The sequence below is a fragment of the Sus scrofa genome, chromosome 3 (genome assembly GCF_054392235.1).
Source record: "Sus scrofa isolate SSC_HxYL_T2T_F1_AM1 chromosome 3, Sscrofa_HxYL_maternal_Yorkshire_Landrace_v2.0, whole genome shotgun sequence".
Lineage (NCBI taxonomy): Eukaryota > Metazoa > Chordata > Mammalia > Artiodactyla > Suidae > Sus > Sus scrofa.
The window spans coordinates 86,152,927-86,297,105 of NC_139385.1; the positions used below are offsets into that span (position 1 = coordinate 86,152,927).

At 40.0% G+C, this 144,179-nt stretch overlaps 3 protein-coding genes and 1 long non-coding RNA gene across 7 annotated transcripts; 3 read left to right on the forward strand and 1 right to left on the reverse strand.

Annotated features, from left to right (window-relative positions):
- Positions 1–24,565: 24,565 nt before the first annotated feature.
- Positions 24,566–88,018, forward strand: PPP3R1 (protein phosphatase 3 regulatory subunit B, alpha). Of its 2 annotated transcripts, XM_021087426.2 has the most exons (6): positions 24,566–24,981; positions 60,216–60,255; positions 79,229–79,405; positions 80,748–80,807; positions 82,539–82,723; positions 85,882–88,018. In XM_021087426.2, exons 1-6 carry the CDS (start codon positions 24,979–24,981, stop codon positions 85,927–85,929), a joined length of 513 nt encoding a protein of 170 aa, XP_020943085.1. In that variant the 5' UTR covers positions 24,566–24,978; the 3' UTR covers positions 85,930–88,018. The 2 variants fall into 2 exon arrangements, with proteins under 2 accessions (XP_020943085.1, XP_084872250.1); XM_085016124.1 differs by lacking the exon at positions 60,216–60,255.
- LOC146404747 (uncharacterized) lies at positions 69,603–74,129 on the forward strand. The gene is made up of 2 exons (XR_014839693.1): positions 69,603–71,111; positions 71,420–74,129. It is a non-coding gene; the product is annotated as an uncharacterized LOC146404747 (long non-coding RNA).
- Positions 88,019–91,469: 3,451 nt separating the features above from the next.
- Positions 91,470–104,663, reverse strand: PNO1 (partner of NOB1 homolog). Its single transcript, XM_003125074.5, has 7 exons — positions 104,419–104,663; positions 104,050–104,199; positions 101,004–101,087; positions 100,745–100,805; positions 100,229–100,346; positions 92,867–92,937; positions 91,470–92,188 (listed from the first exon to the last, which is right to left on the reverse strand). Exons 1-7 carry the CDS (start codon positions 104,623–104,625, stop codon positions 92,121–92,123), a joined length of 759 nt encoding a protein of 252 aa, XP_003125122.1. The 5' UTR covers positions 104,626–104,663; the 3' UTR covers positions 91,470–92,120.
- A 401-nt stretch (positions 104,664–105,064) lies between these two features.
- On the forward strand, positions 105,065–128,762 carry DNAAF10 (dynein axonemal assembly factor 10). Of its 3 annotated transcripts, XM_085016122.1 has the most exons (9): positions 105,065–105,329; positions 112,559–112,605; positions 113,071–113,171; positions 115,957–116,087; positions 118,255–118,356; positions 121,913–122,028; positions 123,576–123,710; positions 126,421–126,518; positions 127,699–128,762. In XM_085016122.1, exons 5-9 carry the CDS (start codon positions 118,305–118,307, stop codon positions 127,904–127,906), a joined length of 609 nt encoding a protein of 202 aa, XP_084872248.1. In that variant the 5' UTR covers positions 105,065–105,329; positions 112,559–112,605; positions 113,071–113,171; positions 115,957–116,087; positions 118,255–118,304; the 3' UTR covers positions 127,907–128,762. The 3 variants fall into 3 exon arrangements, 2 of the variants coding, with proteins under 2 accessions (XP_084872248.1, XP_005662559.1); XR_014839690.1 differs by lacking the exon at positions 112,559–112,605 and having other exon boundaries at positions 121,913–123,098; positions 123,192–123,710; XM_005662502.4 differs by lacking the exon at positions 112,559–112,605.
- The last annotated feature ends 15,417 nt before the right edge of the window (positions 128,763–144,179 follow it).

Genomic DNA, 144,179 nt, shown 5'->3' on the forward strand with positions numbered 1-144,179 from the left:
TTCTGCCCCAACATCAAACAGCTTGTGCCAGTCAGTGAGAAAAACCCTGCACTGCCTGAACATGCTATTCTGAAATGCTTGCATCCTAGGCTACCTTCATGGATCTGATCAGTACCCAATACACTGATGTCATGAAGTGAAAAACAGGCATGAAAAAAAAAAAAGAGAGAGAGAGAGAGACTAAAATATGAATAACAAACTGTTCAAGAGGAGACAGCCAGTTCCACTCGCCTAGAGGTGTGTGCTAACGCCAAATAAGCCGAAATAAGAGGCAGCCTTGTTTGTGTGGTGTTTAATAGGCCCCAGAGGGGAAAGGGATAGCTCAGTAAAACAATCTTGCCTATTTATTTTCTTTAGGTTCTTTACTCTCTTTCATGTAACTCATGATTTAGAAATTTCTCAGAAAAATGTGATGGTTGTAAGAACCTCAACTTGCCAAGTGTTAAAATGTATGGTAGCAAGCTTTGGTCTTATTTCCTATAAAGCTATCTATAGCAGCAGTGGCTTTTAACATGTATTTAAACACACTAATTTCAGCATAGGAAGGCCTTTACTGACATTTATAAACTCTTTACCAGAAAAAAAAAAAAGTGGGAAAAAATGCGATTAATAGTGAAGTGATGACTCTCATTTCTTCCGAAATTATTTTTAAGGATATAAACAACTCACCCCCTTCTTTGCTGGTATTAACCTACAAAACACAGAAAGTCAACTTGTGGTTATTTTTTCATGACTGTTGGCCTCAATTCCTGGCTCAGGAGATAATATAAAGCAGTTCAACTGGTTTTGTCTTGTTTAAGAAACTAAAATTAAAATCTCAGGAGTTATTTATTTTAACCCACAAACAGGAAAGAAAGTGGTCTGTCAGAAGAAGTCTGTAAAGACCATTTTCTAAATGTGTGGACCTTTTTAACTTAGTACCAATCTAAAATAAAATGTGTTTTTTAAAAATATTTTTAATGTGGTTTTTTATGGCTTTCTCTAGTTGCAACTGGACACTCTAAGTTTTATTTTCATCTTTCAGCTACTAGCATGTCATAATCTACTCAAAGGAATGATTGCCTAAATTACTATATCCATAAATATTCTAGTGGAAAACATTCGCAAGGCTTATTTTCAGAAGTCTACTGTAGTATCTGGAAGTTCAGTCCTAGCTCATAAGACCAAATTCGATTCTATTTTTCTATATTATAGTCAACAATTTCTAGCTGTTATTTTAAACACGGCAACTCCAAAAGTATGGCATAAAAGTTATATGGACGCTACATAAAGCAAGATTGCATTTTATGATGGACAAAAAACAAAAACTACCCAGCAATGGTGACTTCCATCTCCCATACCACCCAACCCTGATGGTCAAGCACCCTCTAGTACTTACACTTAGCTAGGATAAGTGATTTTTTTGGAAAATAAAGTTTGGACAAATGTATGTTATGCTGACTCTCAACACATTCAATCTCTTTCTGTTTTGTTTTTGTTTTTGTTTTTTGTTTTTGTTTTTTAGGACTCCACCTGTGGCATATGGAGGTTCCCAGGCTAGGGATCAAATCAGAGCTGTAGATGCTGGCCTACGGCACAGCTCACGGCAACACCAGATCTTTAACCCATTGAGTGAGGCCAGGGATCAAACCTGCATCCTCGTGGAAGCTAGTCACATTTGTTTCCACTGAGCCATGACGGGAACTTCTTTCTAAAAATCATAAATCAGGAGTTCCCGTCGTGGCGCAGTGGTTAACGAATCCGACTAGGAACCATGAGGTTGCGGGTTCGGTCCCTGACCTTGCTCAGTGGGTTAACGATCCAGCGTTGCCGTGAGCTGTGGTGTAGGTTGCAGACGCGGCTCGGATCCCGCGTTGCTGTGGCTCTGGTGTAGGCCGGTGGCTACAGCTCCGATTCAACCCCTAGCCTGGGAACCTCCATATGCCGCGGGAGGCTGCCCAAGAAATAGCAACAACAACAACAAAAAGACAAAAGACAAAAAAAAAAAAAAAAAAAAAGGAAAAAAAAATAAATAAAAATCATAAATCAGACCCTAGTTGTCAACATTTTAGCTTTTGAAGAAGAAATAGCACTAGGTGTTTACTTACCAAAGTTAACTGAGTTGAAGTCAGAACAGCTAATTCTGGCTTATTCCAGGGACTCTGCTAATCACACATTACTTGGTTAAACTAGTAAATATGCTTCATTAAGTGACTGCTTGAATAAGTAGTGTGTATTCATCATGTTATCAATTATAAAACATTCTATACTAGTCACTGATTGATCTACAACTGGGAGGGGTGTCTGTGTTTCAGTCAATACGTCTTTAATGAGTGTCATTTAAACACTCAGAAGAGGAGATTATAAAATAATCTGTGGATTGCCGTACAAGTTATAACATTGAGACAAAAATGGAAACGTAAAACCACAATAAACAAGTAAATCATTTATCTGCTTAAGGAGAAAAATCTTGTATTTCACTTGCTGCTTTTGATTGTCATTGTTTCTATTATATGCCTTTTTTTTTAATGCATTCACAGGAACACTTTGAAACTAAATAAATTTAGATCTCAAAGTGTGAAGTGTTAGTACTACCAACAAATAAATGACTTGTGATTGTAGGCCCTGGAAACAAAGAAAGTCTCAGTAGGACACACAAACCACTCTCCCTCAACTGTATCCATCTAAAGAGAAGCAGAGGAGTTCCCACTGTAGCTCAGCGGTAATGAATCCAACTAATATCGATGAAAATGTGGGTTCAATTCCTGATCCTGCTCAGTGGGTTAAGGATCTGGCATTGTCATAAGCTGTGGTGTAGGTCACAGACAAGGCTCAGATTTAGCATTGCTGTGGCTGTGGTTTAGGCCAGCAGCTGCAGCTCCAATTAGACCCCAATTAGACTTCCACATGCCTCGGATTTGGCCCTAAAAAGCAAAATAAATAAAATAAAGAGAAGCAGAAATGTTTTTATGTGTGAGGAATGAGTCCTTCTTAAGTTACAAACACATAGGTCTCTGATTCCTGGGTTCCCTTTTCTGGTTGGGCAACTTCTTCCGCACATCCCCAGGGTAAAGAGCTTGGTCTCGAGGAAACTTCATCTCCCTGCCTGTTAAAAGGGGCAGTGGGGTAAAAATGCTTTTACCACAAGGGTGTTGGTCAATACCAATTACTATTTATAACGTGTTCCATGAATGTCCTCAGGTAATTCATAACTCAGAATGTATGTGGCACTCGATTGCTGCTGAAAGTTTTTACAAGAGTCCTTGGTTTTTCAACTCAGGCAAAAAAAAAAAAAAATATATATATATATATATATATATATAAAATAAAGAGAAGCAGAAATATATATATAATATATATATATTTATATATATTATATAAATATATATATATATTTATATAATATATATATATATAAAACAAATCTTTAGACTTCAAACAGTAGGATTAAGCGTAGGAACATTTGGCTTTCCTAGGAACAATTATTTTCCTGAGGTGAAAATATTAGCACGTTACAGAAGCTTATTTCCTCAGCTTTAGACTATGAATAGAGTAGCTTTCATTTATAGTTGATCAAAGCCAAAGGAAGGTTTTTTTAAAAATAAATAAATAAAACCCATTTTTATAGCTTATTCTGCTATCTTTGGTGATGTTGTCACTATTGAAGGGGGATTGGTTCATCTACTTTACAATGATTTAATTCTAGCGCTTAAAGGAGACCCCAGGGGTCATTTGCTTGATGTCTCCTGCTTGCAGTCATGGGATTGAGCACCTACTCTGCAAAGCCACATTCTCACTTTACAGATGAGGAAACCCAGGCTCAGCCAGAACTTAAGTAACAGAGCAGAGATTTATTTACTTATTTTTTTGGTTGGGGGCACACTCACGGCATATGGATGTTCCCAGGCTAGGATTCTAATCAGAGCTGCAGCTGCTGGCCTACACCACAGCCACAGCCACAGCAATGCCAGATCTGAGCCACATCTTTGACCTACACCACAGCTCACGGCAACACCGGATCCTTAACCCACTGAGTGAGGCCAGGGATCGAACCTGCAACCTCCTAGTTCCTAGTCAGATTCATTTCCACTGTGCCATGATAGGAGCTCCCAGAGCAGAGATTTAAACCCACACCACTGGACCTCACAGTCCAGGCTCTTTCCACCACTTCAAACAGCCCCCTCCAAGAGGTTATACTACTAGCTCCCCTCTTTGTACAGACATGCATTTCTCCTCTTCTTTGCTCCCATCCTCTGTCAGAACTTGAAAATTAAACTAAGATATTCTAATGGAACTTCAGTCCCATCCCCAGAGAGCCTAAGAACACACCAAGTCACTTGCTAGTTATTTTGAGGGATAGGCAGTTTAAAATCACTTTTAAAAGACACTTTTATAAGTTTTTATTGAAGGGGAAAAAAACCGAATATATCCTTCTTTGAGAATTGACTTAGTTCACTCAGTCTTAGTAACTTTTCATAACAAATAAAAATGCATATTATCAAAGCTTTTAAATTTTGCATGAAAGTATAATATACTATAGAAATGAAGTATACTTAAGTTCTGAAATGTCTAAAATCCATCCCATCTTTACCTTGTAACAAGATAAGACGCCATTTCGCAGAGCAATGTACATAAGTAATAATGAACTCTAATAATGCATAAATTAGCTCATATACCTAAGAGTGCTTTGAAATGTTGAGCTCATTATTTAAATTAAGGCATGATTGCTATAGTCTTATTATAATTGTGATTACTATTTACATGATAATATATTTTCTTATGCCTTCGGAGAGCAGGCAAGACAAGATAAAGATAATTTTAAAACTGTAGGCCCTCTGCACACTATAAACAGTGACTAATAACTTAGACAATGTATGAATATGTATAAAATTTACTTCCACATAAATTGCATAAATCATCTTCACTTCCAGTTAGTGGAATAATAGGGCCTAAAGTCTAAAAGGACCTAAGGACTTGAATAGTAATTGAGAGAAGTCATTAAGTAGATATTCACCTCTGTCTTTTCTTTTTTTTCTCTTTCTTCCTCCCTTTCTTTCGTTCTTTCTTTCCTTTCTTCCTTCCTTTCTTTCTTTCATTCCTTTTTTCTTTTTAATGTAGATTCTGCTGGTGCCTCTCTGGGCTGATAAGGGTCTAACAGGATTAATCTTGTGATTAACTTCTGTCTTGAGGTAGAAAGGGGAGGGGGAAACACTCCTACAAATTTATGTTTCTCCAGAGACACCACCAATCCTGTTGTGCCACAGGGGGGGCTCTGAGCATAGATCTTTTATTGCAGTTGGTTGCATTCTTTTCTCCAGACAATGAATCAGCTCAGCCCTCCCTACCTTCAACTTAGGTAGGAAGACATTGGCCACCAGATAGTATGACCTATGCTGAGACTCACATGAAAAAAAAGTACCCATTCCCCATATACATTGGTTTGGACTTAATCCCTATGGTCAGTGTCTACTGTGGCAGGTACCAGAGCTGAGTGGTCCTCTGGGTCCCAGGTCCCAGCTGTGTGGCTCCCTCTTGGTCATGGGGCACTGGTACCATTAGCAGAAAACACCTCGAGAAGGTCCCCTGAGGGCCTGAATTCAGCTTTTGTCTGCCTGGTAAAAAACATAATTCTTCTCCAACAACTCCCCTAGGATTTTCCCCGGGGAGGCACATAGAACACTAAACTGACCTAGTTCGAAGAACAAGTTAGCTGGGTAAGAAGGAAAACACTGTTCTCTAGACTTACTGACTGAAACCTCAGTAGTTTGAGTTTAACCTGCTATCAGAAGTTGATAAATATATACTCAGAACTAAATGCTGGCTGTAAGACCTCAGGAAAAAAAATCATATTTTTGGAGCATATTAAATGTAAATGCAGGTATTTAAAAGATCATAAAAACTATTTAGGTAAGAACATGTTGCACGTAGCTTATTTATGAAATTTAGAGTCCAATATAATGAATAACATTTAAATCATTTGGTCTTCTAAACTCTTTTATTTAGAGCTGAAATTTTTACAGTTTCAAAAAAAAGTTTATTGACATAGAAATAGGTTTAAAGGTCTTCATTTTATAAACATTATATGGTCCCATATAATTTTAAACAAAAAATAAAACAAATAACCAATATAAAAAAGAAGTTACAGGGTGAGGGATGGAGAGGAGTTAGAACCAACCCATTGGTCATATAATACATCCTCCAGCTAACTCAGACAGGAATTCTAGGTTAGCAGTTAAAAAGCTATTTCAGGAGTTCAGCATTCTCGTCGTGGCACAGCGGAAACAAATCCAACTAGGAACCATGAGGTTTTGGGTTCAATCCCTGGCCTTGATCAGTGGGTTGGGGATCTGGTGTTGCCATGAGCTGTGGTGTAGGCCAGCAGCCGTAGCTCCAATTTGACCCTTAGCCTGGGAACATCCATATGCTGTGGGTGCGCCCCTAAAAAGCAAAAAAAAAAAAAAAAAGAAAAAAAGCTATTCCAGGAGTTCCTGTTGTGGTGCAGTGGAAATGAATCTGAGTACTATCCATGAGGATGCAGGTTTGATTCCTGGCCTTGCTCAGTGGGTCAGGGATCTGGCCTTGCCATGAGCTGGGGTGTATATTGCAGATGTGGCTTGGATCTGGCGTTACTGTGGCTGTGCTGTAGGCTGGCAGCTGTAGCTCCAATTCGACCCCCAGCCTGGGAACTTCCATATGTTGCAGGTACAGCCCTAAAAAAAAAAAATAATAAAGCAAAAAAAAGTTTTTTTTTTAAAAAAGCTATTTCAATTTCCCTTATAAATGCACGCTGATACTTTAAAAACTCTCAGGGTGAGAAAGAGCTTTCAAGTATCCAAAATTAATGAGAAAGAATGAGGGGTCATTATCTGCATAGAAACACTGGACTTTGGGCACCATCAACTCAAAAATGAAATTCATAAGGTAACTAAAAATAAACAACCAGAAAGTGTGTATGAATCAATTTCTGAGACTAATTCAGAAAGCATCGGCCTTCTGTCCCCTTCCAGCACTTCCTTGAGTCCCTTAACTTACCTAGTTATATAACTGATTCTGTGACGTGTAAACAAACAGCCCCATTTCTTGACTATTCTGGATCTGTGGGTTTGTACTGCTGTTTCCCTGTGGAGGTAGAGAGCTGAATAATGATTTATTCTTTCCCCGCCCCTGCCCTTTTTTTTATTTTGCTCCCCCCACCTTTTTTTTTTTTTTTTTAATCAAAGTAGGTTAAAAAAAAAAAAATCCAAGGGAACTAAGTGTGAAAACAAACCCTGGTGCTGTGGGATTAAGGCCACCAATATAAATGTTCTAAGCACAAGAAATGCGAATATGAGGGTCTCATACTCATGTGAGCTACCCAGAGAAGACCACTAATAGGTGGTATTTTTTCAGCATTCCCTTGACTCCTAACCATATGCTTTTGCATAAGGCAGCTTTCATTCCCCTGATTGATTTCCCACACATGAAACTCTCACAGCTTCCGAGAGAGCTCTGCATGCAAAAGATATATGGGGGTGTTGTTCAGGAGGAGAATGGGGCTAGCAGGCAGAATGTGGGTGAATTAAAGTCTGTGCTTTAATTCTGGTGCTACCTTTCGCTGGTGTGCCCCAGTTATAACATGGACTTCTGGCAAATTAGGAACTTTCTATTTTGGTAATTAGGCCTAATCAATTACCTGGCCTGAAAACACACCTAATTCACCATAGAGAAGTTGGATTTCAGATTGGTTCTTTGGTTTCGGACTTGATTTATCTTCCATTGTGTAGGTTAGGTACAGTTTATACCATGGTGTGTGCGCCGTGCATGCACGGGCACTTGGTGTCGCTGATGGAAACTTCAGGAAACATTTCCATTGCATAATAATTTAATGTAGGAAAAATAAGTACAGAATAAATTAAGTATGTGGGGGTTTCAAAAATCTAGAAATTTATGATGGCTTAAGTGAAGGAAGACACCAGAGCCTTTAAATACCTTAAGAGATTACATGAAATTTTAACTAATTCTCCTTTTGTGTATGCTATTTTAGGAGACCTTTGTTTCTAAATATTTTCAAACCGTATTCTCCCATTTATCACCTATTTTTCTAGCAATTGGGGCATTGTAAATTATTTCCACGCCAAAGAATCTCTTGGAACATTAGAGTCTAATCTAAACTTTCTTCTTTAAAAAAGCCCCTGGGGTTCCCATCCTGGCTCATCAAAAACAAGTCTGACTAGCATCCCTGGGGACAGAGGTTTGATCCCTGGCCTCACTCAGTGGGTTAAGGATCTGGTGTTGCTGTGAGCTGTGGTGTAGGCTGCAGACACAGCTTGGATCTGGCACTGCTGTGGGCTGTGGTGTAGGCCAGCAGCTACAGCTCTGATTGGACCCCTAGTCTGGGAACCCCTATATGCTGTGGGTGCAGCCCTAAAAAGACAAAAACAAACAAACAAACAAAAAAAACTGAAAGTATTTTATTAGCTCTATGAGGGCATAAATAAAGATCTATTAAAATTACAAAAGGCTGCTTCAAATGCTATCTTTGTAGCTTTGGTCTTATCTTCATGAATGTAAGTAATCTGTGGTTAAGAGATATTTGATGAGCTCTTCATTTATTTACTATACTTAAATTTATTTTTCTTCTTTTTTTTGGCCGCACTTTTGGCATATGGATGTTCTCAGGTCAGGGGTTGATTCCAAGCTGCAGGTGCAACCTGGGCCACAGTTGTGGCAATGACAGAACCTTAACCCACTGCTCTGGGCCGGGATTGAACCCTAGCCTCAGCAACGGGCAGAGCCATCACAGAGACAATGCCGGAAACTTAACCTGCTGCACCACAGCAGGAACTCCTACTTTTATTCTTTCATTTTTAATTGTATACAAAATTTTAAAGTTACTTTTATTTGATGATCTCTTTATGAGAAATTTACCTCTTCTTCATTTTGCCATGGGAACATTTTTTTTTTTAATATTTGTCTGATCCCTAGCTTTAGTTCTTAAATGTATTTTCATGTGTGGATCCTGATAAGAATGCTTTATTCTCTCTGACCTTGATCCATTTGATCCTGGTTGATATGAAAGTGGCAGGCCCCAGTTCTGCAGCCAACAGACTAAAACGAGATTCTGAGGTACAATAGCTGCTGAGTCCAAGAAATGAAGAGGAGCCTCTTTGTTTTTCTGAGGCTGTAGGTGGAGCTTGCTGGGTTTTGTTCCAGCAGGTTCACAAGGTCTGTCAAAAACAGTGGAATCATAGACCTTTAGAGCTGTAAGGAATGATACTTAGTCCTCAGCTATTCTAAATCCTTCATGTTAGAGATGCAGAAATGCATCCTGGACAGGGATTGTGATCTTGAGAGGCACATTTTCTTTCCTTTTTTTTTTTCTTCTTTTTTTGTCTTTTGTCTTTTTTAGGGCTGCACCCACAGCATATGGAGGTTCCCAGGCTAGGGGTCCAATCGGAGCTGTTGCTGCCAACCTGTAGAGCCACTGCAATACCAGATCCAAGCCGCAACCTACACCACAGCTCACGGCAACGCCAGATCCTTAACCCACTGAGTGAGGCCAGGGATCAAACCTGCAACCTCATGGTTCCTAGTCAGATTCGTTTCTGCTGCACCACAACGGGAACTCCAAGAGGCACATTTTCTATTTCTATTTCTCTTTTTGCTTTTTATGGCTGCACATGTGGCATATGGAGGTTCCCAGGCTAGGGGTCAAATCAGAGCTGCAGCTGCTGGCCTACACCACAGTCACAGCAATGCAGGATCCAAGCTGTATCTGCAACCTACACCACAGCTCGAGTCAACACTGAATCCTTAACCCACTGAGGGGCGCCAGGGATTGAACCTGCATCCTCATGGATACTAGTTGGGTTTGTTATCACTGAGCCACAAGAAGAACCCTAATTTCTCTTTTTCTAAAGATAGTTTTTTTTGGCTGTGCCTGTAGCATATGGAAATTCCTGGGCCAAGGATCAAACCTGTGTCACAGTAGCAATTTGAGCCACAGCAGTGACAATACTGGATACTTAACCCACTGAGCCACAAGGGAACTCCTCTAAAGCCATTTTTTAAATTCAGGTTCGCTTTAACAATATTTATACCCTACCAATGCACAGGGACCCCAAATTTCTTGTGAGTACTCTGTTTACCTGGTGGAAAAACTGGAGGGGAGGACAATTTTGCTCCTGTGAAAAACACTGAGAAAATGCAGAGCAAAACACTGGATAAAACGTGAGGACATAGATCTGCTTCACCAACCTCCATGAGAGCAAAACACATTCTCTGATTTACTTTATATAATCACAAACTCCAAGCATGAAATATAATAACAAAACAGTATTATGGAGGACTATGTGTTTATGCAAGGGAACCATAGCTGGGTTTAGAAAAAAGATAGTTTAAAATTCACTTTCTTAACATATGTGCTGCCTGTGTATCTTAGAAACACATTTATTTACTGTATAAACAATGCTGTATTTTTTTAAAGTTTACTGTTATATATTATTATCTAATAAGTAGTAACACTAGTGGAGATTATATTTCTCTTATTTCTACACAATAATCCAAAACATTCCACATGAGAAAAAGTTGGTGAGTTTGTGGTTGTGAATGTTCCCAAACGTCACCATGATTTGACTGTTTTTACAAAGTCAGAGAAATTGGACTATTGTTTTTCCACTTGTCTCAACTTCCAGGCTTGCTATCTGACAGATCAATGGCCCAAGTCACTTTAGTATGGCCTTCTGGGATGATTCTTTTATTTTTATTTATTTATTTATTTTTATTTTTTAGGGCCACACCTGCAGCATGTGGAAGTTCCTGGGACTAGGGATCAAACTGGAGGAGCTGCAGCTGTCAGCCTGCGTTACAGCCACAGCAACATGGGATCCCAGCTGCATCTTTGACCTACATCATAGCTCATGGCAACGCTGGATCCTTAACCCATTGAGTGATGAACACAAGAGTTGGTGAGGGAGGGAGTTCCCTGGTGGCTTAGTGGTAAAGGATCTGATGTCTCTGCTATGGTTCGAGTCACTGCTGTGGTGTGGGTTTGATCCCTGACCTGGGAATTACCACATGTCATGGGCATGCCCCCATCCCCTCAAAAAAAGTGTTGGTGAGGGGAAGATTTACAAAACAGGATGATCCTATTTTTATGCTTAAAAGAAAATCAATCATATATATGTGTGTGTATACACACACACACACACACACACACACACCATTGTTATGTACCAAAGAGCAGTATAACATAGTGGTGAGGAGTTCCTGTTGTGTCTCAGTGGTAATGAACCCGACTAGCATCCATGAGGACAAATGTTCGATCCTGGCCTTGCTCAGTGGGTTAAGGATCTGGTGTTGCCCCGAGCTGTGCTGTAGGTCACAGATGAGGCTTGAATCCTGTGTGGCTGTGGCTATGGTATAGTCTGGCAGCTGCAGCTCCAATTCGACCCCTAACCTGGGAATTTCCATATGCCACTGGTGCGCCCCTAAAAAGCAAAAAAACAAAAACAAAAACAAAAAACAAAAAACAAAAACACGTTGAGCAAAAGTAGTCAGACATAATAATGCACACTATATGAGTCCATTTATATGATAATCTGGAACTGAAATAAACTAATGTATAATACAGTGAAATAAAGATGGCCCAGTTCTTTAAAAAAAAAAAAATCAACAACAACGAGGACAACCCCCGCCTCCCCTGAAAAAACCCACAGTGGTGAAAGACTTGAGTTTTGGAGTCACACAGACCTGATTTCTACTTCCAGGCCCAGCACTTACTTCTTAGACCAACAAAATTATTTTCAGTCTACTGAAAAGACTTAAAAATATGGTACAAGTTTCAAAGTGTTTAAAATTGTGTCTTCATGAATTATTCATATTCATTCCCAATGCTCTTCCAGCAATACCTGTGTTTCTTTCTGCCCTGCTAACCAGCCAAGCTCAGATCTCTCAATGCTTCCCCCACACTGGCTACTAGAACACTCTATTGGAGTTCAAAGTCCTTAACCTCAGTGCCTAATCCTTCTACCTACTACTATCTAAACATCTTGCAGCTGCTGCCTGTCCAATTCCTATTTACTCTGTCATAAGAACATGTGAATTTCAACCACTAGTTGATGTGAGTGGTGGTGATGCGCTCCTGATCTCAACCCCACAGCCTAAGTCCTTCCTCTTAACCGCACACGCTCTGAGCATCAGGACCACTTTCTCTTGGGCCTTCAAAGACCAGTCTTTTTCTCAAAGCATCTGCTAAAGGCAGATGATTGAATTTCAATATCTCCAGTGTCCAAATTAATGAATTAATTAATGAATTAATTATTCAGTATGGTGCCCACATTAATGAAGTGTTATTCTACACTGAATATATCCATTACTAATTATACCTTGAACATGTACATAGTTAGTTACCTTAAAATGATTACTATTATGTGAAGAGTTTTCATTTTATGAAAACTCTCCATATCCTATATCGTTTTAACAATTTATTTTATTTTTATTTTATTTTTTTTACTTTGTCTTTTGTCCTTTTTAGGGCCACACCCGCCGCATATGGATGTTTCCAGGCTAGGGGTCGAATCAGAACAGTGGCTGCTGGCCTACGCCACGTCCAAGCCACGTCTGTGACCTACATCTCAGCTCGCAGCAATGCCGGATCCTTAATCCACTGAGCAAGGCCGGGGATCGAACCCGAAACCTCATGGTTCTTAGACTCATTTCCGCTGCACCACAACGGGAACTCCTTATTTTTATTTTTTTGTCTTTTGTCTTTTTAGGGCCACACCCATGGCATATGGAGGTTCCCAGGCTAGGCGTTGAATCGGAGCTGCAGCCACTGGCCTACACCACAGCCACAGCAATGTGGGATCCGAGTCACATCTGTGACCTACATATCAGCTCACAGCAACCCTGGATCCTAAACCCACTGAGCAAGGCCAGGGATCGAACCCAAAACCTCATGGTTCCTCGTTGAATTTATTAACCACTGAGCCACGACAGGAATTCCTCTATATCCTATATCATTAAGAAGAGTTTCTTACTTTAATAAAAAATAAGAAAAAAAAAGGAAGAAAAAAGGAAGACTTTCTTGTATTGCTGCATAACTTAGAAAAAGTGAAAATAAAAGATACAGTCACAGTATAAAAAGACCACAGGGGGAGTTCTCATCGTGGCACAGTGGAAACGAATCCAACTAGGAACCATGAGGTTGGGGGTTCAATCCCTGACCTCGCTCAGTGGCTTAAGGATCCCGCGTTGCTTTGGCTGTGATGTAGGCTGGCAGCTGTAGCTCCAATTCAACCCCTAACCTGGGAAGATCCATATACCACAGGGGAGGCCCTAAAAAGCAAAAAAAAAAAAAAAAAAAAAAGGGTTCCAGACTTCTCTATTAGAACAAAGTCTTTCTTTATAATATTAAGATTGTTTTGTAGTGAACAGCAGATTAAAATATGTTATGGTGGGTTGTGCTCTTCCTTTGCAATTTATTCAACTGCATGACAGAAGGAGGTTCTGTTCTGTCATAGCCAAGTATTTACACAGCATTGTAGACACTACGATCAATTTTAAAGTACTTTCTGTAACCTGCTTTATGCCAATAAAACCATCCTCTGGCTCTTGGGTGGATACATTCTTTTTTTTTTTTTTTTTTTTTTTTTTTTGTCTTTTTGTCTTTTGTTGTTGTTGTTGTTGTTGTTGCTATTTTTTGGGCCGCTCCTGCGGCATATGGAGGTTCCCAGGCTAGGGGTCGAATCGGAGCTGTAGCCACCGGCCTACACCACAGCCACAGCAACGCGGGATCCGAGCCGCGTCTGCAACCTACACCACAGCTCACGGCAACGCCAGATCGTTAACCCACTGAGCAAGGTCAGGGACCGAACCCGCAACCTCATGGTTCCTAGTCGGATTCATTAACCACTGCGCCATGACGGGAACTCCGGTGGATCCATTCTAATTGCTAATTTTAGTGTTTTATAGAACCCCATAAAAGGAAGGAAATAAGGGGACCCAGGGACCCAGCACGGGTCAGAAGAGAATGTAGGGTGAGGATTTCAAAACTCAGGGCTTGAGATTAGTGTAAGGACAAGAAAGGAGGGGTGATGATCATAAAGAGGAGGACTTCCCTGGTGGCCTAGTGGATAAGGATCTGATGTTGTCACTATTGTGACTCGGGTCACTTCTGTGACACAGGTTCAATCCCTGGTTCAGGAATTTCTGCAAACCTCAAGCACAGCCGAAAAAAAAAAAAAAGAGTTAGAATGTGGATTTCTGGGTACACTTGGATGCAGTTGTTATGCTGGACTATGGGTTCTACTGTTTCCTCATCTTATCACTTTTCATTTTCATTTTTCCCTGTTGCTATTTTTTTTAGGACCACACCTGCAGCATACAGAAGTTCCTAGGCTAGGGGTCGAATCTGAGCTACAGCTGCCAGCCTACACCACAGCCACAGCAACTTGGGATCTGAGCAACGTCTGCGACCTACACCACAGCTCATGGCAATGCTGGATCTTTAACCCACTGAGCGAGGCCAGGGATGGAACCTGCAACTTCATGGTTCCTAGTCAGATTTGTTTCGGAGCCACGATGGGAACTCCTCCCTGTTGCTTTTTGAAAGTCCTTTTGTTTCTTGGCAAACTGTGCTCCTAAGGCTACTGATGTTGAAATTGGGAAAGGACACAGGTCCCGGTAACTGTAAATGCTTTGATGGTGAATGAGAGTCTTCTTTGCTTAGAAGTAATTAATGATAATAGTGGTGTCTTGGAACTAATATGAGCAGCTATTTAGGAAAAACAATGGAGAAGTTGGCCAGTTAGCTCGGTTGGTTAGAGCGTGGTGCTAATAACAGGAAAAACAATGGAAATAACTAATTGAAACTAAGCACAATCATTATTGACAAAATTTCCATCTGAGGTGGAATGGGCCCTGACACTCAATTGCTTCTGGTCAAAGGTGATCTGCCTGTGTGTCAACACCTCTCTTCCTTTACATTTGTCACTCAGACTGGTTAAGAGAATGCTCTATGATTTTGTGATAATCTGAAAATGCTCTTTGAAGTCACAGAACCCTTAGAATTCATGGAAGAAAACTTATTTACCAAACTTTTCATCCTTACTCAAAAATATGCAAGTTTTTAATTAAAACATTTTATGAGAAATACAAAAAAAAAAGAATATTTGGTAAGTGAGCCACGCCTCCTGCTTATTCAGGGTTCAGCAATACAGCTAAAATTAATGAGTATGCATTTTTTGTTTGTTTGTTTGTTTGTTTTTTAAGGGCTGCACCCGCAGCATATGGAAGTTACTGGGCCAGGCGTTGAATTGGAGCTGCAGCTGAGGCCTATGCCACAGCAACACCAGATCTGAGCCACATCTGCAAACTACACTGCAGCTTACAAAAATGTTGGATCCTTAACCTACTGAGAGAGGCCAGGGATCCAACCCCCATCCTCTCAGAGACAACATCAGGTCCTTAACCTGCTGAGCCACAACAGCAACTCCTGAATATTCTTAATTTACAACATTACATTGTATGTTTTTATTTCCACAAGTATATTTCTTTAAAATATGCCTTTTTGGGAGTTCCCTTGTGACGAAGCAGGTTAAGAACCTGCCATTGTCACTGCAGTGGCTCAGGTCGCTGCTTTGGCTCTGTTTGGATCCCTGGCCTGTGGGTGTGGCCAAAAAAAAAAAAATGCCTTTTTGGTTTTTTATTTTCTGGAAGAATAGCATTATAGAGAATATGCTAGTGAAAAATCGTTCAGGAAAATTTGGTTGCAACATATTTGTCCTGAAAAAAAGAAAAGATTTCTCCAATAATTTAAATCATTACAAAAACACTGATATAACTAGTCAATTCTCTCTCTCTCTCTTTTTTTTTTTTTTTTTTTTGGTCTTTTGTCTTTTTAGGACCACACCTGTGGCATATGGAGGTTCCCAGGCTAGGAGTCGAACTGGAGCTCTATCTGCTTGCCTATGCCACAGCCACAGCAACACAGGATCCAAGCTGCATCTGCAACTTACACCAGAGCTCACTGAAATGCCAGATCCTTAACCCACTGAGTGAGGCCAGGGATCAAACCCGTGTCCTCATGGACGCTAGTTGGGTTTGTTAACCACTGAGCCACGACGGGAACTCCAGTCAATTCTTTTCTTTTTTTTAAAAAGACATTTCTAATTTAGAATATTGCATAAGGAAAAACCCATTCCAGCATAAAAACAGAATGAGAGTTAACTACCCAGAATGGATTTCAGGCTTGTAACTATATTTAGTTTTGATGATACTTTTGTTGAGGCAAATTGTTTTCACATATTCATAGAATGTAATTGTAGAAAAAGTGTTGCCATTACCTTTAGGTACAAATAATAGACTGGTTTAATTTTCTGTCATTTACCTTACTTAGGATACCATGGAGAGAAAGAAAAATATGACATATATTTTTGTGTAATTTTTTGAGTTTTTAATTGAGAAAAAAACAAAGCAATGTGTATCACACAGATTATTTTATAAACACATACACTGTACAGGTTATCGTGCAACTGATACACAATTATAGCAAAATGAAACACACAGCTGACCCTAGATCATGACATTTTCAAAATATATCTTCAACTATATTCAATCTTTGAAGATTTCATTTTTTAGTTGCATGTGTGGTTCACTATATGGCTTTGAAGCAATAATTTTTTTCTTTCTTTTCTGACCTCCCTGCATATGGAGTTCCTGGGCCAGGGATCAGATCTGAGTCACAGCTGCACCCAAGCTGCAGTTGCAGCAATGCTGGAGCCTTAGCCCACTGTGCCAAGCTTGGGATTGAACCTGCATCCCAGCACTCCCAAGATGCCACAGATCCCACTGTGCCACCAAAGGAACTCCTGATACGTTATTTTCCTCTTCATTGAAAAATATTATTGACTGGTCAATTTTGCTTATCTTTAAGGTCCAATGAAGTTTCGAATGAATCAAATTCACTATTCAATAGAAAATAAAGTAGCCCCTGTCAAGTCAGACTTATTTAACCTATACACTGTAAATAAAAAGTGGTTGGTAATTTACTAGATATTCTACCTTCTAATCTAATCATTGAATATATATTCTATACTGTTCAGCATAGGAGAGATAGATTAATAATATGAAAAAATAGTTAATAGAAGGATATACATAATATATATTAACATGTGAATATATTCATATATAACACACATTAAAGATACATATTTATATATTTATATCATATATACATAATTTTTTCTGTATACATATACATAAGAGATTGGATACATACCCAGATATAAACAACTATTATTTTTTGCGGACCTGAGTACAGATGATTTTCCTTTTTTCTAATTTTCTGTGTGTAAAACATTTTCCATAATAGCCATGTTCCCAAGCCAATGGTTTTCCCCCAAGGGCCCTTTAGAATTAAGCTCTTCCATTTATGTCACTAAACAATTACCCAGTGTCCACAGTCAGGTAAAAGAGAGAACAGGTTTGCTCAAAAGTGGAACCTTCAGAGTAGTTCCCTCTGGTGGAAACAATGCAGGCAGAGGGGAGGTTACTAATGCCTGATACTGAGCATCAGTGTTCCCCACTCTCCACACACCTATCTAGAAAACGCCGTCCCAGGTTATGCCCCAGTTAGAGTTTACCATACCATAAGGCTATGGTTTACCCTCAGTGGCACCATAATGGCATTGCATTGCCTGCCCACTCCCAAGAAAAGTCTGGAGATGGGGGTGGGGGGGTGTATTTCTGAGATCGGCCATTCAAAAACAATTAATCCCTGGTACATGTGGATTGTAATCTGCAAAACAGTGTTCCCTTTTCTAGGGCTCAGCCTGATCCTGGTATGCATACCTTTTTATCTATTAGATGAGTCAAGTCAGTGAATGGATGTTCCATGCCAAACCAATCTTCTTTTGCCAGTTCATTCGCTTCCTTTTCTTTGGAAGTCAAGACCTACTTGAAAGTTCCCTGACAAAAACTCTGATGATTGAAAGAAGTGGATTCAGTATGTTGCAGGCTCAAAGTCCTGATTCAGCACTAAGGAATGTTATTTTTAGATGGAATATAAAACTGAAACCTTGGTCCCCTATTTAAGGATCTCCTAGGGATCTTTGTGAGATGACAACTTTAATACTTTATCACTTATACATTCTCTTTGCATTTAAAAATTTATCTACAGTGTGCTGATTGCTACTTGAAATCTATATAATGCTATGCATAAAATATGGACACCAGATTATAGTTAAAAACTATAAATCCTTAATGAAAACAAAGTAAATTAACTATTAATGCTATGCAGTTGCTAAAAGTGTTTTTACAAATTTAAAATTTTCTATGTTTGTTGCAGCATAGTTAAATGGTGAAAAAACTAAATATTTTGATATAGAATATATGCATTTTTTGAGTAAAAGTACCGACAATAAATCTACTCTTCACATTTTTTATTTTCAGTCTCTCTCTCTTCGCAATATATTCACATATGCATTTTTTTCCCTGACATTAGCACGTTTTTATTTGTTCAAATATACTTTTTCTGTGTTTGTTTTTGTTTTGAGTGTCTGTCTATTACATGTTTGTTCAGATGCCGAGGGCACCTGAGCTAGTTTCAATTAACTTGTTATATTTGAAATTTGCTTACCCTCATAATAAACAAACATTATGTTGGTGGTTAGTGCTGAACACTTTCAGCTAAAGGACTTGGACGAATGCTGTTTAGCAGAACTTTTTGTGATGGCCATTATGGTACTCACTAGGTATCCAGCTATCAAGCACTTGAAATGTAGCGAATGAGACATTGAATTTTAATTATATTCAATTTTAATTAATTTAAATGTAAACAGCCATAAGTGGCTCGAGGCCACCATATTATGTAGCACAGACTTAGATTTAAATAACTATCCCAAATCATACAGAAATGAGCAGAGGGGGGATTAGAACTAGGGTCTCATTTGAGCCACACACTCTCTTGTGTGCACCACCTGCAGATATTGTGTCTAAGTATATATGAGAGTTAACAAGTATGACAAACAGGTCTTCTCTAGAGTTACATCTGTTTTACATTTAAATCATATTTTATGGTGAGGTAAATACTGTTCAGGTAAATGCTTTAAGGTAAATACTTTTAATAAACTAGTAAAATGGAAATACTATCGAAGTTCAAATAAATGGCTTTTTCTTGGTTCTCATTTTTATGTGCAAGAGACCAAAGAAAAGAGAATTCTAATTCAGGACAACTATTTCAAGACACACTCTAGGACATCTCAATGGATATACATATATATATGTATATATATATATTACATATATATATGTAATATATATATAAATGTAAACCAATTGCCTGCACTACTCCATCTGTCTTGGCTCTTTTTTTGTTTGTTTTCTAGGGCCACATCCTCGGCATAAGGAAGTTCCCAGGCTAGGGGTCACATCAGAGCTACAGTTGCCAGCCTACACCCCAGCCATAGCAATGCTAGATCTGTGACCTACGCCACAGTTAACAGCAACGCCGGATCGGGATTGCTGACCCACTGAGGGAGACCAGGGAACCCTCATCCTCATGGATACTAGCTGGATCCATTTCTGCTGTACTATAATGGGAACTCCCATGTCTTATCCCCTTTGACCACACTTGTTGGACCACTCCTTTCATCCCAAACTTCTCTCTCTCCTTCAGCTTCCCGAGCATCCTTGCTGGGTTTCCTGCTCCTCTGCCTTGTCTGTTTTCTTTTCTATCACTTCTTTCTCTTTCAGTCACTTAAATGTAGATGTTACCTTTGGTTCTTTCCCTGGTCAGGCCCTATTGCTTCTATGCTCTCTGATTTCTCTTCTCTATTTCATGGTTCAACTGTCATCTTTATGCAACTGTAATGCTCTTATCATATGGAAAAATAATTGGTACAGAAATATAATAAAGCTCCTTATGTAAAGAGTGTAACATAATTGCTTTTTAAAACACTGTGGGTTTTTCCTTCAACACATGGAATTAGTTGCATACATTCCACAATTTAAAAAGTAGTTATGCTTAAAAAAAAAACAAAAAACCTACAAATCCATCCGTGCCTGGTATACATTTTCCCCAAACTCATTAATTCATAAAGCTATATAATTTAAGAGCATTGTTTTCTCTCACTGTTTTTAATAGCAAATATAAAGAGTTTCAGCTGCATTATAATTTAAACAGGCTTTCTTAGGAAGGCCATTGTTTATAGAAATCTTTGTAAAATGGTTTCTATGGAGAAATGAATTTCCAAGATGGAACTTGGAATCCTTGGCTCATACCTCCCCTGCTTAGCAAGAGAGGAGCTTGCCACTTCCCTGCCATCTCAGGTGCCAAGAACCTTTTCTCAACCACACCTTGGAGTAGGGAGCTAGCTGGCAACCCTGCTTCCGTTTCTGTACCCAATAGGATTCTGGGAAAGAAGATGTTTTATTTCCCATGCAACCTTAGCGTCCACTGCAAAGAGGATTTTGTGGCATGAAACTAGGTGGCAAAAAGGTACAAAATATTCTTAAATCTGGGGTTCTTGAACTGGGATATGTTTTATCCAGGAGGAGAGGTAGACATTTCTTCTAAATATATGTTAACAAATGTGTACTGAAGATGGACAGGCACTGTTTACAACTGGTTCTTCTTCTTCTATTTTGTTTTTGTTTTTGTGTGCTTTTTCAGGGCCGCGTCTGCGGCATATGGATGTTCCCAGGCTAGGAGTCCAGTGGGAGCTACAGTTGCCAGCCTACGCCACAGCCACAGCAATTCCAGATCTGAGCCACATCTGCCACCATAGCTCACAGCGATGCTGGATACTTAACCCACTGAGAGAGGCCAGGGATCAAACCTGCAACCTCATGGTTCCTAGTCGGATTTGTTTCCACTGCGCCACGACTGACGGGAACTCCACAAGTGGTTTGAATTGATTCTTTTTATTTTTACTATTATTATTTTAAAAATTTTATGGCTGCTCCCATGGTATAGGGAAGTTCCTGGGCCAGAGATTGAATCTGAGCCACAGCTGTGACCTATGCTACAGATGCAGTAATGCTGGATCCTTAATTTCGGGTCAGGTATCAAACCTGCACCTCTGCAACAACCTGAACTGCTGCAGTTGGGTTCATAGCCCACTGTGCCACAGTAGGAACTCCTAATTCTCCTTTTTATTGGCATTTTCTTCCCATGTGTGAGTATAAAATTAAACATGGTCTCTCATTGATATTAGTCAACATAATTATGAAAAAGAGTAGTACTCTGGGAGGTCCCCTGTGACTCAGTAGGTTACCCTACCTGTGGCACAGGTTGCAACTGTGGTGTGGGTTTGATCCCTGGCTTGGGAACTTCCACATGCTGCAGGTATGGCCAAAAAACCCCCAAAACCAAAACCAAAAGCCAAGAGGGGGTATTTTGGGGTGAAACTGCTCTGGGATGGCGTGAACAACCACAGAAATTGTAATTTATTTATTCTGACACTCTTTAATATTCTATATAAATAAATGACAGTACTCAATCTTTTAAGAGTAAAGCAGATTTGGGGATATCACAATGATCTTGAAGGTCTACACATGATAACATTTCTTCTTTTTTTTTTTTTGTCTTTTTGCCTTTTCTAGGGCCACTTCCCATGGCATATGGAGGTTCCCAGGCTAGGTGTCTAATCTGAGCTGTAGCCGCCGGCCTGTGCCAGAGCCACAGCAACACGGGATCTAAGCCGTGTCTGTGACCTACACCACAGCTCAAGACAACCCCAGATCCTTAACCCACTGAGCAAGGCCAGGGATCGAATCCACAGCCTCATGGCTCCTAGTCGGATTCATTAACCACTGAGCCAGGGTGGGAGCTCCAACATTTCTAACTTAAAGAGAAATGCAGATACATTGGATCCTACGGTAGCTATGGTCAAATGTGACTGTAAACATTATTCTTTTTTTTAAAACTTTTATTTTTTTTCTACTTAGCAGTTTTATTATTGTGTCTGTGTCCTTTCTTTTTCCTATCACCAAACAAGGAGATATATGAAGATTTCAATTTTGATCTCTGTTTTCAAGTTGAGGCCCAACTCTCTATTCCTTTCTACCCTGAACCTCTGGCTTCTTCCTAGTTGGGTGCGTCCCCAGGGAAATAGCTCACCAATTCAAATCTAGCATCTTCAAATTCAATCTCACCTCAGCACTCAGCCATCAGATTTCTCCTGACTTCTCTATTTCTCTTAATGGGTCAGTATTTTCCACCAGACAAACTAAAAATCTTTTATTTCTACCTTTTCTTGTTCCCTATAACTGCTAAATTGCATCATCAGCGCTTTTTTTTTCCTTCTCTACATGTCTTTCCTGTTTACCCCTCCTTTTCTCTGCCATTGGTACGTCTCATCACCTCAAACTCAGCTGTTACCATTCTTTTTACTGGTATATCTGTCATAAGTGTCTCTTCCGCCAACTTATCTCCATCATATTCCTTTTGATTGCAAAGTTTTCTAGGAAAAATAATCCACTTATTAGATATATCCTTTGCCTTTTCACTTTTGTAATTATTAAAGATGCATTTTGGATTTACCTCTCTCAATGATTCAAAAGAGACTAATTTGTTTCAGTGTCAGACATGCAACCTGCTACCTGTCTGTATTTTATGCAGTGTACACAAAGCCTGGAGAATATAAGTGGTGAACTCTGGTAGACTTGCAGAATGACCTTGTGTCTCTTGCTTTTATCAGTCACAGAGGTTAAGCAATCTTTCACAGTGCTCTGCTCTTGAATTTCTGATTTAGGTTCACAACAGATATCTGTTGAATAATTATAATCTGAACTGGCTGAAACCATGACAAAATTACGGGTTACTCAGCCTACTGCATCCATATAGCTCAAATTCCTTCTTAGTATTCAATCCTCAGTCAAAATGATAATTTGATTTTCACTAAATATGTCCAAGGGACACACACACACACAAATGCAGCTACAGTGATTATCTCTGAGAAATGGAGTTGAGGAGGAGGAATTTTTTTTAATATTGTACTTAAAAAAAAAACAAGCCTGCCTTATTTTATGATGAAAAGCTAATGAAAAAATAATACACCTAAAAAAAATGTAAACGACAATTTGCCTTAGGGATTTCCCTGTTTTGGAATACATTTTGTCATCTAAATAGCAACATAGCTCTTAGAATAAAAGGTGGAAGAAACAGGGTCAATTCTTGGCCTTTCCTTGATACAGCTTATCAGTCTAAGTTACTTTTCCTTAATTATCCTGACACGGAAGCAAGGTAGTTCTTAAAGAAAAGGGGGGTTGCAGGGAGACCTAGGGCACATCACTGAGCTATTAGAAAAGATGAGTGTTTATCATATAGAAAAAAGGTTAGCGTGGAAAAACAGAACTCTCACATAAGGAGCTTTAACAGACTGCCTTTAAAAACAGTGGTTTTATAAAATTACCCAAAATAGTTTGTCCATAAGGAGTTTCTGACCACTCAGTAAACATCTCTTGCTATTTCTCGCGCGCGCGCGCGCACACACACACACACACACACACACACACACACACACACACACACACATGATTACCAAGCTCTGAAGAGGTTAAAACTGTTACAAATGTTTTCTTCATTATCTATACCACGCTTCTCCTGGCAGCTCCCGCCTCCCTTCTGAACATAACTTTCCTCCTTATGCTTTTCTGGACTCCATTTCCTACTGGTAGTCTGAATTTTCCGGGAATGGTAATTGCCACCAAAGTGGATACAGCCCCGCTAAAGGGACAAGTGGGCATTCTGTCTTCTAACGTTTTTCAAAAACAAACACTGCTGTTCCGCGTCAAATGGTAGCTTGAAGGGTTTAAGGAAAATATCGAGCTGGGTGAGAAAGGCTTTGCGGTAGTGGAAGGCAACCCCTCTAGTCGGTTGTGCAGTGACTTCCTGCGCCTTAAGCTGCAGCCAACTCTGGCTCTCCAACCCGGCTCCCGACTGCCAACCCACACTGGAGTGTGGGCCTGCGGCTGCTGCACCCGGGTGACAACAGCCTAGATGTGCCATACATTCTGTAGGGGGTCCAAGCCGTCACAGTGATGCAAAGATACCTGTCCTCAAGCGCAAATTGATTCCTTCTTGCCCCAGGGCTGGGATTTTCCTTGTGTGTGTGTTTCTGTGTGTGTGCGCGCGCAGAGTCTGGGTGGTTCCGACACCTTAAGGCTGCATATCTAACTGTTCCTCTTCCCCTCGAAGCTCCCACCCCTGAGTCCAAGTCCCCCTCCGCCTAGTGCTCGCGCACCCCTCGCATTTCCTCCTTCCCCGCCCAGGCCAGCCTTCACCCCCCTTCCCCCTCCCCCCAGTGCTCCGCGCCCGCCTCCAGCCACATGACAGGAAGGGCTCCGCCACGCGACGTCACCGACGTCCGCGCCCCCGCCCCCGCGCTTCCCCCGCCCCGCACGCTGGGGGCGGCCGGCGGAGGGAAGAACGTGGTCGGCGCGCTCTGCGCTCCCCAACCAGAGCTCGCCAGAGCGCCGCGGCGGCCGCCGCCGAGCCGGCGCGCGAGTTCCCGGATGTGCGGCGCTCGCGGAAGCCCCGCCCCCGCCCTTCGCCCCGCGCGCTGCTGCGCTCCGCTTTCCCCTCCCTCTCCCGCCCTCCCCCTTTTTCGTGCCTTGAGGTTGCGGGTCAGCACAAGCCACTGCAGTGAGTCCGTCACGGCTCCGGCGCGAGCGCGAGGCTGCAGCCCCCAAGCCGCCTGGCCCATACTCCCCCCGTCTCCTCGCCTGTCTCTCCCCCTTCTCGCCGTCTCTCCTCCCGCGCTCTCCGTCTCTGAATCTCGACCTCAATTTCTCTTCTCCCCGCCCGCTCCCTCGTGCCCAGTCACCCGGCCGGCGCGGTCCCCGCGGCGCCGCCTCCCCTCCCCCAGCCCGCACCCCCTCCCCCGCGGGCGTCCCGCGGGCCGCAGCCACCCCGGCCGAGCGTAGCTGGGCCGCCGCCGCTGCCGCTTCCTGCGGGAGCCCGTCTGAACGCCGACACTCTTCTCCGCGCGAGCGAGCCGCCGACCGCCCAGCAAAATGGTGAGCCCTCTGTTTCCCCACGCACCATCTCTCCCCACTCGCCGCTTCCAGGGGCGGGGGCGGGGAGAGCTCGGACACCCCCGGGCGGCTTCCCCCGGTGGAAAATTCGAGAGACCCGTGAGAACCCTCGCGGCTCGGGGGCGGCGGGCAGCGGATTGACAGCACCGCGGGGCTCCCGCGCCCGCCCCCGGGCCTCCGCGGGGCGCCCCTCCACCCCCTCCCCCGGCGCCCCCGGGATTCCGCCTGGGCCTCGACCCCCGCTCCCCCGGCCACCCGCCCGGGGCTGTCCTCTGGTCGGCCGGCTTTTCTTGTCTCGGGACCCTCCTCCACGTGGAGCCCCCTTCACCCCCAGACTCACTCTCAAGTTCGGGGAGATTCCGAAATCCTGTGGAAATCATATGTGGCAAATGGCTCTTTATATAAGACCCACTTTCTCTCCAGAGCTGCTCTTTCTCCCACTCACTCTATTTTCAAGCAGTGAGTCTTGGCAGGAATCCTGCCACTTACTTCCCTCTCTCCCGCTAGTGTTTATTTCACTGCCTTTTGCAATCTTACGGGGTGGGTTTGTTTGTTTTTCGCTGCTGCTCTTCTCTCTGCAGCGGCGAACCGGAAAGGTCCAAGGTGTAGATTCAGGAAAAGAGTCTAACTCGGCTTTTTACAAACGGGGAGACTTGGTTTTTTATTAATGCTTACTTACTGCCCAGGGTTTTTCGTTTTCTTTGTTACCTTCGAAAGTCTCTCCTGTGCTGGTTGTTTTTGAATCATGGCGATTTAAATTTGTCTTTCCCTACGCTCACTTTAATCCCTAGGTAGAATTCACTGCTGTAGTGTTTCAGCCCGACGCTAGGGGTGTGTCTGTCTCCCGCCTCTGTCACTGTAGCCAAGAAATCAACGACGCCCTTTTAGCCTGTTACCTTACCGGTTCTCTCGCCCGGGCTAGCCGGTGGAGTTTCCTCTTTGTAATCAAGAATTGCATGCACAGTAGAAAAAGTTTGCAGGGCTTTTTTCATACATGTCAGATAGCCGGGCATGTAATTTAGTTTTTTTTTTTTTTAAAGCTTTTTACACAGTTGACCAAAGATTTTACGACGGATTCGTTGACGTTGAGTAATTTCTTGTACCTTTCACTGTATGGTGTTTCACCTTGTGTAGAGTTTATGTCAGGATAGCGTGGTGGGTGAGCGAAAGGAGAAATTCTGTTGCTTGCAGCTTAAGAGCAGTTTGGTGCGATTGTGAGGAGAAAAAAAAGTGAAATTAGTTAAGCTGGCTTTTATGTGAAACACAGGGCAGATGATTGAAGCGCACTGATGGGTGTACTTAAAAATCCACATTAGGAGCAGACTTAATAAATGTTTAGTGATTTCGAGATACAGAAGTTTTTCCCTGCCAACTTGGGAGGTACCTCAGAGACAATTGTGCCTTCAAAGTCAAAACTTAGGTTTTTCCAAAGTGTTGCAGAAAACAAGTTAGATTAGAGCCATTCATAGTACAGACTTTCATTTGGGGAGGTCATAATCTTTTGGAGTTTTGAATTGCACTTTAGTGCTTTAATACAAGTTCCTTTACCTGAAGGTCAGGATGTTGACGATCTTTGTCGTTGCAGTGAAATGTTTTTACCTGTGTTAATAAACAATACATTTTGAGGAACAGTGATCTAGTCTTGCTGTTTATTTAGTATATAGCAGAATGATAAGGTTTCCAGGTGGTTTTTCCTGCCGTGTTGCATCCTCCCAGCCCCTTCTCTCTCCCCTTTTTGAACAATAGGCTGAATTTGGGAAATCCTCTTTTAGTTAGCTCTTAAATTTATCTTCCTGGTACTCAGTATTTCCTTTTCTTTCAAAAATATTTTAAAATTACCGTAAGATATTGTTTTCTTCCAGGTCAGTATTTCCCTCTGTCTTTCCAGTTTCCTTTTTAGTATTTATTTTCTGATTCACTCTTGGCTCTTTTTCTGCTGTCCTCTCAATACCATTTCAGGACATAATTTGTCATGGCAGTGGCGTCTCAACTTTTAGCAGTATGTTGGTCTGCTGAATATAGCACTGGTTTGAAAGTATCAAAACTAGCTCAGCTCTGCCATATGGAATATTGATGAACTCAAATTGGACTTTAGAGTGATCTAATCCATTTTTCTTGTTAATTGAGTATATGGTTCTGAAAACTGACTCCTTTTGGAAAATCTTTGTAGCTCTTACTGAATATCATGGGCAATTTGCATTTTTATCAACAGACTTAATTTACGTGTTAATTTATAAATTTCATTGATTTGTTCAAGTAAGGGGAAAGTAAAAAGTTTTGTAGATTGAATTGAATGTATCAAGAATCTTTTTTGATGGTTATTAGTTTTAGGTGCTATGTTAAAGGTAGCCTACTTTTTTCCTGAGAGTTATGTCTTTTCCTCCATCTCAATTTGTCTTAAATTGTTGAGCAGTGGGTTGAAAATTATGCACATGTACAAAAATGTGAGTACTGCGCTCCTCAGAATTTTCCTTGAACCATTAACAGTTGTCTATGATTAATTAAATAAATGAATTTATTATTAATATCTTTTTGGCTGCACCTATGGCATGGGGAAGTTCTGGGGCCAGGGATTGAATCTGTGACACGTCAGTGACAGTGCTGAATCCTTAACTCACTGAGTCACCAGGGAACTCCATAATGTTTATTTATTGAAATAACTGAATATTACAGTTTTTTCTCTACCTAGGGCATATATAATTTTAGATAGAGAACTTCAATATTACATGCAGAGGTAGATAAAGAATAATTAAATAGAATGTTTGATTAGGTCCCCATGATTGAAAACAGTCTCTGAGTAATTTTTGAAGGAGTAGATTTTATAGAAGCGTTTTTAGAAAGTTAACTTTTCATTTATCAGATACAGTTTTTGCTACATTCTTAGTATAATTTAGAAATATGATCTGGTTTTTAGTGTCTGTTTTTGTTGGAGTAGGTAGTGCACATTTTGTTCTGGATCTATGTGTGAATGAACATACTGTGTAAATATTCTTTATATTTTGCTTCTTAGGACAACCTTAAATTTTATGAGACCTTTTATGTTTTAAATTTTTAAACTTTTCATTTAAATTATGTCTACCATCTGTAAATAGAACCTGAAACGCATATTTGCTGTCTATGATAACTGCAGTTGGAGTTGTACACAGCATATTTTAGTCTGGATTCTGTGACCAAGAAAGTCTACTTTAAAAAAAATGCAAGCAACCTGACTTAACGGCTGCAGAGTTAAAATTCTCATCGATCATAGGAAGAAAATTTCTCCACTTATTACTTCTCAGAGTAGATGAGAAAATAAAAAGGTTCAGAGTACAAGGTAGAGAAACTTAGGGTCAGTCAGCAATGAGAGGGATAGACAAGTGTGGAGGATCAGTTGTAGGTAGTAAGGCAAGCAATAGTGTAAGAAGTCAGCTTGGGCCAGGAGGATTAAGTGAGTCAGAGTGGATCCAGAATCTGGGCAGTCAACAGGGATTCCTTCACATCAACAGATACTTGTAGATTTCATCTGTCTTCACCAGTTACTGTGCTCAGTTATGGGGAATGTTAAAATGATTAAGGCCTACCTTCATTTAAGAAGAGAATATAAGGCAGATGCCAGTAGGTGTGGAAAAAGCATGAGTTACCACATGAATAATATACACAAAGCTGGATAGAAATTGAAGAGCCATATCAGTTTCATTTGGGATTAAAGAAAGTTTTATAAAGGAGATGACAATTGAGCTGGGTCTAAAAAAGATTGTTAGGATTGCAGTCAGCAGGGTTGGAGGACACTCAATATGTGGTTCCTGGACTAGCAGCATCAGCATCATCTGGGAATTTGTTAGGTCCCACCCTGGACCAACTGAATCTATAACTCTGGGAGTGGGGCGAGGCAGTCTAGATCTATATGTCTTTTCAGATAATTCTGATTTATGCTAAATTTTGAGAGCCACTGTTTAGAGACTAGCATGGAATGTATTTAAATTTTAGTTGAGCGTCTGTTAATATACCTAGCATTGACTATAAAAACAAAACATAATTGTAATTTCTAAGGAACTTAAGTAGGTGAACTGGACAATTATTATGCAGTGTGATATGTACAAGCTAATCTTGTGCTTTTAAGAGCATGTGGCAGGGGAGAGGCCTAATCCCAACTGGGGTTGGGGATTGGATAGAGAGATGAATGTCACTCAGAGAAAGCTTCCCGGAAGAGTACCTGAGCTGACTCTTAAAAGGATGAGTAAAAAAGCCGGTGAGAAAGGTACTCTAGGTAGAAAGCTTTGTTTTAAAGCCATCAAGGCATGGGTATGCAAGCCAGCTCACTGTGGCCGGAAGGCAGGGGGTTAGGATGGAATGGAGAGAGAGGGTAGACAGGTAGATTGAAGCAGGGTTCTGGAAGGGTTTGCATGTCATATGAAGGAGTTAACATCTTTTCCCCTAAAGCCTGTGGGAAGCTATTGCTTTTAAGCAAGAGAATGACATTGTCTCATTTACTTTTTTAGAGAGAGCAGTCTGATGGTTATGTGGATAAAATAAGATAGATGAATCTAGACATGGGAACCAATTAAAACATTATTATAGTAATGTGAGAAATAAGGACCTAAAAGAATGTAGAAACACTGCAGATGGAGATGAAGCACCAGGGATGAGACACACGTAGGAGGTAGGAGATAGGACTTGGTGACTTGGATTATGGGGAAGGAAATGGATGAATCCTGCTGTGGCTTGGGTGACTGGGTAGAAGCAGTGCCATCCACTCAGCAAATATTTATTAAGCACCTCCGTATTGGATAAGATATGGTTCTAGGGATACCCTAGAATGCTATCCCATCCTCAGAAAACTTCCATTTTGCTGGGGTGATTGTTGTTTCATCTCTAGTCTTATCATTTGGTAATTAATGCTTGGAATGCTATGTTGCACGATTCGAGGTTCAGAAGGATAGGGTGCTGTGAAATATTAACAGTGCTTGCTGCATAGATATTATGGCTTAAGAGATAGCAGAAGGGACTTGACAGCCTGGAGGTGGTGAGAGACAGCATATGTTTGAGCAGTGATTTTCAGAACATGGATCCTGAACTAGCGGCATCAGTGTCATCTGGGTCCTTGTTAGAAATGCACAGTATCTGTGTAGGAGATACAAGAGAAGGAGATTTGGTGGTGTGATGATTTCTTTCTTGGACACTATGAATTTAAAGTAGTCATGGGTCACCTAGTTGGATATGGCCAACAGGTATTGGCTGTATATGGGTCTAGAAGATAAATCTGGGCTTATATTAAAGATTTGAGTGTTGTGTGTGTGTGTGTTTTAGGTGGTAGTTGAAACCATGAAGCTGGATGAACTCTGCAGAGAAAGAATATGTAATGATAAGAGGACAGACCCTAAAAAACACTGCATTTAAGAGGGAGGTAGAAGGCGAGGAACTTGTGAATGTTGTCTGAGAATAAATAGCCAGTGAGATAGTTGGAAAATTTGTGATGCCAGATTTGATGGAGTCATAATGGCTAGATTGTGTAGCAATCAGGAAAGAGAAGAACTTTAAATGCCTTTTGGAGGGAGCAGGAGAGTTCTGGTGACTTTGGCAGTAGTACAGAGAAACATTGGTAGCACGGAAAGCCAGGATGCTGTGACTTGAGTAAATGACTGGCCAGAGATTGAGTATAGCTTTGAATGAAAGAGAGATGATACAAGTTAGAAAATTTAGGTTTGAGGAAGAAATTATTTGTGCGCTTAAGGGAATTAGCCAAGAGAGAGGGAGCAGTTGAAGATTCTAAGAGAAAAGATGGAATTTTTTAATATTTGGAGGGCCCCAGGGAGGTAGGAGGGAATACGAGTCTCAGAGATTCTTCTCATCCGTTAATAGGGGAGAGGAGGAAATAAAAATGAAAAACTATAGCAGTCGTAATCTTTAAGACAGTATCTTCAATGAAGCCCTAGGTAATGAAAATAAGATTGCAAAGGAATGTAGGTGCTGAGAATACAGAGAACTTGTCTTTGTCTTTTTATTGTTGTCTAAATACTTGACATGATAGTGTTTGAAGTAGTGTTTTTGAAGGAGTATGTGGACGAACAAGTGGCATAAAGGATTGAGTGCTGATGAGACAGCCCGGTATGAATGTTCGTTTTTTGAGACGTTTATGGGGAAATGGACAAAGAAAAGTTAGGTGAGGTAATTCCTTTTAGGATAGCAGATGTCCATTTTCTTTCCAGTTAGAAGAGAAGCCAGGAGAGGGAGCTGTGAGAAAGAGGATGATTAATGGAAGGAACCCTAGGTGTGGTAGAAAGAAGATGGCCAAAAAGAAAGGAGGGGACGTCAAAAAAGAGGGGAAAAAATCCAAGTGAGGAGAGTAGGCTGTGATGACAGATATGTTTTAATAATGGAATTCAAACCAAGTGGCTTAAAATCATCTCAGCATCTGGAGATAGTTTGAGGCAAGATCATCTGCTAAAGTTGAGATTGAGGCTGCGGGGAATGGGGTAAGATTGAGGCTGAGGAGTATGGAAACGATTGCAGTATCAATTTTGAGAGATTTGGTAGGCAGTTAACAGGGTATTGAGTAATGTTATTAAATAGTAGGTGGTCCCAGGAGATGGTAACAGTGGGTCATGACCTAGGATATTAATCTAGGAAACAGGAGTTTTAACAGGAAAAGAGCTTAAAACTTTGTCCTTACATTAGTAACTTCTGATCAAGTCACATAGGTCTAAAAGGAACTATTTTCTGAGTTCAGGTTTATGATGAAGGGAACATCTAGATGTAGATTAATAATCAAGACTTTGCTAAAGTTCTAAACACACTATTAATACATTTACTTCAAAAATAAAACCATACTGAAAGGTAAAAAATAGAAAGTAAATATTTTCTGGCCACTCCTCCTCCTTGTGTTGATCATTAAGTTTCTTGTATGTTCTTCTAAGGAGTTATTTGTGTGTTTTTTCTCCCCTCCACCTTTTTTTTTTTTTTTTTAAATCCATCACTGGTGTGTGGACTTAATTTCCTTTATAATTTAGTTTTTATTAAATGATTACAAAGGTCAGACTTAAAGAGATTTTAATGTTATGCTCTGGTTTCCTCATTACAGTCAGTTTTATTCCAAGATTTTTAACTGTATTTCAGATATAAGCATTGAGTCAAAAACAATTAAGCATAATTTTTTTTAATCAGGTGGTAATTTCTTAATGATTAAGGTTGGTACTTCAGCTGGGGTCTGAACTATGATAGTATTCTTATGGAATACTTTTTAGGAAACAATATTTTACTAGGACTTTTTTGTGTTTATTTTTCCCACTTAGCACCTTATTAAGTATTAACATAGATAACAATTTCTTAAAAAGAAAAAGTGATCTCTGAAATACAGTGGAGCAAGCATCTGTTTTATTTCATGCTTGCCAGATTGAAATTTCATCTTCGCTTTTACTCTTCAAAATAACCTTTTATCTGACACTCCATATCTACTCTTTCCTTTTCTGAATTTTCTCCTTGGACTCCCATACCCTTTATAGTCATGGGTTAACAGTAATTATAGCTATTGTATGGATCTGGTACAGATATAAAATTTTGAAGTGAAATACGACTAGTGTTTCCTGGTTTGTCTTTGGTTTTTATAGTCTTGTACTATACAAATATTTAAAACATTTTAAGATTTCTGTAGGAAATCCTTGAAAATTTAGAGCAGTAACTCAACAAGTCATATGTTCTTACAGGTTATTTTCTCAGGGTTTTGTTTTGTTGGTTAAAGCTTTTTTTTCTTAGGAGTATCATCAGGAGGGCCACGTGGTAGCCCTTTTACTGTCCCAGAAAACATTTCTGTAAATGAGATGTCACTTTGACTTGTGTTTTGGGAGCATTATTATATTCACCTATGGTCTCTTGATTTTGGTAAACAATACAGAGAATTTATTTTTATTGTAGGTTAGAACTAGGTGTGCAGTTTAAAACCTAGGGACAAAAGAGTGAAGTGCAGCAACCTACAAAAAGAATCAAGCCTTTAGTGTTGGCATTAGTAGAGCTGTCTCTTAGCACTTTTATTTCTCCTTTATCTAGCTTCAGGGATAGTTTTCTTTCACATTCTTCTGAGTGCAGTGCAACAGGCAACTTCCTATCATGAGCATGCAATAAGCTGGCATCCTTTTGGATTATTTGCTTGTAAGACAGAATGCCAGGAAAAACAGGTGCTAATAGGTAATGAGGAAATCTGTGATTTTTATGTGTGTTTATGTTGCACCTATTTTCCTAACATAGAATTTCATGATTTATAAACTAGTAATCTTTCTCAAATAGTGAATTGATGAATGTGCAGGTTATACTTCAGTTCTGGCTTTCTGTCTAGCTGTCACTCTTTTTCTTTACCATCATACTTTTGACTCATCTCTCTTTGTTTACTTTTTGGTTTTCAGTCTATTACAGTGCACATCTGTGATTCAGTAGCTGCTAGCTACATGTGGCTATTTAAATTTTATTTCAAGTGAATTAATATTAAATAAAATTGTGAATTCAGTTCTTCAGTTCTACATTACAGGTGTTCAGTAGCTACTTGTGGCTTACTGCACCAGTTCAGATACAGAGCATTTCCATCATTTCATGAGTGTCTGTTATGTAGCATTGGTCTGGAATGATTATGCATCTGCATTTCACTGAAATTTAGCATGCTGGCAGTGAGCTTCTAATTATCACTGTGAGGTTGGGAATTAGAAAGATTGGACTTTTAGATTCCATTTCTGCCTAAGTGACTTTGAACAAATACTGTACATTCTAGACCTCGTTTAGTACAAGTAAAATGGGAATAAAGCACCTCAGATTGTGGTGACAGTAGAGGTTCTTTGGAAATCCAGTAAATACTCATTAAATGTATTTGGTTTTTCATTCTTCTTACTTGACTTCTTTGTGGTGTTGGACCTTGTTGGGAACTCTTCAGATTTTCTCCCTTTTTTTTGCTTTTGTGTTTTCTGCTAGTTGCAGAAGTACACTCTCTGCCATTTTTTTTTTTTTTTTTTTTTTTTTTTTGTCTTTGCTATTTCCTTGGGCCGCTCCCGCGGCATATGGAGGTTCCCAGGCTAGGGGTCGAATCGGAGCTGTAGCCACCAGCCTACGCCAGAGCCACAGCAATGCGGGATCCGAGCCGTGTCTGCAACCTACACCACAGCTCACGGCAACGCCAAATCGTTAACCCACTGAGCAAGAGCAGGGACCGAACTGGCAACCTCATGGTTCCTAGTCGGATTCGTTAACCACTGCGCCACGACGGGAACTTCTCTCTGCCATTTTTAATCTTTGTTGCTTCCCTCTCATCTGGCTTTGGTCCAAGGCCCTCTTAAATATGGTTGTATCACTTTCCCATTTAAAACCTCACATGTTGTAGAGACTAAAATCTTTGACATAGCCCATAGACTTCATTGGTTCCATCTGTTTACTTCAGCTTCTTCCACCATGTTCTTTCTTTCTATAGTGTAGTCACTTAAACTTGGTTACATTTTATTCAGCCGTTTTATGCTGTATTCAATGGTTTATTCTACTCCTTGCATAGACTATGTTTGCAGTGCCTAAAAAGCCCCTCAAGTAAGTGACTGAGCCTCCCACCCCATGCCAGGTCAGCCCTTGTTCCTATGTTATACTATTATAGTACTTTTTATGTCTTTGTAGCACATGGTTAATTCTATAGGTGTTTGGTTGCTTTCTGTCTCCCCATGATATAATTTGTGTTCCGTGAGAGTGGTCATCATGGCTGTCTCTCTCTTTCTCTTTTTTTTGGCCAACACCCATGGCGTGTGGAAGTTCCCAGGCCAGGGATTGAACTCATGCCACAGTAGTGACCTGAGCCACTGCAGTGGCAACACCGAATCCTTAACTGGCTGTGTCACAAGGGAACTACCATCATCCCTCTCTTGTTCTCACTCACCCCTGCTGACAACATAGGCTCCTGCCATGTTATAGGAATCCAGTAAATATTTGTTAAAATAAGTGAATTGGGTGAATGCATGAATTCTTTGTTTATTCTCAAAGTTTCATAATTTCCTATGTCCTGATGAGTCATACATATATTTAGCTCATATCATTCTTTTTCTCTAGTCCATAGTTCTAACTGCTTACTGGATTTTTATCTAAATAATAATGGCTATAAAGACACCTTAACCTCAATGTAACTGAAACTGTGTTCATTATGTTATCTTCTTATTCATGCTTCATCATTCCCTAATTTTTCTTAATGGAAACAGTATCTGTCCATTCACTCCTATCTGGAAATCTGGTGTACCTTTTACTTCCCTTCGCTACTGCCTAAGTCTTAAGCAGTCATCAATTACAGTCTGTCCTGGACGAGTGTAACACAGGAACACTGCCTGACCTAGTTTGGGGGCAGAAGGCTCAGTCATTCACTCACTCACTCAAGGGACTTTTGAGGCATTCCAGTCTGGCTCTCATCCTATCCATCAAGAGAAAAAATGTACTTAAAATGTTCCCAGCATGTTCATGCTTCCTGACATCAGTGGTGGAAGCTAAATACACTAACATAGTTGCAGTGCTGTGTACTGTCCATACCACATTCTTCCTCTTGACTCATTTTGACTATTTATCTGCGTTGGAAGAATTTATTGCACATTTCCCCTAGATGTTTGTGCGTTTTTTCTTTATTTCTATAACTTGGCTTCAAATAGCCTTTACAATAATCAGTTGACCCTTGAACAACATGTATTTGAACTTCATGGGTCTACTTACTTACATGAAGATTTCTTTTCAGTAAATATAGTACTTAAAGAGGTGGGGGTGGTTGAATCCACACATGTGAACCACAGATATGGAGGGCCAGCTGTAGAACTTGAGCTTCTCTGGATTTTGGTGTCTGTGGGAGGTCCTGAAACCAGTCCCCTTGGGTACAGAGGGACACCTGCATTTTGAGCTGTACCTTTAGAAAAGTGCTGTGCTTATTAGTGATTTAGCACCTCTTCAACTATGTTAATGTGTTTATTAGGATTCTTACTGTTTTTGTTAGTACTCTGTTTACAGAATTGCACAGGTTTTTTTGAGTATCTTGCTTCCAGCTGTTTTCCTTAAGCCTCGTTACTATTTATTTTTTTGTCTTTTTAGGGCCGCACCCATGGCATATGGAGGTTCCCAGGCTAGGGGTCGAATCTGAGCTGTAGCTGCCGGCCTATGCCAGAGCCACAGCAACGCCAGATCTGAGCTGCATCTGCAACCTACACCACAGCTCACCGCAATGCTGGATCGTTAACCCACTGAGCCAGGCCAGGGATCAGACCGCAACCTCGTGGTTCCTAGTTGGATTCATCTCTGCTGCGCCACGATGGGAACTCCAACCATGTTATTTTTAATGTGTAGCTTTTTGTTTGTTGTAAGCTGTAGCTTTAAGAACATGTTTTTTTTTTTTTTTTTTTCCTGGAATAATAGTGTCATGTTATAAATGTGTCCTGCCATTTAGACCCCAGATGTCTCTTGAATCAACTTCCTCTTTATTCCTATTACCACTGGCATCATTGCACTGGCATCAACGTGGCTTGGATCCTACGTTGCTGTGGCTGTAGTGTAGGCTGGCAGCTGTAGCTATGATTCCACCCCTTGCCTGGGAACCTCTATATGCTGCGGGTGCAGCCCTAAAAAAATTCCCAGGCTAGGGGTCGAATTGGAGCTGCAGCTGCTGGCCACAGCCACAGCCATGTGGGATCCTAGCTGTGTTTGTGAGCTACACCATAGCTCATGTCAATGCCGGAGCGCACTGAACAGGACCAGGTGTTGAACCTGCATCCTCAGGGATACTAGTCGAGTTTGTTACCGCTGAGCCACAACAGGAACTCCTCTAGAATTAAAAATTTTAAACTTTTGCATGGCATTCATGCTCTGATCCTTATTTTTAGCCAGGCTTATGCTATAACCAAGTCAGAATTCTTGGTTCTCAAAACACCTCATCGTTTTTCATTTATTGGTGCCTTTGTATGAACTTTTTCTTCAATCTGCAGTGTCCTTCCACTTTCTCTGATAAACATCAATATCCTGTTCCAGTGGCATTTCCCAATTCCCCCAGGCAATTCATGGTCATTTGTAAGTAACTTTCATTATAGCACATCCCTTATTTCACTGTTTTTAAATTGCCTCCCCTCTAAGCTTTGGGCTTCTTTAGGGCAGGGGATGCATTTTTATTCATCTTTGTAAAGCCGCTTCCTTTGGAGTATCTCTCATGGAATGTAAATGCCAAATGGTGGATAGGCTCTTGTCCTGCTGTCTTGGGAAACCAGCAGAAGTGCAACTGAATTACTTATTATATCATTTAGGGCTAGGGAGGTTTTTGAATCCTGCGAATATACAATTAGAGAGCACAAGTGTTAGGCACAGTGAGGAAGCTACCAAAGAGGAAACTGCTGTTGATTCTGAAAGTTATAGGACTGCTTTTGTGCTTTAAGATTCTTTTTACAGATCTGAATAAAGTGCCAGCTATATGTGGGAATGTTACTTTTATTTGTTAAATGATAAGTGAACTTTTTCATAAATTAAACTCAAAATTTATAAATAATGTTTAGTTTTGTTTACTTAAGCTGACTTAACATTTCATAGATGTATTCTAGATCAGCTGGTAATGGGGGGCGCAACTCAAATCTTTGATTTCTTAATTTAGCAAATATTTTTGTTCACCTACTATGAATATCAAGCATAGTGTTAGGTGCAGAGATGAACAGAAAAAAGATAGACCTCACAGCATAGATTGTCCGGCATGAAGAGGGAAAAATTTTAATATAGTGTCTGTAAGTGCTTCAGTAGAGCTGTTAGAAGGTGCCATATTTCTTCTGGTCACTCTGTTTGCCCAGTTTGAACTTAACATATAGTGGCTCTTTGTACATTTTATTATAGAGTTACATGATGTCAAGTAATTCTTTAACTGCTGAAAGAATATTGTAATCATTTTGTTGATTATGTTGCTTTTAATGAATTTTATTTGATGTTGTGAAACATGCTATAATGTGGTGGAACACACATGGGATATAGAATTGAAAGGCCTATATTGGATTATATAGTTTTTTATATATATATAACTGTATATCTGTAAAATGGCCGTAAGACCGACTGATTTAGAGTTCTGGTGGGTATTGGGTAAGATAGTTACCTAAGATGCCTGATAAAGTGCAAGATACTGTTTAAATTTTTATTTTATTTTTTAATTAAAAATTTTTTTTATTGGAGTTCCCGTCGTGGCGCAGTGGTTAACGAATCCGACTAGGAACCATGAGGTTGTGGGTTCAATCCCTGCCCTTGCTCAGTGGGTTAAGGATCCGGCATTGTCGTGAGCTGTGGTGTAGGTTGCAGACGTGGCTCGGATCCCGCGTTGCTGTGGCTCTGGTGTCAGCCAGCGGCTACAGCTCAGATTCGACCCCAGCCTGGGAACCTCCATATGCTGCAGAAGCTGCCCTAGGAAAAGGCAAAAAGGCAAAAAAAAATTTTTTATTATAGTTGATATACAATGCTCTATACATTTCTGTTGTACGGCACAGTGACCCAGTCATTCATATGTGTGTGTGTGTGTGTGTGTGTGTGTGTGTGTGTGTATTTTTTTGTTCTCAAATTATCCTCCATCATGTTCCATCACAAGTGGCTAAAGTTCCCTGTACTATACGGCAGCTGTTTACATTTTTAAAAATCAAACTACTGAAAGCTATTACGTAGCATTCTGGGCAGATCTTGGTTTCATAATCACTTCATTCTAATTTCTATATAGTTCTGTCCAGTAATGTACTTGTCCACAAAGTAGAAAATGTATCAGAATGTTTGGATTGCAAGTAACAGAATACCCTCCCAACTAAAAGTGGCTTGAATAGTAAGGAATTTATTATTTCACGAAATAAGAAATAAGAAGCCCAGAGCAGAGTGTTACAGGGTGGTTAAGCAGTTTATCTGTTTCATCAGAGGTGTAGGTTCAGTGTACTTTAAAGCTCTGCATGTCAGGAGAGCAGGCAGTCATAATTTCAGACTCTACCATCTAGCTGAAGAAGAGTGGGGAACACTTCCTCAAGTGTCTCTCTTTATTAGAAAGGAAAAACTGTCTTGCAAGTCTCATAGCAGGGTTTCTTCTTAGATTGTCTGTTTCCCATGTTTCTTGCATACCAGAAAAATAATAAATTCCTTACTCTTGTAAGTTCTTGTAAGCTGGCTAGGCCTTATAGTACTTAAAACAACCTCATCAATATTTTATTTGGTACTCAGAAGTCACAGATTTTTTTTTTCCTTTTTTTTCTTTCTTTTTTCTTTTTTTCTGTGTGCTTTTAAGGTCACACCCGTGGCATATGGAGGTTCCCAGTCTAGGGGTCAAATTGGAGCTGTAGCTGCTGGCCTATGCCACAGCCACAGCAAGCGGGATCTGAGCAAGCGGGATCTGATCTGCATCTATAACCTACATCACAGCTCACAGCAATGCTGGATCTTTAACCCACTGAGTAAAGCCAGGGATCGAACATGAGTCCTCATGGATGTTAGTCAGATTCGCTTCTGGTGAGCCACAAAAAGAACTCCTAGGAGTCACAGATTTTTGATGGAGATGTTGGCAGCGAAAATTACATCTGGCTTCTGATGTTCCACTATACCTCTTCCCTCACCAATACATAGCTGTCACCTCATGTTATCAGCCTCTTAACACAAATATTTTCTGTACATGTTTTACCATAACCAATATTCTGCTTCCTTCCAAGGGATATCATCTGCCTTACAGCCCCTTCAAGGGAAGGGAAGTTGTTCATTTTAAGTTAGGGGTGGGTGGGAGTTGGCATTGTGTTAGACCAGGAGTTGGGAAAACTTTCTGTGAAGGGCCAGATGGTATTTTAGACTCCATGGTCCATGAGGGTCTTTACTCAGCTCTGCCGTTATAACTTGAAGCAGCTATAGTCAATAAATAAACAAATGAGCATGGCTCTGTTCTAGTGAAAGAATTTATAATGAATTGCACAAACAACAAAAGGAGAAAGGTACATTGAATATGATTAAAATTAACTTTTTTGCTTCAAAGGACACACAGAAAAAGAAAAGACAACCACAGAATGGTAGAGAAATTTTTGCAAATCATAGATTTGCTAAGGTACTCAGAATATATATAAAATTCTTAAAACCAAACAATAAAAAGACAACCCAACTGAAAAATAGGCAAAGGATCTGAATAGACATTTCTCTAAAGAAGACAAGCAAATGTCCATTAAGCACATAAAAAGATGTTCAACAGCATTAGTCATTAGGGAAATGCAAATCAAAACTACTGTGAGATACTGCTTCACACCCACTAGCATGGCTATAATCAAAAAGGCCAGGTAAGCGTTGTTAAGGATGTGGAGAAATTGGAACCCTTATAGCATTGCTGGTGGTAATGTAAATGTTGTAGAGCTTTAGAAAAAAGTTCCTCAGAGTATTAAACAGAGTTGCCTTAAGACCTAGTAATTCCATTCCTGAGTGTATGTTCATAATACTTAAAATGAAAAACATACAAATGTTCATAGCCTTCTTTGTAATAGCCCTCTAAATGAAAATAGTCCAAGTGTCCCTTAATTGATGATTGGATAAATAAAATGGATATTCAAGGAGTTCCTGTCATGGCGCAGTGGTTAAAGAATCTGACTAGGAACCATGAGGTTGCAGGTTTGATCCCTGGCCTTGCTCAGTGGGTTAAGGATCCCGCGTTGCTGTGGCTCTGGCGTAGGCCAGTGGCTACAACTCCGATTCAACCCCTAGCCTGGATACCTCCATATGCCATGGGTGCAGCCTTAGAAAAGACAAAAAAAAAAAAAAAAAAAAAAAAAAAGAAAGAAAGAAAGAAAAAATGTATATTCATTCAATGAAGCATTATTTATGAGTATTGATTTTTGCTTCAATATGGATGACTCTGGAATATACTCTGCTAAGAAAGCTAGCTGCAAAGAAACACATTATATGATTCAATTACTATGAAATATCCAGAATAGGCAACTATATAGAGACATAAAGTAGGTTAGTGGTTGTCTAGGGCTGGGGTGAAGCCAGGAGATAGGAGTGACTGCCACTGGGTATGACTTCTGTTAGGGGTGAGGAAAATGCTCTAAATGTAGTTGTGGTAACTGCTGCACAACTCTGTGAATATACTAAAACCTACTGAATTGTACACTTTAGATGGGTGAATCGTATGTGAATTGTATCTCAATAAAGCTATTAAACTTTTATAGGGAGTTCCTGTTGTGGCACAGCAGAAATGAATCCAACTAGGAACCATGAGGTTGCTGATTCAATCCCTGGCCTCGCTCAGTAGGTTGAGGATCTGGCATTGCTGTGAGCTGTGGTGCAGGTCGCAGACACAGTTTGGATCCTGCGCTGTTGTGGCTGTGGCGTAAGCTGGCGGCTGTAGCTCTGATTAGACCCCTAGCCTGGGAACCTCCATATGCTGTGGGTGTGGCCCTAAAAAGGAGAAATAAATAAATAAATACCTTTACAAATGTAATCAAAATAGTATGTCATTGTCATAAAAACAGACGCATAAATCATGGAACAAAAGAGAGACCCCAGAATTAAGACCATGCATATGTGGTCAATAAGTTTATGATACAGGAACCAAGAATATAAAATGGGGAAGGACAGGCCTTTCAATAAAGGATGCTGGGAAAACTGGACCACTGTCTTAACACCAGACACAAGACCTGACTCAGGATGGATCAAAGACTTGAACGTAAGGCCTGAAACCATAAAATTCCTAGAAAACATAGGCAATAAGCTCCTTGACATGAGTCTTGGCAATGTTTTTTTTTTGGATATGACACTGAAAGCAAAGGCAACAAAAGCAAAAATAAAGAAGTGGGACTACCTCAAACTAAAAAGCTTCTGCACAGTGAAGGAAACCATCAACAAAAGGAAAAGAAACCTACCAAATGGGAGAAAATAGTTGCAAATCATATATCTGATAAGGAGTTAATATCCAAAATATATAAAGAACTCATACAACTCAGTGGCAAAAACAGCCTGATTGATAAATGGGCAGAGAGGAGTTCCTGTTTGGCTCAGTGATAACAAACCCGACTAGTAACCATGAGATTTGAGGTTCCATCCCTGGCCTTGCTCTGTGGGTTAGGGATCTGGCATAGCTGTGAGCTAGTGGTGTAGGTTGAAGATGTGGCTCAGGCCCCGCATTGCTGTGGCGTAAGTCTGCAGCTGCAGCTTCGATTTAACCCCTAGTCTGGGAACTTCATATGCTGCAGGTGTGCCTGTAAGAAGAAAAAGAAAGAAAAAAGACAAGAGGTAACAAGTGTTGATAAAGATATGAAGAAAAGGAAACCTTTGTACACTGTCGTAGGCATATAAATTGGTACAGCCAGTATGGGAAACAGTGTGGAGGTTCTTTAAAAAATTAAAAGCAGAACTACCATATGATCCAGCAATCCCACTTTAGGTATTTTTCCCAAGGAAATGAAAAAAAGCTAACTCAGAAAGGCATATGCACATCCTTATTCACGGTAGCATTTCAGTAGTCAAGACATGGAAGCAACCTAAGTGTCTATGGGCAGATGAATGGATAAAGAAATTGTGGTATTTATTTATTTTATTTTATTTTTTAAGATGTTTGTGTGTTTATTTATTTATTTTTTTTGGAGCATGATAATTTTATTTATTTATTTATTTATTTATTTTTTTCCCACTGTACAGCAAGGGGGTCAGGTTATCCTTACATGTATACATTACAATTACAGTTTTTCCCCCAATTGTGGTATTTATATTTGTATACGCAGTGAAATATTAGCTATCGAAAAGAAGGGATTCTTGCCATTTGCAACAACATGGACAGTCTTTGAGGGCATTTTGGTAAGTGAAATGAGTCAGAAAAAAACAAATACCATATGATCTTACTTATATGTGAAATCTTAAAAATGAGGAGTTCCTGTTGTGGCTCAGTGGTAATGAGCCTGGCTAGCATCCATGAGGACTTGGGTTAGCTTCTTGGCCTCACTCAGTGGGTTAAGTAAGGATCCGGCATTGTCTAGAGCTGTGGTGTAGGTTGCAGACATGGCTGGATCCCGAGCTGCTGTGGCTGTGAACAGCAGCTGGAGCTCTGATTCGGCCCCTAGCTTGGGAACTTCTGTATGCCAGAAGTGTGACCCTAAAAAGACAAAATGAAAACAAAAACCCCAAGCCAAACTTAAAACAGATAACAGTTCTGTTTGCCAGAGGCAAGAGGTGGTGGGTGTGGGAAATTGGTAAAGGTGTCAAAAATATAAATTTCCAGTTATGTCATGGGGATATAATGTACGGCATGGCAACCATAGTTAATAATACTGTATTGCATATTTGAAAGTTGCTAGGAGACTATATCTTAAAAGTTTCCATCACAAGAAAAAAAATCGTAGTATGTATGGTGTTGGTTGTTACTTACTGTGGTGATCATTTTACAGTATATGCAAATACTGAATTATTGTGTTGTACACCTGGAACTAATAAAATGTTGTATGTCAGTTATATCTCAATTTAAAAAATACCCAAAGGGGTTCCCATTGTGCCTCCGCAGGTTAAGAACCTGACACAGTGACCTTGAGGATGCAGGTTTGATCCCTGGACTGGGTTAAGGATCCATTGTTGCTGCAAGCTGCAACATAGGTCACAGATGTGGCTCTCAGATCCTGAGTTGCTGTGGCTGTGGTGTAGGCCAGCAGCTACAGCTCCTGTTTGACCCCCAGCCCAGGAACTTCCATATGCCATGGGTGCTGTCGTAAAAAGAAAAAAAAAAAAAATACTCGAAGCGGTAGGCCTGATTCTGTATGTGATAGATTATTCTAATTTCTCCTGCAAAGTCATTTCCTTCTGACTGAACCTTCCTTTATTTCTTCTTGTTATCATCTAACATCTTTCTGGATACTCTGTTTTTTCATTCAGAATTTAATTATGTGTCATATTGGTGCCTCCAGTTTCCACTGTCACTTCATCTTTATGTCCACCCTGGCTTTGGTGTTCCTTGACCTTCCCATTTAACCTCTGTGTTTTCTCTCTACTAAATCTAAGTCCTGTGGCTCTAGTCAAAGTGGTCTCTCCATAATCCAGAACTGTTCCACTGCTAGAACTTTATTTCCTCTGTTTTGACATTTTTTTCTCTGTAATTATTGAATATGCTATGCCTTTAGAGTTTTCTGTTTCACTTTGGGATTGGGTCAGTTTTTAAGTTAAAATATATTACCAAATTCATATTGTTTTTTATAAGAAGTGATTGGACATTTTTCATGTAAAGTATTTTATATCTTCCATCCTATTACTCCTTTTTCTCAGCTGTCTCCACCTGTCTCACACCCTCTCATTGTCATGTTTCTGTGATTGTTACTACTGTGTTAGATATATGAACAACACATTTTAAATCGCTATGCCAACGTGAGTTGTCAGTGACAAGCCACTTGAATTTAAGTGTTCTGAGATGGCGATGAAAATGGTTCCACTAACTTACTGCTTCTCTTCTGTAATGTAGAAAGGATGTGGCTTTATGATATATTGGTAAGAATATTATGGGAGTTATGCTTGAGTTCAAATTTGGACTCTTCTACTACCAGCTCTGTGACCTGTGCAAACTCTTTAACCTTGACACCCCTGTTTACCTAGAAGATTGTTCGGAGGATAAGTGAGATAATGTATGTAAAGCCTCTCACAGAGTATCCAGCACATGATACTTAAATTTGTTGTGTATTCTATAAAGTTAACTTTCCTTTTTTCCATCCATGTTTATATTCACAAAGCCAGCTTTTAGAGATTACTTTCTTGATCAGTTTTTACCTTTAAAAAACTCCATTAGAATTTGACAAAGTAACATTTATTGTATTGCATGTTTAGTATGAGCTGAAGTTACTGAAATTTAAATTAATATGGCTGAAGTGTCTGAAGAATTTTAGAACTTTATGTAAAGTGTCTTAATTTTTTTTTTCCTTTTATGCCCACACCTGTGGCATATGGAAGTTCCCTGCCTATGGGTTGAGTTGGAGCTGCAGCTCCTGCCTAGGCCACAGCCACAGCAGCACCAGATCCAAGCCATATCTAGGACCTAGCTAGCTTTTGGCAATGCTGGATCCTTATTCTACTGAGTGGAGCCAGGGTTTGAACTTGCATCTTCACCAAGACAACATTGGTCCCTTAACCCGCTGAGCCACAGCAGGAACTCCTAAATTGTCTTAATTTGAAATTTGAAGGAAAGTAATTTCATTGTTAGAATAAAACCAGATGAAAAGAGCTATCCCTTAAGATCATTTTAGAGATACAGTTTTGTAGGGCTACTGTTGGTAATTACTCTTTGTGTAGTAATCTGCATAACTTTGAAAGAGTTGTTATTCATCAAATTAAAGTTACACCTTGCTTTTAGTAGTATGACTTATGTAAAGTCTGAACCTACTCCCCAAAATGGGAATAATTGTTTGTCCCCTTTGTGACTCTTAATTCTTACTTAGAATTTTTCCTTACATGATTTCTAGAACCATATTAGAATATGATCCATAATAGAACCAAAATACTATCTATGTTCTGTTATAGTCTAAGGAAACATCATGGAATAATATAGATTATGATAAAGATATAATGGAATATTAAACTATTAGAATAGAGCTGTATTCTGGTGATTCTTTCTGGATTTAATTGCTTTGTTTTTAGTGAATTTCTCATCTAATTCTTTGTGTTAGTGTTCTATTTTTAAATTTCATTTTCTTTATTATTATTAAAGTATAGTTCATTTACAGTGTTTCTTTAAGTTCTGTTGTACAATAAAGTGACCCAGTCACTCACATTTCCCTGTGCTGTACAGTAGGATCCAATTGCCTATCCATTCTGGATATCATAGTTTGCATCCCCAAAACCCCAAAGTGCCCATCCCTCTCACTCCTCCCCCTTCCTCCCCTCTCCTGCCCCTGGAACCCCAAGTCTGCTCTTCTTGGCCATGCTCTGTTTCTGTTTTTTGTTTATTTGCTTGTTTGTTGTTATTTTTAGATAGGATCATCTGTTCCATATTTTAGATTCCACAAATAAGTGATATCATACGATATTTTGTCTTTTTCTTTCTGGCTTACTTCACTTAGTATGAGAGTCTCTGGGTCTATCCCTGTTGCTGCAAATGGCTTTAGTTTGTCTTTTTTATGGCTGAGTAATGTTCCATTTTATATATACCACATCTTCTTAATCCATTCACCTGTCGATGGGCATTTAGGGTGTTTCCACGTTTTGGCTATTGTGAATAGTGGTCATTTTCTTTTTTAAAAGAATTCTCTCAAGTGGGGAAGGCTCCTATGTGTATGGTGATAATTTCCAAAATCATATTTCAGTCATGATCTTTCCCCTGAGTTCAGGTTCTGTACTTGCTGGATATGTCTACCTGGATGTCCATAGACACAGTTTCAAAATTGCATGTTTGGGCGACCTGAGAACCTTCAGTGTTTTTACTTTGTTCACGACTAGCATACTGTATTACAGGTGGGCATTTCCTCCTCTCCTCTTCACTAATGGTTCTGGTAAAGGGTATAAATAAGCTCTTTACGTGCAGAAAAATAATTCAGTTTCTTTAAAATAAAACAGTTATAATTCATATAGTGAAGTTATGTTCTGATAACTCAGTAAAAGAGTAATTAGGTGTGTTATAAATTAGTCAAAGTGTAAAATAAGAGATGCATGAATAAGACTGCATTATAGTTAAGAACTTTTCTTCATCATGTGGTACATTGACCATTCTCCACCAAAAAGAACCTAGGGTTCCTTGGAGAAATAGCTGATTTAGGACTGAGGCAGGGAAAGTACAATTTATGCTTGGAATATCTTGTGCCAGAAGGTAAGGAGGGCCTATAGAATCATGAGAACATATTAAAGGGACACAGGAACCAGCCTGAAGGGGGAAGGACCCCCAGTGGCCAAATGTGGGACAATTTAAGTATCAAACTAGATAATGATGATAAAAGATCATAGCACATTGAAATGAAACCCCTAATCCACATCAAAGTATACAAATACATATAGAAGAAAAGGAAATGGAGAAAGCCAAGTAAAAAAATGTTGAAGGAATGGTGGAATTAGACTACCATATGGCAGTTGTATCAGTTACCTATTGCTCTGTAACAAATTACCCCAAAGTGTAGTAGCTTAAAATAACACACCCTTATTATTTCATAGTTTCTCTGGGCTTAGCTGTATTCTCTGCTTCATGTCACTCAGAAGGCTGAAATGAAGGTATTAGCCTGGGGTTTGTGGTCTCATCCGAATGCTTGATTGGGAGCTACTTCCACATTCATTCATTGGTCGTTGGCAGCACTCAATTCCTTGTGGGCTGTTGGCTGGAGGTCACCCATGGTGTTTTGCTACTTGAGCTTCATTAAAGTGTACAACCTGAGAAAGTTATAGAAAGAGACTTGACAAGATAGATGACACAGTCTTAGAGTTCCCATTGTGGCTCAGTGGGAACAAACCTGACTAGTATTCATGGGGATGTGGGTTTGATCCCTGGTCTAGCTTAGTGGATTAAGGGTCTGGCATTGTCATGAGCTGTGGTATATGTAGGTTGCAGAATCGGATGCCTTGTTGCTGTGGCTGTAGTTATGGCCAGCAGCTGCAGTTCCTATTCGACCCCTAGCCTGGGAACTTCCATATGCTGAAGGTGCGGCCCTAAAAAAAAAAAAAAAAAAAAAAAAATTAAGAAGTCACAGTCTTTTGTAACCTAATCATAAAAGTGATATCCCCTTAATATTGTCATACTTTGTTGGTTAAAAGCAAGTTACCCAAGAGAAGGCTGTGAATATCAGGAGGTAGGGATCTTTTTAGAGGCTGGCTATCCCAGCAGCCATCATAATACAGTTGACCAGACAAGAAGTCTCAGTAGATGTTAAAATGGGTGAAAGTTTGGGGAGTATTTTGGGTGTTTATATAGTCTAAAAATATCTTCCCACAAGATGCTTCTTAAAGACAAAGGGGAAAATGTAACTACAGTGGAGAAATCTGGCAGACCTTATCCAAGTGATCAAAATTAACATTACCAGTATGAGAAAAAGCAGCATTATCTGTTTCCTAATATATGGGAAGAACACATTACCACTTCTGTGGGATTTTACAAATCATGAGGAAGCATTAGGTAAATGCATTGAGGGACAGTCTACAAAATAACTGGCCAAGTGTTCTTTGTAAATGTCAAAGTCATAAAAGACTGAAGAATTATTCCCATTTAAAGTGTGCTAAAGAAAGACATGACTGTTGATTACAATATGTGATCAGGATTTTTTTTTTCCCCTGTAAAGAATGCTATTGGGACACATTTATGTATTGCAGAATAACACACAATATCATTATGGAACCATAATAGAATATTAGGACAAGTATAATGGATGGTCTGCTAGTTCTGTTACAGTATTGGATTGTTTTGTTTTTCACTGGTGAATTTCTCTTCAAATGGTGATACTCTCAGTTGGCAAAATTTAAATAAGGTCTTTGTGTTGGATCACCGCTTTTCAGAGTGGTCCATAGATATCTGGGAAGTCCCCAGACCCTTTCTACAAGGTCAGATTGTTTTCATTAGAACACAAAAATACGTTTTATTTGCTATGTTTACTTTTACACCGATGGTGCAAAAACACTGACTGGTAAAACCAGCAACACCTTTGCATGAATCAAAACAGTGACACTGGAGTTCCCTGGTGGCTCAGCAGGTTAAGGATATGGTGTTCTGACTGCTGGGTTGCTGCTGTGGCATGGGTTTGATCCCTGCCCTGGGACGTCTATATGCTGCAGGCATGGCCAAAACAAACAACAAAAAGCAACAACAGGAAAAGTGACACTACTGTACTAGTAGTCATTATACTCACTGCCATGCATTTGTAGTTCTAAAAAACATCAGTTTTGAGTTTCCTGGTGACCTAGCAATTAAGGATTTGGCATTGTCACTGCTGTGGCTTGGGTTTGAGGCCTGGCTTGGGGACTTGTACATGCCATGGATATGGCCAAAAACAAAAACAAAAAACCCTCCACCAGTTTCACTTAATATCCTTGCTAGTAAAAAGTATTAATTTTATTAAATCTAACTGTTGTGTACATGTATATTAAATATTCTGTATAATGAAATATATGTATACATCATCACTTCTGCATACTTATGATGGTTATTTTAAAGAAAAACAAGTATGTGATTTGTAAGCTGAACTAGCTGTCTTTTTCATAGAACACTGAAATTACTTGGAGACAACTGACAAGATCTGGTCATTCATACTTCAATACTTGGCAGACATTTTCTCAAAAATGAATAATGACTTGCCACTTCAAGGAAAATAACTGACACATGAAACATGAAAAATAGAAATCCTCTGCAAAGAAATAATAGATAAAAAGAAGAACCAAAAGGTAATTTTAAAACCGAAATAATTGACACAGTAGTGCAGTGAATGCACTCAATAGCAGAATAGAGCAGACAGGAAAGAATCAGTAAACTGGCAGATAAAGCAAAAGAGATTACTCAGTCTGAACAACAGAAAGAAGATAGATTGAAAGACAAAAAAAATCCATGGAGCCTCAAGGAACTGTAGGACTATAAAAAAGATTTAACACTTGTGTCCTTGGATTCCTGTGTGAAGAAGAAAGACCCCCCCCCAAAAAAAAAGACAGGGAAAAAAAAATCTACTCAAAGGAAGGAAATAGATAAAAGCAGAAATCAGTGAAATTAAAACAGAAAAACAATGAAGGAATGGTTCTTCAAAAAGATCAATAAATTGGCAAACTTCTACCAAGACTGAGAAATAAAAGAGGAAACTGATACTTCATCAGGATCTGGAATGAAATAGAAGGTATCACCATAGACCCTTGAAAAAGATAATAAAGGGAAGACTGAGAACAACTCTACACACATAAATTTGACAACTTTGATATAATAGACCAGTTTCCTGAAAAATACAAACTGCCTCACCTCACTCAATATGAAATAGTTTAAACAGCCCTATTGCCTTGATACAAGAAAAAGTACCAAAAAGAAACTGATATAACCATCTCAGTGTAGATGCAGAGATCCTTAATAAGATAGAAACAAAAAGAATTAAGCAATATGTAAAAAAAAAATATTTTTAATGCCATAACCATATATGGTTCATTGCAGGGTTGCAGGGCTGCTTACTAATTGAAAATCAACAAGTATAATTCACTGTATTAATATGCTGAAGAAGAAAATCATATTATCATACTGGTTGATGGAGAAAAAGCATGTGATAGGATCAGGACCCATGCATAACTTGGAGGAAAAAAAACAACAACTAAGAAAAAGATACTTAGAAACAAATAACTCAGTGGACAAGGAACATTTATAAAAACCTATCTTATACTTAATGGCATATTGGGAGACTCAGATTCTTAATTAAAAGTTCAGTAATTAAAGAACTTTAGATTTTTACTTTGCTCAGTGCTCACTTTTCATACTGGGTATGTTTTAAGCATTTATACTCACTTTAAATAAGAAAGTAGAACTTCTGATACTGAAATAATATTTATAGTTCACAGGGAAAGCCTGCAACCAAATAAGACAGTGCTGTCACCCCTTAAAGTCTACTAGATAAAGATAAATGTCTAAATATTCTGTCAGTATGCCCTTTGAAAATATTCTAAATGTTACAGTATGCATCTATAAAATTTATTTTTATCCTCTCATATCTTGACACTTTAAGATCAATGTAACTCTAAACAAAATGAGATAAAAGAGATCCAAAAATATTTTATTTCTTTGCCAGAAAATTTCTTTAGAAAATATTTTCCTATTCCTACTGGTTTTATTTTTTTCCTGCTGATTTTAATGTATGCAAAAATTGATAATCATAATAAATTTATTTAAAAATACTGAATAATATGGACTTGAAAAAGAATTAGTCCAAATGTCTTTTTCTGCTGAAAGATAAAGCTTGCCAACTACACACAATTTTTTTTTTAGGATAAAATCAGACCGTCTTAATAACTTCTAAAACAGATAATCTTTATCTGCTGAAGTATAAAACAAATCTTTGTTATAGTCCCGTAGTTCCATGGGCTCTGTAGATTAATTTTTTTTAGTTTGTTTTCTTCCTATTTTTGAGACTGGGTGAGTTCTTTTGCTTTATCTGCTCATTCACTGATTTTTCCTTTGCTCTATTCTGGTGAGTTTGCTCAGTGCACTACTATATAAAGTATTATTTTTCAGTTCTAAAATTACCATTTTGGAGTTCCTGTCGTGGCTCAGTGCAGACAAATCCCACTAGTATCCAGGAGGACGCAGGTTCAAGCCCTGGCCTCACTCAGTGGGTTAAGGAAGGATCTGGCATTGCTGTGAGCCGTGGTGTAGGTTGCTGATGGGGCAACACCATGGCTGTGGTGTAGGCTGGCAGCTGTAGCTCTGATTTGACCCCTAGCCTGGGAACCTCTATATGTCCTGGGTGTGGCCCTAAAAAAAAAAAAAAAGAGATTACCATTTGATTCTTATTTGTATCTTCTCTTTCTTTACTGATACTTTGTTTTTCATCCTTCATGTGTCAGTTATATTCCTTAAAGTGACAGACCTACTATTCAACATGTTGATGCTTAAAATTCCATTTAAACCAAGTTCCTTAAGGCTATCTAGATTTTTACATGCATCTATAAAAACTGTTCCTTGAATAAATTTAGGATCATGTTTAATATGGTAAGGAATATCAAAAGATAATAAGACAGTTGTTGCCTTCATGGACTAAAATCTGAGAAAGGAACTAAATAAAGAATGAAGAAATTAAAAAGGTCAAGATTACTATAAATAGTTTCTGGTTTCTCATGTACTGCACGATTAATCTGAAAAATGTATAATTTGCAACCTTGAAATACCTATCTTATAAAAGTAAAAATCCATGTAGTTTTTGAATCGTAAATAATAGCATGATGGGAAACTCTATTATTTTTAAAGTGATTGAGATTTGTATCTCAGAGACATATTTATATGTTATGAAGCACTTCCATTATACCTGAGACACCTTTGTTTAGTTTTAAAAATCAGTTTTATTGGGAGTTTCTATTGTGGATCAGCAGGTTGAGAACCCAGCATAGTGTCTGTGAGAATGTGGCCTCATTCAGTGGTTTAAGGATCTGGCATTGCTGTAGCCATGGCATAGGCTGGCAGCTGGAGCTCTGATTTGACCCCTAGGCTGGGAACTTCCATATGCAGTAGCTTTGGCCCTTTTTAGAACTAAATAAAGGGGAAAAAAATCAGCTTTATTGAGGTATAGCTAGTCATTTAATAAAGTTAACCAATTTTACGTGTACAGTTAATATGTCTTCTCAAATGTATATAGTTTTTTAAACACCACCACAATCAAGATGTAGCGCATTCCTGACACCCTGAAATGTCACTTGGTACCCCTTTGCATTCACCTCCACTCCTGGCAACCCCTGATTCTCAGTAACTATAGTTTGCCTTTTCTAGGGTTTATAAATGGTAGCATGTAACCTTTTGTATCTGGCTTCTTTTCCTTAACATAGCTTTTGAGATTCATGTATGTTGTGTCTCTCAGAAGTCCTTTCCTATTCGTTACTGAGTAGCAGGCCATTGTTTGGATGCACCATAGTTTATTTCTTGACAGTTGATGAACATTTAGATTGTGTCCTTATTTAGGCTATCAACAGTAATACCTCTAGGGGCATATGTGTACAAGTCTTGTGTGGACATGTTTTCATTTAAGTTGCCACCAGCAAAAATGTGTAAGAGTTTTCATTTTCACCAGCACTTAATCTGTCAACATTTCCCACAGCAACATCAGATCTAAACTGTGTCTGCAACCCACACCACAGCTCATGGCAACACTGGATGTTGAGCTAGGCCAGGGATCGAACCTGTGTCCTCATGGATACTATTCGGGTTCGTTACCACTGAGCCATGACAGGAACTCTTGTCTGGGTGTTTTCTGTTGCTGTGTAACACATTACCATAAATTTAGTAGCTTAAAACAGCACCTATTAATTATTTCATAGTTCTGTAGGTTGAAAATTTAGCATGGGATCTGCAGGAGTCCCAAAGCTAAAATCCAGGTGTCAGCCACACTGAATTCTCATCTGGAGGTTTTGGAGAAGATTCTGTTTCCAGGCTAATTTAGGTTATTGGCAGAATTCGGTACTTGGCTGTTGTAGGATTGAGATCTTTATTTCCTTGTTCACTATCAGCTAGAGGCCACTCTCAGCTCTTGCAGGCTCACTCTATCTTATGTTGAACTCTTCTCAGGCTTTGAATCTCTGACTTCCCCTCTTTCCTTTTAAAAGGCTCTATGATTAGAACAGACCCACCTGAGTTCCCTTGTGGTGCAGCAGGTTAAAGATCCAGCATTGTCATTGCAGTGACTTGGATAACTGCTGTGGCGCCGTTCCACCTTGGCCCAGGAACTTCACATGCAGAAGGTGCAGCAAACGAAAAACAAAACAAAAAAAAACAGACCCACCTGAATAATCTTATCCTGAGGTTAACTATTTTGGAATCTTAGTTACATGTACAAAATCCCTTTGCAGCAGTACCTAGATTAATGTTTGAATAACTGGGAGAAGATGTTTATATACCAGGGGCTGGGAATTTCAGAAGGCCATCCTAGGATTCTTCCCAGCACATTGCCCTTGTTCTACATTTTTAGCAACACTTGCTAAAGAAGTTTTAGCCATATAAATACTAGTTGCACATACAGTGGTGTTGTAGTGTAGTTTAAATTTGCATTTTTCTAATGTCTAATAGTATGAAACATCTTTTCAAGTGCCTATTTGTCATGTAGATATATTTTATTGTAAAATGTCTTTTCAGATCTTAAGTCTGTTTTCTTCGCTCTTTCTCTTGCATATTGCTATCTGGTTTTATCATCAGGTCAGATAGTTTAAATCCTTCAACACTGTTCTTTTTTGAATTGTTTGGCTACTTATATCCTTTGCATTTCTGTACATTTTAGAATCAGTTTATTGATTTATGTAAAATATTTTACTGGGATTTTGATTGGAATTGTTTTCTGTCAGTATGGGGAGAATTGCCATCTTAATGAGCTCCTGATCTATGAACATGATACAGCTTTCTGTTAGATCATTTTGAATTTCTCTCAGTTGTGTTTTATGGTTTTCATTGTACAGGTTTTGCACATAATTTACTAAATATTTTGTATTTTACTAAGTATTTTGTATTTTTGATGATTTTCTATATGAAAGTGGTCTTAATTTCATTTTTCATTACTTCCAGAATATAGAAATACATTTAATTTTGTGTAATGACCTTTTTTCATTCATTTACTAGTTCTTATAGCTTTTTGGTAGTTTGTTTAGGATTTGTGTACATGCACAATCATGGCATCTGCAAGTAAAGGCTGTGTAACTCCATCTTTCCAATCTGTATGCCCTTTATTTCTTTTGTCTTACCTTAATTGCATTGGTGCAGATAATTTTATCTTCCTGGTTCTTGGGGAGAAGGCATTCATTCTTTCATGATATTAAGTATGATGGTAGCTGTAGGCATTTTGTAGATAGTCTTTATAGACTAAGGAAGATACTTAGTTTACTGAATTGCTCTTGTTTTATCATAAATGGGTATTGAAATTTGTCAGATGCTTTTATTCTGTATGTTGAAATTAAAAATTTTTTTATTATTATTATTAGTGTAGTGAAACACATTGATTTTGAATATTAAACAAACTGCATTGCTCAGTTGGTCATGATTTTTATTCCTTAAATTTTTTTTTCTGGATTTAATTGACTCAAATATTGTAGGATTTTTGCATCCAGTCAGGAAGAAATATTGGAGTATAGTTTTCTTTTTTGTAATGTCATTGTCTGATTTTGCTGTCAGGGTAAGGCTGACTTCATAAAATGAGTTAAGAACTATTACCTCACCTTCTTTCTGAGTGAATTTGTGTAGGGTTGGTATCTTTTAGGACTTTGAATATATGGTAGAATTGACTGGCAAAGCCATCAGGTCAGGTCTTTATTTTTCTTTTTTTTCTTTGCTTTTTAGAGCTGAACCCACGGCACATGGAGGTTCCCAAGTTAGGGGTCGAATCGGACCTACAGCTGCTGGCTTACACCACAGCTCATGGCAACATCAGATCCTTAACCCTCTGAGCAAGGCCAGGGATGGAACCCAAAACCTCATGGTTCCTAGTTGGATTTGTTTCTGCTGCGCCATGATGGGAACTCCTAAAAAAACTCTTTTTTATTGTCTTTTTGCCATTTCTTGGGCCACTCTCGTGGCATGTGGAGTTTCCCAGGCTAGGGGTCCAATCTGAGCTGTAGCCGCAGGCCTACACCGGAGCCACAACAACACGGGATCTGAGCCGTGTCTGCAACCTACACCACAGCTCACGGCAACGCCAGAGCCTTAACCCACTGAGCAAGGCCAAGGATCGAACCTGCAACCTCATGGTTCCTAGTCGGATTTGTTAGCCACTGTGCCACGATGGGAACTCCTTAAAAAAGCTCTTAATACAGTTTATGTTAATAGCTGTAAAGCTGTTCGGCTTATCTCTCTCTCTTTTTTTTTTTTGAGTCAGTTTTGGTCAATTCTATGTTTTAAGAAACTTGTCCATTTCATCTAAGTTATAAAACTTATTTTCATACATTTTGAAATATACATTTACTTTTCTTTAATGTCAGTAGAATCTGTAGCAATTTGCCTGGGGGATTATTTCTTGACCTTTTTCAAAAAATAGGTTTTTGGTTTTACTGATTTTTCCTTCTGTCCACTTTCTAGTTCATTAATTTCTTCCTTTTTTCTCTCTCCCCTTGCTTTGAGTTTAGTTTATTCTTTTTCTAAAGCTTTTAAAGGTGGGAACAAATCATTGTGTTTTGGACTTCTCTTGTAACACACCATTTTCCTCAAAAGATGGCTTAACCTGCATCCTTTAAATTCTAATAGGTTCAGTTTTCACTCTGTTCAAAATATCTTCTGATTTCTCTTGGCATTTCCTTTGTGACTCATGGGTTATTTTAGAATCATGTTCATTTCCAAATATTTGGATGTTTCCAAATACTTCTTGTTTAATTCTCTTGTAGTAAGAGACTATATTCTGTATGATTTCATACCTTTGTTTACTGAGCCTTTTTTTTTTTTTTTTTTTGATGCTCAGAATAACATCTGTCTTTGTGAATGTTCATGTGCACTGGAAAAGAATATTGTTTAGGAAGTCTTGATTGATAGTGTGTTGGTCTGATCTTCCATAACTAATTATTTTTTCCTTTGGTCTACTATTTTCTGTCAGTTACTGTGAGAGAAATGTTAAAATCTCCAAATATAATTGTCTATTTTCCTTTCAGTTCTCTGTGTTTGACACATTTAATTTTGAAATCTGTTATTAAACATATTCAGTTGGCCCTTGAACAACATGGATTTGAACTATGAGGGCCCACTAATAATAGGGATTTTTTTTTTTTTCAATAAATGCTGCAGTGCTACATGATCCAAATGAATCCATGGATTTGGGTATCTGCTAGGGTCATGGAACCAATCCTTTGTGAATCCTAAGGGACAACCGTATATATAAAAGGGTTCTGAGATCCAGTTACAATGTGTTTTTTCCCAGCACATCCACAGAATTCTCAGATACCAGCTGGGTGTCCTGTGATTCAATTCCATTCTAACACTGTGTATCTAGAGATGGCATCAGATTCCACAGGTTAAATCCTAAAAGACTGTCCTCTCTTCCCGCCTCCTTTGGATGCCATTGCAAATCCAGATTGTTACCTGAGGGTCTGACCAGCTGCAGTCATAGACTGGAGGTTCCAACGACCCACTCTTTGAGTTTGGTTAATTTGCTAGGTGGACTCTCAGAACTCAGAGAAGCAATTCACTTACTGGCTCACTGGCTTATTGTAAGAGGAGCAGCTCAGAAACAGCCAGATGGAAGACACTCACAGGGTAAAGTACAGGGAAGGGGTGTGGAGCTACCATACTCTCTCCAGGTGCTTCACTCTCCCTACTCATCAACCAGAAATTCTCCAACCCATCCTTTTTTTTTTTTCTTTTTCTGGAGACTTCACCATTACATAAGTGTGATTGATTAAATCACTCAAGTGGTGGCTGAACTCAATCTCAGCTCAGATTAAATCATTGGCCATTAGTGAATGGTTCAACTCGCAACGGCTCTTCTTCCCCAGAGGTTGAACTGGAAGTTTCAGCTTCTCATCTCATGATTGATTCCCCTGGCAGCCAGCCCCTACCTTTAGGTCCTTTCCCATAGACACTTCATTAATACAACAAAAGAGATCTTTGTAGTCTTCTTCACTTAAGATGTAAAGAGCTCTTGTGCTAGAAATGGATGAGGACCAAATATGTTTCTTATAATGTATCACAATATATTTAGGATTATTGTATCTTTGTAAGGAATTGACCTTTTTAAAATTATGCAGTATTGAGGTTAGTAGATGCAAACTCTTGTATTTTTAGAATGGGCATATATATGTATAACTGAGTCACCTTGCTCTGCAGCAGAAATTGGCACAACATTGTAAATCAACTATAATTTAAAATTTTTAAAGTAAACGAAATTATGAAATAGTCCTCTTTATCCCTGGCAGTATTCTTTGTTCTGAATTCTGCATTGTCCAGTTTTGCTAGCCACTGAATCTTTCTTTTGATTATTATTATTTGTGTGATGTATCTTTTTCCGTCTTTTAAGTTTCAACCTATCTATAAAATAGGCTTCTTGTATGTAGATAGCATATCGTTCTGTCTTTTAATTAGTTATTAGACCACTTACAATGAACATAACATATTTTTTAAAATGTTTGGATTTAAATGTACCATTTTGCTATGAGTTACTTCCTATTTTTTTCTGATTTGACTTTTGTTCCTTCCTATTTATCTACCTTTCTTTGGATTGGGTATTTTTATGATTCCATTTTATTTATTTTCTTAATTAGAAGGTATTGCTCTAGGGTTTACAATTTGCATCCTCAACATAATGCTCTACTTTTCCAATAATGGTCTTTCCCTCATGGTTTAAGATCTTGACAACATATATCAAATTTTTCTGTAACATTTGTGCTGTTTTTGTCATACACTTTTTTCTATACATTATATATCCCACAGCATATTGTTATATTTGTGTTATTTGTATTCCAGAGACACTTAAAAATGAGAAATATGTCTTTTATATTTATTTACCATTTCTGGTCATCTTCATTCCTTTCTCTAGATCCAGATTTCCATCTAGTATCATTTTTAGTCTCCCTAAATAATTTTCTTCTGACATTTCTTATTGTGCCATGTGTATTAGAGCCTTTTTTTTTTTTTTTAAGTTTTTGGTTATCTGGAAAAAAATTTTACCTTAATATTTAAAAGATATATTTTCTGGGCATAAGATTAGACAGGTTGAGGTTGAAGTAAGTTTAGGAGAGAGAGAAGGCATCATTGTTGGAGAAGCACTGAGAAGCCCTAGCCAGGTTGGTCCTTGTGTCTCAAAGTACTCCCTGAAACCACCCCATAACCCTTTTGACCTCACTTATGAAAAACGATTACAATATTATTTAGAAACAAAACAAAACCTCACAATGGCAGTCTAAGGTGTCATTAAACTTTTTTGAGAGCCTCATAAGAAGCATACTTAGTTGTAAGGTAGAGTGGAATGATGTTTTTTTAAAGGGTATTTTAGAAATTTGGACAGGAAAAATCTGTGAAACAGTAATAGGTAGGAATCATGTTAGTAATCTCAAGGTCAATAAAATGAGGTGTAATCTAAGTGCAACTTAATCTCTGTTCTTTAATAATGTCATTTTATTAATGTTTGATACTTCTATCTTTAAAACATATTTGATATTTAAAGTGATGTAAAATTAGGCTAACTAGTTCTAGAAGATTATCTGGTATAATGTTCAAGGAAAAGACTAATTATTGCCAGCAAGATAATAATTGAAGATGCTAATTTCTAATAACCATTTCTTAGACTTTAAGTTTACTCAGAATAAGAAATACTTTTTGGAGTTTAAAAGCTATCCAGGGAGTTCCCGTCGTGGCGCAGTGGTTAACGAATCCGACTAGGAACCATGAGGTTGCGGGTTCGGTCCCTGCCCTTGCTCAGTGGGTTAACGATCCGGCGTTGCCGTGAGCTGTGGTGTAGGTTGCAGACGCGGCTCGGATCCCGCGTTGTTGTGGCTCTGGCGTAGGCCGGTGGCTACAGCTCCGATTCAGCTCCTAGCCTGGGAACCTCCATATGCCGCGGGAGCGGCCCAAGAAATAGCAACAATAACAACAACAACAACAACAAAAAAGACAAAAGACAAAAAAAAAAAAAAAAAAAAAAAAAAGCTATCCAGCCATACTAAAATGGTATTTCATATTTCAGGCTGTATTTAATAACTTCTTAGGATATATAAGTATATTCGGATATTTAATTGTATATTCTGTTGTGCATTTACTGCTAGACAGGGTCAAAATTAGATGGAATATAGGATGCATGGTATACTTAATTTTATTGCTGAATTTTAAAAATTCAATTTATATTACTTTAAATTCTGTAGACTTTTAACAAGATCTTCATGATTTTTATGTCCTGTGAGTCTTTTATACTTGGAATTTGTACAGCTTTAGGTTTAGAACTACTCCTGGTTCCATTACTAATCAAATGGTATGGAAACCAGCTTACTTGACCACCTCCCTGGATCCAGTCATCAAGAGTTGTTAAACATAGGCATTGGGTCAGGTCTGTAGCTTTCCTACAGCATTTTTTCCCTAAAATAATTTTTTTTGGGGGGGGGGAGTTTAGCAGTCCAGGCAAATTGTATTAACTTGGAGTTTATCAATAAGACTTCTCAAGAAAAGAAAAATCTGGAGTCAAAGTGGCTATCTTACATTGCATCTATGTTCTTATTTTAGTTACATAGCATATAGAATATTCTGTTTCAATGCAGGTATAAATGGTAACATTTTTGTTTTCTTAACAACTTTGCATTCTCAGGAAACTATTCAGTTAAGTAGAAATGGCAAGAGAAGCTTTATATCCAAAAATGAGTTTGCCCAGCAAGATAAATTAGAGCATTGACAGTCTCTAGTGCATTAAAATTTGATATATAGTATGTTTAGGGTATTAAAAATATTTAAATTTTAATCATTTGAATAAATCTTAAATGACAGAGCCCCAACTCCGGCCTTTTTGATTCAAAAGCTTTTTAGCATATTGTATAATTTTTTCTTATCAAAAAATATTTGCAGACCTAGACATACTCATTTATGGCTTATTTCCCAGTGTTTTGTGACTGACGATATTTAAATTGAATCTTTTAAAGACACTTGTGCCAATTTTGTGACTAATTTTTTTTTTCTCCTCCAGGGAAATGAGGCGAGTTATCCTTTGGAAATGTGCTCACACTGTAAGTCAAATATTCTTATCGAGAACTTCTTTTGTTTTCACATCTCTAGATGTTTGTACATAAATCATCTGTAGAGATACTCCATGAATAGCAGAGTTATCCTTTAAATATTTTACATGGGCAGTAAATTTGACTTAGTGTTTTTAAGTTACCACAATAGGGAAACATTTTTTTATAGACCTCTTTTTTAGTAGTATCTGCTGCCCTCTGTTGTAGTTACAAATTGACCCTCAAATGCCAGTGGCTTACCCCAGGAAGTTTTTCAGATTAACAAAGCTTCAGGTCAGCAGATAACTTGTTTAATTTGTGATTATGTAAAAGAAAGGGCTAGTTGGAGGCAGCACTTTGGTGGACTAAGCAGCTATTGCACAAGACCTTTCTGAGGAAAAGGGGGAGTGTAAGAAGTGTGGGTGGACTGGTTATTCTCTGACATGCTAGAGAATACAAAGAAAGAAAATGACAATCTTAGAGATTCTTGATTCAAGGATCACAGGGCCAGGGAGCTCGAAATCAAAAGGTCTCTTGTGTGGAAGTACAGTGATTGGGAAAGAGGGAGATGATGAAAATTGGAATGGGGACCCTTGGTAAATTTAGATACCATCGTGAGGGCCCAGAGTTCCCAAACCATCCTGAATGTTCCTTGTCCTTTCCGCTGTCCCTGGCTGGTCCTGCCTTGTTTAGAGACATCTCATCTCTTTGCAATGAGAATTCTCTTCTTTTTTGTCCTACTAAAAGTGTATCCTCATTACTTAGGTTTTAGTTATCTCCTTTTCCCAGAACACTAGTCAGTTTCTTTCATTCTCATCAATGCCTTTGCTTGCTGTGAGCCCTGAGTAAATGCTCTTTCATCAGCTCTTTTCTTGACTGACTTCACTGTCTTTCAGATCTCAGCATATATGTCACCTCTTTGGAGATTTTTTTTCTTTTTCTCTCAACTCCCTTCATATTCTCACTAACATGGGTGGTACCTTATTTATTTTCTTTATAGCCGTTACTTTAAGCTTAAATTACTTGTTGCTTAATTCACTTACTCCATTTTATTTTGCATTTTGTAACTTCTACAATTTTTAAAACTTTTTTATGGTCATACCCTATGACCAATTACCCACTGTTCTGCCATTCCAACTACTATTTACATTTTATTTTACAGTTTCTTTCCAGGCTTTCCATTATTATGATCATATGTAGGTATATATTTTTGTTTTAAACATGAAGATAAAATGTTGCATCCAGTGTGTTATTAGAATTGACCCAAACCAGGAGTTCCCTTTGTGGCTCCGGGGGTTAAGAACCCAACTAGTATTCATGATGATTCAGGTTTGATCCCTGGCCTTGATCAGTGGGTTAAGGATTTGGTGTTGCCGTTAGCTATGGTGTAGGTTGCAGATGCAGCTCGGATCCTGTGTTGCTGTGGCTGTGATGTAGGCCAGTGGCTACAGCTCTGATTCGACCCCTAGCCCAGGAATTTCTGTATGCTGTAGGTGCAGCCCTAAAAAGACCAAAAAAAAAAAAAAAAAAAAAAAAAGAGAGAGAGAGAGAATTGACCCAAACCAAATAATTATGACTATCTAGATCTGTGTTGCTAAACACTGCTTATCTGTAGTTTTGTTACTGAAGTTTTTTTTTTTAGAACACAGCCATGCCTGTTTGTTCACATACTGTCTTTGGTGGTTTTTGTGTACAATGGCAGAGTTGAGTAGTTGCAATAGATATATGGCCCGTGAAGCCTAAAATATTTACTATCTGAGCTCTCAGCAAATTTAATGAATCTGTTACAGACTTATAGCCATCTTCTGGATTTGAGAACTATCACTTCTCCACTGTCTAATCACTGACATGTAGTCAGGATAGAGTACTTATAGACTAGTGCTCTGAGGGGTTATCTCTATCTCTAATTATGATCTTAATGTGTCAGCTGTATAGTTTCTTTAGAATTGAAAGGGTTCTCAAAATTGTGCCTCGCTGCTTGCTGTTCGGCTTAATCCTGTGGTGTAATTATTCCTTTGGAGGCCTGTGGGCAAGAAGGAGGTGTGGTAGCAGGTAGGATTTAGTCTGCAAATAGAGTTGGGATAGGCTGTTGGAGGTACAGCTCTGATAGAAATGAGGTACTAGGAGATTAGCTTTTGTTTCTTCATTAGGGAACAAAGGTCTTAAGGGGACAGGTGTATCCCAGGTTCTTATCTTCTGCTCTCCCTTTAAATCTGGGAGTGAGGGTTCTTAACTTGACTGCAAAGAAAAATCTACCAGGGCAGAAGGCAAGATGGATATTCCCTTTAGTACATCTAGGATGGCAAAAGCCATGTTTTTTGTTTTTTGGGTTTTTTAAAATATAATGATTTTTATTTTTTTTCATTATAGCTGGTATACAGTATTCTGTCAATTTTCTACTCTCCAGAGTGGTGACCCAGTTACACATACATGTATAGATTCTTTTTTCTCACATTATCGTGCTCCATCATAAGTGTCTAGATATAGTTCCCAGTGCTACACAGCAGGATTAGAAGCCATGTTTTTTAAATAGTAAGTATTTGAAATAGACTTCATACACTGTTAAAGCTGTCTCTTTCAGTTTTATCCTTAGAACTTAGGAAGTCTTTTTTTACGATCTTATCTGTGCTTTGATGGAACTTGAGCCTTGTCACTAAAGATCTGTACTTTTCAGTGGCTGTTCAACTAGGTATGAATCTGTCTGAATTCTTCTGTCATCTAGCATATTTGTAGCTTGCCCCTAATTCCTATTTGGTTCACTAGAATATATTTTATACATGGTTTGGATGAAGTTAACCACATTAAAATCACCACTTTTTTCCCTACCCACACACTGTAGTTGTCTTTTTTTGCACATTTGCAAAACCTCTTTTAATTGGAAGAGCTTATGTTATGTAAACAGCCAGTGCCTTAAATAAAATATAAAATGTTAAAACTAACCCTTGAGGCACTTTACTGTTTACACTTCCCTGTTGAGGTCTTGCCTTTTCAACCCTCCAGGCCTAGTTCAGTTCCAGGTTCTCTGTGAGGCTTTCTGTAATTGCTTCAGCTTCCGAAGTCCTCTCACTTCTTTAGGTGGATTCTATCTCTTTTCTTCTTTTAGTATTTAAGTTACACTGTTTTTAAAAAAGATAATAAGATTCTGATGTACCCTGGTGGTACAGTGGGTTAAGGATTCAGTGTTGTCACTGCTGTGGCTCGGGTTGCAGCTGTGGTGCAGGTTCAATCTCTGGCCTAGTAACTTCACATCCCCATGGGTGTGGCCAAAAAAAAAATAATAAAGTAATATAATAAGATTATAAATTGTATGCTGTAAAGTACTGTTTTTGACCCTGAGACACACAGATAAAAACTAGAAGTGGTTGTAGTTTAGTTACTGGGAAAAAGAGACATGCATACATTTTTACAATGGGAATAAACCATTATAAGCAATAAAAGCAAAAAATTCCGAAGAGGCGAAGTTTACTTTTGGCTAAGAGATTTAGAAAGAGCTTCATGGAAGGGGTGACGTTCGAAATTATTATTACTATTTTTTTGGCCACATGTGCACCATGTAAAGCTCCCAGGCAAGGGATTGAACTCTCACTGAAGTTGTGACCCGACCTGTGCCACATACAGCTTGAAGCTCCGCCGGATCCTTAATCCACTGCGCCAAATGGGAAATTCCTGAAATTGTTTTTGAAACTTGTGTAAGATTTGAATACTGATTAATTCTTTCACCTGTCTGGTCATTTGTCCCTTTCAGTCTCCTTAAATTCCATCCAGATCTTCAATTTTTTTGGGGGGGGGGGGCGGCTTTGCCTGGGGCATGTGCAAGTTCCTGGGCCAGGGATTGAACCTATTCCACATCAGTGACTTGAGCTACGGCAGTGGCAATGCCATATCTCTAATCTACTGAGCCGCAGGAGAACTCTCAGATCTTTGACATTTTCTCTTACCCCCCTACTTTTATCAGGGGTTTTTGTCTCCCAATTCTTAAAACTGAGACCATTTTTAAGTGTTCATAACCTCATTATCTCCTCACCCTCTCACCCCCTGCCTGCCACACACAGAAATTTTCCCATTCTCGTACTCATGCTTTAATAATGCTTTCCTTCCAGTGTCAGAGTTTGGGTTATACGTTTCTTATTCAAGGTCAGCCCCCGTGTATGGGCTTTTGGTTGCATCCCCTTCCCTCTCATCTCTGGGACCTAGTTTTGTTAGCCTCTCTCTGTTTTTTGTTTTTTGTCTTTTGTCTTTTTAGGACTGTACCTGCGGCATATGGATAGAGGTTCCCAGGCTAGGGTTCGAATCGGAGCTGCAGCTACCAGCCTACACCACAGCCACAGCAACGCTGGATCCTTAACCCACTGAGCAAGGCCAGGAATCGAACGCAGGTCCTCATTTGACGCTAGTCAGGTTTGTTAACCGCTGAGCCACAATGGGAACTCCTCTTTCTTTTTTTACATTTGTCTTCAGCTTCAGTTTATAAACAGAATCAACTCCCTTTTGAATCTTGATCCTGTGTGTATCTCCCATTTTTTTCTCCATTCTATTTTAGCTTCCTAAGAACATATACAGTGATCTTCATTTCCTTATTTCTGTTAATTTCTTGTTCCTCTCAAATCTGGCTTTCATCTCTTACTATGCTGAAGCTGTTAATGAAGGTCACCTTCATTTTATTGACACATTGCCTAATTGCTGTCTCCAATAGAGTCAAAAAATCTGTAGAATCATTTGTGATATTTACACTGATTATTTAATATCAAGAAATGAATTACTAATAATTTTTTAGGTATGATATTTGATGGTTTAAAAGAGTATCTGAGAGATGGGTGATAAATTCTGAACAGTTACAAGGACATGGTACACTGGGATTTGCTCTAAAATAATTGAAGTGGGTTATAAATAAGATGAATAATGTGTTAATGTTTGAAGCTGGGTGATAGGTATGTGGGAATTCATTATGTGAGTCTTTCAAACTTTGTATGCGCTTGAAAGTTTCCTTTATAAAGTTTTTTTTTTTTTTTTTTTTTTTAATGAGTGAAAAAGGAAGGGGTAAATAACTAAGAGTAATATCAAGGAGAAATAACTATTTAATTATAGTTAAGCATGGCATGCAGCAGAGCAAGCTTTACTAATACGAGGCTGCTAAGCTCATTTTCACCAGTAAAAGAATTGAGGCTTTGACAGTGGAAGCCTAAATAAGCATGATACGTAGTAGCATAAAGCAGATGCTGAATAAATGTCTGTTGACTAAAAAAGCTAGTAAGAGCTTAGAGCTGGATTATTTATTTATTATTTTTGTCTTCTTAGGTCTGCAGCTGCAGTCTGTGGAAATTCCCAGGCTAGGGGTTAAATCAGAGTATAACCACTGGCTTACACCACAGCCATAGCCATGCCAGATGTCAGCCACATCGGTAGCCTACAACACAGCTCACAGCAATGCTGGATCCTTAACCCACCGAGCGAAGCCAGGGATGGAACCTACATCCTCATGGATACTAGTTGGGTTCATTTCCCCTGAGCCACGACAGGAACTCCATAGCTGGACTTTATAGACAACTGGTTGGATAATTTTAAAGGCTGTATCTTCAGAAAAACACAGTAGTTACCAATAACCCCATTTGTTTTCATAAATAATAATTTATATGGCGTTTAACACATGCCAGACACTATTCTGAGCACATCACATACATTAACCTTTTAAATTCTCTCAGTAGCTTCACAAAAGAGGTATTGTTATTACTTTCCCCATCGCATAGGTGAGGAAACAGAGGCAGGGAGGCCACCAGTAACTGAGCTGTAATCACGCAGCAGCAGGTAAAGTAACAAAGCCATGATTTGATCTCAGGCAGTCATGTCCCAGAGTCATGTTTTTAATCACAATACTGTATAGCCTCTTTTATAGTAAATCTTATAAGCTTAATATTATGTTTGCCTACATGGATGACTTTAGGCAAAACTGGTCTTGTCTAAGACATAGGTATTCTTTCATTTTTTTTTTGGTCTCTCATTTCAGTGTTTGCTTTTTATTGAGTTAAATTATTCTAGGCCACTCTGACTTGGTTTCTGTTAGCTAACCTGGCTGGACTAGGAAATGTATACTCTGTTGGGGTGATTTGCTCAAAGTTGAGCCTGTGGTTGTAACTTGGCATGATAACTTGGAAAAGTGGCTGAGTGCAAGATACTGCTTTAGATAGTCCAGCAGAGGGCTAGATTGGAGCATGGCTGGAAGTGTGAGCAGAAAGTCAGGTCCAACTAGTTTTTTTACTGTTGATAAAATTGGTAAACACAGCCTATTTTATAGACTGACTATAGATGAAAGGCTAAATAATAAATAAGTCTTTCATCTAAAAAGATTTATCTATGGAAACTTTTTTTGGTCTTTTTGCCTATTCTAGGGCCGCTCCCGTGGCATATGGAGGTTCCCAGGCTAGGGGTCCAATCGGAGCTGTAGCCACCGGCCTACACCAGAGCCACAGCAACGTGGGATCCGAGCCGCGTCTGCAACCTATGCCATGCCACAGCCACAGCAACGCCAGATCCGAGCCTCTTCTGTGACCTACACCACAGCTCATGGCAATGCTGGATCCTTAACCCACTGAGCAAGGACAGGGATCCAACCTGCCACCTCCTGGTTCCTAGTCGGATTCGTTAACCACTGTGCCATGACGGGAACTCCAATCTATGGAAACTTTGAAGACATCTTTAGCCGTTAGGACACTGCTCTCATTTTGAGTGAACAGTGTCATAATCAAGCAGTTTTGTTTCTGGTTTGAATATTTGCAAGTGGCTTGAAACCATAGAGATACTGACTTCCCTTTGTGCTGTGAATTTCTGCTTGCAGTCAGATTGTCTCAGGGAGGTTTACATGTTCATATTCTTACTTAGATTAGGGTTTTTCTTTCTTTTGGAAACAAAACCTTTTCACAGAAAAATTAATTTGGTTTTCTTCTTCATTTCTGCATTCCTTTATGTTTCCTTTCTTATGTGGACTAGCTTAACTCCCTTTAGTTTTTAAGTAATGTGTGTTCTAAAGAGTAATTACAGGTTTACTCTCAAATCTTTATTCATCACCTCAGAAATCTTTGGAGGAAACTGTCTGAATAGCAATAAAATTTTTACGTCATTATCTTTGACTTGTATGCTTGTTACTTTAGAATAAAATCTTCATAAATGTATCATATAATTCATGCTTTTTAAACAATTTACCAGCCATGATTTATCATGCTCTTAGTGATAAATGACTGACCTAATTTATTTTACCTAATCCACTGAGAATTACTTATATTCTGTTTTCTTTCAGTAAAGGTTTATTACTGAGTAATAAAGTGTAGTGCATGAAGTTGAATGCCTAGGCTTGAAGTTGTTACCTTGTTTTGCTGTTACAGATACCATTTTAAAAAAATTCCTGGTTGTCTCTCATATTCTAAATATTTCAGATTTTTAGGTGAGTGGTCTTAAGAAAAGTAAAGTGCTTGCTCTGTTTCCTTCATCCATACTCTCAAATTGTGGCATTATGGTAGCAGTCACAAATTTGTAGTTTGAGCAGTGAGGTCCATAACATGTGGTAATTTGATAGTCTACCACAGATTTGAATAATTTTGTAGCCAGTATGTAGAAGACAGTTACTTAAGCTGGTGAGAAAGCCTAGCTAGCCATGTAGCAAAATATAAATTCTTGGATCTCCTTCAGAATGTTGGAGCAAAAGATATGGAAAAATATGCAAGAAAAGAAGAACTTGGAGAACAAATAGAGTGTAATAGCATCTGTCCAAAAGACATCTCAGGAGATACAGTAGATAAGATAGAAGCAAAAATAATCAGTAGAATAATAAGGGAAAATTTTCCTCACCTGAAAAATTGAATCTTCTGATCGAAAGAGCATTCTGATAGGCGAGAAGGTTAGGTGAAGAAAGATCTCCATTTGGTGTCTACCTCTTTTGTAATTTTAAAATTCCAAATATAAAAAAACCCCTGCTAGACAGGGAAAAGTTGGCCTCAAAAAAATAGGTGTCTACTGGCATTGGATTTCTTAGCAGCAGCAATAGATATTAGAAAACAATAGAGCGGTTAATTCGAAGTTCTGAGTTCCTAAATCCAGAATTTGATACCAGCCAAATGATTACTCAAGCGTGAGGTCAAATTAAAGACATTTTCAAAAATTACCTTTTATAAGTTCTTGAATATGAAATAGAGAAGGAAGATGAAATGAGATCCAAGAAACTAAATATTCAAGATACCAGTGAAAATCCCAGGATAACATCTATGCCAGGGGCTGAGAAAGCAGGTGGTTCAGATTAGAGCAAGAAGCCAGAATTGTCTATGGAAAATATCAAGAAGAAAGTAAAAGCCATCATATAAATTGTGTGCTGAAATTTCTTAATGTTAAGATAAAAGCAAGTCAATAAGGAAAGAAAAGCAGAGACTGGGGATGCTGTGTTACATTCTTGGCGATAAACTAGATTGAGCTCTGGAGTGGCCATAAATACAAGTCTTTTGACTAATTGGTGCTGAAAGTAAAAGAAGACTCTTGAATATGCATGCTTTTGTGAAAATACCGTATTTGGGGAAGTTGTTGGTGGAGAGTGATACAAATCTCAAGAAAAGTGCAACTAATGCAAACTATTGCTTTTGGAGTGGGTAAGTCATGAGGTCCTGCTGTATAGTACATACAAGAAACTATACAATCAGTTGTAATGGAACATGATGGAGAATATTGTGAGAAACAGAATATATGTATATGTATTACTGGGTCGCTTTGCTGTGCAGCAGAAATTGGCAGGACATTGTAAATCAACTATAATAAAAAATTTAAAGAAAAGTGCAACTAACATATCAGTGTGGCATAACATATGGATAGGTAAGAGGAGAGCTTGGAGAATGTGGTATAAGGGATGAGGGTTGGATTTGACATAAAAACAATAGAATCTTTGAGAGCCACATCTTTTGAATTTGTTACTGTGCTGCACAATATGCTTAGGTTTAAAAGAAAAAGAGTATGACTTTCAAGCCAGGGTTATTAATAACTTAGAAAACTTGAAGATGTGTTTTTATGATCTTATAAATACATGTTTTTTTCATTAACTTACTGCATATTTTGGTTTAAACCAGATGTACGTAAACAAAAAGAAAAAACAATAGCAATAAACACTTGCAGTAGGAAAATCAGCAATGTCCAAGTTGGAGAACATCTTAGAAATACGTGGTTTGATTTTCATGTAACTGAAGTGGAACTATTCTGTTTCCTTTTCTCCACGCTTAGCCCAAGAATTCAGGCTGAGGAACAGCAGTGTTTAATATTTCTTAGCCTAACTCTCTATGTTAAATCTTCAGATGGAACTCACATAGGAAGAGAAATTAGATCAGAAAGTATCTCAAAAAATTCTGTTACACAGCTTTGCTGTCAAGCTTTTTTTTTTTTTTTTTGTCTTTTGTCTTTTGTCTTTTTGTTGTTGTTGTTGTTGTTGTTGTTATTGTTGCTATTTCTTGGGCCGCTCCCGCGGCATATGGAGGTTCCCAGGCTAGGGGTCCAATTGGAGCTGTAGCCACCGGCCTACGCCAGAGCCACAGCAACGCGGGATCCGAGCTGCATCTGTAACCTACACCACAGCTCACGGCAACGCCGGATCCTTAACCCACTGAGCAAGGGCAGGGATCGAACCGGCAACCTCATGGTTCTTAGTCGGACTCGTTAACCACTGCACCACGACGGGAACTCCTGCTGTCAAGCTTTACAGCATTGAGCAACTTAACTTTTGGGTCTTTTTGCTTATCTGAAGTTTTTTGTCTCCAAAGTTTCTTCCAACTTTTTACTTTCCTTTTTTCTTTTTTTAATGATTGCACCTGCAGCATATGGAAGTTCCCAGGCCAAGGATTGATACAACGCCTGATCCTTACTGTGCTGGGCTAAAATTTGAACTTGTACCTCCATGCCAATCTGAGACACTGCAGTCAGATTCTTAACCCACTGTGACACAGAATGAACTCCTATATGACTTTTTTCTATGACAGATTTTTCTTCTGAAACTCAGTGAGCTCTGAAAACAATTGTAGTTTTTTTGTTTTGTTTTGTTTTTGGCCTCACCCATGGCATGTGGAAGTTTCCAGGCCAGAGATCAAACCAGAGCCACAGCAGTGACAAGGCCAGATACCTAACCACTAGGCCACCAGGGAACTCCTGAAAGCAATTCTAAGAATACATTTTAGGATTAAGTGTATAGCTTCTTTTGTGACATCTTTGGACAGTATTCATTTGCCTGAGTAAATTTTGATGTGTGGTGGATTGTTTTTGACCATACCATTAGTATAATGATATGTACCAAGAGCTTACTCCCTCCACAGGAAGGCAGAAGTTATTGGTATATAGTATACAGATTTTGAAGGAGCATTCTAAAAGAAATAAAGAAAACACAAATCCCAATATTGGTAATGAAAGAACTAAACTCACCCTCACGTCCTACAGATGAGTATTATAAACAATTTTATGTCAATAAGTTTTACACCTTGAATGAAACAGACAAATTTTTTGAAAAACAGTACAGGCAGATCTCATTTTATTGTACTTCATGCTTGTACTTCACATATCATGCTTGTACTTAACATATACTGTTGTTCTATTTAAAACAAATTGAAGGTTTATGGCAACCCTATAGCAGTTAATATTTTTGTTATGGTGATCTGTGACCCTCGATGGTTCCGTTATGACTTGCTGAAAGCTCAGATGATGGTGAGCATTTTTTAGCAAAAAGGTTTTTTTTGAGGCAAATAAAGTGTTTATTAGAGATAAGATATGCACGGAGAAAGCATGGGCAGGCTGGATGGGGGGAAAGACGGAGAAGAGAGAAGAAAGAAGCAGTAAGGTGTTTTTAAATAAAGATATATACAGTTGGAGTTCCCGTTGTGGCGCAGTGGTTAACGAATCCGACTAGGAACCATGAGGTTGCGGGTTCGGTCCCTGCCCTTGCTCAGTGGGTTGACGATCCGGCGTTGCCGTGAGCTGTGGTGTAGGTTGCAGACGCGGCTCGGATCCTGCGTTGCTGTGGCTCTGGCGTAGGCCGGTGGCTACAGCTCCGATTCGACCCCTAGCCTGGGAACCTCCATATGCCGCGGGAGCGGCCCAAGAAATAGCAACAACAACAACAACAAAAGACAAAAAGACAAAAGACAAAAAAAAAAAAAAAAGATATATACAGTTGGTTAAGAATCTGACTGCAGGAGTTCCTGTCGTGGCACAGCAGGAATGAATCCTGACTAGGAACCATGAGGCTGTGGGTTCGATCCCTGGCCTTGCTCAGTGGGTTAAGAATCTGGCAGCATTGCCATGAGCTGTGATGTAGGTGGCAGACGAGGCTCAGATCTGGCGTTGCTGTGGCTGTGTTGTAGGCCAGTGGGTATAGCTCCGATTTGACCCCCTAGCCGGAGAACCTCCGCATGCTGCGGGTGTGGCCCTGAAAAGGACAAAAGACCAAAAAAAAAAAGAAAAACTAACTATAGAAGCTTGGGTTCAATCCTGGCCTGAAACTTCTGTATGCTGTAGGTATGGCCATAAAATTAAAAAAAAAAGATAAGTACATTTTTATTTAATAATCCTGTTGTATACTTAACAGACTACAGTATAGTGTGAACATAACTTCTTTATATGCATTGGGAAACCAAGAAAATTCATGTAACTTTTTATCATGATATTTGCTTTCTTGAAGTAGTCTGGAATGAAACATGCAATATCTTCAAGGTATGCCTGTATCTAAAACTGACCTAAAAGGATATAGAAAATCTTAATAGTGGCTTTTATCTATGAATGGAATTGAATTTTTCCCACAAAGAAAACTCCAGGGCCAGATGGCTTTACTGGTAAGTTCTAGCAGACGTTTCATGGAAAAAAGTACCGGTTGTAATCCAGAATCCTTCAGAAAATAGAAGCTAGCATTCCACCAATAGCAACACCAAAGGCATTATAAAAAACTTAAGAGAACAAGGTTCATCATGAATGTGTGTTGTAAAAATCCTTAAGTATTTGTCAGTCAAATCCAGCAATATGTTAAAAGGATGATAAAGAGTAATCAAGAGGAGTTTATCCCAGGGGTATGGAATCAAGGTAGTTCACTATATTGGTATAGTAAGAGAGAAAGAAAAACATATCTTCTCAATAGTTGTAGCAAAGTATTTTGTTTGACAAAGTCCATTACCTGTTTATGATAAATACTCTTGGAAAAGTAGGAATAGAAGGGACCCTTTCTTAACCTGATAAGGGGCACCTACAAAAAAAACCCCTACAGCTGACATCATACATATTTAATGATGAAAGACTGAATGTTTTCCACTCTGACCAATTGTAGTCAAAATTGCACTAGAAGTTCCAGCCAGTACATTGAGTCCAGAAGAAGAAATAAAGTATATTCAGATTGGAAAGGAAGAAGTAAAATTGTCTTTATTCTCAGATGACCTGGTTGTGTATGTCGTAAATCCTGCTACTAGAAATAGGTGAATTTAGAAAGATCGTAGGGTACAAGGGCAATATACAAAAACCGGTGGAATTTCTATATAACAGCAGTGAACAATTGAAAAACAAAATTTACCAAAAATACTATTTATAATAGAATACAAACATTGGGATATTGAAGTGTAAATTTAACCAAATATGTGTAAGATCTGTATACAGAGAAATTAAACCTAAATAAATGGAGAGAGATACCATGTTCATAGATTGGAAGACTTTGATATTGTTTAAGGTATCAGTTGTACATAGACAATTCCATTCAAATTTTCAGCAGGGTTTTTATAAAACCTCTGGATAATTTTTAATTATACATGGAAAAACACAGGTCTTAGAAGAGCCAGCACAATTTTGGAAAAGAATAACAAAGTGTGAAGACAGTGTTCTAACTATAAAACATAAAACAGTGATACTGGGATAAGATAGACAAATCAGTGGAACAGAGTAGAGGGTATAAACCTGTGTGTGTATGTATTTGATTAATTTTTTTTCTTTTTTCATTGAATATTTGACTTGTAACAAATTTAAGGTGTATATCATTATTTTTTGTACAGTTAATTGATTCTTGCTAAAAACAATGGAAGATGCTATTGTAAGGGGAAACTTTTGAACAAAATAGCTGGAATGAAAGTCTACTCTTATATACATAAAACATGGGTTATAATTTTAAACATAATTTTAAGCTATAGCTGTGGAACTTCTAGAAGAGAATATAGGAGAGAATTTTCATGACCAGCATAGTGCTGGTAAACATGCTTGTAAAATATGCATCATAAAAGAAAAAACAGATTTTGTCAAAATTGAAAGTTTTTGCTCTTTAAAGGCAGCTTACAGACTGGGAGAGGATACTTGAACTGCCTACACCTGGCAAAGGACTGGCATCCGTCAGTATAGAGAGAGAATCACACAGCACACCTTATAAAAGTGTAAGAGATTTGAAGTCTTAACAAATGAAGATACATGGATTGCTGATAATTGCATGAAAAAGATGCTCAAGATCATAAATCTTCAGAGAAATGCAGATTAAAACTATAATCACATTGCTGTTACCCACCAATATGGCTAAACTTAAAATGACAGACAAGTACCACAGTAGCAAGGAGGTAGAGCTCCCGAATTCTCATGGATTGCTGGGGGAGTATAAAGTGGTATACAGCTTTGGAAAGTCTTAACAGTTTCTGAAAGTCAAAATATACTTACCCTATGACCCAGCAATTCCAGGAAAACATTTGTTTACAAAAAGACTAAGTGCAGTGTTCCTAATAGTCCCACACAGGAAACAATAGGGATGTCTATTAACTGATTGTGGTATATCCATACAATGGGCTATGTAAACTGTGCTGTAAAAAGGAAGAAACTACTGACATTTGAAACAACTTGGATTGATGTCAAAAACTTGACGAGAAAAAGAAGATAGACATAAGCCATGATGTGTGTGTGTGTGTACACACATATCCTATTTACATGAAATTCTAGACAGAAATTAGTTACAGAAAACAGAACAGTGATTGTCTAGGGTTGTGGTGGGGAGGGAGTGGTGTGTGTGTGATTGACTGGAAAGGGCCCAAGGTGGGGAGTTCCCGTCCTGGTGCAGTGGTTGAAGAATCCGACTAGGAACCATGAGAGGGCGGGTTTGATCCCTGGCCTTGCTCAGCGGGTTAAGGATCCAGCGTTGCCATGAGCTGTGGTGGCTGTGATGTAGGTTGTAGACTCGGCTCGGATCCCAAGTTGCTGTGGCTCTGGTGTAGGTCGGCAGCTACAACTCTGATTCGACCCCTAGCCTGGGAACCTCCATATGCCTCGGGAGCGGCTCAAGAAATGGCAAAAAAAGACAACAACAAAAGGGGGGGGGGGCAAGGGAACATTTTGGCGTGATAGAAATGTGCTTTTTTGTCTTGATTGTAGTGATGCTTGCTTAAGTGTATACATTTGTCAGAACCTATGTCTAATAATGCATTTTTAGAATATCAGTTATTTCTCAAAGTTGGTTTAAAATTTCTTACCATTTTTGATTACAACTTGATAATTCTTTAGTTGATGCTGCTGTTTAGCTCTCGTGTATTTGGTAATCATTTTTAAAGTATGTAATAATTTAAATCTAGAAACATTAAAAGCATATGTTGCCTCTTGCTTTAGAAAATTATGATATACCCCTAAAATCTAAACCTTTTAAGTGGATGAAAGTTTTTCATTTTTAGAAAAAAGACAGTACGCATGTCTGCATTTCATAATATGCTGTTTTGATTCTTCCTTGATAGTAACAGGGAGCTTTATTTTGTTGTCAAACTCTAATCTATATTCCAGATTATTATAAAATTTGGGGATATTTTTGGAGCTGCTCATGAAAATTGTATCTGTAATGGTCTCTACTGCACCCCCTGGTGGTTTTGATTTCTTGTTTGGGATAACATTGGAAATACAGTCTTTATTTTGTAGGAGATGAATTTTACAAAAGGCTTCAAAACATTTAATCTTTTTGTTGAAAAAAGGGGCTGCCTAATTGCTTATGTTGACAGCATTCTAAGGCTTTGTTCTTGTGGTAGTCTTTACAAGAGTTATTCAACAAATGTTTCTCTGTAGGTAATTTCATCATAGCTGATGGCAGGTTCCACAGTATCTGTATGATAGAGATTCTGAGATCTCTCACTAGGGGTTTATAGTTTTCATTCTATAGTATAGTGCTAAATATCTTGCCATACAAAAGAGATCAGGGGATCTCTTTAGAAATGTATAGTTAGGATGAGACTGGAACATTTTGTGCTTCCAGAAAATAAGGAAATGCTCAAAATGGGGATTGTTGGAAAATCATACAGGAGCCAACTTCGAGATAGTAAATAACTAAAGAACAAAGCTAGAATAATTTGACTCACAAACAATGACATTAGATTTTAAGCCATAGGGTAAAATAAGTATCAATGGATCCATGCTGATAAAAATAACTGAATAAAGAAAGAAATAGGGGGGTTCCATTGTGGCCCAGAGGTAACCTACCAGACTATTATCTATGACAATGCAGGTTTGATCCCTGGCCTCACTCAAGTGGGTTAAAGGATCCAGTGTTGTCGCAACCTATGGCATAGGTTGAGAATGCATCTCGGATCTGGCATTGCTATGGCTGTGGCTTAGGCTGCCGCTGTGGTTCTCTTTGACCCCAAGCCTGAGGACCTCTATATGCCAAGGGTACAGCCCTAAAAAGACAAGAAAAAAAAAAAAATAGGGAATAGGGACAGTTTAAAAAAAATAAATAAAAGCAGGAACATGGAGTTGTGGCTCAGCAGGTTAAGGATCCTGCAGTGATTTGGGTCAATGCTGTAGCATGGGTTCAGTATCTGGCCCAGGGATTTCCATATATTGTGGGCATAGCCAAAAACCGAAAACAACGTTTCAGGAGTTCCCATGGTGGTGTAGCGGAAATGAATCCAACTAGGAACCATGAAGTTGCAGGTTCCATCCCTGGCCTTGCTCAGAGGGTTAAGGATCCAGCATTGCCATGAGCTGTGGTGTAGGTTGCAGATGTGGCTCGGATATGGCGTTGCTGTGGCTCTGGTGTAGGCTGTAGCTACAGCTCTGATTAGACCCCTAGCTGGGAACCTCCATATGCCGAGGGTGTGGTCCTAAGAGGACAAGAAAAAAAAAAGTTTCAACTAATAATAAGGGGAAAAAAGCGTTATTAGGCACATACCATAGTAATATTTTGCAGGTAGACCTACCCAGATGGGTGCTAAAATTAGATTGGGATTTGAGGAGAAATTAGGATTATCCACTCCTCTCATGACCCCAGTATTTTTTTTTTTTTAATATAAAGGGGAAGTTAATAGATACATAGTGGAGAAGTCTGGCAGGAAGCACCTTAGCCAAGTGATCCAAGTCAACATTACTAGATCAAAGACATGCTGACGTCATAAACCCCTTGATAGGATGCGCTGAGAAGGACATCTCATCATTTCTCTGATATTCTTGGCCCAAATGCTGAATTGATTCTAATCATGAGAAAACATTAGCAGGTTCAAACTGAGGGACATTTTATAAAATATTGGGTAAAAGTTTCAGTCATGAAAGACAAGGAGGGGACTAAGGAGAAATTTTGAAAAAGTTAACAGAAATCCCTCACCCACCTTCCCCCAATGTTAACATCTCACAGACCTAAAGAGCAGTTATCAACATCAAGGAACTAACATTGTTACAATGCTGTTACACTGTATTTTTTAGTGAAATGGTGACATTGGAAAATTTTCTTTTCCACAATTCTTTTCAGGATCCCACATTACATTTAGTTGTTTCTTTGAAAATATTATTATTGGTCAGAGGATTCAGTACGACTTGCTTCATTTTGTTTTTAAATCATTAATGTGTTACTAGGTAATACATTATTTATAAAATGGCTATTAAAAGAATTTCCTGAAGGAACAGTAGTTTTGTTGCTGCTAATTACTATTGTACAATTTTTGAAAATTGGCTAAAATTTGAGGACACCATTCTGTGTACTTATTTTCCTTTTCATTCTGAAAACCACCTAAAGGAATTTAGGCTTAAAGTTGTTTTTACCGTTAAGCCTAACAGTAGAGTTGTAGCTCGGTGTGTGTGTGTAGTAATAACAGTGCTTGAAGAGCCACAGGCCTCCATCTCTTCTCTACTCTGGGAATCTCTCATATTCTTTTTCTCCTAAATGACTATATATATATATGGGGAGAGAGAGACAGTTAATGTTTCTTCATTTGAGAAGATGTTGAGTGAATAAGTAGCCGTCTATCTTTGTTAATACTTATACTCTAGTATTCATGTGCCCAGTTAGAAGTATTTATTTATATTTACTGTGTCAGCATGAGCTTTCTAAAAGCATTGATTGGGTAAGGTCTTAACAGTTTAACTTGGTGTTTTCTATGTAAACATTCCATAGTAATAACTATATTTTATAAATATATCAAATGATATATATATATCATTTGATATATTGGTTTATTTATATTAAACCTTATATCAAAAGATCTAAGGTTTAATATATTAAGTTGTATATGTATAGGACTTTATAGAATTATCTGTTAAAGTATTTTGTATAATGTAGTTTAAATTGAATATGTAATTTAAATTGAGTATGTAGGCACTTTCAACTCCTAAAGAGATAGTCCTCTCAAAGACATCCTTACAAAAAGTAGAAAAATAACATGAGTTTCAGCCTGGCAAAACATATGAAAAAGAGTATCTCTGAGTCACAAGATGAGTCAAGAGGGTGAGGTTTGTTTGTTTTTCCTTGTTCATCTGTTTTAAGGCAGTGTAATCCCAAGCAACACGAAAAATCTTTTATCAAAGTTGATGCCACAAGTTGGAATTTGTTCTTTAATATTTAGCTTGTACTGGAGTTCCGTCGTGGCGCAGTGGGTAACAAATCCGACTAGAAACCATGAGGTTGCGGGTTCGATCCCTGGCCTTGCTCAGTGGGTTAAGGATCCAGTGTTGCCGTGAGCTGTGGTGACTGTGGTGTAGGTCGCAGATTCAGCTCGGATCCTGTGTGCTGTGGCTCTGGTGTAGGCCGGTGGCTACAGCTCTGATTCGACCCCTAGCCTGGGAACCTCCATATGCCTCGGGAGCGGCTCAAGAAATGGCAAAAAGACAAAAATAAAATAAAATAAAATAAAATAATATTTAGCTTGTACTAAGTGCAGATCTGAAACATTTCATGGTGCTGTCAAGGTGGGTTTGATCTATTTCAAAGCCCTGTGCCTAATTTTTAGGATATTGGTAATAACAGTTAAATGGAAAGCAACCTTTAAAAATTATATAGAATTTTAAGTTTTTTTTTTCTTTTCTTTTTTTTTTTTTTTTTTGTCTTTTTGTCTTTATAGGGCTGCACCCACAGCATGTGGAGGTTCCCAGGCTAGGGGTCCATTCGGAGCTGTTGCTTCCAGCCTACGCCAGAGCCACAGCAATGCTGGATCCTCAGCCCACTGAGCAAGGCCAGGGATCAAACCCGCAACCTCAGTGGTTCCTAGTTGGATTTGTTAACCACTGAGCCACAACGGGAACTCCGAATTTTAAGAATTTTTAGTAAAATTTTAAAAATAAATGTTAGATTTTATTTGGGATGTTTTGAAATATTGAACTATTCATATCATTTTCAAATTTTTGAACCATGAACTCTTGGGGAAAAAGTAAATTAAAATTTTAAAAGATAAGTGAACATCAGAGTGCTTTGGTACATAGCAGAGATTGATTTAGTCTGCCTGGTAGGAACCACGTGACTTCCATGATCAGCTTAGCTTTGTCAGTCCTGTAATATTGTGGTGCTTAGCATGCAGTTGGTTGTATGTTATGGCGGGTGTAAACAAACAAAAGGGTAACCAAAACAATTTTTTTTATATATTTTCTTTGTTGTAAGAAATTAGTCAATAGTATGTGCATCTCTTAATTATATTGGATATTAAATTATTGGATAACTGCTGAATTTTTTTCCCTATAATTATCATAAAATCATTTGATAACTTTTGCTACCTCTTTCTCTTTGCTTTTTTAGTTGATGCTGATGAAATTAAAAGGCTAGGAAAGAGATTTAAGAAGCTCGATTTGGACAATTCTGGCTCTTTGAGTGTGGAAGAGTTCATGTCTCTGCCTGAGTTACAACAAAATCCCTTAGTACAGCGAGTAATAGATATATTCGACACAGATGGGAATGGAGAAGTAGACTTTAAAGGTAAGGAAGTAGTTATTTTTAAACTACAAGTTAGATAATCTTTGAATAGCCCTATAGCTCTATGTACAAAAATGTATGAAAAAATTGGTTTTTATTGCATATCTTTATATTATTTATTGGTAATCTTATAATAATAGGTTATGTTAAACCTCAGCATCTGTGATATAGGAACCTTAATGAACTAATAGGATCTTTTATTTTTTGGTTGTAGATGATCAGATTATTCTTAAAGGTAATATAAAAGAAATAGGATTTAGTATTTCTTTTATTCTGAGAAAAATAGTCTCAATTTAGGGAAACTTAAAATATTAGAAACTACATTTAAAAAATATTTTATAAAGAATGAGACGAAGTCAGCAATAGAAAAAATAAGCTGTAGTAATAAGGATATGAGTATTATCATAGACAGGATTAATTTAGTTAATCTCAATTCTACCAGGACACTTTATAGTGCTTTTGCTAATATTAATGTGGTACATAATTTTACATTTGATTCTACACTTTAAATAAATATTTCACCAGGGAATCAGATTGTGTCATTTTAGTTTCAGAAATTGAATTATTACAAGTAAAGGGCTCTAAACTGATTATGATTTAGTGTTTAGCATGCAGTAAAGAAAAAGGACCATTTGTCATGAAACTTCCAACAGTTTACATTTAGATTCTGAATTTTGGAACCAGAAATCCAAACTTTTTTTTTTCTGCCAAACAACATTTATCTTTTTAAAGACCTCTTTTATAGTCATATTTCAAGAAAAAAGAGTTAACTAGCTTAAATAATATGTTTAATAAAGTGTTGTGCTCTGTGGCACTTTATAAATATTTGTTCAGGAATTCCCATTGTGGCTCAGTGAATGAACCCACCTAGGATCCATGAGGATGCGGGTCCATTCCCTGGCCTCGCTCAGTGAGTTAAGGATCCGTCATTGCCATGAGTTGTGGTGTAGGTCGCACGTGGCTTGGATCTTGCGTTGTTGTGGCTGTGGCTGGCAGCTGCAGCTCCATTTCAGCCCCTAGCCTGGGAACTTCCATATGCCGAGGGTATGGCCCTAAAAAAAAAAAAAAAAGGCTAAAAAAATTTTTTTTGTTCAAATTGATTTTACTTCTGAGAATTGCAAGTTCAAATTTTCAAAAACATATGGAACCTTGTTGAAGTTTCAGTTTGGCTTTTTCAATTTTGAACACTGCTAGTAATACTTTCTTTTGTAGCTAGAAAATACTCTTTTATGAGTATATAGGCGTTTTTGTACATGGGTATGTAGTTTCTCTTTGTGAAAAATTGTAACTTCTCAAGAAAAAAAAAAGGAAACATGATTTGTTAACATCTTTTATTCTTATTCAGAGTTCATTGAAGGAGTCTCTCAGTTCAGTGTCAAAGGAGATAAGGAACAGAAGTTGAGGTGTAAGTATTTTTCTTGACTGACTTCATTCTCCCTCTTAGACCACTGTCCCATACTGCATTGTAACCTCCTTTTAAAATATTCTAAAAGATGTCTTTTATTCTAGACCTTTAGTAGACATAACAGAAATTTTACATTCTGAAGAAGCCTTGGACATTTGCAACTAGTATTTTTTAATGATGTGTCAGTGTTGCTTTTGGATAGAAGGAAAATAGAATTTCTTTCTGAAAATAACCACATGAACTCTGTCTTGGAGGGTTTTTTGTTTTAATTAAAGTGTAGTTGATACAAGTTACAGGTGTACAATATATAATGATTCACACTTTTTAAAGGTTGTACTCCATTTATAGTTTCGATAGAATTTTGGCATGAAAGTGAGAATAAATGATCTTGGACTTTCTTCTTTTTTTTTTTTTTTTTGGCTGCACCTAGGACATGCAAAAGTTTCTAGGCCAGGGGATCGAACCTTTACCACAGCAGACGACAATGCTAAACCTTTAACCTGCTGCTGCACAAGAGAACTCCAAAATGCTCTTAATGTGATTTGGTTAACTACATTTACACTCCCTGTATTCAGAAATATTTAGCTGGACGTTCACCGTTTCGGTTTATGTACCCCGCCTCTGTTATAGTGAATGATAACCTTTTTAGCTCTTAGAGCTGAAATCTTCAGCTCTTAATTAGAGAGATGCTGTAGTCATTAACAGTTCTCAGGGAAACAGGATATATGCAGACATCCTTTGCAAGTGAACTCTTGATATAAATGAGAATGGTAATAGCAGTTGCTATCTTTGTATATTATCTCATTCAGTACTTTAAAGAATTTGGGAGGTGTTAGTAGCCCCAATTTTACAACCTTTTTTTTTTTTGCCTGTACTTCCCAGGCCAGGGATCCAACTCACACCACAGGAATGATAATATCAGGTCCTTAATCTGCTGTGCCACATGTGAACTTCCATAGCCCCATTTTTTTTTTTTTTTTTTCGCCCCTGGCTGCTCCACAGCATATGGAGCTCCTGGGCCAGGGATCAGATCCGGGCCACAGCCTTGAACTAAGCCACAGCTGCAGCAATGCTAGATCCTTAACCCACTGTGCCAGGCTGGGATCAAACCCACGTCCCAGTGCTCCCAAGACACTGCTGATCCTGTCACGCCACAGTGGAAGCTCCCATGGCCCCAATTTTGTATGTGCAGCAAATGAAGCTTAGGAAGGTTAAATAACTTACTTCTAGGCTACACTAATTGGCCCAGGCAGTCTTGATTTCCTATCCCATATACTCTCGCTCTTTTTTTTTTTGCTTTTTAGGGCCGAGGGCCGCACCTGTGGCATATGGAAGTTTGACCCTTGGGGGCTAGGGTTCAAATGGAGCTGCCACTTCCTGCCTATGCCACAGCCACAGCATCGTGGGATCTGAGCCGTGCCTGCAGCCTACACCACAGCTCATGGCAGTGCTGGATCCCTGACCCCTCTGAGTGAGACCAGGGATCGAATCTGCATCCTCATGGGTACTAGTCAGATTTGTTTCTGCTGCGTCACAACGAGAACTCCTCTCTAGCCCATATACTCTTAACCAGCAGTTTTCATTTAAAGATAACAAACATGTCTATGTAGGAAGGGGCCGTCCTCATAGTCAGAATTTTAAATGTTTGGCAACTGTTTTCTTTGTCACTGAACATATTCCTTTGTGATTACCTTAATAATTGCCATTGATTGTCCTTATTCTTTTTTTTAGTTGCTTTCCGTATCTATGACATGGATAAGGATGGCTATATTTCCAATGGGGAACTCTTCCAGGTGTTGAAGATGATGGTGGGGAACAATCTGAAAGATACACAGTTACAGCAGATCGTAGACAAAACCATAATAAATGCAGATAAGGATGGAGATGGAAGAATATCTTTTGAAGAATTCTGTGCTGTAAGTACCAAAGAGCTGATTCTTCATTAGTTAACGTTTCACAAAAACATTTTAAAAATCACTTAATAAAGAATTCCTTACAGTATTCTGCCCTAGAAATTTCTGTTTGGTTTTGCTTAATTGCTCCTTATTCAGAGTTTTTGCAATGTTCTTTGTTTTAATTGTTAATAATTGCTATTCTCAGGAATCCAGTATTCTCAGCGATTGTCTAATAAGATGCCGCTAATAATTTTTACTTATTGATAGCCTCCCAAATAAAGAACTAGGTTATTTGAAAATTCTTTTGTGGGAAATAATGTGTTCTTAGTTTCAGCTAGGAATCCCAGGGCTTGCCTTCCTGTGGACAGCAGAAATGGAGTCCCTGTACATCTTAAACTTAGCAGCTAGGCAATAGCTCAATGTTCTGAGCTATTGATGGGTAGTTCTGGTGATCTGGGGTAGCGGTTTACTGCTTCTCTTCTTTACTCCTACCCCTAAAGCAGGATCCGAACTTTTGGATGTGTTATAAGCAGCTTTAGCTGCAAGCTAGAGATATTGGAGAATCCAGAGGAGAGGCAATGATAACGAAAAACTTAAAATTTTCATTCATGACTGGATGCTTCTCTAGACGATTTTCCTCCTCTTTTACATTATTTATTTAGACCACACAAGGGAAAACAAATGACTTTGGTTGTGTGTTATGTAAGGACTTAAGTAACTACTTTGGTATTTAAACAGTTCACATTATCTTTTAAGTAGCTTCCTTCATTTCAAGGGAATATTCTGTTTGCATTTTGTTTCAAAAAGTAGGGTGGCGCTCTAATTGAAGACGAGGTGCGGTCTTTTGAAAGAGTTAGATAGGCTTGAGACTGAGTTGGTAGTGGCGCCATAGATAGTAGCCACTGCCTGTAGTTCAAAAGAAGAGAAAAAAAGAAATTCCAGTCCTTTGAAGGGAACAAAACAAGAATGAGAGACTCTTGGCTGGAATGCTGTGGAAGGGATGTTTATAAGTGAAAACTACTTGCAATTTTGAAATATAAAATATATCTTAAAATTACATGAAAATTGGTCTCTTGCAGCCTGGGAAGGGCCAAGGTGGGAAGAAGGAATCCCCAGATGGTCTTGCAGGCAGGCCCTGACTTGCCTGGGGCCTCTTTCTCAGTAATGACCAGACTGGGAATCACTCCCTACTGGCCCAGGAAGAAATTGATAAAACCCCCACATTTACCTTGGAGGAAATCAATAGGATTATGAGGTTAATGCCAGAGCAGGCTTAGTGACAGTTGCCAAATAATTGATTCCAGGAAGACACGGCTGAAGTTAAGTGAGGCCTAATAAATAAACTTCACCAGTTTGGAAAGTGAAGAACTTCAGAAAATGCAGGGATGTGTGGGGGTCAGGCCTCTGGACTCCCTTCTGTCCTCTCCTTCAAAAGATTAAGAAAAAAATTACATGTAAATCACTTACATTGGAAGGATATTAAAATACATCTTTAGGTATAGAAATGATGCTGTTTGTACTAAAGATATAAGCTGAGCTTTGAGGTTTTTTTCCCACCATGTGTGATTGCTTTAGTTGTATTCTTGGAGGGCGTAGTTCAAGAAGGAAGGAAATGTTTATTTTGCATTTTAAACCAGTTTCTAAAAACTTTTATCAAGCTCATAATTTGAGTTCTTACTAAGACTTCTTAAGCTGTAACAGTGAAAGAAAATGGACAAGTTATTTTATTTTTATTTTTTGCTTTTTAGGGCCACACCCGCTGCATATGGAAGTTACCAGGCTGAGGGTTAAATCGGAGCTGCAGCTGCTGGCCTTTGCCACAGCTCACAGCAATGCTGGATCCTTAACCCACTGTGTGAGGCCAGGGATTGAACCCTCATCCTCTGGATACTGGTCAGGTTCGCTACTGCTGAGCCATGATGGGAACTCCCTGGACAAGTTACTTTAAAAGATCACACACTACATTCCTACTTTAAGATTTTCAAATGAGTTCCCTTGTGGTGCAGTGGCTTAAGGATCTGGTGGTGTCACTGTAGCAGCTTGGGTCACTGTCTGGGGTGCAGGTTCAATTCCTGGCCCAGCAACTTCCACATGCCTTGGGCACAGCACCCCCCTCCAAAAAAAATTTCAGAGTACTTTACCATACGCAGATATTAGATATGATAGTGACAGGATTAAAGTTGGTGGATTGAACATGTATTTATTTTTGCTTCCTCTCAAAACTCCACTGAAATCAAATGGATTAAAAAGAAAAGGTTATTAACCCACAAGAACCAAGTGAACAGTGGAGAGGATGGTAACTAGATTGGGTGCAACTTATAAAGTTGAATGGTTAACTAATTTATCAGATAGGAGGAAAAATTCTAAGCAGGATAGCAAACTTCTGTTTTCATAACAGGGCTTGTAGAACTAGCTGGCTGTTTAAGCTTTATTTTTCAAATTTAAAAATAAAGTTTAAAATAAATCAGATGCAGCTACATGCAACAGCATGGATTAATCTCACAAACATGATGTTGTGTATGTGAATTATACTTAATAAAACCTATCCTCCAAATAAAATACAAGTAATAACATTCTCCAGTTGCCATGTCAGTGCTCACTGAGATGTCTCTAACAGCTCTACATGTGTTCGACTCCAGGGGAAAGAAACGTGCAAAAATGTTATTCAGCTGTGCCTTTTGATACTTTCTAAGAACAGACTGACATTGAAGCCCAGATTTGGTTTTTAACAACTTTTATGGTAACATCCGATTAGCATTTAATTTTCAGCTACTAAAGGCTGTGTCAAAAGAACCAGTGAAAGAGTAGGCCAGATCCTGCCTGCAGCCTGTTTTATTTTTGAGCCAAAAAAAAAAAAGTTTTTTATGTTTTAAAGTGTTGTTTTTTAAAAAAAAGATGGAAGAAGAAAATTCAAGAGAAACTATGTGGCCTACACAACTTAAAATGTTTACTACTTGGCCCTTGATAGAAAATGTTGCCAGCCCTTGTGCTAGAGCACAAAAAAATGCCTGTTGCCCTGGGAGAGAGAGAAGCCATGGAAATTCGTGCGAGCGTTGGGGAGTAAAAACACAACAGCTTCTAGAAATGGCTAAAGCAGTATGTTTTTTAGACTCTGGTTTTAGAAGATGCAAAGAGGAGTCCCACGAACACAGTCAAGATTGCCTTGTTCTCTGTTGCAGGTTGTAGGCGGCTTAGATATCCACAAAAAGATGGTGGTAGACGTGTGACTCTCCTTTAAAGAGCACCACCCAACACTTTTGCTTTCTTCTCCATCTCTGAAGATCTGCTCAAGACGTCCAGCAATGCTCTCTGTGTATTTAAATGGAAGTATTTTTCTCTGTGAAGCCACATTTTCCAACATGAGCCTCATGAAGCCAACTAAGTGTTATTGAACTCTTATTCTCTCAATAACTCAGTGTAGCACTTTAAAGTCTGAAGGACAGCAGCATGAAAAGAGCATATCAATGTGGTGAAGAAAGGGAAGGGGTTGGCTTTTTAATTTATTTTTCTTCATCTTTTATAACAAGAAAGTATCTATATATACATATGTAAATATTTATATATAGATATATGTAGCTTTCTATATGTGTAGTAGGTTGGCTTTAATTTAATATACTTGATTCTGAAACAAAATGATAGAATACAAAAGTGCCAAGCAGAACATTCAACATCCTTACTTTTATTTCACACAGTTTTATGTATAGATCAAAGATTGTACAATTCAAGCCGGGTGTTAGGCCAGCTGTTCTCCTTTTCCTGTGCTTTCTCCTTTGAGAGATTGACAAAGCATTTGTTAACATCTTATTATTTACCTTGATTACATTTTTGTAACAAAGGAGTTTGTAGCTTTATACCTATGATAGATTTCTGGGGACTGTGTCTCATTGCTGAGCAGTTTTTCCCACATCTGCTTGAGGAGAAAGTGTAGTTCAGAGCTGCCGCCAAGAGCTCGTGCTTGCTTTCAGTGACTGCACAGAGCTTATGGCCACTTCATTCTGTCACTTCACAGCTAGGAGTGTTACATTTCATTAGATGTCCCCGAGTAAGTGTCAAGCTAGTTGCGATTCTATTTGTGAAGGACAGAAGCCATTTAAGGCGGTCCTGACTTCTCTTAGACATAATGCAGAGTTCCTGCGATGATCACGTAACTGCTTAGGGTTATCCATTTATTTGTTTCATTACATGGGTGGTAAACTGTCATTAAACTTATGTTTGAACCATAAACTTCCCTTCTGTGTTTCAAAAACCTTGCAACTAATCTAGAAACTGGTGATAGTTAATGTGCATGTATGTATCTATACACCCACATACACGTACGACTTACATGGGAGAAACCTTACAAATCCATATGCCACAGATGAGCAAAATTATATCCAAATTTATACTTCTTAAATTTCTCTACTGCAAGGCATAGAGAGTGCATGATGGTTTTCTTGATTTGCCCGTATAGGTGATGGGTAATTTAATAAATTTGTGTGATATAAAAGTAGTGTACCATGTTCCACCACTTGATATTATCCCTTCCCTTTTCTGCAAAGGTACTATTGGCTGGAAGCAAACATTCTGGTTAGCTTTGTAGGACTGTAGTCTTTCCCTACATAGTTTTTCTAGAAAACTGGTTTTCTCATCTTGAGTGGGAAAGGGCAGGTCAAATCAGTGAAAGAATCTCAAATTGGGCACACGCGCCTGCCATCGCTGTTCCTTCAACTGAGTGCTGCACGCCATGGGCTCTGTCTGTGAGAGAAATCCCGGTGCTTGGTGTCCTTGCATGACATGGAGTTTTGCATGTAGATCGATTTAAAATGTACCTCTTGTTTACATAATTTGCATAATTTTAAAACATAATGTTGCCAAACTTTGGAAATGTTAATGTTCAAACTGAAAATCTCCACTACATGTAACTTTCTTCCTCTGGATCAGTACGTGGCTTATAATCCCAGCCAGTGGTTTGATCTGTTCCAGTGTCAACTGCCATGTGCTCTGCTTCAAGGGGGGAGCTAGTCTTTTGTGAATTTTTTGTACATAAGTATTTGTTACAAATATTTTAGCAAATGCTTTCTATTTCTCTTGCTTGTGCATATCTTGGCTGGCGTTACAGAAAATAGTGCAAACATTATTTCCTTACTGGGTAATGAGGGCTTTTTCTTTTTTTCTTTTTTTTTTCTTTTTTTTTTTTTTTTTAGAGTGTGTGGGAGGGTTGGGGGAGGGATGGATTATGTTGAATGTTTAGTTTTTCTTCTGCATGAAACATCATGTTGTGGGATCTTTAGAAAACTTCATACTGTATGAATAAGAAAATAAAATATTTGGAACTTAGTTGAGTGTATTCACAGTGGTCTTTAGGCTTCCCCAGCCATTAGTCTTTTTTCATTCATTTGGATTTTTAAACACCTCTGTTAAGTTGATGCTCGATCCTTGACCGTAAGCCATAAGTGAAAGTAAGTCTGCTTTAACTCTGGGTGAAAACATAAGTCATCCTCATGACTTGCAGAGTCCGGTCTCCATTCTTGCTCTGCTTCCAGCTGCCTTGGCCTCCTTGTGCTTCCAGGAGCCTTTGTTGGGCTTTCCTCTGTTGGCCTTTGCACTGTCTCTTCCCCCACAGGCTGTCCCACAGCAAATGCTTCCAGGGTGGTTCAGTTCTGTCCTGGCTCAGCAGGAACTCTCCTGGCTGCCCGTTTAAACACCCTCGCACCCTGACCTACCCGGCTGTCTTCCTCCATAGCATTTCACCTCTTCTGACATGATTAACTTAAGTGTTTGATATTTGTCTGCCCCAGTTATTGAAATGAAATGAATGAAAGCCCCCTCCGCCCACCCCCCAGGAATTTCTATCCCTCGTTCACTTATACACTTGGTTATCTAGAATTTGCTCTTAGTGTTTACTCAGTACATGAGACACCTTGTTTATATTAGTTGTTAATACTACATTCAGTATTTTCTCACTCTTCACAAAAGGCAAAAATTTGTATTATTTTGAGACTTTTATTCATGCAACAACTTTGTAGGGTTCCTACTCCTTGTCTAGCATTGTAATAAGCACTTGAGATTTTTGTGAGAGGTAAAGGATGTGCCTGACCCAGATGAATTTTGAGCTTTTGGTGTTTATATTCAGAACACCTGCACTGTCAGGTGTGCGCCTGTTATGAGCTATTATGCACTGGATTCTTTGGCTCTTCAGGCTATCCTACTATTCTAGGAGTATGGGTTAGTTAACTCTAAACCAATAGATACATTTAAGCCCTAGGTTTTTCTCTTTAAATTTTTTTTCTGTTTGTCTTTTTATGGGTGCACCTGAGGCTTATGGAAGTTCCTGACAGGGACTGAATCCAAGCTGCAGCTGTGGCAACGCCAGATCCTTTAACCCATTGTGCTGGGTCAGAGAGCAAACCTGTACCTCTACAGCAACCTGGCCCACTGCAGTTGGATTCTTAACCCGCTGTGCCATTACAGGAGCTCCTAGTTCTAATGGTCTTAAAGAGTAGAAAAGATGACTTAAAGTAAAACAGTAACTCACAGAATGAAAGAAAATATTTGTAAGTCAAGTATCTGATAAGAGACTGCTATCTAGAATATGTGAAAAACTCTAAGACTCAAAAACAAAAACTGATTGGAGTTCGCATTGTGGCTCAGTGGGTTAACCTGACTAGTATTCATGTGGGTTTGATCCCTGGCCTCAGTGGGTTAAGGAACTGGCATTGCCATGAACTGTGGTGTAGATCTGGAATGTGGCTTGGATCCCACATTGATGTGGCTGTGGTATAGGCTTGCAGCTGTAGCTCTGATTTGATCCTAGCCCAGGAACTTCCATATGCTGCAGGTTGGGCCCAAAAATAATCAAACAAAAAAATAACCCAAAAACCTGATGAAAAATGGGCAAGGCAGAGTTCCCATTGTGGCACAGCAGAAACGAATCAGACTAGTATCCATGAGGATGCGGGTTCAATCCCTTGCCTCGCCTAGTGGGTTAAGGATCTGGTATTGCTGTGAGCTGTGGTGTAGGTTGCCAACGAGGCTCAGATCTGGCATTGCTGTGGCTGTGGTGCAGACCAGCAGCTGTAGCTTCAATTTAACCACTTGGTCTGGGAGCTTCCATATGCCACTGCTGTGGCTACACAAAGGGCAGGGGGCAAAGGGGAGTTCCTCCTATGGTGCAGTGGGTTAAGACTCCAACTGCAGTGGTTTAGGTCCTTTCCAGGATGTGGGTTTGATCCCCAGCCCAGTGCAGTGGGTTAAAGGATCCAGTGTTGCCACAGCTGTGGTGCAGGTTGCAGCTACAAGCTTGGATTCAGTCCCTGACTAGGAACTTCCAATGCCACAGGTGTGGAAACAAGTCCATGAATGTTCAGTATTCCAAATGTTAGCAACTTCCAGAAAAATATGTTTTCTTATATTACTGATAGTTCTAATTATGTAAGAAATCCCATAGGATTACTTCACTTTATTACAGAAAACCCGTGTTGTCCCAAGCAAAATTATGCTCTTTGAAAATCAACACAAGGAGTTCCCATTGTGGCTCAGTGGGTTAAAAACCCAACTCATATCCATAAGGATGCTTGTTCAGTCCCTGGCCTTGCTCAGTGGGTTAAGAATCCAGCCTTGTTGCAAGCTGTGGCAGAGGTCATAGATACGGCTGGGATTTGGCATTGCCATGGCTGTGGTGTAGGCTGGCAGCTGTGCCTCCAATTCTACCCCTAGCCGGGGAACTTAAACATGCTTCAGGTGCAGCCATAAAAAGAAAAAAAGCAACACAAAACGTTTATGATTACCTAGCAATGGTTCATTCAGCCCATGTAGTTTGAAAACCTGATCCAAACTGGACCCATTCCTCTGAAAAGTATGCCCTAACATCACGATTTGAATACAACTTTATGGACAAAGCATGGGTACCTCCTGAAACCTGTGCAGACTCTAGAATAAGAAAGTCCCAACAGATTCCTCCTTTTCAGAAAGATAGGAGTAAAATGATTTGCTGTCATCTACACATACTCTCTCCATGCTCCTGTGCTGCCAAAGGATAAAAAATTACTGCTGGGACATTGCCAGCAGTTTCCCATTGGACTGCACTATAGTATTAAGTAACGTTTAATCCCAACACAACATACAGACTAGTTCTAGACAGTGGCATGTGTTACTATTATAAAGGAAAGAGCAGCTTTTCATACTTTTTCTAGTTCCTACATGTACTAATACTCCCATCATTAAAGTGTCAAAATCTTGCTCAGGACTTCCAGTTGTGACTCAGCAGTAACGAACCCAACTAGTATCCAGGAGGTTGCAGGTTTGATCCCTGGCCTCAATCAGTGAGTTAAGGATCTAACGTTGCTGTGAGCTGTGGTGTAGGTTAAAGACGGGGCTTGGACACTGTGTTGCTGTGGCTATAGCACAGGCAAGCAGCTGCAGCTATGATTTACTCCTAGCCTTGGAACCTCCATATGCCATGGGTGTGGCCCTAAAAAGACAAAAAAAAAAAAAGAAAGAAAAAAAATTGCTCAAAGGCTGTAGAGACAAGGGAATGCAGTATCACAACCATAGTTGAATGAAATAAGTTCCCTTCATTTAAAAAATGTATAGTATGTATCAGATAACGTTTAGGCAGATACCTATTAATCAGTTACATTTATAGAATATAGGAGTTTTCTTAAGGATAAAAACATTCTTTGATCCTACTTCACCATTACTACTAAGAAGAAATATACCCAACACTGGCAAGGTCTGACTGCTTTCATTAACTACTTGTTTAAAAAATAAAACTCTTTGCACATCAACCTTGTAGTGTAGTCTTTAATTTTACAAACAGCAAAAACAGGTACAAAGATTAGAAGTTCACATAGTACATCCACACTGCTGCCTATGACTGATTCTAAAATATTTATACACCAGCCAGCATTAAGGATCACGTTTTGGAGAGATTTTCTGAGATAATCCGTTTTTGGTTTTTTTTTTTGGCTTTGAAGTTCCTGGGCCAGGGCTTGAATCCAAGCCACAGCTGTGGCAACGTGGGATCCTTAACCCACTGAGCGAGGGCAGGGATTGAACCCACACTGCCCAGAGACAACACTAGATACTTCACCTGCTGTGTCATAGCAGGAACTCCCAGGTAATTCTTTTAATTACACCTCACAGAGAAAAAGTATAAATGTATAACAAATTATAAGAAGTTATAAACTTATAAATAAAGTTAGAAACCGATACAGAACTGTTTTTTGAATGAGTTTCCATCCAAATGAGGATTATAAACTATGCAAATCTGCTACATGTGATTTAAAATAGAAGACATGATAAATTATACTTAATGTACAAGTATAATAATGGTATTCATGACTGAAAAGTTCTTCATGTGGTGTCTGGTGACCGCTGGTGGAGGGGAAAGCCTTTTTCTCTGGAGTCTAAATACAAGGTGAGACGCTCTGATGTGAAATCAGAATCGGTCTGCCGCTCTGCTAGCCACGGCGCGAATGTTGCCGTAAACCTTCGATGGAGGATTCCCTGCAGAAGGAAATACGAAAGCTTATCTACACGAACACAATCACATATTTAGCTGCCACATGGGAAATGGTCTGCAACTCTAAAAAGGACAGGGACATTTTCCACTGCATCTCCCTTACACCAGCCACAGAGCCATAGAGGAAACCACACACAGTCTCAAAAAAACAACAAAACAAAACAAAAAAACCACCCCATTTTAAATCCTGAGAGCCAAAGGCACCAAGCTGTCAAAACATATCAAAAAGCAGCTGGTCGGTCAGACCTGGGCCCTGGGGCAAACGCCACGTGCTTGCCCAGCAAGCTGCTCACAGCCTGTGGCTCTGACCGCAAGTGATTGTACTTGGTGGGTCCATTAAGATGACTGATGCTACCCTGAGAGCAGCTTCCTTCGGAACCTACAACAGCGCTGCCTGCTGTCCTGGAAGGCCTTTCCTGGACCCTTCGGCGGGCAGGCGAAGCAGCAGTGTTAAGCAGTATAACCCAACAGACCCTTTCTCTTGGACTCTCAGATGGAATCCAAGCAAAAACACCCCTTCTTTTTCTCTAGGTCCAACCACCAAGGGTTTTGACTTCCACCTTTAACATAATCCTGACCCTTAGGTGACTTGCAAATGTGATGTGAGTTGCTAAATAATCTTTTCTTTCAGAGAAAACCCTCAAGGACAAAACTGCTATTACCTAGGATAAGGTTGCAAATGGCAGTTCTCGCCATCTTGATGTTCTGGAAAGAACCAAGGATGTGAACTTTCCTGCAAGACAGAAAGTGAGACAAGTGAGCAAGAAAAACCATTATCTTTACTAAGTGCCGTAATCCAGAAACTCTGCAAACTCAGAGTAGATACAGGTTCCTAAATCAAGGTGGTGGTGGTTGTACAACTCTGTAAATACAATAAAAACCACTCTGAAAGGGGGGATTTTATGATAAATGGTGTCCCAATAAAAAATTGTAAGATATAATACATTAAAAAATAAAACCTAGATCTTTTTTGGTCTTTTTAGGGCCATACCCATGGCATATGGAGGTTCCCAGGCCAGGAGTCCAATCAGACCTGTAGCCACCAGCCTATACCACAGCCACAGCAACACGGGATCCGAGCTGCATCTGTGACCTATACCACCTATGGCAATGCCAGATCCTTAAGCCACTCAGCGAGGCCAGGGATCGAACCTGCAACCTCATGGTTCCTAGTCAGATTCATTTCCACTGCACCACAGCAGGAACTCCAGGACTAAGATCTTTAAGATTCTTGGTGAGTAATGGCTCCCATCCAGGGAGTGCGCTCCATATACCAGGGCTTTACGTACATGTCCTCATGTAAGCCTCGCATGAGCTTTATTAGGCAGAAGCTATTCCCATTTTACAGATGAAAGTGGTTTGGAGAAATCCAAAAACCTGTCCAAGATGACTCACTGGCAGAGCGGGGCTTATTAAGTACCCAGATGCAGGTTAACAGTGCACTTACTTAAAACATACTTGGATTTCAACTGCAAAGTTTTTTATAGATTACATAAGTTATCAACATTTCTTCCTTATACACTGAGGAGCATCCAGATCCTTTTAATAGGCATCTTGCTGAATGGTTCAAATGAGACTAACACTAAAACATTCTGCATTTTTGAGCCCCTCTTCCAAAATAGCAGTAAACTTAGTCAAACTGACAGCGAAATCAGCAGTGGGAACATCGAGCTTCCCACCGTCTGCCACAGGCTCAGGCGTTTCTGAAATTGGGGGTAAAAGTGAGGCTAAAAACAAGATAGTTAGCTCAAGTCTGTTCGAGATGATCCCCAGATTCTCTTTCCTACTCTGTGCAACCAGGCAGCCACCCAACCACCCCTCTGTAATGCTGGTGACATGCCGGGGGTGGGGGCGCTGCTCACGGGAGAAGGTGAAGGACCTGGGGTCTGGACTAGGGGCACCAGGCAGGGCTGACGCAGGGGCGCCATGACCAAAATGGGGCTGACGTCAAGCAAACATCTGCATGCTGAGACTGCCAACTGCCATCTGTAACTGGGCCCCAGGAGTCTATCAGCAAAGAGACTGGACAATACTTCTTTGGGGAACCTGGCCTGCTCAGTGGGAAAGACTGATACCGACACCAGGGTTTCCCCAGAGAAAGAGCCTGGAATCATCCTACGTGAAGCCTGCAGTCTGCTGGCCGCCCATCCCTACCCCTGAACCTCCCCTAGCCCAGGGCTTCCAGTCTGTTCCGTATCACCCCGCTCTTACACATGATGCCCACACCAAGGAACCAGATCTGAAGAAAAGCATCTAATGCAAAAGAGTCCAAGCCACAACCAGCAAGGGGGAACATTGCATTACAGAAAGTGCAGGAGAAAAGAAGGAAAACAACAAAAACCAAACCAGTGAGATTAGAAAAGCAGTTCTGGGGAGTTCCCGTTGTGGGTCAGCAGTAACTAACCCAACTAGGATCCACGAGGACATGGGTTTGATCCCTGGCCTCGCTCAGTGGGTTAAGGATCCAGCGTTGCCGTGAGCTGTGGTGTAGATCACAGACGCGGCTCGGATCCCAAGTTGCTGTGGCTGTGGTGTAGGCTGGCAGTTGTAGCTCGGATTCCATCCCTAGCCTGGGAACTTCCAAATGCTGTGGGTGTGGCCCTAAAATAAATAAAGAAGTAAAAGAAAGGCAGTTTTCATGCACTGGTGAATCAAGGACCAGATATTAAAGAAACTGAAGAGAAAGATTAGAAGACAGGGTTACAGAAAGGCACTCTGAATGAAAGTGCTACCTTACATCTGGCTAGGACACAGGACCTCAGAACCAGGTCTCATGAAATGTCTTTCCTATGTTAAGCTAGCCCCTGGCCTACGCCACCAAGACAAGGAACACGCAGGACAAAGCATCCAAGAAGCGAGGGATTCAACATCAAAGGGGCAAAGGTGAAAGGAGAAGCCAGGATGACAGCTGTGTGCCAGGCAGAGGGTTGCAGCGCCTCTGGAACAGAGGGCTCCAGGAGAGACGTATAAAATGCCCGATACATCAGAATCCATAAAGTGGAGATGCAGACAATGTACAGCTTTCTATAGACTTGGGAAACCGAAACGTTAAGAAAGCACAGATCCGTAAGAATTATTTCTTCAAGTGACAGCAAAGTCACAGAGGACAGATAAAGTAGCCAGAGTGTACCATCTGGCTTAGCTATTAATGTCCTGAGCACTGATTTCATACTCAGGTAATACTGAGCACAGGGAGGATGGGGCGGGTTAAGCGTAGGGAGGCGGGGCTGGGGGCAGAGACAAGTGAAGAAGGGAAATCTTCACCTTTCACAGGAGAAAGTCAACAGTGAATCTGAAACAAACATTAAGCTGGTATATAAGCTATTTGGAAACATGGGCATAAATAATTTTTTAAAGTCAGCTGAAAAAGAGCTCAACTTGAAGAGTTGAAATTTCCCCCCTCAGAAGAGGGGGAGATGGACGTAGACAGCAGGAATTTTTGGCTTTTTAGAATATGTGCTGGAGAGGGTTTGGAGAAAGCGGAACCCTCCCATACTGCAGGTGGGAATGTAAATTGGTACATCCACTATGGAAAACAGTATGGAGGTACCTCAGAAAACTAAATACAGAATTACCATATGACCCAACAATCCCACTCTTGGGCATATATCCAGACAAAACTTTCCTTGAAAATTTTCCCACATGCTCATTGCAGTACTATTCACAATAGCCAAGACATGGAAACAACCTAAATGTCCATCAACAGATGAATGGATTAAGATGTGGTATATATACACAATGGAATACTACTCAGCCATTAAAAAGAACAAAATAATGCTATTTGCTGCAATATGGATGCAACTAGAGACTCTTATACCAAGTGAAGTAAGTCAGGAGAAAGACAAATACCATATGATACCACTTATATCTGGAATCTAATATACAGCACAAATGAACCTTTCCACAGAAAAGAAACTCATAGACTTGGAGAACAGACTGGTGGTTGTCAAGGGGGAGGGGAAGGGAGTGGGATGGGGCTGGGAGTTTAGGGTTAATGGATGCAAACTATTGTATTTGGAGAGGATAAGAAATGACATCCTGCTGTAGAGCACAGGGAACTATATCTAGTCACTTGTGATGGACTGTGATGGGGGAAAATGTGAGAAAAAGAATATATATATGTGTGACTGAGTCACTTTGCTGCACAGTAGAAATTGACAGAATACTGTAAATCAACTATAATGGAAAAAATAAAAATCTTTAAAAAATAAAATACGTGTATGTCAACTTTGATACAAACAAAATTCTTTAAAATAAAGATGAGGAAATAGAGGCAGCAAGAACACATAGCATGAGTAGTTTCGCCACTAAAACAACCAAAGCAGTGGGGCAGGAGCTGGAATGGAATGAAGCTCTCAGGACATGTGGGCAGCATTACTTCCTATCCAAATGTATCTGGAACAACTGGTTTTCAGTTTTATATCTTGTTCACATCATACTGCATTTTTCCAGGTTATTAGCAATCATCAAAAACAACATTCAAGGAGTTCCCATCGTGGCGCAGCAGAAACGAATCCAACTAGGAACCATGAGGTTCGGGTTCGATCCCTGGCCTCACTCAGTGGGTTAAGGATCTGGTATTGCCGTGAGCTGTGGTGTAAGTCACAGACGCGGCTTGGATCCCTTGCTGCTGTGGCTCTGGTGTAGGACGGCGGCTACAGCTACGATTAGACCCCTAGCCTGGAAACCCCCATATACCTCAGATGTGGCCCTAAAAAGACCAAAAACAAACAAACAAAAAAAACTCCCCAAAATTTAAGGGATGCATAATAGTCTGTCGTATGGCTACATCATAATTAACATAAACTGTTGAACATGAAGATTTCCAATTACCTTATTTATAGCAAAAACTACAAGATAGTACATTTCTTTGCCAGCCCTTGGCAATGGAAAAAACCTACTGCTAACACCCAACAAAATGGACAAAGCTAAAACTTCGCACTACTTAAAAGAAGCCATACAGCAAAGACTACATACTGTGTATGTGGAATCTAAAATATAGCACAAATGAACATATCTACGAAACAAAAACAGACTCACATAGAGAGCAGTCTTGTGGTTGCCAAGGGGGACGGCAAGGGAGTGGGATGGACTGGGAGATGCAAACTATTCCCTTTAGAATGGATAAGCAATGAGGTCCTACTGTAGAGCACAGGGCACTATACCTAGTCTCTTGGGAGAGACCATGATGGAAGATAATATAAGAAAGGGAAGGGGTACATACATATGTATGTATGACTGGGTCACTCTGCAGTACAGTAGAGATTGGCACAACATTGTAAAACAATTATAGTTTAATAAAAAATATTTTTTTTCTTTTTTTTGCTTTTTAGGGCCACACGTGTGGTATATGGAAGTTCCCAGGGAAGGGGTCAAATCGGAGCTATAGCCACTGGTCTACACCACAGCTACAGCAATGCAGGATCTGAGCTGTGTCTGTTTCCTACACCACAGCTCACAGCAACACTGGATCCATAACCCACTGATCAAGGCCAGGGATCAAACCCGCATCCTCATGGATATCAGTCAGATTCATTACTGCTGAGTCACAACAGGAAAGCCCCCCTCCCCCCGCCAAAAAAAAGAAAAAGGCTGTATCTGTGTATTACCACTTATATGAATTTCTAAAAAAGGTAAAACCATAGTGACAGCAAGGAAATGAGCCAATTGCCTAGGAATGGGGAGGGGCTGAGTGTGTGGTGGGATCACATGCCAACAGAGTATCTGCCAATAACTCCTTGAACTGTATACTTAAAATGGGTGAATTTTATTGTTTGCAAATCATACTGCAACAAAGCGGTTTAAGAAATTAGTTCAATTAATAAGTTAAGCTTTAGAAATATACTTATAAATTTAAAATTATAAACTTAATGATAAAAATTAACCATAATTTGACTAGCACATCAGTTACATTTCAAAATGTCCAGATTAACAGAAGCTTTTAGGGCTATGTATATTTTATTTTATTGTCTTTTTGTCTTTTCTAGGGCCACACCCGCAGCATATGCAGGTTCCCAGGCTAGGGGTCTATTCGAAGCTGTAGCCGCCAGCCTATGCCGGAACCACAGCAACGCAGGATTGGAGCCGCTGGATCGGAGCCATGTCTGCGACCTACACCACAGCTGGTGGCAACGCCGGATCCTTAACCCACTGAGCAAGGCCAGGGATCGAACCCGAAACCTCATGGTTCCTAGTCGGATTCGTTAACCACTGAGCCATGACGGGAACTCCAATATATGTATTTTAAAAGTGATACACATTTCACATTTTTTTGGCCACACCCATGGCAAAAGGAAGTTCCTGGGCCAGGGACCGAATCCAAGCTACAGGTGCAGATCCTTAACCCACTGACCAGGGCTGCAGACTGACCCTGCTCCTCAGCAGTGACACACGCCACTGCAGAGACAACTTGTTGTGCCACAGGTGTCAAAAATGTTGACATTTCTAGTTCAAAAAGAACTTTTCCCATGGCTCCACAGCCTCAACTCCAGGCTCAAGTCACAAAGGTCAAAATTATAAAAGGTAAACAGGGCACTGATAGTTGTGGTATGAATAGTTTTCTACTTGAAGTACAAAAAAGACTCTAAAATTCAGACGCTAAATAATGGTGAGCCCCGCAGTTTAGAGCTAAGATGAGATGATTTTAAATGAACTTATTTCTGGATTTAGTAGCAGGCAGATCCCTCCCCTCTCCGTCAACTGCTGTTTCCCAACCTGACGGTGCTGTATAATCTCTGGGCCATCTGCCCGTCATCCCGAGCTGGCAGCGGCACGGCTTCAACCTCGGGCAGAGAAGGGTAATCCCAGCTTGACTTCCTGCACCCTTATTTTAAGCCCTATCATCTATGTTCCCACAGAGCTGCTCTCGAGTTTTTCACCCAATGTGCAACACACCCACCTTGCTTTTAGGAAAGGCTTTCACGTGTGTGTGTACATACATATGTGTTTTTTTTTTTAAAGGAAAGCCCCACAATGGCATTTAACACATCTACTCTGCAAGTCTCCTGAGTTGCTATTTACCTGTCTTGTAATTCTTTTTTTTGGTGGGGGGTGGGTCTTGCCCGCAGCATGCAGAAGCTCCCGGGCCAGGGATGGAACCACCCGCCACAGCAATGACTTGAGGCACAGCAGTGACAAGGCTGGATCCTTAACTGCTGCTGGGTCACCAGAAAGCTCCTCATGTAATTTCTTTCTTTTTTTTTTGCCATTTCTTGGGCCGCTCCCGCGGCACATGGAGGTTCCCAGGCTAGGGGTCTAATCGGAGCTGTAGCCGCTGGCCTACACGAGCCACAGCAATGTGGGATCTGAGCCGAGTCTCTGACCTACACCACAGCCACAGCAATGCCAGATCCAAGCCATGTCTGCAACCTACACCGAAGCTCATGGCAACGCCAGATCCTTAACCCACTGAGCAAGGTCAGAGATCGAACCCAGAACCTCATGGTTCCTAGTTGGATTCGTTAACCACTGCGCCACAATGGGAACTCCATCCTCATGTAATTTCTTTCTTTTTTTTTTTTTGTCTTTTTGCTATTTCTTGGGCCACTCCTGCGGCATATGGAGGTTCCCAGGCTAGGGGTCTAATCGGAGCTATAGCCACCGGCCTACGCCAGAGCCACAGCAACGCGGGATCCGAGCCGTGTCTGCAACCTACACCACAGCTCACGGCAACACCGGATCATTAACCCACTGAGCAAGGGCAGGGACCGAACCCGCAACCTCATGGTTCCTAGTCAGATTCGTTAACCACTGTGTCACGACGGGAACTCCCTCATGTAATTTCTTTTAAGAGTGATTCTAAACATTTCCTTCATTACTAATTGAGAACAAAACCTATAACTTTGAAGATTTTTCTCAACTAAGTTAATCTGTTCTCGAAGCAGGTTAACTATTCATCCCAAACCAAATCCTGACGAAGGTTGAGTGGCAACATTATGCATGAAATACAAACTATCACTTTTTTGAAGCCAGCAAAAGATCAAATATAAATTATGACAATAATTTTCTCAAGGTCACATACTTACACATCAGCCAAAACTATCCGCGTCCGGGTCACGTTCTCAATGGTGAATTTGGTTTTTCCTCCTTTGCCAGCAATTCTGCCTATTGCCCTCGACAGGTGGTCTCCTTTCAAGGGCTTAACTAAATGAGAAAAGCAAGACTTCAGGAGGAAAGCCATTCCAGCAACACCCAATTCCACATGAAGTTTAATTTAATCACTAACCAAATTTCCCTACTAAAAGACACAAAACACACTTTTTTTTTTTTTTTTTTTTTTGGCTATACCCGTAATATGTGGAAGTTCCCGGGCCAGGAAATGAGCCTGTGCCACAGCGGTGACCTGAGCCACTGAGGTGACAATGTCAGATCCTCAACCTGTTGTGCCACAAGGGAACTTCCAAAACACACATTTTTCAAAAAGTTGCAAATAATACAGCTCAACTGATGTTATGGGAAAGCTGAGAATCACACACGGTACAGAGTGGGCAACACAAAAGTTCCGCACAGTAAGACATACGGAGAGACCGCCATACACTCACCATCTGTAATTTCAAAAGTTTCTAGGAAGAGGTCATCCAACCTCACAAGGGCAAGTGCGTCCTACAATACAGAAATGAACACTGTGAAGCCCTTCCATTCAGGCACCTGCCAATGAGTGAGTGTTAAGCTCTCAGAAACTGTACAACTAGAAAATTCACATAAAAAAAGACCAAAAAAAAAAAAGCCCCAAATACATTGAAAAATTCATATGGAGTATTTTTTTCAAGCCCCCATTTCAGAAGTCACAAAATCACGCACCTCCACCTGAAATCCAAGAATAAAGGCTTTCACAAAATCAGCTGCTTTTGTCAGAGCGCTAACATCCTTAGTTTCTTTACAAGTCTGTTAAAAAAGAAAAGGTGGGGTGGGGGCACAAATTATAGCTAAGAATGAAAATGATAATATTCTAACAAACTACTAGGACTGACCTTTTTCATTATTAAAATTTCCTCCACCCCCCCCCCCAATAGATTCTCTATGACCCAGTTTTTGGTGAGGTAAGTACCATGGTTAATTTTCACAATAAAGCTTTGCTTGCTCCAGAGCTGGGCAGTGTCCCCAGGGACTGTCAAATGACCAACTGCACAACTCCATGGCTGGCCTGACTCTGGAGTTACCAGAAAGATCCCCCAGGCACAGCCCAACCCCATTCTGAGGGACCTCTGTCCTTGGCCCATCCACACCCAAGACAGTCCTCTTCTCTTCTTTGACGCTGTCTCCCTGGGATCCTGATTTCATCTCCTGACTTCAATCATCATTCATGTGCTGATGTTTCCCAAAACAACTCTAGGAGTGGGGTAAGCAGGGATCCTGCCCTACCAGGAGTTTACCTGAAAAATCACAGAACTAGACACTATTCACTAAAATGCCCACTCCTGTAAAGACGTGCACTACAAAGGTGCTTGACACCCTATAGCTCTCATCTTCATATCAACTTACATATTAAGTGAGATCGGTAATTTCTCATCTGAGGAAACTGAAGTGCCAAAAAGTGACAAAGTAAGATTTGAACACAGATCTGATTCGAAAACCATCATTCCTACTTTCCCACACAGACTCATAACTAGTTGAGGAGACCACCTATTTGACAAATCTGAAACCACACAGGGTTGTGTAATGGCGCAGTTAAAAACTAGACCCCAGTCCCAATTCTATGTGTGACCTCAGGCAAGCCCCAGGAATGCTTGAGGTCTTAAGTCTTCTCTTCTGTAAAATTAGGAGGCTGGAACGGAAGACCCTGAGTGGTCCCTACTCAAGGCATTGAGGACTTTGGCCAGACGCTCCTTGGCCAGTTTCCTCACAGCCGTAGATGGGATACATCATCTAGCTCAGAGGGCTGTCCTCTAGACCAAAATGATGAAGCGCCACCAAGGGTCTGGCATAGAGCAGTATCAGCAAATGTTAGTGGAACGCAAACGATGGTGCTGCAACACATACGATGATTAAGCACACATTTAGGCCCTGAAGACAGGGCTGAAAAACTGGCAGACTGTAAAGGAGAAAACTTGAGTTAGACTCTTAGAGATGACAAAAATGAGGTAGGAAGAAAAAGGGAGAAGGGAGGAAAGGGCCTTTTTCAGAGAGCCAATCCGTCCGGTAAATTTGGACATAAAAATGTTCAGGGAGATGGTGGGAGAACTTGGGAGTGGGACTCCTACTTTGAAGTCAAATTCAGTCAAAAACTTAACTTTTATCTTTCAGTGATATTAAAGATAACAGGATATCAAGGAATTCCTATTGTGGTGCAGTGGTAATGAATTCACCTAGGATCCATGAGGATTCGGATTTCATCCCTGGCTTTGCTCAGTGGGTTGGGTATCTGGCGTTGCCGTGAGCTGTGGTATAGGTTGCAGATGTGGCTTGGATCCTAAGTTGCTGTGGCTGTGGTGTAGGCCGGCAGCTACCGCTCCGATTTGACCCCTAGCTTGGGAACTTCCACATGCTGCAAGTGCAGTCCTAGAAAGACTCCCACCCTTCCCCCCAAAAAAACAACAAAAAGATACCAAGATATCATTAAAAACAGTGTGTGGTCTGGGAAAATTCATCTGGCTCTGGCAGAAAGGATGGAGTGGGGAAAGCAGTTTAAAGCAATGAAGGAAAGGAAATTCATAAGCAAACAAGAATTTTGGCAAAAAACCCATAAAACCTGAATGAAAGTGGCAATGGGAACAAGAGGAATTCCTCTGTCAAGTTTTGACTTTTATACTTTACCAACTATTTAAAACAGGGCCTCTCTGCTTTATTATTCTAGTCCCTCAACAGAAATGAGTCTTAAGATGAATCCTTAAAAAGACAAATAATTTTGGTCATTGATTTTTTTTTTTCTGCTTTTTTTTTTAGGGCCGCACCCTCGGCATATGGAGGTTCCCAGGCTAGGGGTCAAATCAGAACTACAGCTGCCGGCCCTCACCACAGCCACAGCAATGCAGAATCCAAGCCACGTCTTCGACCTACACCACGGCTCACGGCAATGCCAGATCCTTAACCCACTGAGTGAGGCCAGGGATTGAACCTGCAAACTCATGGTTCCTAGTAGGATTCTTTTCCACTGTACCATGATGGGAATTCCTAGGTCACTGATTCTGAAACAAAATTGGCACTCAGAAAAAACAAAATAAAACAAAATGAAACCCTACTGCCTAACTCCTAGCCTGACATCATGGAAGGAAGGAATGAATGAATAAATACACGTATGTATAACTTAAATTTATCATCGGTACTTTTTTTTTTTCAAAAAATACCACTAAAATATGATACTATAGCAAGTACTTTCATTGATTACTTACATACTTCTGTTTATGACAAGCTCTTTATTAAGCCTTTTCTTAATCAACACAGATTATTAAAAATATGCAGACCTGGACTAGTATCCACAAGGATGTAGGTGCAATCCCTGGCATTGCTCAGGGGATTAAGGATCTGGTGTTGCCGTGAACTGTGGTGCAGGTCGCAGGACTACCTTGGATCTGGCATTGGTGTGGCTGTGGTGTAGGCTGGCAGCTACAGCTCCAATTCGACCCCTTGCCTGAGAACTTCCAAATGCCAAGGTGCAGCCCTTCAAAAAAAAAAGAGACATAGCTACTATTTTGGTATGATCTCAGGCCCAACTCATGAATTGGACTAATATCTGCGCTGAGTGTAGATTTTGAAAGCATTTGAGAGGTTCAAATACTAAAATATTAGAAAATTGGGAAAAAATCATTTAACAAAATAAGCCCCTCTAAGGAAAGTCGGTTCATGCCTTTTCATACCCACAGGTGAGAGAAACCGCAGTATATTTAAAAATGGTTAACATTCTCCTTACCCTGATTTCTACATTCCTCGATTTCAAGTTAAAGCGTATCTGAAGTCCCAAATGCTCCACAATAGGAGTAAATATCTTCATCCAATTCTCTTTTAACGGCGTGTACCTGTTAGCAGGAACTGGAATTTTCCTAGTTTCTTCTTTCCCACTCTACAATAAAAGAAAACACAACTCAGGAGTCGTCGGATGGGCGGAGTTGTAAACTGACAGCTGATCCACAAAGAGCATCCTTCAACTGAACGAATTAAACATCAGGAGAGTCCTTCTCTAAAACCTTCACGCCATAAAAAGCTTCTACATCACCCTAAAGCCACAGGGTCCCCAGGCCTCTGCTTTGCCCCGTTCCTGTTCGTGAGTGCCCGCCAGTACCAAGAACCCGTCCCCGGAGAGGGGAGGGAAGATGGGCCTCTTCGCCGGCCGAGCCTCTTCCGTGTCCATGTGGCTCGCGCCCCCTCCTTCCTCCGTCGCAGACAGCTGCTCAGCCTGCCGTTTCTTCGCCCTTCGGCTACCCTTGCGGGTGACCTGGGTGAAGCCGTCCTCGGCTAAGGGGCTCTGAGCCTCCATCTGGGTTTCCATCCTCAGGACTCTCCAGCCCCAGCGGGAGCTTCCGGCTTGAACACGTGCGGGGCTGTACCGCGCAGATGCGTCTCGCAGGACCCCAGTCTCCACCAACCAGCCCCAGGGCTCCGCCCTCTTTCCTAAGACGTCCACGCAAGGGACCTGAAGCAAGATTTTGTGTGTGTTTATTGGGAGGGGAAAGGGCTGTCCTAAAATATGCCTGATTCTTATGGTCGCCCTCTGCCCACGCCAACTAGCAGCCAGAACATTTAGTTATCTCTAATATATACTAAAGGTTTTAAGTAAAGGCTATAAACAAGCTTGTGTTGTCGGTGAGGGAAAAAAGTCTTGTGTCTTCGGTTGCTCATCCGGCATTATCAAAGACATCTAAACCCAATTTCCAAGGGCGACAGGGGCGCTTACGGCAAACGGGAGGGACCAACTGTTCTTAACGTTTGGTTTCCGGTTTCCAGGTTAGCGTTTTGTCATGGTTTGTTGGGGGTGTGCCTGTGGCCTAGGCGGAATCCAACAGGTGGACCATGTCGGCCTTTGAGAAGCCTCAGATCATCGCCCATATACAGAAGAGCCTCAACTACACGGTATTCGACTGTAAGTGGGTGCCCTGCAGCGCCAAGTTTGTGACCATGGGCAACTTCGCGCGGGGCACCGGCGTCATTCAGCTGTACGAGATCCAGCACGGGGACCTAAAGCTGCTTCGGGAGGTGGGTACCCGGTCGAGACTGCCCAGTGCCAAGATCTGGGCCTGCTCTTGGGGGGCGAGTGTGTATCTTGGGCAGGGGTGGTGTGGGTGGTCTGCATTTTTTTTTTTTTTTTTTTGCCAAATCCTATGTCCAGCGTCCCCCCAAAGCACTTTTCTAGTTGCGTGGGAGTAGCGAAGCTTGAACGCAGATTGAGGAATACTTGCGATGTACAATACTTTGGTTCTAGTTCTGAATTCTTGGCGGGCTAGTTCATTCGCGCCTTGTCGGTCCTTTCCTCCAGCCACCCCAACCACCCTCCCAGTCCAGCGAGAGGTCCTTGGGGATGACATTCCGTCTTCGTGTTTAAATTTGGGGCCCTTTGGGGCAGGGCACACTTATTTGTGCAGAGCCTGTTAATAGGTTCAAATTAGTAAAATGCTTTTTCATACAAACGGTCAAAGTGGACACCAGGATGCCTGCTATGTAATTGGAGGAAGCAACCAAACATAGCTATTCTTTCAGCAAGTATCAGTTGATTGCCTGGTATTCCCAGGCATGTAAATGACAATGTCCTGGATATCATGGAGTTTATTTTCTAGTAAGAGAGAGAATCAGTTAAATAATCAAACCAACGCTACATAAATACAAATCTAAAGAAAAAAAAAAAAAACAAAGGAAAAAAGATTTGAGTTGAGTAGAAGCTAACAAGGCCCAACTAGGAGTAGTGGAGATTTTCAGAGGAAACAGCCCAGCGATGGGAGAGAGAGTGTCTCCTTTAGAAACAAAAAGAGTAGTAAGCAGGGACGTTGCAAAATCTGTAGGTCACTTACAAAATTTATACTTTTTTTCTAAGAAAAAAATGGGACATCAATGAAGGGCTAATTTAAGTGGGTGTGGCAAGGTCAGATTTACAAGTTTTGTAAAGATTTCTAGTGAAGGAGTTGGAGAATGACAATATTAACTAGCATGTTTATACCTGTTTACAGTTTTTAAAATGCCTTGATTTGGGTTGCATGAAGGAAAAATGATATAGCGTACTCAGACGTTTAGCATTGTTAAAGACGACAGAGAAATCTGTAATTCCAGGGGTCCAAAGCTGTGGAGAGAATCAACATGGAAGAGTTAGAGGTTAAAATGGTAGGCAAAGGATGAGTACAATTTTTATAGGATAGCAGAGATGAGATTTAAGCTTTACATGTTTTAGGAACGCCAGTTTTCTTGCTATGTTTGTCTTTTCTAGCCAGGCGCTCTTCTCCTAAACATGTTCTTTTCCACTTTTCCTTGTGTGGCTCATCACTTAGTCTCCAGTCGCCTGCTATTCTAAGATCCAGTTCAGATTACCTGGTTAATGACATCCACTCCTGATCCACGCAAAAGCAACTTTTCTTTACATCGCATTCCCAACGGTACTTATTAACTGTGCCAGAAATAGATCATTCTGACCCATTTATCTCTAATTAGATTGTAAGCTCCTGGAGAGTAAGGACAGGGTCTGTCTTTAGTATGGCATGTTAAGGAGCAGCCACTCCTAAATCACTTGTTGAAAGAGTAAGTTTATTCTGTAAAAGGATATAACTTGGGACATTTAAATATTGGTTTATTGGTCCTTAATCGATTGGGCCAGAGGTTTGAACAAATAGGAGACATTGGAATTGCAGAAAGAAACTTAAAGGTGAAGTATTAGGAATAAATACCAATCAAAGCTCAACCAGACAGCATTACAGACTTGTGACTTTTTATTTTTATATAAGGCCGTATGACTTGTCTGTCTTTCAGGAAGACACTTGTTCTGTAAAGAGAAAAAGTGCTGTCTCTTCTAAAGATTCTGGAGGATTCTAGCAGGTTGTTCTTTTGTGTGTGTGTGATAATTTTACTTTTTTTTTTTTTGTCTTTTCGTCTTTTTAGGGCTGCACCCTCTGCATATGGAGGTTCCCAGGCAAGGGGTCTATTGGGAGCTGTAGCCACCAGCCTACGTCACAGCCACAGCAGCACCAGATCCAAGCCGCTCTGCAACCTACACCATAGCTCACGGCAACGCCAGATCCTTAACCCACCGATGGAGGCCAGGGATTGAACCTGCAACCTCATGGTTCTAGTCACTGCGCCATGACGGGAACTCCATAATTTTACTTTTTAACAAAAGTAATATGTGTCCATGATAAACATACCAAAAATATAGTTTGGGGAAAAAAAAAGTTAATGTCACCCATAACTAGGATTAACCACTTTTTATTTCCACCTTTGTCATTGGCTCTTAGGATTAACCACTTTTTATTTCCACCTTTGTCATTGGCTCTTCTCTTTTTCTACCAGAAAATACCTACTGAGAACCTATCATTTCAAGGTATTATGCTAAAGAAGGGCCAAAACTATTTGAAAGATGAGCCCCTTCTCTTAAAGAACCTATTTTCTAAAGAGAGGATAAAAGCAAGTACACAAATTTCAGAGCTTACATTGTATTTGGCTGTGATGATGCAAGGGAAAAGAATATAGCTAAGGAGTTCCAGCTGCGGCACAGTGGGTTAAGAATCCAACTCTCGAAGCTCAGGTCATAGGTTTGATTCTGGCCCTGTGCAGAGGGTTAAAGGGTCTGCCATTGTCCCAGCTGCTGTGTACGTCCCAGCAATGGCTCAGATTCAACCCCTGGCCCAGGAACTTCCTTACACCAAAGGTGCAGCCATAAAATAAAATTTTTAAAAAGTTTAAAAAGAAGGTAGGTTAAGTACAATCTCCGTGATCCTCAACTCTTACTGTGTGTTGGGATCATCTGAATGTGTATTTTTGCTATTGTTGGGTACATAATGTGTGTGTTTTAAAATATTCATGCCTTGGGCCGCATCCCTAGAAATTGATGCACTGAGATTCTTGCCTCTAGACAAGAGTGAGGCCTGGACATCAGTATTTTTTAAACTTCCACCAGGTGATTCTAATGTGTGCTGGGGTTGACTGCCATTGGGCTAGATGAGTTATTTGTCAAAATATTAGGAAATATACTTGATTATGTCCTTGTAGAACTACATCAAGCGTTGTGCTCCAGAGCTCACGCATCCAAGATAAAAAGGAAGGAAGCAAATGGGACTTTGTTAGGACCTCCTTATCTCATTGCTAAGTGGATAGATAGGGAATGAAGGCGTGGCTTGGTATACAGGTGAGCAGTTTGTTGCACTGCACTCAGGTACCTGCCTAAGGGTTCAAGTGAGAGCTGAGAGCCATATCTATCTCTTTCACCAAGCCTTGCATCAGCCATAGAGGGCACCATTTTTCTAACTGGTCCAGAGAACTAGGGGGTGCCTGAGAAGTGGAATCACAGTTGGGGGTGTTTACACTTTAAAAATTAATAAGCTAACAAAGTTCTGCTTTTTTAGCCCCTGTGCCACTGAATTCACTGCTTGTTAGCATTTGGTTGACTAAACCTTTTAATGTTAATTAAGTAGTGCCAGGATGTGGAGGAGGAAATACTGACAAGCTGTACTAGACTCACCCACAGGCAGAACAAAAATAGCTTTCCCAGGAATTATCAATCATGGGCTTCCTTAATCATGTTGTCTTATCAGAGCAAAGAGAACCAACAGCTAGGTCAAATTATGTCCATTGTTGATGGTCATTTTCAGTATTATATAGCAAAAGTTAACCTATGCTAATTTTCTTTGTGGAACAAATTTTGCAGTATAGATCATTATTAATCTTTTTAACCAGCCAGTTTTCCAGCAAGCAAAATTTTAAGTGTCCTGAATTCTTTTCCTTTTTTCTTTTCCAAAGGTAAAATATTTAACAGGGTCATGTGTTGCTTTTGTAGTCATCCAGAATAAAAAAAAATAAAGATTATAAGAAACTAATAAGAGAAATAGCTTTGAAAAATAAGGTATTGCCAATAGAAGAAACTGCCTGTGTAGTTAAAAAAAAAAAAAAAAAGAGAGAGAGAGAAAGAGAGAGATAAATAGCTTTGCCCTGTTGAGGCTGACAGTAAATGAAGGTGATATGAGTGTGGTGCGGGATCGGCATCAATCCCATATCACCTAGAGTTTCCAGGGACTGAGGCAGTCAGGCAGGTACACTTCAAGAAAAACTTAAGTGACTTGGGTAGGTGGAGTGGCATGTGGTTGTTGTACTGATGTGACTTCAGTTGACCCTTGTACAGCAGGGGTCTGTGGTTGGTTGAATCCGCAGATGCAAAAGAACTGTGGATACAGAGGACCAACTGTAAGCCAAATGTGAATTAACTCCTGTGCTGGTCAGGTGTCAACTATGTATATAATACTTCGAGCAATAGTTTTTGGGTCTGTTTTTTTTTTTTTTTTTTTTTTGGAGCAATTGTCTTTTTAATTAAAGAAACCTCAAAGATTGGCTAATCTGTACTAATAGCAGTGCCTTTGGTATACAGATCTCTGCACTGAAAAGGTCTCAGAGGGAACTGGACAGAAACATTTTCAGTTTCATAAACTGAGTTCTGCAGGGAAAACTATGAGATTTGTTCCTGTAGTCACCTGAAAGGAAAAAAATATTTTCATTATGTCCTTGTTCTTCAGAGGATCTTAACAGAGAATAGCACATTAAATGCTCATCGCTGCATATTTGCACATTAGTGGAGATGATAGAGTTACCAGCATTTGAATGTCTCATTAGTGACACGAGAGGAAAGGCAAAACTCATTCTTTTGATAGTTGCATACAAGGGTACCTTCTTTTATTATACTTTGCTTTATTGTGTTCGCAGATACTACATTTTTTAACAGTTGAAGGTTTGTGGCAATCCTGATCACAGGTCATCACAACAAATATAATAATAATGAAAAAGTGTGAACTGTCGCAAGAACTACCAAAATGTGACTCCTAATAGCATTTGCTCACCTTGTGTCTCTGAGTCACATTTTGGTAATTCTTGTGATGGGTCACACTTTTTCATTATTATTATTATATTTGTTGTGATGACCTGTGATCAGTGATCTTTGATATTATTCTTGTAACTGTTCAGGAGTGCCATGAACCACACCTGATTAGACTGCAAAGTTAATTAGTCAATGCTGTGTGTAGTCTGATTGCTCCACTGACTGGCCTTTCCCCTGTCCTTCTCCCTCTCCTTGAGCCTCTCTATTCCCTGAGACACAACAGCATTGAAATTAGCCCTATAAGGGCCTCTCAGTGTTCCAAGGGAAAGGAAGAGTTACACATCTCTTGCTTTAAATAAAAATCTAGGAATGTTTAATCTAGGCAGGCATGCCTAGATAGACCATGAAGGCCTCTTGTACCAGTTAGCCAGGTTGTGAAAGTAAAGAAAATTTCTTAAAGGAAATGAAAAGTGCTACTCCAGTGAACACACAAATGTTAAGAAATTGAAACAGGGCAGGATCAAGACGGCAGAAGAGTTTAAGATGTGGTGTTCACCCTCTCCCCCCGCAACACACACTCAAAAAAAAATTGAAAAAAAAATTGAGACAGCCTTATGTTGCTATTATGGAAAAAGTTTTGGTGGTCTGGAGAGAAACCAGCCACAACATTCCCTTAAGCAAGGCCTAATCCAAAGCAAGGTTGTAACTCTCTTCATTTCTATGAAGGCTGAGAGAGATGATCAAGCTGCAGAAGAGTTTGAAGCTAGCTGAGGTTAGTTCATGTAAACCGGCTTCATGTAAAAGAAGCCGTCTTTATAACATAAAAGTACAAGGTGAAGCCGCAAGAGCTGATGTAGTAGCTACAGCAAGTTGTCCAGATCTAGCTAAGATAATTCTTGAAGGCAGCTGCACTAATCAACAAATTTTCATTGTAGACAAAACAGCCCTCTTTTGGAGGAAGACACCATGTAGGATTTTCATAGCTACAGAGAAGTCCATGCTGGGTTCAAAGCTTCAAAGAACAGGTTGACTTTCTTGGTAGGGGCTAATGCAACTGGTAACTTTAATTTTAAGCCATTGTTCATTGACCATCCAAAAATCCTAGTGCCTTTAAGAATTATGTTAAATCTGTTTTGGCTATACTCTATAAATGGGACAATAAAGCCTCGATAACAGTACATTTGTTTACAACATGTTTTAGTGAATATTTTAAGCCCGCTGTAGAGACCTACTGCTCAGGGGGAAAAAAAAAAAAAAGCCTTTCAAAATATTACTGCTCATTGACAAAGCACCTGGTCGCTCAAGAGCTCTTTTGGAGATGTACATTGTTTTCATGACTGCTAACATAGCATCCATTCTGCAGCCCATGGAGCAAGGAGTAATTTCAACTTTTAAGCAATACATCTTATAAGGCTGTAGCTGCCATAGGTAGTGATTCCTCTGATGGATCTGGACAAAGTCAATTGAAAACCTTCTGGAAAGGATTCTAGATGCTGTTAAGAACATTCATGATTCATGGAAGGAGGTCAAAATATCAACATAAACAGGAGTTCGGAAGAAGTTACTTCTAACCCTCATGAATGAGTTTGAGAGGTTCAGGACTTTAGTGGGGGAAGTAACTACAGTTGTGGAAATAACAAGAGAGCTAGAATTAGAATTGGAGCCTAAAGATGTGACGGAATTGCTGACATCTCATGATAGAACATTAATAAGAAAGTGGTTCTGGGAGTTCCCATTGTAGCCCAGCAGGTTAAGAACCCAGCATTGTCCCTGTGAGAATGTGGGTTCGATTCCTGGCCTCGCTCAGTGTATTAAATATTTGATATTGCCGTAGCTGTGGTGTAGGCCACAGCTGCAGCTCCGATTAGACCTCTTGCCTGGAAACTTATATATGCCACAGGAGCAGCTGTAAAAACAAAAAAAGAAAGTGGTTTCTTGAGATAGAATCTACTCCTGGTGAAGATGCTGTGGGATTGATGAAATGACAGTGAAGGATTTAGATAGAATATTACATAAATTTAGTTGATAAAACAGGGCTAGGGAGGACTGCCTCCAATTTCGAAAGAAGTTCTAATGTGGGTAAAATGCTGCCTGTGTGAGAGTCAGTCAAAATAGCAAACTTCACTATTGCCTTACTTTAAGAAAATTGCTGCAGCCACCCAAGCCTTTAGCAACCACTGCCCTGATCAGTCAGCAGCCATTAACATCAAGGCAAGACCCTCCACCAGCAAAGATATTATGACTTGCTGAAGGTTCAGATAATGGTTAGCATTGTTTAGCCGTACAGTGTTTTTTTAATTAAGGTACGTATTTTTTTTTTTCAGATGTAATGTTGTTGCATGCTTAACAGACTACAGTATAGTGTAAACATAACTGTTACATGCACTGAGAAACTAAAGACTTCCTGTGACTTACTTTATTGCAGTTTGCTTCCTTGTGGTGGTCTGAAACCCAACTTGCAGTATCTCCAAGGTGCCTGAACTTTTATATTATTTTATATATTTATTTTGCCTTTTCTAGGGCCGCTCCCTCGGCATATGGAGGTTCCCAGGCTAGGGGTCTAATCGGAGCTGTAGCCTCTGGCCTATGTTAGGGCTGCAGCAACTCGGGATCCGAGCCGAGTCTGCCACCTACACCACAGCTCACAGCAACGTGGGATCCTTAACCCACTGAGCAAGGCCAGGGATTGAACCCACAACCTCATGGTTCCTAGTCGGATTCGTTAACCACTGTGCCATGACAGGAACTCCCCTGCCTGAACTTTTAAATTGTATAAAAGTGACTAAAGGAAAAGCATGATAATTTTTATCAGACAATGTTTTAATTGCCTTTTTTATTGTGTGCCTATTTAATTCCTGTAATAGAGCCATAAATATCATGGATTATAAATAGCTGCTTACATAAATAATGTATCCTCTCTCCCTCTCTTCTCTCAAGATTGAAAAGGCCAAACCCATTAAATGTGGAACATTTGGTGCAACATCTTTACAGCAGAGATATTTAGCTACTGGGGATTTTGCTGGAAACCTTCATATATGGTAAGATTATTTCATCAGTGTTGAGACATGAGATAAGCAATTTCTTTGATAGTCTAGTTATTCTTCCTCTGAAAGAATTCTAATTTTAAAATGTTTCAAATTTACCAGATTTTAAACTTTAACTGTTTATAAGAATGACAATTACTTTTCAATATCTATTTTTAGATTTCATGTTTAAAATCCATTTTAAGACACTAGCATATTTATCTTTAGATATTTCAAATGATGTTATTAGTATTTATTTCCATCCATGCTATTTAATGCTAGCATTTAATACCCATATTTGTAAATAAAGGGCTATTCCTCTTCAGCATGAAGGATGCAGTATATAAAAATGCTCACATGGGAGTTCCCATCATGGCACAGCAGAAATGAATCTGACTAGGAACCATGAGGACACAGGTTCGATCCCTGGCCTCACTCAGTGGGTTAAGGATCCGGTGTTGTTGTGAGCTATGGTGTAAGTGGCAGCTGCAGCTCTGATTTGACCCCTGGCCTGGGAACCTCCATATGCCGTGGGTGCGGCCCTAAAAAAGGCAAAAAAAAAAAAAAAAAAAGAAGCTAAAAAAGCTCAAATGTAACACTGAAAAATTAGATATTGTTTACATTTTAAGATGATATTTGGCATTACAGAATGATACACTGTATTTTTGTATGTTTTAATTTTTTCCTCCAATTCATTAAATTTTTTTTCCTTTTTTTTATGTTTTAGCTAACATCTGAGCACAGCTTTTTAGGAACACATCTGTTGAGTAAATCAAGATAAACCTGTTTTGAATGAGCAAAATCACAATTGTGCCAGTTGCTTTTAATTTTCATGTTTTACATAGAGTTATTTCCTCATTTTTAAATGAGTTGAATGAACTGAAATTCCTCTCATTACTTTTGAAGAAAATCTCTTAAATCATTTAAAGTATGCAGTAATTTTTTGGAAGAACTATCTTCCCTACCTTATGTTTTCTATTGTGACCTTTCTTGATTCTAACTTAGAATCTATTACTTTGTAATTAAACTACTTTGACATATTTATCTGTCTTAAAGTCATAGTATAACAAGAATGGAACGATTTTCCTTCCCTATGCTTTAACTACTTAAAAGTTAAGTTAGCATTTATTAGGATGCATTCGTTTTTACCTGTTTGGTCATATACTTTCAAAGAACTTGGGAGAGAGAGCAGTCTGAGTGGTTTGGTTTGTTTTGTTTTGTTTTTGGGTGTGCCCGTGGCATGTGGCAGTTCCTGGACCAGGGATCAAACTCGCACCACAGCAGTGACCCAGGCCACTGCAGGGATGCTGGATTCTTAACTCCGCTGAACCACAGTGGAACTCCTGGGTGTTATTTATTTATTTATTTATTTATTTTGGTTTTTTGGCTTTTCTGGGGCCGCTCCCGCAGCACATGGAGGTTCCCAGGTCAGAGGTCGAATCGAAGCTGTAGCTGCCGGCCTACCCCAGAGGTCAGAGGTCGAATCGAAGCTGTAGCTGCCGGCCTACCCCAGAGCCACAGCAAGGTGGGATCCGAGCCACCTCCGCAACCCACACTACAGCCCACGGCAACTCCGGATCCTCAACCCACTGAGCAAGGGCAGGGACTGAACCCACAACCTCATGGTTCCTAGTTGGAATTCGCTAACCACTGCACCACAACGGGAACTCCCTGGGTGTTATTTTTTAAAATAAATATATTTTAGCACAAGAATATGCAGCAGATATAACTATTGACTCTCTTGCTAATAGAGCTTCCTAGGATAGTGCAGGTATTACTGTCTTACTTTCATTGGTAAGTCATAAGCTCACATGAAAAGAAGTGATGTTTCAAAGTCTGGCACCAAGATCAACATCATCTGTAAACTAGGTTGAACTTCTCAAATTTTGATTTGCAAGATTTTACTAATAAACCTGGGCCTGATAATAAATTGGGATTATATGTCATGAAGAGCTGGTTCACTGAAAAGAGAAAGTATAAGTTGTGGAAAACTGACTTGTTAAAAAGAACTGTGGGTAGAAGCTCCAGTAGAAAGGTAGAAGTGGCAGAATAAGGAGGAAGGCACGGAAGGGTGCATTAGCGTGATCTACTTGAGCCGTTCGCCAGCCGGGTCGAGTGGGCTCAGACACACCCAGGAGGAGGTAGTTTCCTGCATTTCCTTCACTTAACTAACCTAGAACTAGACAGACTTCAGCGAACTTGACTAGGGTGTTTATTTTGACCAGCATGACGATAAACTGAAAAACATCACTAGGGGAATATCAGTGTGAAATTCAGTGAGAAAATAATACATTATTAAGGAAGAATGTATGCGACATAAACACCACTCATATTTTATCCCTGAAAAGATCCCAAGATCAAGCTGCCACAGCTTCCTTTGGAAACGCTCTAAATCACTTTGCATTTACTCTCTATTTAAGGTCGTGGTTATCAGACCTCAGTGTACCAGGAGAGATCAGGTTTGGAGCCTCAGCCCAGAGATGCTTTTTCCTTATATCTGGGGTGGAGGCCATGAATCTGCCTTGATTAAGAAGCATGCCAGCTCATTCATGTGCAGAGGTCCTAGACAGATCGTCTTTGGGGACCATTGAGTAGAATGGGCTCAGGAGTGAGAATTCCAAGTTGAATGGTGACCGCTCTCATCGAGGGCTTGAAAGAAGCTAAAGCAGAGAGAAAAATTTAGAAGTAAATGTATAAATCACCTGAATTGCAAGCCCCTGACTTTTAAACAAATCTGAATACGGCATGCATTGTGAAATTCGGGACATGGGTAAGTAAGGAGCTGTGTTCTGTTGTTTAGGAACTTGGAAGCTCCAGATATCCCAGTATATTCTGTAAAGGCTCATAAGGAAATTATAAATACCATAGATGGTGTCGGTGGACTAGGCATCGGGGAAGGGGCACCTGAAATTGTCACTGGCAGCCGAGATGGTAAGTCAGAATCTCCTGTGTATCTTCATTTTTTAATCTGATAAATACCAAACAGCGTATTCTCTCTATGTGGCTATCTTCCTCAGTACATGCTCCTCTGAATCTCACATTCTGCTTTCTCGAGAGGCAAGTTTGATTGCACATCCCTCAGTCGTTTCAGACCTCTGGATATTTTCGAGATAGAGGCATGGCCCTGACTATTTTAGTTTTGAGCTAGTTCAACTCTTAACAACCATAGTTTCCCATGAACCTTGAGAATTTAAAGTGTCTCTACAGGTTTCTGAGGCAGCTGACGATAGAATGTGGGTGGCAGCTTCTCATTTTCCTTTTTTAAAAGGCAGAATTAGTACTTGCGAAAACTGTCACATTGACAGCTAGTTGGACACTGAATTTCTGTGGTCTTTCCACTGGAATGTTGTAGAAAGCTCCAGAGCACCAGTATGCTGCTCCCCTACAGTGACTAATGAGGGACAGGTCTTTTGGTGTCCGGAGCTGTTCTGAATGTAACAGAAATTCTCTTCAGAATTTTTGTGACCTGACAAGGGATACAAGTGATTTGGTATCACAGTTGGTGCAGCTAGTTTTTTAGGGCTGCTCCAGACCATGAGGAAATTGTTGTCAAAGAAAAGTGGAATTTAATTTTCTAATAGTTTCTCAAAAGAATAGCTGTGTTTTTGAAATCAAACCTTTTTTCTAATCATAGAAAACAATATGGAATATGGTAAGAAAAATAAATGTTAAATTTGTTTTCCTCTCTAGTCTTACGTATAGTTTTACATGTGTTATCAGTGTTAATACGATTTTGTATCTTAACGTCTTTCATTTACTGTTTTGTCTTATGTAAGTATTGCTGTTTCCATGGGTCTTGATCATTATCATGTTCATGGCTTTATAATATTCCATCCTGTGGATGTGTCAGTGTCCATAACCATGTCCCTGTTAATGGGCATTCAATTTGCCTTAAGGTTTTGTTTGTTATTTGAGGAGAGCGACTTAAAAATAATGAAGAAATGAGTATCATCATGTATATAACTCTTTTGGAATAGTCATATTTTATCATTTGAAATATTTGTCAAACTTTTCAAAAGTAGCTATTACCTTATCAGCTACAGAAGAGTAGGTAGATTTTCAGTCTGCCCTACCAGCCTTGATTTACTACCTCCCCCAATTTTGCAGATAAAAATGGTATTCCATTCCACCTTGTGTTAACTTCTTTCCCTATTTGATAATTAATTGATTTTGCTTTGTGAATTGTCTATTTATGTTCTTTTCTCATTTAACTAGTACAGACTTAATATGAATGTTATCAATTTGTATAAGCTCTCTAGATTAATGTAACTCTTGTTCCATTTATAGGAAATTTACTTCTCCTTGAAGTAGCCTTTTTAACGACCAAGTTAATTTTATCCTTGGTGATAAATCTAGTGGAATATCTCTGCTCTTCTTGCATTTATTACCCTTTTTAAGTTTTTCTTTTTTTACCTTTTTCCTATTCTGACTAGTACTTGCCTTTAGCCATTTTATTACCTGCCTTTGTATTTCTCACAGTCAGTAGCAGTATTTAGTTAGTACTCCCATAGTTTGCATTAAAATGAAGGAGTTGAAATTAAATTGAGAAGAATTATATTACTTTTATCAATTCTTTCTCTATTCTTCTTTGAGAAATCAAACTTAATTGTATAAGAAATGGTATTCCAAAATCTCATAAGAGAGATTATAGAATATAAAAATTAGTTCATTCATTCATCTGTATAAGAAAAATTCCAATAATTATATGAGTAGTAAGGAAAAAAATATTAAAATGACACTGGTTTTATTCTAAATAAATAGTATATTGGTTTTAGGCTTAAACCAAGAAAGTAAGGCATGATTTGAATTATATAACGTATGTGCCTTGTCAGTCATACCTTGTTGATGACTTTGGAACAGTTTTTGGCTTTTGCATGTATCTATTAATTGGAGATCAAGTTAGATGGTATCTTATGGGTTATTTCTCTGATGTAAGTACACCTTGCCCAATTAGAAGTCAAAAAAAGTCAGTATTTTTTAGATGTTATAACCTCAGTAATATATCTCCATGTACCAAGGAAGCCCATATGAAGAGGATGCAGAAAGAAATGTCACCATTCACTATTAAATTTTGCCAACTTGCTTTTATTCATGTCAGGAACTGTGAAGGTGTGGGACCCAAGGCAGAAAGATGACCCCGTTGCTAATATGGAACCTGTACAAGGAGAAAACAAGAGAGACTGCTGGACCGTGGCATTTGGTAAATTGCTGAAGGCTCTTGTATTTGAAGTATTAGATTGTAAAAAGGACAGTGTTTCTAGAGAGTCCTAAGAGTCTCTTTATAAACTATTCTGTGGATTATTCTGACAGTTTATTGAGGCAAATAGGCGTGGCCGGGGTTGGAATCCTCATTGTGCTACTTACTGGCTGCGTGACCTGGGGCAAGTTATCAAGCGTCTCTGTTTTTGCCTGCTTCATTTATAAAATGGAATAATAGAATTTACTTAATAGTGTTGTTATGTAAAGTGCTTAGAATTGTGCTTAGATATTAAGTGCTCAAAAATATTTGCTATTATTACTTCTATTTAACTTGATCATTTTGGTCTAGTTTAGAACCAAAAGCCATTAATGAAACTAAGTAGGGTCTCCGATGCAAATGGTAACTAACAAATCTTGCGTTATATTCTACAGAGAATGTTTATTTTCTAGAAAATAGTTATGCCATTGCAAAATTACTTTTTATAAATTTGATCACCATGTTCCTCTATTAATATACTTAAAATGAAAATTGATTTTGTAGGACTAATTGATGTTTGTCCTTATATCTCTTACCAAGCCACTGAAATTATAGTAATTTTTGCTAGTAAAGGATATGGCCCATATTTCATTTTAAACCTTTGTTTTCTTTCCTTTTTTCTTAGAATAATCCATTGTAGATAACAGACATTAAAAGTGGGATTTAACAATATATGTGAGCCATTTAGCTGTTTATATTGTTTTTAAATTGGGTTGTTATTTAATTAGAGGAAAGTTTTAAATTTCTTTACTTTTTTTTTGTTGTTGTTGTTGCTCTTTAGGCCCTCCCCAGAGGCATACGGAGGTTCCCAGGCTAGGGGTCTAATTGGAGCTGCAGCTGCTGGCCTACACCACAGCTTACGGCAACACCAGATCCTCAGTCCACTGAGTGAGTTCAGGAATTGAGCCCACAACCTCATGGTTCCTAGTCGGATTCATTTCTTTTCTTTTTTCTTTTCTTTTTTTTTTTTGGCTTTTTGCCATTGCTTGGGCTGCTCCCATGGCATATGGAGGTTCCCAGGTTAGGGGTTGAATCAGAGCTGTAGCTGCTGGCCTACGCCAGAGCCACAGCAACGTGAGGATCCAAGCCGAGTCTGCAACCTACACCACAGCCCACAGCAACGCTGGATTCTCAACCCACTGAGCAAGGCCAGGGATTGAACCCACAACCTCATGGTTCCTAGTCGGATTCGTTAACCACTGAGCCACGAGGGGAACTCCTAGTCAGATTCATTTCTGCTGTGCCACAATGGGAACTTCTAAATTTCTAATTTTAAAGACAAGTTACTGTACAGGAATTACTATGTGTGAATATTTTAAGCAATAGTATAAACTTGAGACATGCACACTTATGGAGAAATTTCAGAACGAGTGTTTAGAATCAGCATCTAAATATTTATGTAATAATTAAAAGGTCCATTAAAGGCTTTTTCTCATTGAACTAAGGGACATAAGTACAATTTTAAATATAGGACATTAAGTTGAAAGAAAGGACATCTATTCATTGATTTTGACAAGGTTTTTTTTGTTTGTTTGTTTCTGTTTTTTTGTGGAAATGCCAAGTATATACATAGCTGTGGTAAAACAGTCTGATTCTAACCCCAAGAAGCTCGTAGTTTTGATAAAGAGGGCATGCTGTCTACGTTACAGTACGAGACAGGACTGATAAAAGTTTACAGAGGCATGGAAAAAGGCAGAAGGAATCCCAAGGAGAGATGATTAGAGAGGAAGAGCATACTGACCTCAGACCAAGGATATGTAACATTTGAACCACTGAGATTGGGAGGGAAGTATGTAGACGGAGTGGTGGTAGCCTTAAATATGGCACATGGCTGAGTTCCTGTCCTGATTAATGAGCCTGACTAATATCCATGAGGATTCGGGTTCCATCCCTAGCCTTACTCAGCAGGTTAAAGACCCAGTGTTGCTATGAGCTGTGGTGTATGGCGCAGATTCGGCTTGGTTCCCAAGTTGCTGTGGCTCTGGCGTAGGCCGGCAGCTGTATCTCCGATTGGACTTCTAGCCTGGGGACCTCCATGTGCTGCAGGTGTGGCCCTAAAAAGACAAAAAGATAAAAAAAAAAAAAAGGCACATGGCCAGGGCCAAAGGTGTTTAGAAGGTCTGGATGGAGTGGTAAATCTTTGAAGGCTTTTGCAAAGATGAGATATAATCAAAGCTTTAGGAAAGCAAAACTGGTGTTGTGTAGCAGGAAGAGATGAGTGGCAGAGGAAGTATGAGGCCTGAAGCTCTTTGTAGTATTCCTGGAAACACATAGTTTAGATGCAACAAGAATGGAGCAGAGGAGGTCAAATCAGAAGATAACATTGTGGCAAAAAAAAAAAACAAAAAAACAATTTGGCAGTTTTTTGGAGATGAGGAGCAAGGAAAAGGATTATCTCCAAGGTGACTAAATTTTGAGGCTGATTGTGGGGTGCATGATGTCATTAATTGAAAAAGTTCCGCAGGGGATGTGATGGTTTGTAAAGGAAGACTGTGAGGTTAGTTTTAGACATGAGTTTCAGATGCTGTTGTGTCATCCCTGTGGAAAGGCAGGGCTGGAGTTTGTAAGAAAAAGGGCAGGCAGCAAAAAAAACATAGGCATTAGGATGAGATATCCACATAACCTGGCACAGCTAACAGGGCTTCCCTCTCACTAACACATATTCCTCGGCAGGAAGTACTCCGTTAAGAAGCCCTGGATCCAAGCAGGATGAATTAACAGCAGGTTATAGATTTTACTTTGGGTGTGATCATCCTTACAACTAAAAATATGTTGTATTTTTATAAGTGCACCCCAACTTCTTGGACGACATTTTACAAAATAGGTTTAAAGTAGTTTCTATATGCATTCAAATGTAGTTACTGGCAAAGAAAGCAATGGAAGCGGAGCTGCGTTCGTTCTACCAAAGCCTGTTATGTTTGAACTGGTGGTCTTCATAGATAGAGGAGAGAGAGAATATTTGCTTTCAGTGTAAATCCAAGGAGTTCCCTTGTGGAGCAGTGGGTTAAGAATCTGGCACTGTCACTGCAGCAGCTTGGGCCACTGCTGTGATGCAGGTTTGATCTTGGCCCAGGAATTTCCACATTCTGTGGGTGCAGCCAAAAAAAAAAAAATAAATGAAAGAAAATCTAATAAACTCTTGCATATATCCCTCGAGTATTGAATCTCAATGAATGAACTTTTTCTTTCTTTTCTTTTGCTTTTTAAGGGCCGTACCTGCAGCATACAGAAGTTCCCAGGCTATGGGTTGAATCAGAGCTGCAGCTGCTGGCCTACACCACAGCCCTGGCAACGCAAGATCCAATCCTCATCTGCGACCTATACCACAGCTCACAGCAGTGCCGGATCCTTAACCCACTGAGTGAGGCCAGGGACCAAACGCACATCCTCATGGGTACTAGTTGGATTCTTAACCCTCTGAGCCACAACAGGAACTCCCTCATTTAGGTTTTTTTTTTTTTCTTAGCAGCCTTCAATTCAGCATTTATAAAGATCTGAAATGTCATGTTTTGATTTCTAGGCAATGCATATAATCAAGAGGAACGTGTCGTTTGTGCTGGTTATGACAACGGAGATATCAAACTATTTGATCTCAGAAATATGTCATTACGGTGGGAGACAAATATAAAAAACGGGGTAATGTACCTTTGGATTCTTTTCAGTTTCTCTGAACATGTTTTTACCCACCTCTGAACTATATTACAAAAGCAGGAGTTCCTGTGGTGGCACAGTGAGTTAATAATCTGGCTTGTCTCTGTGGAGGCTCGGGTTCTATCCCTAGCCCAGCGCAGTGGGTTAAGGATCCAGCATTGCTGCGGCTGTGGGTGTAGGTCGAAGCTCCAGTTGATTCGACCCCTGGCCTGGGAGCTTCCATATGTTGAAGGTATGGCTGAAAAAGAAAAAAAAAATAACCAAAGGAAAGCAACTCTAATAACTCATCTAAGTACAACCCATCTGTTGATAGTTCTTATCCTTTGGGGGCTGTAGAGTCCTTTGAGGATCCAGTAAAAATCAGGAATCTTTGGAGTTCCTGTTGTGGTTCAGCAGTAACGAACCTGAATAGTATCCATGAGGATGCTTAGTGGGTTAAGTATCCAGCATTGCCACGAGCTGTGGTATAGGTTGCAGACACAACTCGGATTCTGTGTTGCTGTGGCTGTGGCGCAAGCTGGCAGCTGCAGCTCAGATTCAGCCCCTAGCCTGGGAACTGAGAACTTGCATACACCTAATGTTCAACCCTAAAAAGCAAAAAAAAAAAAAAAAAAAAAAAATCAGAGATCCTCTCTTTAGCAAATTAACACACACCCTCATGTGATATGACAGTGCCAGGTAGATCACAGCCCCTATGGCTCATCTGTGGACCCTGTGGGCCACGCAGTGTGGTATTATGTTTTGGGGGGGCTAATTTAAATTTTTTTCTTTTTTCTCCTTTTAATTTTTTCCAGTGTGGTATTAAAATGAGCTAGAGGAGGCCTTTTTCTGATATTATTAGGAAGTCTGAAATGTAATAGACTCCCAAGTACTATTAGATTTTTGGTTCCTGAGTTGTACATCTTGAGTGAAGCATGTGGTTCCCTCTTGTTCTCTCTAGTCAACCTTTGTTCAGCTTTATAAAAGAATTAAATAACAGTGGTAAAAAGTTATGGCTTTCTAGATGTACTCTAGCTGGTTCTATGAATCTTATTAACCAAGAAGAAATTTTTGTAGTTACAAGTATTTGATATATTGACTCAAAAGATAAAAATGATTATTTAAAATGCTTTCTATGAATCTTATTAACCAAGAAGAAATTTTTGTAGTTACAAGTATTTGATATATTGACTCAAAAGATAAAAATGGTTATTTAAAATGCTTTTTATTTTCTATTTTTTATTTTTTTAATTTTTTTGGCCTTTTTTCTAGGGCTGCTTCCCTCAGCATATGGAGGTTCCCAGGCTAGGAACTGAATCAGAGCTGCAGCTGCTGACCTGCACCACAGCTCACAGAACACCAGATCCTTGACCCACTGAGCGAGGCCAGGGTTTGAACCTGCATTCTCATGGATATTAGTCAGGTTCATTTCTGCTGAGGCACAGCAGGATCTCCCTGAGCCACTAATTTTAAAAAATTGTTTTACTTAGTTTGAAAGAACCTCTTGAATAATAATCATGAGACCATTAATAATAAATATTCTCCGTTTCCAGGTATGTAGCTTGGAGTTTGACAGAAAAGACATAAGTATGAATAAATTAGTAGCTACATCTCTGGAAGGAAAGTTTCATGTTTTTGACATGAGAACACAGCATCCAACCAAAGGTTTTGCTTCCGTTTCAGAAAAGGTAAATATGAGGGGAGTGTGTTCTATGCAGAGGAATGTTCATGGCTTGTTTTAGACTAAGAAATAGAATGAGTCACCAAGTTCCTTCCAGGTTTTTCCATGAAGGGAGCTATTTTTAATAAATCTTGTAGAATCTTGACACGTTTTTCTGTGCAAAGAGCACTTTCCCAAAGTTTTTCAACTTTAGACTTGGTGATTATCATAAAGGCCTCAGTTGGCTCTGATTCTCATTTTGTACTTAAGAAGCAATCACAAAAAAAGTAGCTGATTTAGGAATTTGATCAACTAAACCAAGCTTGGTGTTTCCTAATAAATATATCATATTTGTATTAATACCTAATTATATACTTTTAGGTAAATGCTTGTATATACCTTTGCTTAATACTAATTATATATCTTTTAAACTATATCAACATATATGCATTATGTCATTTCATCACATTTCGTTTTATATTCCAGTTTGATATATAAAATGAAATTATTTAAAGTGCTAATCACTGTGGTACATAGTTTTACTCAAAATTTATTCATTTATTCATACATGTATATGTACATACTTTGCCTTGTTCTAAATAGTAGTTGAGGAAGCTTAGAGGGAAACAGGATATTGCAATATTAGAAAATGTGATGAAGAAAGTGGCGCAAATGGAAAACACTGGTATAAAAAAATGAAATTGATATATAAAGCAGTGGGATTGCATGCAATTCATGCTGAAACAGCCCATCCTCTGCAAGAGATAGGTTGGAAATGTGACTCTGAGCTTCCTTGAGAAGAAAAATGAAAAACCAGTTACGGATTTGTAGTTTCTGTAGTTTCCGTAAGATTAACATAAGTAAGTTGCTCAGGAAATAAAAATTCACTCCCTTGCTCCCTTTCCTCTATCATGGAGTCAGTAGTACTTCTCAAACCTTCCTGTTCTTTTTTCTTTGATTATTAAAATGATTATTATTGCACATAAATGACTGTCACTGTCTGATTAAACTCTTAGGATAACTAACTATACACTGTTCTATTGTTTTGCCTTTGTCATTTTGGAATATATTAAGTATCTATCAACAACACAAAGCACTTACTAAATTATTCCAAATACAGTTGCAACTCATTTGTCAGTATCTGAAAATTGCCATGTGTCTCCAAAATTTTTTGGTTACATTTATCCAGTAATTGCTAAATCCAGGAATTGCTAAATCTGTCAGGTAAATGACTGGTGCATTTTAACGGGTCATTTCCTCTCTTGTTTTTTTTTTTTTTTTTTTTTCCATTAGCTTCCAGGAGAAAAAGATAGGTTTAAACTACAAAACAAATTAAGGTTTAACAGCTTGAACCTATTCACTTGAGAGTCTCACAGACTTCAGGTGTGGATTTTGAGATATGCATTTTTCTTTGCTAATGATAATTGTCTTAAAAGACTATTAAAATCAAATGTCAGGACTGATCATTAGCTAAAATGCAGAGTGTCTTATGCATAGCTTAGATCAAGTTAGCTAGTCTCACTGCTTCTGCAAAGCAGAAATCTTTTCTCCCCTGTCACTCTCCCTCCCTCTCTCCTACTCCCTGCAGGTCCCCCCAAATAGAATCTAGCACTATTAGGATTGATTCACTGGCTGTTGTTAAGGTGCTAAAAGCTGTTAACCTTCATCCAGTTGCCATTTTGATCTTTTCATCCAACGTGACTGATAAGTCCTCCTGATCCTTATTTTGAAACAAGTCAAGTCAGTGGTGTAAATTGATTAGACTGGAAGCTTTACATTAAAGTTCATTCTGTTTATGGGAATACTTGGTACGTGCCACTCAGTTTTGCTGTGAACCTAAAACTGGTCTAAAAAGATCTATTTTTAAAAAAAATTCAGGGAGTTCCCTAGTGGTCTAGTGGTTAGGACTCAGCACTTTCACTGCTGCAGCAGGACTGGGAACTGAGATCCCACATCAAGTTGCTACACAAGGCAGCCAAAAAAACAAACCAAACCAAACCAAACCACTCAATCTGTCCTTTTTTTCCCTTAGGAAAAAAAGTATGTTTTTGTAATATGTTTTTTTCCCCCTCCTTAGATTTAGAGATATTTAAATTTATGAAATCTATTTGCGTAATTTGTATGATGCTACAAGGTTAAATGTTAGAGACTTTTAATCTGATAAAATCTCTTTTTAATCCAGCAAAACATTGTTTTGGAAAACAATAAAGAAAAATGATTCTTTTCCCAATTTCTGATGGGCTCCTATAAATCCCTGTAGTCATTCTAAAGAGAAGTGTCAGAAAATAACTACTTTTAAATAACATTAATTATAATTGAAATGAAAGAAGTTGTAGAATTTGTTATTATTGAAGCAACAGAGGTAAAAATCCTCATTTGTAGGTTTTTCTTTTGGGACAGTCTCTTTTTTTTTAATTTATTTTATTGAAGGTTAGTTGATTTACAAGGTTGTGTTAGTTTCTGGTGTAAAGCAAAGGGATTCAGTTATATACATTCTTTTTCATACTCTTTTCCATTATGGTTTGTCACAGGATATTGCCTGTAGTTCCCTGTGCTCTACCGCAGGACCTCGTTTATCCATCCTCTGTGTACTGAATTGCATCTGCCAGTCCCAGACTCCCCCTCCCTCCCTCCCTCACACCCCTTTCCCCCTTGGCAGCCACAAGTCTGTTGTCTATGCAGGACAGTCTTTCTCATATAAACTTATAAACTTCTTGTGTGCCTCTCGTTCTGTGCAGGCTCATAAATCTACTGTGTGGCAGGTCCGGCACCTGCCGCAGAACAGAGAGCTCTTCCTGACAGCTGGAGGCGCTGGCGGCCTGCACCTCTGGAAGTAGTGAGTCTCTCTACCCCTGCACAGCGCTCCTTTTTAGGTCACCTGTGGGCGTCAAGTAGGATTAGATTGATCTTGTCTCCTTCTCCTCCTTTGACTTAGTTCATTGTGAGATGATTTTAAACTTCATGGTATTACATAAGTATTACTTCCGAAGCTTTTTTTTTTTGTCTGTCTTTTTAGGGCTGTACTCTCAGCGTACGGACTTTTCCAGGCTAGGGGTTGAATCGAAGCTAGAGCCGCCAGCCTACACCACAGCAACGCGGGATCCGAGCCGTGTCTGCAACCTGCACCACAGCTCATGGCAACGCCGGATCCTTAACCCACTGAGCGAGGCCAAGGATTGAACCCACATCCTCATGGGTACTAGTTGGCTTTGTTAACCACCAAGCCACAACGGGAACTCCTAAGCCTTTTTTTTCCCTTCCCACTAGTATACTCATTTTTATACTCTGTAAATTTTAACCTTCTTTTGACACACTAAATTTGTTTGTTATTTTAGTAGCATCTTCCATTTAATAGAATAGCTCGTGGACATTTTTATTCATCGATTTGAAATCATGGTTTTTGCTAGTTTTTGGTTTTGTTTTTTAAATAGGCAAACTTTGACCAAAGGCTTTTGTGAAGTATTATCCTTTGGTCATTAGAACAGTCCCTCTAGAAGAGAGGAAAAGCATTAAAATTCTTATTTATCCTGATAATTCACTTGCCCGAGTGCAGGGGACGTTATTATAGACTCAGCATGGAGCCTAAGACCCCTGGTTGGTGTCCAGGTAAAGCCTCATCATTGTGTCAGTTCTCTGCACCCTGTAGGCAGGGTTAGTGACAGTGACAGCCAGATCCAGCTTGTGTTACCACCCATGGGCTCTGGATCCCAGGGCCTGGAATAGAGATGAAGGGAGGGCTGCTGTTCATTTAAAAGGCCTGGTAAAAGCTGGGAGTTAATATAATTGATGTTTAAACGTTTTTTGGTTGAAGGCTTTTTTAATGAGATTGGGGCAGGGGGGGTAGGATTGACGTTGAAATACTGTCTCCCTGTTTCCATACCAGTCAACATTAGAAAGATGCCTTAAGTACTCATCAGATCCAGTACTCCAGTGAGAAATAGACATAGTTACTGGAGTATATGTATAAAAATAAAATGGCTAATGTTTACCTCCTCCTACCTTGATCTTGTTTTCAGCGAATACCCAATTCAGCGGTCCAAGAAAGATTCCGAGGGTGTAGAGATGGGAGTCGCGGGTTCGGTCAGCCTCCTGCAGAATGTCACGTTGTCTACCCAGCCCATTTCCAGTTTGGACTGGAGTCCAGATAAGAGGGGTCTCTGCCTCTGTAGTTCATTTGATCAAATGGTAAGAGTACTGATCGTTACCAAACTCCATAAAATTTGATCTGAAGACTTTGGACACGAAACCTCCAGAGGAACCCTCAGAATTTAGAATCTGTTCTGGGATCCTTTGACCCTTGAAGAAAGTTGGATTTGACCAAAAAAGGCCCCAGGCCAGCCTCTCTCGGGGTGTGAACTGAGCAGTGCCCGGCGGCCTGACTGGACACTGGTTTGCTATTGCACAGGAGGCCACCACAGGCCCCAGCACCGCTCTGTTCCTCTCCCCTTTGTTTCTGATAAAATGTCAAAACTTTTCTCTATTGAGACATTTGAAATTGGCTCTGCATCCACAAAGTTCCATATTTTATAACAGTGCTATGGTAGTGACTTAATTTGGTTTAAAATAGTATGCCTTGTTGTTCCCTAGTGGCTCAGCGAGTTAAGGATACAGCTTTGTCATGCAGGGCCTCAGGTTTCTACTTTGGTGTGGGTTCAGTCCCTGGCCTGGGAATTTACACATGCTTCGTTTGGGCCCAGCCAAAAAAAAAAAAAAAAATTACAATAGTTTACCTTGGTAAAATGACTGAATTAACCTTCATAAATAAATATACTTTGAGGCATTTCAGTGTCAGTAAATTTCTATAAAGATTACTACTTTATAAAATACCAAAATGGTATTATGGTCAACCTAGATTTAGGTCACTATTTCAGCAGTGTAATTCTTAAAATGAAATATGTGAAATACCATGATTTACAAAGACCTCTTTTTTTTAAGTTAAAAAACAGAAGTCAAATTCCTGAGACTTCAGTTATTGGCTGTGGTAAGTGATGGTGAAATGTATAAGACTGTGGGGCTTTTGTCGCCTTGTTTTTGTCAATCTTTTTAATATATTTTGTGAATAAATTTTGTTTGTAAAATCTGTGGGAGTCGTGTCATCTAGAAACTGTGTTATCTAGAACCTGTGAATTTGTGACACTGTGTAGGGGTCTAGAGGGAAAAAAAAAAAGCACTTGCCTTTCAACCTCGAACCAGAAAAGTGGTTCTGAATCAAAACAACACAGAGGAAGCAGATGCAGCTTGGCCTCATGACGCCATGGCCATGAATGCAGTGCCCACGGGTTTGGCATGTTTTGCATCAAACATCAGAGTTAAGGGAAGAACGGGATTTTGACTTTGGGAATTTCAGGATAAACAAAATCTCTCCTCAGGGAAAACACAGATGTCAGAAACAGCCATGGCTATGACCAAACACAGCTGCATTTAGACAGTGGGGCTGGAGCAGTTTTCATAAAGGATTTTTTTTTTTACAACTGAATTAGGGGGAGTTCCCTTTGTGGCTCAGTGGTAAGGAGTCCAACTAGTATCCATGAGGATGCGGGTTCGATCCCTGACCTTACTCAGTGGGTTAAGAATCCAGTGTTGGAGTTCCCGTCATGGCGCAGTGGTTAACGAACCCGACTAGGAACCATGAGGTTGCGGGTTCGGTCCCTGCCCTTGCTCAGTGGGTTAACGATCCGGCATTGCCGTGGGCTGTGGTGTAGGTTGCAGACTCGGCTCGGATCTCGCGTTGCTGTGGCTCTGGCGTAGGCTGGCAGCTACAGCTCCGATTCAACCCCTAGCCTGGGAACCTCCATATGCAGTGGGAGCGGCCCAAAGAAACAGCAAAAAGACAAAAAAAAAAAAAAAAAAAAAGAATCCAGTGTTGATGTGAGCTACGATGTAGGTTGCAGACTCGGCTCGGATCTGGCACTGCTATGGCTGTGGCCTAGGCTGGCAGCTGCAGTTGCAGTTCGACCCCTAGCCTGGGAACTTCCACATGCCACAGGTGTGGCCCTAAAAGAAGACCAAAAAAAAAGAATTTTGGAGTTCCCTGGAGACGTAACAGTTAAGGATCTGGTGTTATCGCTGCTGTGACTTGAGTCACTGCTGTGACATGGGTTAGATCCCTGGCCCAGGAACTTCCACATGCAGGGGGCAAGGCCCCCCAGAAGCCCAAGCAACTGAACTTTGCTTTGGTATCCTGATCCAGCTCTACCCTTGAATTGACGTAAAACCAGGTCACACAGATGTGTCCTTCACCCAAAGTTCAGTAAATATTGCTTTGTGGTAAAAATTATGAAATAATCACAAAACAAGGGATTAGAAAAAATTCCATCTTATCTCTGACCTGTTTTCTCAAGATTATCTCTGTTGACTAGGGCTAGGTTCAGTGATAGGTAACTGAAAACCAAGACATTTTTATTTCTCTCTAAGTAAAAATCTAGATAAGCAGTCCAGGCTGCATTGGTGGCTCTGTGCGATGAGAGATCTGGCTCTCTCCATTCTTGTTTCTTCACCTTCCTCATGATGCATCTTTCACCTCGTCACCCAAATGTGGTTGCTCCAGCTCCAACCATCACATCCACATTTCAGCCATCAGGAAAGCAAGGCCCTGCCACTTTATTTTATTTTATTTATTTATTTAATTATTATTATTTTTTTCTGTTGGCAAATGACATTTATAAAAAACTCTGAAGACTCCACCACAAAACTGCTAGAACTAATCAATTCAGTAGGCCCTGCCACTTTAAAGAACACCACTTCTGGAGTTCCCTGATGGTCTAGTGATTAGGATTTAGTGCTTTTACAGCTGCGGCCCAAGTTCAATCCCTGGTCTGGAAGCTGAGATCCCACATCAAGCTGCTGCACACCATGGCCGAAACAAAAACAAAAAAACCCCATTGCTTTCATCCCGTTGCCTATGGCTTGGTTATGTGGCTACACCTACCAGAGTAAGCCTGAAAATATAGACATTATTCTGTGCAACCATATACTCAGCTGACAGCTGGGAGCTCTGGTTCTGAGGAAGACAGGGAATTGGGTATTAGGAGACAAAAGTGGATTCTGCCACGTGTGACAGAATAGTCCAGCATAAAGTTCCCCTGGCTAAGTTCTTCCAAGAAGTGAAAACTACAGAGTGATCAATTCATGCTGCTTTAGGCCAGGTCTGTGTCTTAGCGCCAAGTAGGCCCTTTGGTTTCTCCTTCAGCTGATATAGACAAGACACAGTAGAGTCACTTGTTTCCCTGACCTGTTGAATCACTCTTATTATCCTTTATAACATTCAATTGAAGACAAGCCCAGTACAAAAAAGTAAACTATATGAAAGGGAAATTCTCCCTAAAAAAAAACCTCTATTCTTCTAATCTAAATTTGTTGGTGGGGGGAGTAGGGAGAGAATTAATTAATTAATTTAAATTTTATGGCCACAGCCGTGGCATATGGAAGTTTCTGGGAGAAGGGATTCAATCCAAGCCACGGCTGTGACCTATGCCACTGAGCTTGGGATCGAACCTGCATTTTCCCAGAGACCTGAGCTGCTACAGTCAGATTTGAAACCCATTGTGCCATGGCAGGAACTCCTGGGGTAGTTTATTTTTACTCAGAAATTTATGTCAAATCCTAAGCGCTATTTCCTTCCAGGGTGGGTCCAAAGACACAAGTTGAATTATTTTAATTATAACTCAATTATTTTACCTTGTGTGTTTCTATAAACAAACAAAAAAAAACTTGAAGGGAAAACAGTATGTTTATAGTACAGTGTGTATTGGTACCTGCCTAAAGTCATGTTTGTTGATGATTTAAGTGGACAGATTTTGTATTTATGTAGGAAAAACTATTTGTTTCTGTCAGTGGCTAAGGATTGTCCATCACACAAAATGATTTCATCCTCTTTCTATGGGAGAACAGCCAAAAGGTTTCTGGCAAATACTTAGGGCTTTTGGTTATGCCCAAGCTCCATCAGACCTGCCTCTTTACAACTCTTAGTGAATTGTCTTCCCTTTGGGAAGGAGGTGCTCCCTCCCTGGGCTGTGTGTTCCCAATTCCAGGCTTTCCCTGTCACTAACTACCCTACAGCACGCTGCCCCCTTGTGGGAAAAGGTGGGCATTGCTGGCCTTTCCTCAGAAAATGGACTTTGCCTTTCAAATGCAACTGAAAAATCTTCACTCTTCAATTCACAATAGTCACATTGGACCTTGAGAAAGACATTATCTTATAGAAATTTACCCACCAAACGTGAGAGTTTTATGAAAAAAAATAATTTGTATATAATACTGCATAGCTTGGCTGTGTTTGTTTTACACAGTGTGTTTACTGGTCAAAAGCTATCTGGAGTTGCCACTGTGGCGCAGTGGGTTAAGAATCTGCATCATCTCGGGTCACTGCAGAGGCAAAGATTTGATCCTCCGCTGGGCACACCGTTGCCACACCTGGGTTGCACCTGTAGCTCAGATTCAATCCCTAGCTGGGAAAGTTGCCTACTTAGCTTGATTACAGAGTCAGCCTTACTGTTAGTGCACCGTGAGAGCTGACTTCCAAGAGGAAACATTTGGCTTTTTGTAAAGTGAGGAATCATCTTGTAAACAAAGAGGACACTCCTCCACTGCCCACCGCCAGTTCATTCTGTAAGTTCTGATTATAATGTCAAATATTTCTTAAAGTGAGGACTTCTTTATTTTTTCTTATACACTTTATTCATTCTACAGTTATTCATGGAATTCCCAAAGCGAGATGCTGTACTCATTGATATGACTATTCAAAGAAATATCAAGGGTTTTATAAAAGACAGTATTATGTATAAAGTAAAAATAATATAAATACAAAATTCATATTTAAATGAAATCAAATAGAAAATTAAAAGGCTCTTAGCAAGGATCGTTTTTGTTTTCTTTTAATGTATCATCTCTGGAGTTCCTGTCATGGTGCAGTGGAAACGCATCTGACTAGGAACGCATCTGACTACGTTGCGGGTTCGATCCCTGGCCTTGCTCAGTGGGTTAAGGATAGGGCGTTGCTGTGAGCTGTGGTGTAGGTCGCAGACACAGCTCAGGTCTGGCGTTGCTGTGGCTGTGGTGTAGGCCGGTGGCTGTAGCTCTAATTAGACCCCTAGCCTGGGAACTTCCATATGCCAAGAGTGTGGCCCCAAAAAGAAAAAAAAAAAAAAAGGGGGGATCAGTCCTAGTGAGTAGACTCCACTAGGTGAACATTTCTGGCTTCTCTCAAACTCCCCTGCACTTTCTCCAGCAAAAGGATTCCCGATGCTCCTTGTGTCTGAGCCAGGTCTTTTCCTTTGGAAGCCAGAGGTTTTTGCCAGATGCAATGCTTCTAAGTAAGGACTTCTTTATGCCATTTCTTAACTTCCTTCAAACTTTCTAGAATGTTTCCCCACCTTCAAATTGATGCTCTACTCTGGAAAGTAGAGATTATTATTCCCAGTCTACTGATGAGGAAACTGAGGCTCAGAGCAGTTAAGTGACTCCCAGGGTAATGCTGCTAGAATATGGTGAATCAGCATTTTCCTCCATCCTTCTGGCTCCACGTCTGGTGTTCTTTCCCTACATCAGGCTAAATGTCGCAGGTGACAAGGAAGCATTCCTCAGAACAGAGGTCCCCTGTGTTTGACTGGAGTGGCTGTGAACTTTTGCCACAGTGATTCTCACTTGACAAGTTCTACAGGACCTCATGGAGATTAAAAAGGGATTTTATTTGTTGTCTTTACCACAAAAAATGGGAAAAATAAATAAATAAATAAATAAAAGGGATTTGGTTTGGGACTCAGAGTTTGCTTGTCAGGTCCTATCTGTGACACCTGTCACCAGCAAGGTGGGGATTCTTGATATGGAGTGGAGAGAACCCTGGGGTGGGAGGTGATGGGACCACTCTGGCAGTCAGGAAGGATCTGCGAGGAAATGTGGGCAGAGTCCCTCCTGCCCAGACATCTCCAGGGACAGGAGAGGCTCAGCTGCTGATGAAGACCCATGAGGAGTTCCTGTCCTGGTTCAGCAGTTAATGAATCTGACCAGCATGCATTAGGATGTAGGTTCTATCCCTGGCCTTGTTCAGTGGGCTGGGGATCTGGTGTTGCCGTGAGCTGTGGTGTAGGTCGCAGCCTCGGCTTGGATCTGGAGTTGCTGTGGCTGTGGTGTAGGCTGGCAGCTGCAGCTCCGATTTGACCCCTAGCCTGGGAACCTCCATATGCCTCGGGTGCGGTGCCCTAAAAAGCAAAAAAACAAAAAACAAAAAACCCATGAATCTTTGGAAAGTCACAGGCACCACATTTATTCAATAGCAAACCTGAATTGTTAGCTGAAAGTGGCCGTAACTTAGAAGAGTAGTCTCTTAATTGTGCTGTTGATATTCATCACTGTAGCCAAAATCGTCTAATTGAAAAAGTCCATACTGACAAACCAACAAGAAGTACTTTGATTTAATAGTAGCTTTGAATGATTAATTCTGCAAATTTTTATTTCATTGAGCTGTCATATTTTTCATTAGGCAGGACGTCTCAAAGGGGAGCCGAAGGGTTATTTTGGAAAATTCTTGAGACTGGAAGATAAGGAAGTTTTGTGGATCCTGGGAGAAGTTTTTGGTGTTTGGTTTTGTGTATGCACTGGTGTGTGTGTGTATGTGTATATGGGTGTGTGTGTCTCTGTAGTTTGATTTCCTTAGGTGATCTGAGCCAAAGAGATGGAAATGTCACGTTTACTCACTAATCCTATGGATTGAGATCACCTTTGAGGAAGAAGGGATGGGGGGAATCTGTGTTCAAGGTCATGTGCCTGGTTGCACTGACCCCCTCCAAGAAGGACAGCCCAGTTTGGGGATGGGCAAGGGCACTGTGGTGATAACTCACAGCACGTGACTGGGCTCATTGCAAGTACTCAGCAAAGACTGGCTTGCTAGTTAAATGACTGGAAGGAATGGTGCCATTTAGGAATTGCACTCAGTTGCATGTACCAAAGGCTCAGAAAGTCCTGGCTTTGTTCTCAGAACAATGGTGGTCAAGAGTAGGCAGTCTGAGAGTCTGAGGCTGTAAAATGGCTCTATGATTCTGCCTCCTCTTTTTTTCTTTCTTTCTTTCTTTTCTTTTTTTTTTTTTTTTTTTTTTTTTTTTTTTTTTTTTTTTTTTTTTTTTAGCACCCACAGCATATGGAAGTTCCCAGGCTAGGGGTCGGAGCTACAGCTGCTGTCTCACACCATAACCACAGCAATGTGGGATCTGAGCAGCATCTGCAAGCTAAACCACAGCTCATGGCAACACTGGATCCCTGACTCAATGAGCAAGACCAAGGATCAAACCTGCATCCTCATGGATACTAGTCAGATTCATCTCTGCTGAGCCACAATGGGAACTCCCGGCATCCTTTCTTTCTCCTTCCCAATCCCTAGTGTGTGGTTTCCAGCCTTGAGATCACCTCGTGGTCCAGGATGGCTGCTGGGATACTAGGCATCCCACTAGGCAAGTTGGAAGCAGGAATAAAGGCAGAAGGGCCAAAAGTAGCATAACTCTAATAAGCAGTATTCCAGAATGTTCCACACAACACTTGCATTCATGATTCTATGGCCAGAGGTAGTCCTGTGGTCACACTAAACTGAAAGTTAGACTGGGACCATGATGTGTTCTTAAACCAGAATGCAATTTGCAGGGAGTTCCCGTTGTGGCTCAGTCGTTAACGAACCATGAGGTTGTGGGTTCAATTCCTGGCCTCTCTCAGTGGGTTAAGGATCCAGTGTTGTTGTGAGCTGTGGTGTAGGTGGCAGACATGGCTCAGATCCCACATTGCTGTGGCTCTGGTGTAGGCCAGAAGCTGTAGCTCCAATTGGACCCCTAGCCTGGGAACCTCCATATGCTGCGGGTGAGGCCCTAAAAAGACAAAAAGACAAAAAAAAAAAAAAAAAAAAAAAAAAAAGCAAGTTGCAGGATATTATACATATTGTAATAAGTATAATATGATCCTATTAGTAAAATTTTATTGGGAGTTCCCACTGTGGTGCAGCAGAAATGAATCCTCCTAGTATCCATGAGAATGCAAGTTCAATCCTTGGCCTCATTCAGTGGGTCAGGGATCCTGCATTGCTGTGAGCTGTGGTGTAGGTTGCAGACATGGCTCGGGTCCTGCATTGTGGCGGCTGTGGCGTAGGCTGGTGACTATAGCTCCAATTCGACCCCTAGCCTGTGAACCTCCATATGCTGCGGATGCGGCCCTAAAAAGCAAAAAATAATAATAATGATGATAAAAAATAAAAAAATTAAACATGTTCCTAGAGATCTCTGTAGCAGAATCTTTGCAGAGAGGAATGAGCCTGCGTAATTGGAAAGAGCTGCCAGAAATGCTAAATTCATAGTTAATGACAGTGAGCTGAACTCTTGTTATAAATAAAAGAGTTGAGTCTGTGGTCAGGGAAAGTGGTACCAATCGGGTTTCCAGAAGAATTCTGCTTGGACCAAATTTGCACCAAAATGTTGGATGGGCCAATCAGATGTGAAGCCTTTGCAGCACATCTTTTTTGTGGAAATTCCCAGGCTAGGGATTGAACCCATGCCACGACAGTGACAATGCTGAATCCTTAACTGGCTGCACCACAAAGGAACTCCGGTAGCATATCTTAAGAGGGACACTGGGATAGTGCTGGCAAAATGATAAACAGATGCTCCGATGTAATATTCTGCTACAATGTCACTGAAGTGTATAGTTCTAACAGAAATCCCCAGGCTGGACACCCAGTTGATGGCAAAGGGGGACCACTGAGGAAGAGTAGGAGAAAGCAAGAGGGAGAAGTGAACGGAGCATGTAGCTGGGCAGCACTGAAGACATTGAGGGTACCCCTTTAGGCTTTCCTAAGTGGGAGCAAAATTTTCCATATACAGTTCTGTCATTTTTCTTTTTCCTTTTTTTGGCCACAGCCGTGGCATGCGGAAGTTTCCGGGCCAGGGATTGAACTCTCGCCACACCAGCAACCAGATACATAGCAATGACAATTGCCTGATCCTTAACCCACTAAGCCACTGGGGAACTTCTGTTGCTCTGTCTTTTTTTTTAAGCCTATGCACAAAATGGATGAATCTACGAATGGGCAGACTCCATCCACCCCCATGCCCACCCCAACTCTGTTTTCATCCTACCTCACGGATTTTCTAAGAACTGAATTCCTGGAGTTCCCGTGGTGGCATAGTGGTATGAACCCAATTAGTATCCATGAGGACATGGGTTCGATCTCTGGCCTTGCTCAGTGGGTTAAGGATCCTGCGTGGCCATGAGCTGTGGTGTAGGTCACAGGCACGGCTTGGATCCCGCATTGCTGTGGCTGTGGTGTTGGCTGGCAGTTGTAGCTCTGATTCAGCCTCTAGCCTGGGAACTTCCATATGCTGCGGGTATGGCAAAAAAAAAAAAAAAAAAAAAAAAGAAGAAGAAGAAGAACTGAATTACATCCACAGAATAACCTAAAGCCAACAACTGGCTGTCAACTTCATACAGCAGAACAACCTTCCCAGTCCCTAGAGCTGCAGGTTCCTTTTCCACCTCATTCTCAAATCATCCCTGGCAATTCTCCTCCTGGTTTACTGAGCCCAAGAGGAGGATCGTGGTTTGTGTAGGTTCACAGAGGGAATTTTTCTGTAGGCTTCTGATTATTAGCTGTTTCAGCCGTCAGGAGGAGAGCTATTTGGTTTTACACTATCTACGACAGTCTTGGAGATGGCCAGCCCAACAGCTAAAGAAAAGACAGCTTTACACTTTCTTCACTGAAGTGTCATTAGATATGAAGTTATAAATGACACCCAGGTTCATGTTTTATTTATACCTGTTATCCTTGATTTATGGTGTTGAAAACACATTCAGCTTAATTTATGCAGTAATTAACTTTGGGAGAGATTAATTTTGGATCTCTGGCCCCTTCCTAAAATACATCATCTCTATTCATAATCTTGGCTGGCAGATAGAGATGATAGTAAGAGAAATAAAATAGGAGTTCCCATTGTGGCTCAGTGGGTTAAGGATCTGGTGTTGCTGCAAGCTGTGGTGTCGGTGGCAGATACGGCTTGGATCCGGTGTTGCTGTGGCATAGGCCAGCAGCTGCAGCTCTGATTTGACCCCCTATCCCTGGATCTTCTATATACCACATGTGTGGTCCTAGAAAAAGAGGGAGAGAGAAATAAAGAGAAACAAATTTGGAGTTCCATTCATGGCTCAGTAGTAACAAACCCGACTAGTGTCCCTGAGGATGCTGGTTTGATCCCTGGCCTTGCATAGTGGGTTAAGGATCCAGCATTGCTGTGAGTTGTGGTGTAAAGGTCAAAGATAAAGCTCAGATCCTCTGTGGCTGTGGTGTAGGCCAGCAGCTGTAGCTCCGATTCAACCCCTAGCCTGGGAATGTCCACATGCCACACATGCAACCTTAAAAAGAAAAAAAAAAAAGAAAAAAAGAAAAGAAACAAAGAGAGAAAGAAATAAAAACAGAGTCCTAAAGTCAGAAAAAGAACTAAAAAGCTTCCAAAGGGAAATTCTCTAAGTTCCTAAAATTAGGATGATAAATGTTTTAAAAATTAGGATCCCTTGAATTCATTGGCAGAGCCAGAATCTGGAATTAGCCTAACAGTCTTTTCCACTGAGTTTGGACATTCAGTAGAGAGTTTTATATAAAAATAATAAAACAGAGGCAAATAAAAACCCAGACCTTGGCATATATTAAAGCTTAATAAATAAGGAATTGAGAACTCTGAAATATTTAATCAGTATTCCTCTTTCGTTGTCTACGTCACCTCTTTATAGACTATCAAACAGGTGTGTGTGTGTGTGTGTGTGTGGAGAGAGAGAGAAAAAAGGAATGGGAAAGAGGAGGAGTTCCCGTCGTGGTGCAGTGGAAGTGAATCTGATTAGGAACCGTGAGTTGTGGGTTTGATCCCCGGCCTTGCTCTGTGGGTTAAGGATCTGGCGTTGCTGTGGCTGTGGTATAGGCCAGCAGCTGTAGCTCCAGTTCACCCCCTAGCCTGGGAACTTCCATACGCTGTGAGTGTGACTCTAAAAAGTGAAAAAAAAAAAAAGAAAAAAAGAAAAGGGAAGGAGAGGGGAAAAACTCAGAGGCAAACATAAAAAAATCAAAGGGAAGCACAAAAATATAGCTTTGAGCCTCTGGACAGTCAGGAGGAAAAGGAAACAATAAATGTCATGCCTGATGCAAGAAAGCACGTTAGTTCGCCAAGAGGAACTAATTTTGGTTTTGTTTCAGAAAATTTTCTTCATTAAAAAAACCCCCAGCAAATAATATGGTAGAGGTGATGTCTTTTTTCCTTTCTCGCTTTAGACCCCATCGTCTTTATAGCCTTATACCTGAGGCGGGCCCCTGGCTGACATTGCCTGCCTGGCCCCAGGTGACACTTGTGTTGCTGACCTCTGGTCCTGAGGATGCTGTTCAGAGCTGGTCCTGCCTGCCTCTTCCTGCTGAAGCCTCAGGCCAGTCAGAGTGCCACCAGGCGGGGAGAGGAGACAGAGGGAGTTGTCCCCCACCCTTGCTATGGCAGATGACACCCTCTCTCCACAGCTCTTAGTGTTTCTATGACTCTTCTGCCCTGAGCCCCTGGCCCTGTCATCACCCAAGTCACTATTCAGTGCTCATATGTCCAGGCCGTCTCTGGTTATGGTTAGGGTACCAGAGGAGAGGGCACCAAAAAGTTCTCCCTCATAGGTGGGGTCTTTCTTTTTTTTTTTTTTTTTTTGAACTGCGCCTGAGGCATATGGAAGTTCCCAGGCTAGGGACTGAATTGGAGCTGCAGCTGCTGGCCTACGCCAGAGCCAGATCCAAGCCACATTTGTGACCTAAGCCACAGTTTGTGGCAATGTGGGATCCTTAAGCCACTGAGTGAGGCCAGGTATTGAACCGGAATGCTCACAGATACTAGTTGGGTTTGTTAGCACTGAGCCACAAGGGGAACTCATAGGTGGAGTCTTGTCTGTTTGTTTTTACTCATAAAGCAATGCAAAAGCAGGTGTTCCCTGGTGACTCAGTGGGTTAAGGATCTAGCATTGTTACTGCTTTGGCTCTGCTTACTGCTGTGGCCTGGATTGGATCCCTGTTCTGGGGACTTCTGCATGCTATGGGAGTGGCCAAAAAATAAAGTAAGGAGCTCTAGCTGTGGCACCAGGAGATTGGTGATATCTCTGCAGCTCTAGGATACAGGTTGGATCCCCCGCCTGGTGCAGTGGGTTAAAGGATCTGTCCGGAGTAGGTCGCAGCTGCAGCTCAGAACTGATTCCTGCCCTGGGGACACCATATGCCTTGGGGTGGTCAAAAAATTAAAAAGAATCAAAAATCAAATCAAATCAATAAAATGCAAGAAAATGCAAGCGCATTCTACGACCTGGCTATGTGTCCTGTGGGACAAAAGCAGAGAGTGTGTACTATTAAGTCATTGTCCTGGAGATTATGTAACCAAGGGAGTGATTCCGGTGTGCTTCTAGACTGTGTCCTTGGCAGTGGCATGATTTAGTTCTGAAAGGGAGAGCAAATTTCTCTCCCTCACCCGCCCTCCACACAAAGCCATGCGGGAAGCTCAGTCAGGTGCGCAAATCTGTAGCGTGAAGCTCTCTGCCACATAGGGGGGAATTACTGGCCTTTGAAAGCTATCACAGATAGCTAAGAAGCAAGGTTATAACATGATTTGACACGGAGTTTTGAAGAACCCACTCAGAAAGGGGGAAAGTGCGGCTTTCTGGGCACCGTCTCAGGGGATTAAGATTTGAAATTGTGTTGCTTTATCTCACTGTTTTCTTTCGCAGGCTTTTCCTTAAGCCTTGCTGTGGAGTTCTTTTTTCCTCTTCCTTTCTTTCCCCAGTGTACCTACGAAGGTTTGCAACGCTTCACGCTTGAAGACTTGAGGAAAACTGAGTAAATTCAATATGACCTGCCTCATCGTCACCGGCTCCACAGGCATTTGCTTGCTGTGAAATGCATGTGAGGAAAATATATTGCCACTGGAAGAACAGATCTGTCTCACACATAAGTGATCGTTTTGATCCACTCCTCCTGTCTTACCCGAATAAGGGGTGGTACCAGGAGCAGCACCATCCAGAGTCCGGTGTCTGTGGTTGCCAGGCAACCTCCGCATCCAGTCTTCAGTGATGTGGTCAGGAGTGATGGTTTCCTCACTAGGTGGGTGAGGTGGTGTGTTTTGGCTGGAGTCTGGGCTCCCCCTGCGGCTTAACTTCCTTTGTCTGGTCTCCTTTTCTAGCCTGGATTCAATCACTTCGGAAACCCCTTGAGCTGTTTAACAACCCAGTGACAGATGCTGTTTTCTGCTTAACCAACCAGAATTAGTTTCTGTTGCTTGCAGACAACAACTGTGACTGGTATAAGATACAAACTCATTATCTTGGCTGTAGATTGACTCCCACATAAGTCATTCCTGCCTGGAAGAAAAAAACACGTATGTACCCAGAATTTTATGACAGTTCAACAGAGTGGAGGGTGAAGGTAGAAGATGGTGGATCATTGGGAACAATTTCTAGCTCATTGTTCTGACTACCTATTTATGCCTCCACTGCAATTTGCACAGATGATAATGGGACTTTTCAGCATGTGGTTACAAAACTAGGATCCAGAAGTGGGTTTGTCTCTTCTAAGTTTAATTTGACTTTCTGGTCTTTAAAAATTTTGTGATGGGAGTTCCCTTCATGGCTCAGTGGTTAATGAATCCGACTAGGAACCATGAGGTTGCGGGTTCGATCCCTGCCCTTGCTCAGTGGGTTAACGATCCGGTGTTGCCATGAGCTGTGGTGTAAGTTGCAGATGAGGCTCAGATCCCGCCTTGCTGTGGCTGTGGCGTAGGCCGGTGGCTGCAGCTCCAATTCAACCCCTAGCCTGGGAACCTCCATATGCCGAGGGAGCAGCCCAAGAAATGGCAAAAAAAAAAAAGACAAAAAAAATTTTGTGATGAATTTAGCCTTTGAATAATAAGGAAGAAAAATACTAAATATCTTTCCTGCTATCATAGGTAAAATGTCTCTCCCTGATTGTAGTACTTACAAAACTAAGATTGCAGGGAAAGCTGAATTGCTGAATTATTCAATGTAATCTGACTCATAGAGGTTTCACTGCAGAGATGGAAGAAGATACGGTAGCTTCCAAAAAGGTTACTGATAAATTCCAAGATGAAATTCACTTTGAAGTGAAATGTGGTTGGCGGTAACGAATCTCTCTGGCCTCATGTAATGAGGGAGTTGAATTTGCAGATTGGCAAAGGGTTATAATTACAGGGCATCTCTGAACTTCTGGGAGAAGTTACTCCTTCAGATGGCCAAGTGGTCTACTAAGATGTCAGATGTAAGACAGGAATAAACCTTACAGAGGCCGGGGATTTGACTTTGGTAAGTCTAGACATGCTAATAGGATTATCATCACTCTGTTCAGGTCATAATGTAAACACATGGTCTACAAAGCAAAGGCTCTCATGGGGTTGTTATGTAGAGGATGTTGAAAAGATGCTTTCTGTCTCTACCAAAACAGAGAACACACTGGGAAGAAATGGGGAAGTTTGCAGCATGAGAGACTTTGGTTAGATCTCTACCAGGTGTGATTTGGCAATGACAGTAGGGAGAGAGGAGGGGGAGGGTGCATTAGTATCTGGTGGGTGGGCTGCTGCTAAGCATGCTACAGTGCACAATCCAAACCCCTGCAACCAAGAATTACCTGGGTCAAAAATGTCAGTAGCCCCAGAGGTTGGGAAACCCGGGGCTAGAGGTGAGAAAAACATTTCTGAAGTTATATAAATATTGGAATAGGTTTACAGGTCCAGGACAACTGTAAGATGAGTGAAAGGTTTGCCTTAGGGTGCAAATTTTTTTTTAATTGGCTGAACCTGAGGCATATGGAAGTTCCCAGGCCAAGGGTTGATCTGAGCTGCAGCTGCAACCCCAGCCACTGTAGTCAGATTCTTTTTTTGTTTGTGTGGTTTTTATTCTTATTTTTTTATTTTTATGCAGTCAGATTCTTTACACACCTCACCACAGTGGAACTGCAGGGTTCATAGTATAAGAGCATCAAAACCCTCAGTACTCAAGAAAGATAAGCAGTGTTTTAAAAAAAATCAGTGCCAAAAAATCCATGATGAACGGTCTATTAAAATTTTAAATGAAGACAGGATCCAACAGAGATGAAATTTGAATTGTGAAAGTTAAAATGTTATTTATCTTGATTACTGAGGTTTAGGGTAGCTCTCAGATTTTGTGCCCTCACCCTGGTTCTAGCCTATTGGATTATCAACAGTATGGAATTGTTTTAGCTAAAAGGTGATTCGATGGGATTACAACTAAGCTGGGGGTGGAGGTAAATGAGAAGGTCTTTTCAAGCTCTAGAATTTTAGATTTTGGTGACTATGTTAACTAAGGAAGCAAACCCCATGTTAAGCTGTATGGAATTTCTGTAACTTGGATTTTTAATTTCTCCGATATGTAGTATGGCCACGATGAGCCAACATCATCTTCAGCATGAAATGTGTGAATGGCGTCCCCCAAAAAATAGGTGGCACCGACTGTGGTCTTTAACAGCATTCTTCTAGTGCAAATTTCCCTGCCAGAAAAATAACCATTGTGTGACTTTTCCATTTTCCCATTCCTCCTTTCCAGCCTCTCCTTTCCCCAGCCCCACTTCACCGCAAAACCCACTTACGATTCTTTTCTGGCATCCATTGATATTGACATTATTAATATTAACATTCTTCTATATTACTTGTCCCTTTTTTCCCCTAAAATGGAGTCTTTATGTGTGTGGGGGGAGGGAAGGATTGTAAATATTTTCCCCTCTAATAGGCTTGGGGAAATAGGCTGGCCATATCTAATGACTAAGTTTATGTCTGTGGGGTACAGAGTTCTTTCAACATAATGCTGACCCCTCAGAAATGCCAGATGAAAGGTTCAAAGATAATTTAATCTCCTGGGCAGGGCAAGACAGGATGGTTATAAAAAATTACAGTAATATTACTAATTAGGAGAGATGTGGTCTTAGATCCATATTAGACAAACACTCTAACCATTACAGATTGCCTTCCATTCATTTTCTTTGCCTCTGTCTATGTGTGGCTCCTCTGTTCCAGTACCTGCATTCAGCCAATGTACTCGTGCATGAACTGGATACGGGACCCACCAGTTCCCCACATCCTGTCACTTAATCTAACTGACATATGTCCAATTCCTTTTGATCTATGCTATCCATCCTTATCTCAATGCAGATCTCAACTTCCTAGATGTGATTTTAAAAAATGCTTTAATCAGAGGGTTGAATTATAGGGTTTGGGTTTAGATTTTTTTTTTCCATTCTATTGGAAACAAGGCAACATCAAACTGGGGCTCTTTCTTTCCCAACCCCTCAGTCACTGCTATTTTGATGAGCTATTTTGTGTTTATTTCTTGAAAAAAAAAAAAAACAAAAGGAAAAGACAAGAAAAAGGATAAGGAGTTAACTGGCAGATGGGTTGATGAAGGATCATTCTAGTTTAATTGAAATGACCAAAACTAGACATACCAA

What these genes read in the sequence shown, in the direction of transcription:
- PPP3R1 (XM_021087426.2), top strand. An exon ending in TGGAGAAGTAGACTTTAAAG is followed by an intron (nt 79,406 to 80,747) that starts GTAAGGAAGTAG and finishes ATTCTTATTCAG; the next exon opens with AGTTCATTGAAGGAGTCTCT. An exon ending in CTTTTGAAGAATTCTGTGCT is followed by an intron (nt 82,724 to 85,881) that starts GTAAGTACCAAA and finishes TCTCTGTTGCAG; the next exon opens with GTTGTAGGCGGCTTAGATAT.
- PNO1 (XM_003125074.5), bottom strand. Translation starts at nt 104,625, where the DNA reads ATGGAAACCCAGATGGAGGCTCAGAGCCCCTTAGCCGAGGACGGCTTC. An exon ending in TTCTTGGATTTCAGGTGGAG is followed by an intron (nt 100,806 to 101,003) that starts GTGCGTGATTTT and finishes TCTGTATTGTAG; the next exon opens with GACGCACTTGCCCTTGTGAG. An exon ending in CGGATAGTTTTGGCTGATGT is followed by an intron (nt 92,938 to 100,228) that starts GTAAGTATGTGA and finishes TCTGTCTTGCAG; the next exon opens with GAAAGTTCACATCCTTGGTT.
- DNAAF10 (XM_005662502.4), top strand. Translation starts at nt 105,147, where the DNA reads ATGTCGGCCTTTGAGAAGCCTCAGATCATCGCCCATATACAGAAGAGC. An exon ending in GCTGGAAACCTTCATATATG is followed by an intron (nt 113,172 to 115,956) that starts GTAAGATTATTT and finishes TCTGTTGTTTAG; the next exon opens with GAACTTGGAAGCTCCAGATA. An exon ending in GGCCTGCACCTCTGGAAGTA is followed by an intron (nt 126,519 to 127,698) that starts GTGAGTCTCTCT and finishes TCTTGTTTTCAG; the next exon opens with CGAATACCCAATTCAGCGGT.